A 144179-nucleotide genomic window follows, 5' to 3' on the forward strand; every position below is an offset into this window, starting at 1 on the left:
CAGCTCAAGTCTAAAACCGCTGATCTAAACAACTTCATAGATCAAGTAGATTTAACAGACATCTACCGAATATTTCACCTAGCATCAACAGAATACACGTTTTTCTCTGCAGCACATACAACCATTTTCCAAAATAGACCACATGTTAGGTCACAAAGCATATCTGTCCAAATTCAGAAATATTGAAGTTATACCTTGCATTTGCTCACACCACAAGGGAATAAAATTAAAACTCAACACCAAAAACCACCAAAGAAAGTCCTGTAACACATGGATGCTGAACGGACACACTGTTGAATCACCCAGTGGGTCAGGGAAGAGATTAGAAAGGAAATTCAACATGTTCATGATATTCAACAAAAATGAGCACACAAATTACCAGCTCTTCTGGGGACAGAGCAAAGGCAGTACTCAGAGGGGAGTTTATAGCTTTGAGTTCCTACATAAACTAATTGGAGAGATCTAAAACCAACAATTTAATGAGACATCTGAACCTCCAGGGAAAAAGAGCAGCAAGATAAACCCTAGTCCAGGAGATGGAAAGAAATATTTAAAATTAAATCAGAATTAAAGGAATTAGGATCCAAGAAAACCATAGAAAGAATCAACAAAAGAAGAGTTGGTTCTTCGAAAAATTAACAAAATTGACAGACCTTAGCAAATCTTATCAGAAAAAGAAAAACTCACCCCAAATAAACTTATAGATGAGAATGGAAACATCACCACAGAAACAACCAAGTTTCAGAACATTATAAGGGAATACTTCTCAAAACTATGCTAATAAGTTTGAGAACTTGGAGAAATGGACCTTTTCATAGCAAATATAGACATGCTGATACTAAACCAAGATGAGTAAAACATTTTAGCATGCCCATATCAAACATTGAGGTAGAAACAGTAATAAGAGAAGTCCCATTTAAGAAAATCCCAGGACCAGAAAGATGTGCAGCAGATTCTAGAAGGCCTTCAAAGCAGAGCTCACACCAATAGCCCCGCAATGAAATTAAAAGAGAAAGTGCACTACAGAAACTCACTCTATGAAGACATCATAACCCTCATCCCAAAACCAGTCAGGGACTCATCAAAAAAGAGAAGTCATAGACCCATTTCTTTGATGAACATTGATGCAAAATTTTTGAGCATAATTTTGGCCAATCGAATTCAACAATTCATCCAAAAAGTCATAAACCACGATCAAACAGGATTCATTTCAGGAATGCAAAGCTGGGTCAATATATGCAAATTGATTAATATAATTTATCACATCAACAAGAGCAAGGCTAAGAACCGCATGGTTATCTCAATAGATGCAGAAAAGGCATTTGACAAGATTCAACACCCATTGATAATGAAAACTCTAGAAAAACTAGGAATCCAGCGAACATTCCTCAATACAAGAAAGGCTGTATATGGAAAAACCTACAGCCAGCATTATACTTAATAGTGAAAAACTAAAGCCATTTCCTCTTAAATCAGGAACGAGACAAGGATGTCCATTCTCGCCACTCCTCTTCAATCTAGTATTAAAATGCATAACTATAGCAATAAGACAAGATGCAAACATGAAATGGATCTAAATAGGGAAAGATGATGCAAAACACTCCCTCTTTTCAGATGCTATGATCTTTTATTTAAAGAATTCCATTGATTCCACTCCCAAATTATGTCAAGCTTATTCAAAACTTGGACAAAGTAACAGGGTATAAATTTAACCCTCAAAAATTAATGGCTTTTCGGTATGCAAAGAATGAGAAAAGTGTGGCTCAAATCAGGATAGCAACTCCATTCTTAATACGGCCACAAAAAATAAAATACCTAAGAAGTAACTTAAACAAGAAGTGAAAGACCTCTATGATGAAAACATTAAAAGCCCTGAAAAAGGGAAATGAAAACAGAACATAGAAAGTGGCAAAAACTCCCATGCTCCTGGATTGGAGGAATCAACATCATGAAAATGGCAATATTTCCCAAGCTATGTACAAATTTAATGCAATATCTATCAATTCCAATATCATTCTTCAAGGAATAGAAGAGACAATCCAAAAATTCATATAGAACAATAAAAGATCCTGGATAGCATAAAAGATCAATAACAGAAAGAAAAGTGCTGGAGGAATATCAATACTAAATTTCAAACTCTACTACAACACCATAGCAATCAAAAAAACTTGGTAATGGCACAAGAATAGACCTCAGAACCAATGGAATAGAATTGAACCTACAGATATATAGCCATCTAATCTTTGATAAGGATGCTAAATAATTAGAATGGAGAAAGACAGCCTCTTCAGTAAATGGTGCTGGCAAAATTGATTAATCACTTGTTGAAAACTAAAGCTAGATCCTTATATTTCACCCTGCAAAAGAATCAACTCCAAATGGATCAAAGACCTCCGAGTCAAAGCAGAACACTCTGAAAACATTACAGGATGGATAGGAGAACCCTAGGTCTCCTTGATTCAGGCCGAAATTTTCTTAATAGAGACCAGGAAACACAACAAATCACAGAAAGGTTGGACAAATGGAATTGCATGAAGTTGCAGAGCTTCTGTATGGCAAGGACATAGCTAGCAAGATCATTAGAAAGCCCACGGATTGGGAGAAGATCTTCACTAGCCATACAACGGACAAGGGTTTCATATCTGAAATATACTTGGAACTCAAAAATTAAATCCTCCAACAACAAATCCTCAAAGAAACAACTGCCCAATAAATAGTGGGTTAAAGACTTAAAGAGAAACTTCTCTGAAGAAGAAAGAAGGAAGGCCAATAGACACATGAAGAAATGCTCTCTAGCCATAAAAGAAATGGAAATCAAAACAACATTGAGATACCAGCTCACCCCAATTAGAATGGCAAAATCAAGAACTCTAATAACAACAGGTGCTGGAGGGAATGTGGACAGAAGGGAACTTTACTTCATTGTTGGTGGGAGTGTAAACTTGTTCAACCACTTTAGAAAGCAGTATGGAGGTTCCTCAAAAGACTTCACATAGAGCTCCCCTATGACCCAGCAATCCCACTTTTGGGCATTTACCCAAATGTTTACAAACAAGACCACACTAAAGCTACCAGCACAACTATGTTTATTGCAGCATTATTTACCATAGCTAAGATATGGAACCAACCCAGATGCCCCTCAGTAGATGAATGGATCAAGAAAATGTGATATATATACCCAATGGAATTCTATGCCTCCATCAGAAAGAATGACATTGTCCCATTTGTTAGGAAATGGAAAGGCTTGAAAAAAATTATATTAAGTGAAGTAAGCGAAGCCCAAAGAAACATAGGTCCCATGGTTTCCCTTATTTGCAATATCTAGTATATGTATGAGTCAAGCAGAAAAGGTCAGATAATGTGATGTTAGGAAAATGAACCCTTAGATATGTATTTTAATGTTTTTTCTTTCATGCATTTGTTTCTAATGCATTTATAAGATTATTTCTTTGTTGCTTTGTATGTCCCTCCCCCACAATATAACCCCTGCTTTCACTATATTTGATGTCGTTACAATTTGTGGAGGAGAAGGGGAAAAACAAGTCGTTTAAGGGTAACTGTGGACCCGTTACAACAATGAGAAGTACAAGTTTTCATGTCGAAAACGAAATTTACAACTTTGGTGGGGGGGGGGGGAGGATGGGATGGGGGGGTGAGGGGAGGCTGGGAAGGGATGTGAATGGTAAACAAAGGAAGAGGTTGCAATGCTTGATAAGAAATGTACTCATTATCTTGCCCATGTAATTGTAACCCCTCTGTACAGTATGTTCACAATAAAAAATAAAAATAAAAAAAAAGAAAATACACAATACATCAATGAATAAGACACAAAATAAAGAGAATGACTACACCAAACGCAAGATGTCACCCACCCATGTTTGGAAATATAGATACTTTGTTTAATTTTGAATTTGTGACTATTTTGACCCCACCAGGACTCCATCTCAGGTCCCAGAAATGACCTACCTCTTTGGTGGCTCATAGGCTGGTGTGCTCACCATGACCCATTCACCAATTGGGCCTGCTAGGCCTTGGGTCTCATTGAGGATGGAAAATGCTATATAAGCAACTCAATAGCCATGGGAATAGGTTGTCATCCATGTATGCACAGTTATATCTGTCAACATATTCAATAAAATGCACAATTCATCCATGAATAAGATAAATAAAAAATGAATAAAAAGTATAACTACACTGAATGCAAGATGCATACCACACCTGTAGGTAGAGGGAGATCCTATGTCTAAAAAGTGTGGGCTTGCTATTTTGTTCAGTGCTGGGGCTTCAAATCAGGCCCTGGACCAGGCCTGACATTCTAGTCTTCAAGGATGGTGAGCTTCCCCTTCCTCTTCAGTGCAACAGAACTATCCAAACCTGAGTTCAAATCCCAGCACTCAGAAAAGATTCATCCTGATGTCAGAAGCCAGTTGTTGTAAACGTTTTCCTCTCCTGTGTAAGTCCTGAGTCTCAACTAGGAAGGGGAATTCATAGGCAGCCCTATAACCATGGGAACATGTTGTCATCCATGTCAGCACAGTTAAACCTGTCACCTTACTTAGTAAAATACACAATACCCCCATGAGGTAGAGACAAAATAAAAAGAAGTTCACCGAACACAAGATGCTGTACACACATGTATGTCAATATAGATCGTATGTTTAAATTATGAATTCACGACTATAGTGGACCACCCTGGCGATCAATGTCAGATCTTGGGAATGGCCTAGCTCGTTAGTTGCTCACAGGTTAGTGTGTTCACCTTGACTTATTGGCCAATTGGTCCTACTAGGCCCTGAGTTAAGATCCCAGCACTACCAACAAGTGAATCGTGGAGTAAGAAGCCAAGTGTGAAATTTGTTTTCCTTTTCTCTGAATATCCTTGGTGATCCTGAGAATCCTGGCAAGATGGAGAACATTTCTATAAATCTAGATGCTCTGTGAAAGGATGTCATCAATGTAATACATGGAAGGGGTTTCATCATAGTACAATCAATGGTAAATAAATGAATAAAACAAAAAATAAAAGAACAACCACACCAAACATGTATGGACTGAATATAGGTAAGTATAAATCCTATCTTTACAATGTATATAAATAGTATGTTTCCAGGGATGGGGCTTGAATTCAGGACTAGTGAACAGGCCTGACTTTCTTGTCTTCATCCCCATTGCTGCAGATTTACCCAGATCCTGAGTTCAAATCCAAAGCCTGGAAGAATAAACAGCGTGAATTGCAAGCCAGGGAGCTAAATTTTTTTATTTTACTTTTCTCAATACGGCACTTGAACTCAGGTCGTGGCAACTCTGCCTCAGCTTTGATCACCGTAGGCTGGGGTACAGCCACTAGATCTACAGCTCCTCCTGGGATCCTAGAACCCCCAGGCCTTGCAGGGAAAGCAATGCACAGAAAAAATACGGTCTTTTTATATTTTCTTCCTTTTCATGGTGACCTTCATGGGTCTGAATGACACTGTTGCAAAGGGTACTTCACCTTGCATTGCTGAAGGCTGCCAGACTATCAGGATTAACAAGGGAATGTTGTCAATGTCACGGTTGAATGAATTGATCATGGATGATGCTCTATAAAATTAGACAGCATCATTTCAGGAGGCTGATTGATTTGATTCAATATTTATGAAGCATTGAAAGAATATTATTACTTAAAGGAACACAATAATTTCAGCACACTGATTTCATTAATAGTTTAAGGATGAAAACAATTAATTAATTACATTACATTAATTACATTGAGGCATAATTAATACCGAAGAATTGGTAAGAATGTAGTCTATATAACTGAATAATGTATAGACATCTTTGACACTCTATAAAGATATGTATTTATTACCATACTGCCATCTGTATGTCAATCTTTTCTTATTTTGGTAACCCCTGGGGCTTGATCTGAGGTCCTGGGAACACTGTGTCAGCTCAATTTGCCCCAGGATGGCATGCTAACACTCACCCATTCATGAATTGGGCCTTGTAGGCTTGTAGGCCTTGAGTTCAGCTGTCAGCACTACCAACAATGAATCGTGGAATAAGAAAATGATGGTGAAACATGTTTTCCTTTTCTGTGAAAGTCATGGGTGTCAGGAATGAAGTGGAATACATATGCAGAGCTATATCCTGTGTAATCAATGTTTTATATTCCATAATATTCAATAAAATAAATAGTCAACACATGAATAAAACAAAAAAAATAAAATAACTATACTGAATGCAATATGGAGTCAACCTATGTATATAAATATAAATCATATATGTAAATTGTACATGAATAGGATGTTTTCTAGTGGTGGGGATCTATTTTAGGCATAAGGAACAGACCTGAATTTCTTGACTTCAAGGAGGCCAGCTTCCCATTCCTACACAGTGCAACAGAGTTACCAAGACCATGAGTTTCAATCCCAGTCCTGGCAGAAAAATGGCACATTTGCAGTATGTGAGGACCAATTCTTATGTATTTTATTATGCCTAAATTTTGTGAATGTGATTGTTTAATTGTTTAATAAAGAATTAACTAAAATCGATCAGTGTCTTATAATTGTGTATAATTTTATCCTAGAATCATTCAAGAACTGCCCATTCAATCATAACATACATCACATTCCGTTGGCATTCATATGGATAAGAATGAGTTCCTTAGGATCTCCTGTAATTTGGAGGTGGCAGGACCAGGATTCCAACTGTGGGCTCCAGCTCCCACCACTTCAACCTGGGGATAGGGTACTCACCGGTCTGTCCAAGAATATTAGCAAGACCAATGATTAGGCAGGCACCAGTGGCTCTCAGCAGTCCTCCTTGGTACTTACAAGGCTCTGATGGGAGGATCATGGTCAAAGTCATCTTAGGCAGGAAAGTCCTTGAGACCTCTGTCCAACTTCAGTTCCAACAAAGCCAGAAGCCCTGGGCTCCAGTGTGGAAAGCAAGCCTTGAGCAAAAGCAGCTCACAGACTGTTCCCAGATCCTGAGGTCAAGGTCCGGGTCTGGTAAAAAAACAGACATACACAACAATCTTTGCAGCCATCCAGCTAAAGCAGGTCACCCTCTTGTCTCCAACTGAATTGGTCCCTGGGAAACGGGCTGGGGGAGCTGCTGTCTTCTAGACTCCACCCATGCTGCTTGCATCACAGAATTCCAGCCACACCCCCATTATTCATGGTTCTTTCTGACCAATGGGATACAAGAATGGTGGCCACGCCCACATTCCATGCTGCCCAGTAACACCTGGATTCCCTAGGTTAGGTTAGTTTACAACACTACCAGCAGTTGAGGAAGGAAGAGGTGGCTGAATGGTGAGGAAGAGACTCAAGCCACTTTGGATTATAGTAGGAAATTGAGATGCCTACCCACACCACAGCTCCCTCCTCCCTTCCCAAGGTGCAGGATTTCAAACCTAGGTAATGGTGCTTTGCCAGCCCGCCTAAAGGCCTGACCTGGTCCCTGGCCCTTGTTCTCTGCTCTTGGCCCATCTGTTTTCAATGCCGCTGCCGTTGATACTTGCTCCACCTGGAACAGCCTCCAGCAGCTTTTTCCAGCAGCACAGGTGATTGGCTGCCCCCAAATCACCACTACCTGGGGTCAGACACCCCTCTCGGGGGCACCATGACCCCCTGCTTGTTTCCTCACCCTGGCTCTGAGGAGCCACCTTTCTGTCTTGGGCATTTCTGAAACAGAGACTTAATATATGCTCTGGTTGGACTGGATTGAGGTCCTCCTATCTGGGACAGGTATGTTCCACCAGACCTGGTCCTCTGTAGTTGGGATGGTTGACATGTGGTGCCATGCTCAGTCATCGATTTAGATGGATTATCCCAAACTTTTAGTCCACAGCAGCTGATTCTTGACCACAGGTGAAGCTTTGGGTAGGGCCACAACCATCAGACCTCATTCTCCTCACAGGACAGTTTTGAGGAAACAAGGGATTTATACAGAGGAAATCTCTGGAGCATGGCTTGGCATGGAGGGAGTGGCCTTTAGAGAAGGTTCTCTGCAGTTCTGTGAGCAAATAACAGGAAGATACCCGCAACGGGCTCAGGTGGGGTCAGTTATTAATCATGCAACAGGTGGGGATTTTGAAACAAAACATGGCTCTCTTTCATCATTACCCTATCCCCATGAGGAAGGGGATCCTTCACTGTGTTGAGTTTTGCATCTGGGAAAACCGAGGCACAGAGAATTCAGGTGATCTCCTTATGACTTCAGCTTCACAGGAAGCTCGGCCTGACTTCACTACCATGCTCCCAAGGACAATGGGTGCTATTCAATCCACTTCTTGTGGTAGGAAGTCCACTTCTTGTCAGTTGTGGGGCTTGAACCCTAGGCATGGGCACTGTTCCTGAGCTCTTAAGCAAAAGACTAGTGCTCTACCACTTGAGCCCACAGCACCACTTCTGGTTTTCTGGTAGTTCTTTGGAAATAAGAGTCTCAGAGTCATTCCTGCTGGGGATGACTATGAACCATGATCCTCATATCTCAGCCTCCTGTGTACTTAGGATTAGAGTTCTGAGCCACCGGCACCCGACTTAATTGTAATTCTGACTTTTCTCTCTCTCTTTCACAAAAGCTGGTTGAATGGGTGCTGGAGGAGGGGGTCAACATCCCCATGTGGCTGGAATCCAAGGTGACCCTCTCATTCTGGAGGTGGGCTATGGGTCAGGAGCTGTCTCGCTTAGCCTGTTGAAACAGCTCCCAGAGGTAAGACCCACTGTGCCCTGGCTAGACTGTGTAATTCATTGTCCATCCAGCCTTACTGGACTTATTGTATTGTATTGCTTTCTACATCATTTTCTAGCACCTGGACAAACTTATGATACATAGTTACTGAATGAAAATGTAATACCTTCTTAGAAAGTCATTTAGGGCTCTGGGAATGTGGCTTCATGGTATGGTGATTGCCTAGCATGCATGAAACCCTGGGTTCAATTCCTCAGTAACACATAAAAAAGAAAAACACTGGAAAAAAATGCTGTGCCTCAAGTGGTAGAGTGCCAGCCTCGAGCAAAAAAAAAAAAAAAAAAAAAAGCTCAGGAATAATCCCCTACCCCTGAGTTTAAGCCCCTGGACTGGCAAAACAATAGTAAATGGAAAATAAAGAACCCATACTTGAAATATATAATTGCTCCTTCTGTACTGACACCTGACAATGGCCCTTAATTCATGTACTTTACTTATGTTAGGATATTGTGTTGAAAAGTTTTGTTGATTAAGTCACAGCAATTAATGCCAGGAATGTGCTTAGATGTTAGGTGAAGATTTATTCTGGAAATTCAACGATTACAGGATTTTGTGTCATCACTGCTAATCACAAAGTGAAAATAGTCTGTGTGATTTTGAACTCTTTTTGGTCAGTTTTGGCACCAAAAAGGCAGAGGCTAATTAATAGTTGTGACAGAAAATAAGGAATAACTCCAGATGGAAGGAAAAAATGATAGTAACTAAGTTTACCAGAAACTGGTCTAGAGAATCGTTTTTGTTTATTGAAGAACTAGTTGTCAAGTAGGCTTTTCCTCATTGCCTTTAGCATTCTAAATCTCTTAGTCTAGTTCTTAATCTCTGGGTGATAAATGTATCTCCTTCTATGCTGTTCTTTCATACCTTATCTCATTTGTTTTCTAAAAATCTCATTCTTTCTATATTTCTCTATGAATATTTCCTGATACTAAATACACCTATACAGATATCACAGGATGCTAATGTAAGGGTCCCATAGCTCATAAGTCATTAATGTAACAAAATGGAAAAGGAGGACATATTTACTGCTACTTCAATTTTTCTGAAAAGCTGCTATGTTATCATTTGGTTAAAAATTCCATTCTTTGTCTACACAGTGTCATTCAGTGTACATATATGCAAATATGAGCTGGGTGTTGGTGGTTTACACCTGTAATCCTAGCTACTCAGGAAGTTGAGACTAGAGGATTGTGATTCAAAGCCAACCTTGTCAGGAAAGTCCATGAGACCCTAATCTTCAATTAACCACCAGAAACCCAGAAGTGTTGCTGTAGCTAAAGTGGAAGTGCGCTCAACTTGAACTGAAGTGCTGAGGGACACTGCCCAGGATCAGAATTCAAGGTGCACAACCAACAAAAAAGTGAAATATGACTTTAAGTTTCCCCCAAAGGAACGACAAGATCAATAATCTTCCCAAGCAAAAAATCAATTCCAAAATTATTCAGTGCACCTACTTTTGCTGAGTTATGTTATGGATTCTTTACTGGACATATCTAAAAACAAATTGTTTAGGGATCCAGGTGGACCCATTGCAACAATGAGATGTACAAGTCGTTATGTCAAAAAACGAACTTTACAACTTTGGTGTGGGGAGGATGGGGTAGGGGAAGAGGGGGAGTATGGGAAGGGATGGGAAGGAGAAACAAAGAAGAGGCAACAATGCTTGATAAGAAATGTGCTCGTTATAATGCCCGTGTAGTTGTAACTCCTCTGTATGGTATTCTCACAATAAAAAAAAGAAAAAAATGTCAAATATTAGCTTTACAATAAACATCTAATACTTCTTCTTTGAAAAGAGACATCTATACTGTTGATGTCATTTAGCTTTACTCCTACGTGGAACATGAAGTATGAGGCCACTCCCTTTCTAAATCATGCTTGCAACTTTGTAGACAGTAGAATGGAAGCATAATACTGTTTCCAATGCAAATCAGATAAAAGAGCATGGACTTAATTGGAAAAAAGTCCATCCTGAGAGAGCAGGGATTGTACTAGCCATGAACTGGTGGATAAGATCACATTTATTTTCTTTCCTTTACTTATATATTTTTTGTTGGTGGTGGTCTTGGCACTTGAACACTGGGCCTGGGAGATGTCCCTCTGCTATTCAGCTCAAGGCTAATGCTCTATACTTGAGCCACAGTGTCACTTTCAGTTTTCTTGTAGTTAATTGGAAAAAGAGTCTCAGGGACTTTCCTACCCGGACTGGATTTGAACCCTATCCGAAGATCTCACCACCACCCAGCTTAGGATCACATTTCTTTTTTTTATTTTAATTTTAATTTTTTGTGAACATACTGTACAGAGGGGTTACAATTACATGGGCAAGATAATGCATACATGTCTTAAGCATTGCAGCATCCTCCTTTGCTTACCCTTCACATCCCTTCCCAGCCTGCCCCCCCTCATCCCCCCAACCCAATCCTCGCCCCCCCCCCCCCCGCACCAACGTTGTAAAGTTCGTTTTCGACATGAAAACTTGTACTTCTCATTGTTGCAACAGGTCCACCTTTATCCTTAAATGACCAGTTTTTCCCCATCTCCTCCACAAATTATACCGGCATGAAATAGAGTGAAAACAGGGGTTATATTGTGGGGGAGGGACATACAAAGCAACAAAGAAATAATCTTATAAATGCGTTAGAAACAAACGCATGAAAGAAAAAAACGTTAAAATACATATTTAAGGGTTCATTTTCCTAACATCACATTATCTGACCTTTTCTGCTTGACTCATACATATACTAGATATTGCAAATAAGGGAAACCATGGGACCTATGTTTCTTTGGGCTTAGCTTACTTCACGTAATATATTTTTTTCCAAGCCTTTCCATTTCCTAACAAAGGGGGAAATGTCATTCATTTTGATGGAGGCATAGAATTCCATTGTGCATATATACCACATTTTCTTGATCCATTCATCTACTGAGGGGCATCTGGGTTGGTTCCATATCTTAGCTATGGTAAATAATGCTGCAATAAGCATAGTTGTGCTGGTAGCTTTAGTGTGGTCTTGTTTGTAAACATTTGGGTAAATGCCCAAAAGTGGGATTGCTGGGTCATAGGGAATCTGTATGTGAAGTCTTTTGAGGAACTTCCATACTGCTTTGTAAAGTGGTTGAACAAGTTTACACTCCCACCAACAATGAAGTAAGGTTCCCTTCTGTCCACATCCCCTCCAGCATCTGTTGTTGCTATAGTTCTTGATTTTTGTCATTCTAACTGGAGTGAGGTGGTATCTCAATGTTGTTTTGATTTGCATTTCTTTAATGGCTAGAGAGGTTGAGCATTTCTTCATGTGTCTATTGGCCATCCTTCTTTCTTCTTCAGAGAAGTTTCTCTTGAAGTCTTTCGCCCACTTATTTATTGGGCAGTTGTTTCTTTGAGGATTTGTTGTTGAGGGATTTAATTTTTTTGAGTTCCAAGTATATTATAGATACGAGATCCTTGTCCATTGTATGGCTAGTGAAGATCTTCTCCCAATCCGTGGGCTTTCTATTGATCTTACTAGCTATGTCCTTTGCCATGCAGAAGCTCTGAAACTTCATGCAATCCCATTTGTCCAACCTTTCTTTGATTTGTTGTGTTTCCGGGTCTTTATTAAGAAAATTTCGCCCTGCGCCAAGGAGACCTAGGGCTTCTCCTATTCCATCCTGTAATGTTTTCAGTGTCAGCTTTGACTCCGAGGTCTTTGATCCATTTGGAGTTGCCGCTGGTGCAGGTTGATCTATAAGGATCTAGCTTTATTTTTCTACAAGTAGTTAACCAATTTTGCCAGCACCATTTACTGGAGAGGCTGTCTTTCTTCCATTCTATTTTTTTAGTTCCCTTATCGATGATTAGATGGCTATAGGTCTGTAATTTCATTTCTGGGTTTTCAATTCTATTCCATTGGTCCTGAGGTCTGTTCTTATGCCAGTACCAAGCTGTTTTGATTACTATGGTTTTATAGTAGAGTTTGAAATTTGGTATTGATATTCCTCCAGCAGTGTTCTTTCCGTTGAGGAGCCTTTTTGCTATTCGGGCTCTTTTATTGATCCATATGAATTTTTGGATTGCCTCTTCTATTTCCTTGAAGAATGAGGTTGGAATTTTGATAGGTATCGTGTTGAATTTGTAGATAGCCTTGGGAAGTATTGCCATTTTCAAGATGTTAATCTTTCCAATCCAGGAGCATGGGAAGTTTTGCCATTTTCTAAGTTCTGTTTTGATTTCCTTTTTCAAGATGTTAAAGTTTTCATCGTAGAGGTCCTTCACTTCTTTGGTTAATTTAATTCCTAAGTATTTTATTTTTTGTGGGGCTATTACAAATGGAGTTGCTTTAGGATCACATTTCTAACAGTGTACACTCAACATATGTAATGTGCATGTTCATCTATCTTTATATGAATTCTTGAGTTAAAAATCTAGGCTACAGCTTAGCCTTTACACTCACAAAATGTTTGTAATTTAAAAATTGATACTACTGGAGAAATAAAACCTAAGAATGTAAAGGAGTCTGGGAAGTTCAATTTGCATCCAGCCTGGGCAGAACAGTCTTTGAGAAACTATATATAATTAACCAGCCCAAAGCTGGATTGGAAAAATGGCTCAAGTATTGGAATACCAGTCATTCGCAAGATTGCTGAATAAGATTTTGAGGGTTTTGCATACATACATGCAATCATACAAATATATACAGAGGCACTTATATGTGCAAAAATACACATATGAAGCAACTCTCAGAATATGTGGAAAAGTTAGAAAACAATAGAAAATATGCTCAGAGTAAGACTAGAATCAAGTGATAATTGTTAATTTTAGAAAGTCCTCAAGTGAACTTTCTTCAAAAAAGTTTGACTATTACATAGATAGGGACCAGAGATAATAAGAGAGTCAAGTAATCATTATTAAAGGGATTGGATCCATGGAGGAATGAATCAGAGACTCCTGCAGGTGCATCTGATAATGTTCATATCCTGTGTCAAATGTTAGAACATCTTTGAAAAGAATAAATGAACACTCTGAGCACTACAGTGGATAATATTACTGAGAAGTTTAGAATTGCTAGTCTGTATCTAGATTAAATAAACAAGAAACTATGGCAGGGCAATGTAATATAAGCCTAGAATTCTAGCACTCAGACTAAGATAGGAGATTAGATAGTGGAATTACACAGTGATACCTTCGCTGGACCAGGTAGTATAATTTTGTCTTAATAAAATAAACCAAACAAGAAAGGAATACAAAGTTGGACATTTTGGTTAATTTTGTCATTATGTTTTGAGAAGTCAAGTTTCCTATTGAAATGCAACTCATATATAATCCTCAGTTGTGTTTTAAATGCTCTCTTCATTACAGAACATTCTTAGATGCAAAATGGTTCGTGATTCCCATCCAAAATTTGAAAAAGTAAGTAATCATCACTCTGTTAGATTCCAAGGAAAGGATGAAGGATTACAAAAACTTAAGCCTGGAGAAATAGCAAAGTTAATCTAATGAAGGACTATGTAGATCTTGCTAAATTAGAGTTTAGATTTAAAATGAATATTTTGGTTTTGATTGTAATTTCATATTCTATAGGATACTTACAAAATTCTTTTTAAGTAGAGTGTTAAATTGACAAATTTACAAATGTTTCTTGCATTCTATTTGCCTAGAATATTCTTTCATGAGAGTTATAATTAGAACTCAGTTAATAGATAATTCCAACACTTCATGTATAAAATGATAATGTGAATAATGTAGACAGAGTTGCCAACAAATGGATGATATTAATTTATAAATTTAGAAAAAGGGCAATTTTTTGAAGCTTTGGTATAACATGGTATGAAGAGAATAATTGTGTGACATCTTTCTTCTACCTGTATGTAACAAAGGAAGCAAATTCCTTAATTGCGTGCCTCTGTATACAGTGAGAAAAATGCTAGGTTTGGGATTTGTTTTTATTTTTGTTTTTGTTTTATTGGTTTGTCCTATGGCTTGAACTCTGGGACTGGACACTGTCTCTGAGCCTGTTTATGCTCAATGCTCGTGCCCTACCACTTCAACCTCAGCTCACTTGTGTCTGTCTTTTGCTGAGAAGTTTATTGGAGATAAGAATCTAGGGATCCTTCCTGCCTGGGTGGGCTTTTGTCAACATCTACTGCATTGAGGTCCCTGGATAATGGTAACGAAATCACCAGTATATAGGGGATGCAGAGTGCAAACAGCAATTGCCACTGCATGCTGTGCTTTATTTAAGTGGTATTTAAGGACAAGCAAGCATGATCTTTGCCAAGATTTGGTCAGAAGACATTCACACAAAAATTTCAACAGATACATTTTTACTTGAACTATGAGGCAATGTCTTGGTATATTATTATCTAAACTATTTTAGAGCAAGCTCAAACCACTTCTTCAATATCAGGAAAATGCTTGACCAGCTGCTCATCTATGTTTAAGCAAGCAGAAGAGCTACTTCCTCAGCTCCCAGGAGTCTGTGACATGTGTTTTGAGACAGGGAGAAAGAACATTTTTCCTCTCCAGCCCGGCATGCCAAGAGCTTTCCTAATACTCAAACATAGTCCTCAGATAATCCTGAAGCCAGAGCCTACATCATTTTGCCCCTTTAACATAGACCCTGAGTCTTCACAATTTCCTTCTTTTTTCTTTTGTTTTAAAAGTAAAGCTTTCCACAGGGTTATCATTGACACTTGCACTGGTTTCATAAACATGAAATATAACAGTACAAGTGCAAACAAAATAATAACAATCATGTAGTGGCCATAGTTTCAGCAAACACCTGCATATGCCTGGATTCAGATGAAAAGTCTTTGCAGGCCCTTAAATATGTATTCACATTCCCAGATTCTTTAATAGGCAATAGGGCTCGTCTACAGTCCTCATTAGCATTCTCATGAGCCAACATGTGCAGCAGTTGTTGCCGTGGAGCCTCTCCCACAACAGTACGTTCCAAGGTCACTTTCAATCATGATAAAATTTCAACATAGGGTTTACTAGGTTTTTGAATTACTTTAGTCCAAGAGCCATAATGCTCTCCTACCGGTGGAATCCTTTCCCATGCCTCAATTCCTATGTCTCTTAACTGCTCATGGATCTCTTCAGGAGAGTTTACTTTTATATGAGCATCCGCTTATTGTTCTGTTCCACTTAACATGGGAAACGTTATGATCTGCAGGTGTGGATTACTGCTCTGTGCATTTTGTCTAGCCCTTTTTGTACATAACTCAGTAAACCACGTTTGCCATTGTAGGTATTTAGGTGTCTTAAGCAAGGCACTACAAAGCATCTTCCAATCCATGGGAGCAAAATTATTGTAATATCGGGCAAGCCCATTAAGCAATTCCTTAACATAATGATACTGAGGACCATACAACTGCCTTCTTAAGTTTACCAATATCATCAACAACAACACCTTCATATCTGGCTGGTTGAGCTATACCATTTATAAGGGGTGGTCGAATTACAGGATAAGAAAAAATAGGCATTTCATCATCAAACTCACTGTATTTTTTTCGGATCCAACCCTTCCAATTGTTTAATAAATGCATCATCAATATTAGAAGCACCATCATTTGTAAATTGTTTACCAAAAATATCATGTACATTAAATTGTAACTGAGCAATCAATTGAGGAGCTGTAGAATTTCCAGATAAATACTGCTGTATTAAATTCTAATCATGTATAGATTTATTACATTTTACATTAGTAATGCAAAAGGTAATAAAATTCCAATCACATTTTAACAATAACTGTTTATCCACAACCAATAACTTTTTTCCTAACCATCCCACTGTCTGTTTAAGAATATTAATCTGTGTTTATAATAGAGCATAAATTTCTACCTGTGAGACCCACAATTCATATGAATCCCGGTGCCATTCTTCCACAAAGTGCTTAGTTTGTAAGGCAGTGTATAGGGCAATTCCAGACACCACAGCAACAGTGGTAATAGAAATTAAGTTTAAGATCACAGATACAATGGCTCCAATCATACGCTTTGTACGTTTTAGTAGTTTGGTAAAAAAAATTCAATAACACTATCCAAAGGATTTTGGGACCATTTTCTTCCTAATTCATCAGGTAGCCAAATATGAGTTCTTTGTTGTAATATCATAGTACTATCACTGTCATTAAAATTAAGAGAGGAATTAATGCAAGAATAAGGAGACAATTAAAACAAGAAATAGTAGGAGAAAATGTAAAATTTCCCACTAAAAATACATAAGGCAGAGGTACACAAGCAGTTACATCATAAGATTTGTACAAAGTAAAATTATAAGTGGACGTAGAGTTCGACTTCCCTGAAAATGATCCATTTGATAGCATCACGGGTTTGAGCACCGCTCTGACCTTCCAAAGATGAGTCTGAACAGCAGTGGGTGCAGTCATGAAAGCCCATCGAGCATCTGCAATGCCTCCATCTCCCCAGGCCATCAGTTGATCTCCAGTAAGTGATTCATTAATGGTTTCCAGCATCCTAGTAACATTTGATAAATCATATCTGGTAATATTCCATTCTGAACATGTATTAATAAACTGTCCAAAAGGTCCCCAATTAATAAAATTATTGAACACTTTTCCAAATTTTCCTCTACACTCTTGCCACACAAAAGGCTGATATTTTAAATCAATATAAGTAAAATCGGGACACATAGGTAAAGATAACTTGCCATCAAAGGTGACACTTTCCCAACTACTATTAATGGACCAAGTAGTTAATCACTGCAGCTGTGTTCTAGAATTGGAAGTGCGTTTCCCAGGTAAAACCCAATGTTGCCAATTCATAACTAAACATGGAGGAGGCCCCAGACAAACAGGCAAGGGATGAGTATAGTAAGTAAAATTTAAAAAGCTACCATCATCCTTATTGTAAAATGTCAAATTATTCCAAGGAGGAGACAAAACAGCAGGAACATTATTGACGGCTATATCCATGTCTCCCCAAACAACAGGTTCCAATAAAGGAGGGTTAGGAACAAAGGCCCAATAAGTTAAATTAGCATTAGCATGGACAGAGTTTACAGTAAGCAGGGCACACATGGCCAAGAACAAGTTCTCAGTCGTGACAGGTTTACCATTGCATTGTAACATCTTTTGCCTTCTCCAGTCAACTTTTTAACCTGCCCCCAGGTGGGCAGTGGGGATTTCTTTTTCCTCAACTGGTGGCCGATTCCTTGCAGGATATGGGGCTGTCCTCACTGGGCCGCGTCTGTATTCATCAGGCAGGAAGCTAATATTGTTTCCATCCTGTGTAGACAGAAAACCCTATCCTTGCCCCTTATGTAATAATGTTCCTAGTTGCTATTCTGCATCCAATGCAATCTTAATCCATACGGGAACATTTAAATAAAGTTTTTCTGATATTTGTTCAAAATGGCACTCAGCGCTAGTTAAAATATCTCCTTGTGGTAAGTTTAAAATATTAAGAACAAAAAGAGCTTGATGTAAAATTATTTTAGGATTTTGCATGGAAAACCACAAAATATTCATACCTTCATCCAAACTTTTCCTCCTTTTAAATTTTTTGATTTGTTGTTTTAGTGTTCAACTATGCTTCAGCAAGCAGAAGGGATACTTCCTCAGCTCCCAGGAGTCTGTGACATTTGTTTTCAGATAGGGAGAGAGAACATTTTCCCTCTCTAGCCTGGCATGCCAAGAGCTTTCCTAATACTCAAACACAGTCCTCAGATAATCCTGAGGCCAGAGCCTGCATCATTCTGCCCCTTCAACATAGACCCTTAGTCTTCACAATCTTTGAACTGTAATCTTCCAGTCTTCACCTCCTGATTATCTATGATAGTTAAAAAAGTATAAATATAAATAATATTTTCAAGAATACCAGTGGAGGAAAAATGATGCAACCCTGTTTATAGTGGTGTTCTTTCCAGAATATGGAGGGCATCACATTAGCAGAGGTGCAGTGTATTTTCACAATGGACATAAGCTATTCTTGATATGAATTAAGGGAATTTTGAGGTGCACCCTACAAGTTGGAAACTGGTGGGCTAGGATGAGTTTATGGCATGAATCCTGCGATTGATGGTCATAGAAATAATAGCTTAATCTGATAAACAACTGCTTACTCTTGAAGAATTAATTATCACATGCTTCATAGTTTTATCCCACATCAGAATGTGGCTCTTTTTCTGTTCACTTCTCAGTCTGTAACACCCCGTTGGAAAATGCATCTACTGCAGAATTACATAACATGCAAACAGGTATATTTTGAATCTCTCAGGTATGGAATGTTCAGAATTTGAAAATGAGTAGTTATTAGTCATAGGAATTTTGAAGAACACATACATTCTTTCCTATTAACAACTTATTTACTTTTAAAAGTTATGGGTTTCCATAGAATTAAATTGTTTTCTGTTTTAGTGTAACAAAGTATTAATTTATTCTATTTTCAAAATATTGGCAAGTATATTGTGAAAAAATTGTCTAGTTGGTATCATTCAAGTTGATGACCCTCTGATAAAGAAGAGGTAATTAATTCAAATTAGATGCCAAATAATACTGATTTTTAAGTTACTACATAAAGAATAATATTTACTCTACCAAAACAGTGAAATTTTATTTCATCAGCTTATTTTTTTAATTTAATTTTAATGTGAAAGTGATGTGCACTGTGGTTACAGTCATTGTAAGGTAGTGAATACATAACTTTTCAAACTTGTTATCCCCTCTCTCATTTTTCTCAGTTTTTCCTTCACCCTAATACCCCTCCCAAGTTGTAATGTACATTTCCAACTTATTGTCTTGTGAGAAATGCTATTACATTGGTTTGCTGTTTGTCCTTTGTCTCGCCATTTTTTTTTGTTCCTGTTCCCTTCCCTAATTAAGGTAAATGTATACACAACACACAGGGTACCAAAATCAAACACAGCAGGGGATAAACCATAGGGGAACATCTCAAAGAAAATAGAGATCACATAGTACATCAAAAAAAGCAACCGCAAATAAATATCTGTTTCCATATCTTGGAGTTCATTTTGCTCAGCATCAGCTTATATGGTCAAATATATGCATAACAAAGCCCCTGGAAAATAGTAGTTTCATGGACACTATATCATGAAAACAACATGTCAACTGTTTTTGATGGTAAAGGTGGGATTAAGATTGGTGAATTCACGATTTTGATAAAGGAATTTCAAAAGATTTAAAAATTTATGACAGGTAAATTTTAATTGTTCAAACTTTTTAACAACTTAGCCTATTAAGAAAATTTAACATTGTCTGGGAAAATAGGCTTTCATGCAAAGAAATCCATGGAGACTTAGCTGAGAGGGAGCAATGTGGGTGAATATGGCTCATTTTCACACTAAACAAACAAACCTCACAAACCTTGCTATAAATCCTGTAGGTTCCCTTGAGAATTGTCCTTACCCAGGAAATATACTCTCACTGTGTAAAACAAAGTTGTAGTGGAATTTAAATTCAAAATTCTTTTTAAAAAAGACATCAAAATTTGTGAATTGACATTTAATAACCAAACAGTAATTCTCTGAAAAAGAAGGAAATATAATTCAAAATCACTTGACTTTATTAAAAGTAAGAGAAAAGAGTAATGAAGAGAGATGAGAGAAACCATAGAGGACTGTTTTCTCTCCGGTGGTGTTATGGCTTCTTGATCTTGATTCTTCCATTCTATCTTCATAAGCTATGAAGTCACAGCTCAGGACTGGAGTAACCAGTTCAGACAAAGAATACTCACAGAATGGGGGCTGGGAAAGTGGCTCAGTGGTAGAACGCTTGCCTTGCATGCCTGAGGCCCTGGGTTCAATTCCTGAGCATCACATAAGCAAAAAAAAAAAAAAAGCCGGAAGTGGAGCTGTGGCTCAAGTGGTAAAGCGCTAGCCTTGACCAGAATAGCTAAGGGACAATGCCCAGGCCCAGAGTTCAGGCCCCACGACCGGACCAAAAAAAAAAAAAAAACATACACAGAAGAAAATATTAGCAGTAGATGTAGGTGATTTATAACCTTAGACAATCTATTTAAATCTCTTCAAAATTCTCCCCTACCCTAAACTGCCCTCTTTGAACAGCTTTGTTTACTTTTCCCAAGACTGCCCTCCATTAACTGTTTAAAATTTTGTGAGGTCATATACATACTTTCTAGAGATTGCTGTTTGTTTGTAATTTTTGTGTGTTTTTGTTTGTAGTTGTGTTTTTAACTGAATTTCAAAAGTTTGTGCAAGTGTGTTACAATTAAATATGTCCATCTAATTGTCCAATGCTCTTGGATCAGAGTCACTCCTATCATTGTCAACCAACCCTTTCTCCATGATTTATTTCAGATTTATCACTTCCTTTATTACATGTGTACATTGAGTATTCTAGCTGTACTTGCCCCTTGTTCCATTTTTCATTTATTCTGTCTTTACTATTATTCCTTTCTGGTTTCAATTTCCTGATATTCATTCTATTAAACTGTCTGTTAATACTTTGAAAGGTTTATATACATTTCATGGAGTTTCAATCCTACATATACTTAAACTGATGTCAGCATATACTTCCATAATTCATTCATCTGTAATTACAATTTGCAAGACTGGAGACGTGAAGCATATAAACATGATTTTATTCTCATCTTTTTGGAAGATTAATCTTTAGTCAACAAGAAAGTTTAAAAATCGCTTAGAATTTATAGCTAACTACCAGTTTTTATAAATGGCTTTGTGCAATGGTGTGTGATTGTTTTATTTTACATAGGATATTTTCTACTACCTATAAGTTTGGGAAAAAGAAGAAAACTAAAATTTACTACTATAGAGGAATATGATAGAAATAGAAGATAGATTTTAGGTTTGTCACATCTCTGATCAGTACCCATATTCAAGACTTAAAGTCATATTTATTACTATGTTAGACAGATAGGGAAAATATATGATAAGGCAACACATGATAAGGCAACTATTAGTGACTTTTTAAAATGTACCTTCTTATGTGATGAAATTTACTTTATTAGCTAATATTTGGGTTTGAATTATGGGAGGCTGATCTATTTAACACATTTCTGGAAGGCACCTACTGAACAACGCAAATGGTGGGAGATACTATTTCTACACTTTAATTAATGATTGAACTTATTTTGCATTAGTGCTGGGTAAATAAATCAACTCTATTGTAACTTGATTCCTACACTTGAAAAACTTTTAATGTCACTATCATCTACTTGTCAAGTGTTATTTTGGTGAATATGATTCTAGAAAGTTTATTTGAAAAGGAATATACTTGAAGGAGATTAAATGTAGGTTATCATTGGTTTGAGAATGACAACATTTTTATACTACAGAACCAAGTTTTACTGAAGTACCAGTGTTTTGAAGCACTAGGGTCTTCTCAATTAGTTTTTTTAAATTATATTTGACATCTAAGTCAAGTTTTCCTAGCCTTGGTAGAACAATTATGGATCTATCATTCCAGGAAATTTTTTGGCCTACTTATGCTGGACTGAAATCTTTCATTCATCATTAGCAGAGAGGTATTAAAAATAATCTTGTGACATTTGTGATTTTGTTTACTAATATGGGCTTGTCATCTGTAAATTGAAAGTTTGAACTACAGTACTTTCACTCATATTTTGTGATCTCCTCTTTCATTTGAAGTTGCCTTAAATTTCACAATTGCTTGCTGCTAATTACTGCAAGGAATTGGGGCCCTGAAATATTCTAGGAAATGAAAAATTGAGATGGGTCTTCAATTACATTCTGTTAGCATTTTGGATGGGCCAAGGTTAGAAGACTTGCCATTGTTATCTGATGATGCAGATAACCTGGGACCTGGTATCCTCGGACCCGTGGGTACTGTAGAAGAATAATAGCTTTTAGGCATAATATGGAGAAAAACACTTTGGGACCAGCGAGTTAATACAATAAACACAGCAGCAGTGTAAAATCTCTTCTAGATTAGAGGAAAACAATACTGTTTTTTTTTTACTATGTGAATTCAGAAGACCAAGAACACTTAGAAGGTATCACAAGTTTATACCAAAGACATTGCATTGATACTTTTTATATTCGAATATATATTCTAAACCTAATTATTTATGTTCCAATCTATTTATGGGAATAAATTTCAATTTATTTGTCAAATTATAAATTAATTCTAGTAAGATTTACTGTGTGAAATTTAAGATCAGCACATATAAATATAAAATATATAAGTATATATAATATAAGAAATTGTTATGCATTGTTCTGTTGTGGTTAGGGTATCAAAGGCAAATCTGTTTTAAAGTATTATTCCATTATCTCTACCTCAGTTTTTGGTAGAGTTAGACCTAAAGCTTTACCATTTGTAAATGTAAAGCCTGGAGGCAAGAGGAAACACTTTGATTTAAACATTACCAATTTAAGGCCTAATATCGAGGAGAAATATATAGACTTCTCCAGGAGCTATGAAAATATTTGGTGATGGAAAGTCAGTAGTGTAAGTTCCTGCCTGGTTGTATGGTAGACAGGCCAGGATATTAAGTAAACATGCGTATGAACAACATTTTCACCTTCTTGGCTTTAACTACTTTTGAAATAATAGGTAAAATAAATATTATATATATATTTATATATATATATATATATATATATATATATATATATATATATATATATATATTGTTGTTTGGGCCCAGTCATGGGGCCTGAAATCTGGGCCTGGGCCCTGTCCCTCAGCTCTTCAGCTCAAGGCTAGTGCTCTACCACTTGAGCCACAGCACCACTTCCGGCTTTTTTCTTTTTCCTTATGTGGTGCTGAGGAATCAAACCCAGGGCTTCAGACATGCAAGGCATGCACTGAGCCAACTTCCCAGCCCAAACAATTATATTTTGATAAAATACCTTCTATTCTGAACAGTTCGGTCTGAAGTGTTCATCTCTCTATGATCCCTTGTAACTAAGATTAGTTTTGTTCCAGTAAGACAATCTATGCTGTCAGTGTAAGATATTCTGGTTGGTCTGTTCCTACATGGAAGAAGGGTAAGGGTCAGGAAGACATTTGTGCCACAGAGACCTCATTTAGGAAATTTTAAGCTGCAGAAGTTTAGAAGTGGATCTTAACCAAGGCTTACTTTGAATCCATTAGCTCCACAAAGATAACTCAGTTGATAAATAAGTACTTGAAAAGCCATCACCTTTGGATTAGCTGTAAAGGCTTCAAAATATGATCAAATTTAAAATGAAAATGACAAAATAGTTATTGACAAAAAATTGCAAATGTGAGTAATCGACCAAACAATATAATTTTTTTCCACTATAGACAGAAATTTAGAGAAATAAGATCAATAGCATTTTTAGGAACAATAAGGGTTCCTTGTTACAAATAGGCAACCATGAATATGTGCCTGTATAAAGATTGCATCAATAACTACTTAAATTTAGAGGTTACTACATGCTTCAGCAGCAGGTCTACCCAAATTACAACAATACAGAGATTAAAATAGTACTTGCACAAGGATGGTATGAAAATTTGTGAAGTATTCCATATTTTTCATTCTTCAAATGCAAGAAATGAAAAACAGTTGTTAAAAAGTTGATTACAAAAATACAAGTGTAACAATACATGTAATTCATAGAATTAAAGGTTAGTTTGACATCAGTGTATTAAATCTTCACCTTAGAAAGGCCCTTACATAGCATAACCTTTATAAAACTTGAAATTAGATAACATTGTCATTTTATCCCAAAGAAATAAAATTTAAGCCATGCTCATAGGGGCTTCCGGGAAGATAGTGGAGGAGAAGCTGAAGGCTAAACAAGCTCTCGCATAGAAAGCAGTTTTAGAGTTCCAGTGAACAGTCCTAAGCCAGAGAATCACACCAAGTGTGCCATCACAGTACACAGAGTTAGGCCAGAGAGGGAAAATCCAGGCAAGGAGACAGATCTGAGCATTTGCCAGCAGCTTCGGCAGCAGCGGTGGCCATAGTCGCCATCCTGTAACACAGAGAGTCCAGGACAAAGGAGCCACATGCGGTTGGTGAGCAGATTCTACTAAACACCAGCAAGAACCTACAAGGAGCAGACATCTTCATCCTGCAGTTCACAGACCAGAGACGACCCAGGAACCAAGACTCGGTGAAAGTAGAAGCTTAACATCCTCACTCCTTCTCAGGGAGCAGAGGAGAGAAGGCCACCCCTCCCCCCCACAACCGGACATCTCCATCTTGGATACTGACAAAGCTCAGTGGAGCTGCTAGCTCCAACTAAGGCCTTGGAAGAAAACTAGAGTCATTTAGCAGGTCACAAGAACCTAAATTGACCTGCCAGACTCAGCTTCACCCCGGGAAATGTCACCCAGCTCAGGCGCAAGCCCCAGGAATGGCTTTCTTCACTGGGTAATCAGAGCCAGAGGCTGCCCCTTCCTTAAGCAGCCTTGACAATCAATTGAAATTCAGTAAACATAAACCCAGAGAGTGGCTCCAGCCTGGGCTCGTGAGCTTCTAACAAGCTAGCCCTCAGGAAAAGCTAATGTTTGCTGAAAAGCCTCAACTCTACCCAGAACCTAGCCTCATCACAGCATCTCCAAACGAGGAAAAAGCCATCTCCCTCTTTGTGATAATCAAAGCAGATCCCCCTCCCATTAAAGTAACCTGAGAGGAGGATCACAAAATCCTGGGTAAAGCAGAGCATTTTTTGGCCTGTTCAAACTTACTTAAGAAACCAACCAAGCCACAGGAAAATCAAACACAACAAGCAGATCAGAGACTCCAACAAGAGGCTGGTTACAGACACAAGGGAGATACAGGATTTTTCCCACCACTCCCAAAAAAATCAAAATATTTTTTCTTTTTTTTGTACATTTTATAAAAAAAATTTTCTAAAACTTTTTTTTAATTTTTAATTTTTACCTTTTTTGAAAAAAAATGTTTCCTAGTAACTTTTTTTCCCTCTTATACTTCTTATTTTAGGGGTATATTTGTGTGTGCGTTTTTCTTTCCTTTTTCTTCTTTAAATTTTTTTTTTTGTTTTTTGTTTTGCTCTATTGAACTTCTGATCTTTTTTCTTTCTTTCTTATCCTTTTCACCTTTTCTTCTCTTTCATTCTTTTTTATGTGACTTAATTGTTTTTCTACACATCCTCAGATATACCCATAGTCGATTATTAGACCTTCTCCTCCATTGTGTACACACTTAATCCACAAATTTATTACTCAGTTCAAAACCTCTTAGACTTAAATTCCTTGATAGCAGTACTACCTCTTTATACCTATATAATATTTTAGCTATTTTTATTTTTAAGTTTTTCACACCTCCTTTATATCCCTCCTCTTCCGCATTATATGCATGTTCCTCTCTCAATATTTCGTTTTCATATCTACATAATATTTTAATTTTTACTTTTCTATTTTTTCTGGTCTCTTTTTTTCCCCTTTCTCTTTCTTCTTTTTTTTTCTCTCTCTACTTTCATCCTATTCAACCTATTTCCTGTTTTGAGATTAGGACTTAGTTAACTCTCCCTGTGCCTTCCCACATCTCTCTATTCCTATTTTTTACCCACATCTCTCCCTAAACCTAATAATTTCTGGCTTGCCAAATTTGCATTTGCGGTTTGTAGCCCATTAATATATAGTTGTTTGACGTTGAATAGATGTATCCATTGAACGAGATTGTATCTGCAGACTATTGACTGTGCAAATACAGACTTTGGTTGATGCTTGCCTTAAGTTAGAGTTCTAGCACAAAACTGGTGTTTCATTCATCCCAAATGGGCAGAACAAACCTGAAAAACACAGGAAAAATGGCAAGTCCGGGTATCTCAACTCCCACTCATGGTAATGAGGGGACAGAACAGATAATGAATAATCCAGAGGAGAGAAAAGATTAATCACCTATAAAGGGAAACCAATTAGAATCACCTCAGATTTCTCAGCAGAGACAATCAAAGCACGAAGAGCCTGGAATGATGTATGCCATGCCCTAAAGACAAACAACTATCAACCAAGAATACTGTACCCAGCTAAATTCTCCTTCATAACTGAAGACCAAATAAAAACCTTCCATAGCCAAGAAAAATTGAAACAATACATCTCCACCAAACCAGCCCTACAAAAGATTCTTAAAGATGTCCTACATATAGAAAACTAACAAGACCACAATAAAGGCCAAGAAAATGCACCCAAACTGAGAATCCAAGAAGATAGGAAGAACCCAGTTTACATAGACCCCAAGAAGGTAGATAACATGGCTAGAACTCCCAAATACCTCTCAGTCCTATCTCTCAACATTAACGGACTTAATTCTCCAATTAAGTGACATAGACTGTCTAGTAGGACTAAAAAGCAAGATCCTTCTATCTGTTGCCTTCAGGAGTCACATCTTGCTGGTAAACACAAAAATATATTCAATGTTAAAAGCTGGAACAAAATCTACCAAGCAAATGGCCCCCATAAACAGGCAGGAGTTGCAATCCTAATATCAGATAAAATAAACTTCCAATTAAAATTTGTGAGAAGAGATAAACAAGAGGTAAAGAAGGTCGCTACATATTAATTTTAAATATCTATTTGAAAAACAATGGAGCACCCAAATTTATCCAAGAAACACTACTTTCCCTCAAATCCCACAGAGATCCAAAGACAATAATTGTTGGGGATTTTAACACACCACTCTCCCCACTAGATAGATCAAGTCGGAAAAACTCAACAGAGAAACGGCAGATCTAAACAACTGCATAGATCAAGTATATTTAACAGACATCTATCGAATATTTCTCCCAGCAGCATCAAAATACAAGTTTTTCTGAGCAGCACATGGAACATTTTCTAAAATAGACCACATTTTAGGCCACAATGCAAACTTGTCCAAATTCAGAAACGTTGAAGTTATACCTTGCATTCTCTATGACTACAAGGGAAAAAAATTAGAACGCAACACCAAAAGCCACCAAAGAAATTCCTGTAACACATGGAGGCTGAAGAACACACTGTTGAATAATGAGTGGATCATGGAAGATATTAGAAAGAAAATCCAAATGTTCATGCTATTCAACAAAAATGAGCACACAAATTACCATCTCATCTGGGACACAGCAAAGGCAGTACTTAGAGGCAAATTTATACCTCTGAGCTCCTACATCAACAAATTGGAGAGATCTGAAGCCAACAATTTAATGAGATATCTGAACCTCCTTGAAAAAGAGCAGCAAGATATACCCCAATATAATAGATGGAAAGAAATAATTATTTTAATTAATTAATTAATTAAAATTAAAATTAAATCAATATTAAATGAATTAGAATTCCAAAAAACTATTGGAAAAAATAAAAAAAAAAAACAAAGAGTTCGTTGTTCGAAATAATTAAGAAAATTGACAGGCCCTTCACAAATCTTACCAGAAAAAGAAGAGAACACACCCAAATAAATAAACTCAGAAATGAGAATGGAAACATCACCACAGAAACAACCAAGATTCAGGACATTATAAGGGAATACTTCTCAAAACTTTATGCTAATAAGTTTGAGAACTTGGTAGAAATGGACCTTTTCCTAGCAAATATTGACATGCCAATACTAAAGCAAGATGAGTTAAACCATCTTAACAGGCTCATATCAAGCATTGAAATAGAAACAGCAATACGAGACCTCCCATATAAGAAAAGTCCAGGTCCAGATGGTTTACAGCAGAATTCTACAAGACCATTAAACGCAGAGCTCACAGCAATACTACTCCAAACCTTCAGTGAAATTGAACGAGAAAGTTCACTACCGTACACATTCTATAAAGCCATCATAACTCTCATCCAAAAATCAGGCAGGGAATAATCAAAGAAAGAGAACTATAGACCCATTTCTTTGAGGAACATTGATGCAAAACTTCTCAACAAAATTTTGGCCAATCGTCTTCAACAATGTATCCAGAAAATCATAAACCACAATCAAACAGGATTCATTTCAGGGATGCAAAGCTGGGTCAATATTCCCAAATCAATTAATATAATTCATCACATCAACAGGAGCAAGGATAAGAACCACATGGTTATCTCAATATATGCAGAAAAAGCATTTGACAAGATACAACACCCCTTTATGTTGAAGGTTCTGGAAAAATTAGGAATTATGGAACATTCCTCAATATAATAAAGGCTATATATTACAAACCTACAGCCAGCATTATACTTAATGTTGAAAAACTAAAGCCATTTCCTCTTAACTCAGGAACAAGACAAGGATGTCCACTATCACCACTTCTCTTCAATCTAGTATTAGAATTCCTGTCTACAGCAATAAGACAAGATGCAAACAAAGGTGATACAAATAGAGAAAAAAGAAATAAAACTCCCCCTCTTTGCAGATGACATGATCCTGTATTTAAAGAATCCCATAGACTCCACTCCCAAATAATCAAGTTGATTCAAAACTTTGGCAAAGTAGCGGGGTATAAAATTAACCCCCCAAAATCAATGGCTTTTCTGTATGCCAACAATGAGAAAAGTGTGGCTGAAATTAGGAAAACAACTCCATTTGTAATAGCCCCACAAAAAATAAAATACCTAGGAATTAACTTAACCAAAGAAGTGAAGGACCTTTATGATCAAAACTGTAAAAACTTGAAAAAGGAAATCAAAACAGAACTTAGAAAATGGGAAAAACTCCCATGCTCTTGAACTTGGAAAGATCAACATTGTGAAAATGGCAATACTTCCCAAGGCTATCTACAAATTCAACACGATACCTATCAAAATTCCAACCTCATTCTTCAAGGAAATACAAGAGGCAATCCAAAAATTCATATGGAACAATAAAAGACCCCAAATAGCAAAAACGCTCCTGAACAGAAAGAACACTGCTGGAGGAATATCAATACTAAATTTCAAACTATACTACAAAGCCATAGTAATCAAAACAGCATGGTAGTGGCACAAGAACAGACTTCAGGACCAATGGAATAGAATTGAACACCCAGAAATGAACCTACAGACCTATAGCCATCTAATCTTCTCTAAGGGAGCTAAAAAAATAGAATGGAAGAAAGACAGCCTTTTCAGTAAATAGTGCTAGCAAAATTGGTTAACTACTTGTAAAAATTAAAGCTAGATCCTTATATATCACCCTGCACCAGAAGCAACTCCCAATGGGTCAAAGACCTTGGAGACAAAGCAGACACTCTGAAAACATTACAGGATGGAATAGGAGAAACCCTAGGTCTCCTTGGCGCAGGCCGAAATTTTTTTAATAGAGACCCAGAAAGGCAACAAATCAAAGAAAGTTTGGACAAATGGGATTGCATGAAGTTGTAGAGCTTCTGCATCGAAAAGGACATAGCTAGCAAGATCAAAAGAAATCCCACAGATTGGGAGAAGATCTTCACTAGCCAAACAACGGACAAAGGTCTCATATCTAACATATACTTGGAATTCAAAAAATCAAACCACCCAACAACAAATCGTCAAAGAAACAACTGCCCAATTAATAAGTAGGCTAAAGACTTAAAGAGAAACTTCTCTGAAGAAGAAAGAAGGATGGCCAATAGACACATGAAGAAATGCTAAACCTCCCTAGCCGTAAAAGAAATGCAAATCAAAACAACATTAAGATACCACCTCACCCCAGTTAGAATGGCAAAAATCAAGAACTCTAAAAACAACAGATGCTGGAGGGTATGTTGGTGGGAGTCTAAACTTGTTCAACCACTTTGGAAAGTAGTATGGAAGTTCCTCAAAAGACTCTTCATTGAGCTCCCCTATGACCCAGCAATCCCACTTTTGGGCATTTACCCAAATGTTTACAAACAAGACCACACTAAAGCTACCAGCACAACTATGTTTATTGCAACATTGTTTATCATAGCTAAGATATGGAACCAACCCAGATGCCCCTCAGTAGATGAATGGATCAAGAAAATGTGGTATATATACACAATGGAATTCTATGCCTCCATCAGAAAGAATGACATTGCCCCATTTGTAAGGAAATGGAAAGACTTGAAAAAAATTATATTAAGTGAAGTAAGCCAAGCCCAAAGAAACATTGGTCCCATGGTTTTCCTTATTTGCAATATCTAGTACATGTCTAAGTCAAGCAGAAAAGATCAGATAAGGTGATATTAGGGAAATGAACCCTAAGATATGCATTTGATTGTTTTTTTTCTTTCATGCGATTGTTTCTTAATCATTTATAAAATTATTTCTTTGTTGCTTTTTATGTCCCTCCCCCACAGTATAACCCCTGCTTTCACTGTATTTGATGTCGGTGTAATTTGTGGAGGGGAAGGTGAAAAACAAATCGTTTAAATAAGGATACAGGTAGACCCGTTGCAACAATGAGAAGTACAAGTTGTTATTTAGAAAACGAAATTTACAACTTTGGTGGGGGGGGGGAGGGGAGATAAGAGGGGAAGGAGGGGGGAGGATGGGAAGGGATGGGACGGGGAATAAAACATGTTTTCTTTTCTTTCATGTGGTTGTTTCTAACACATTTATAAGATGATTTGTTTGTTGCTTTGTATGTCCCTACCCCACGGTCTAACCCCTGCTTTGACTGTATTTGATGTTGGGATAATTTGTGGAAGGGAAGAGAAAAAAACAAATCATTTAAATAGGGATACAGGTGGACCTTTGCAACAATGATATGTACAAGTCATTATGTTGAAAAATGAACTTTACAACTTTGGCCTGGTAGAAGGTACTCAAGGGTAGGTGGTAGGGGGAGAGTTGGTGGAGGTGAGGGTTTGGGGGTGCGAGATAGGAAGGGATGGGAAGGGGAAACAAAGGAGGAGGCAACAATTCTTAATAAGAAATGTACTCATTATCTTGCCCAAGTAATTGTAACCCCTTTGTATGGTATTTTCACAATAAAAAAAATCGTAATTTAAAAAAAAATAAAAAATAAATATAAAATAATTAAAAAAGAAATAAAAGAATATAAGGACCTTAGGAAAAGGAATCTTAAACATTTTCTATATGGAATGTAATCTGAAAGGACACATTTATTAATGAACATATATATTATAAAACATTGTAGACTTCAAAGTACTATATCTAGAAGACAATGAAATAGATTATGGACTTCATACAAACATAGATACCTTTTGTAGACAAGCAACAGGAATATCTTTAGTTTCTATACTATTCATTTCAACCGATAAGTTAAAATTAAAAAAAATCACAAACTCTGCAGAAATCATTATAGATGCATACAAACAACTCTTGAATATATTTTGACATCAAAGTCAGGCAATTCACGTGGAAGAATACTATAGAATCCATCAATTTTTTAATTAAGATATTGCTGTTGCTTTGATTATGAAAATATTTTGTAGGGACACAAAGGATGGACTGGCACTTTTGAAATTTAAGAAACTTAACCAAACCATTTCTACATAGGAGAACAATTTGTACAGCCATCCACAACTTCAAGGAGGTAGTAATACATACTTATCCTTTTGGTAATATCAAATGCAGTTTCTTCCAAGTTGTTCTTCAGGCCCCGTTTGATATTACGGTTCAACAGAAGGAGATACAGCATATCTTTGCTATTTCTATTTCCAGCAGCAAGATGCAAGGGTGTCAAGAGGCCTTTAGTTTGGGGATTGGTATCTGCATCATGATGAAGTAAGAAAGAATCCATTCTGGTGTTATTCCACATATAAGCACTGTGCAGGGGTGCCAAGCCATTCAGAGTTATTGCATGAATATCTGCCTTGAGCTACCAACTCATGGACAATGTCTAAATGTCCACTCTAGGCTTCCCGATGAAGAGGGGTATACTTACCTCATCCCTAGTATACATGAGTGGCCTTTTTGGAAAGTAGTCTCGGCACTGTAGTAAGCCGATTAATTTCGGCATACCAAAGAAGAAATTTGCATGGATTCTTCTCCATTATTTTCTTGCAATTGATACCATTCCTCACGTTTTTATCTTGTTCCTTGTCTTCATCAGAATTGCCTAACCAGAGACTATGAGTACCAGTGGGAATGAAGTGTCCATGTATTTCCCCAATAGCTGACATTGGTTGAACTGGTCAGAAAAATCCGGTGAATTTTCTGCATGTGTTTTTTCACCATGATTTATTTTCTCTTTTTCCATTTTTACTATTCGAAATTATTCTAACTGCGATTAGTGAATTGATAGAGAGCAGAAGAAAGATTTTCCTCCCTATTCAAATGCACAGACTGAAAATATGGACCAGTGGTGTCTTCATGTGCAGCTTATTCTAAGAAGGAGAAAATAGGAAACAATGCCTTCTGCGTAAATGATTTGGGAAATACCATGATATAGTGTAAGAGAACTTACTATTCAATATATGAGCTTTAAGAACTTTCTAATAGTTCCATTATTTATTGGTACCCAACATTAGAAAAAAATGTATAATACAGTAGTAAAATAGAAGTCCTTTGCATGACTACTTAAATTCTTTTTTTTAAAAGACACTTGGTTTCATCTAAAAAAGTAGGCCTATTTATTGTCCTCAAGTGATATTGGTGATTGAAGATGCTTAATAAGTCAAAATGTATTAGTATTCCTTTGATATCAATTAAATTTCATTTTTCTTCTTGGAGAATATAATGATCAAAGCAATAATTCAGAATCAGCAAGCAATAGTTCAGCATCATGCTTCCAGTGCAAGTGGATCACCAGTAAGTAATCCTCGATACCATTTTCCACAAAAGTTTTTCACAAATACAATCCGCCGGCCTTCTCTAGCTGCTTTCCTAGCCTGGACCTGTTCTTTCATTGTGCAGGAAAAGTATGATTCAACTGATTTCAGTCATTTTTGTTCTTATAATTATCAAGGATTTAGATTATTTTTTTAAAAAATTAGTTGTGGGGCCTGAACTATGGGCTTCGGCACTGTTCTTGAGCTCTTCAAATCAAGGCAAGCGCTCTACCACTTGAGCCACAGAATCACTTCTATGGTTCTGTTTATGTGGTGCTGATTTGGGAAATGGCAGAGCAGAAAGTGAAATGATGCAACCAAAAATATAAAAGCAAAATAAATTAGGACAATTATGGAGCAACCATATTGTCTATGAGAATCATGAAAGAGAGAGAGGAAGAGAGATACAGATGTGCATTGACCTATCTAGACACAAAATCAATGCTTCTGATCTATTTACAAAGCAAACAATTTTATTTTTTATTTGTTATAAAGATGGAAAGAGAATTTATGTATTTACTTGAAATTAGTACATACATTTTTAGTCGCCTACATAAAGAGACATAGCTCTGACCAAATTACAGACAAAATCTTAATCCTTGGTCTGGGAAGGTGGCTAAGTGCTTTTTTTGTAGCTTAGTACAGTACGGATACTGCTTGCCAAAAAGGCCACTCATATGAATACTAAGGGTGAGGATGAGTATACCCCTCTTTATCGGGAAGCCTAGAGTGGACACTTAGACATTGTCCATGAGTTAGTAGCTCAAGGCAGATATTCTGCAGTAAATCTGAATGGCTGGACACCCCTGCACAGTGCTTATATGTGAAAAATATTGCAGCACACACACACACACACACACACACACATCATCATCATCAGATTTCTTCTTAAGTATTTTTTGTGTATGGTCTTAAGAAGAAATTTACATTACTAACTTGAATTTCTGACAGAACAATATAATCACTACATCTTGCTTCTATACTCTCAATATTAAATTGCTATCTAAGTATGTGCAATAGATAAGTATAGGAAAAAGTAGGAGCCACACTGGTGGCTCATGTCTTTATTCCTAGCTAATCAGAAAGACAAAATCTGATGATTGTGGTTTGAAACCAGACAAAGAAAAATAGTCCATTAGATTCTGGTTTGAAAGTAACCAGCAAAAGCTAGAAATGGAGCTGTCTTACAAGCAGTAAAATGCTAGCCTTGAGAAAACTAAAACAAAAAAATAACAAATTCTGGGACAGAGCTAGGCCCTGAGTTCAAGCTCTAGTAGTAGTATTTAACTAATGAAGGAATGAATTAATTAATTACCTAAAATAAAATAAGTGGTCACTTGTGGTGGGGCGGTAAAATGTAACAACCCTGGTGACTGGAATATGCATTATTTTGTAATAAGGCAAATTATCATTTGTCCTAATCACTACTACTTTATTTGAAATTTTTTGTACAATAAACCCTGAATTTGGCATGTGTGTATATGTGTACATGTGCACACATGTGTGTTTAAGTGTGTGTGTATGTGTGTGTGTGCTGTTGCAATGTTGCTTGCCAATATGAACAGAATGAGACTGAAAAGAGCTGTGTTGAAATGTTTTTATTTATCAGTGTTCTGTCCTGTCATTTCAGTTGAACCATCCTTCTGTACATTTTATTTGTTACTAACATCATCATAATCAAAGCATTTACAACATTAAGTTAGATAAAAGAGATCATTTTCAGCGCTTAGTATATGTTAGGTAAAAAGATACACATATAATTGGGTAGTATGTTATTGGTGTAAGATGACAATCAGTTCAAAATATGTATTTGACCTCTTAAATTGGTTATATTTTTAAGAAATACTCATGGAGTGATTTTGACTGACTTGAACAAATAGGTATTACTCTCTGGTTATTTCTGTGAAACTCAAGGTGGATAAACTCTTTCTGGATTTCTGTTGAAAATAACTTTATTTGTAAGATTGTATCTATTCACACTAAGATAATAAACCCCGTATTTTTAAGGTTTGAATATCCCATCATATTGACTGAAAATCTGTATTGTGGCTATGCTTGTTAGATATATAGTTCAAAAAAACAAACAAAAACATGTGTCACCTCCAGGTTGTGGATGCATTTGAAGTTTGTACATACAAAGGTTTCTTCATTAATAGTTCTTTTGTGGGAGTAATAGCACAACTTTAACAAATAAGGCTTTTCAAATATGTTTTCCAATATAAATAACGTCCTAGACCGAGTCTTGCAATTTCTGAAAACCATTTAAATATTTTACTATTATTTTAGTTCATTGACTATACAGCTAAAGACATTTCTGAAATAAATATTGTTAAGATCTGAAAATGTAACTGGGTATACAGGCTTTTTATGCATCATTTTATGAAAAGCCAGTTTTTATGAAACTAAAAGAAATAGAATAAAAGAATGTAAGTGAATTGGGTAACCCAATTATTAGTATAATTTTGTTTTCTATTAGCACAGTCCTTTGAATGTTGATGATGCAGATAAATTATTTTTGTCTCACTGTGCTTCAGTTATTTTTAGATTATTTGTAGTTATAAAAATGAATTTGTAGTATAAATAAAGGTCTTTTAAAATGATTAGGATTAATCTTGTGCTTTGTATTCTACTCCCATGAAAATGAGTTATTTTCAAGTGTTAATAGTTTATAATTGAATCTTCAGTATCATAAGAAATTTTGAAAAAAATTGGTAGTATTGATGTCTTTTTTGTGGGGGAGGGGTCCGGTAGTGGGGCCTGAACTCTGGGCACTGTCCCTCAGCACTTCAGCTCAATTCTAGTGCTCTACCACTTGAGCCATAGCGTCACTTCCAGCTTTTTTTCTTTTTGCTTTTGTGGTGCTGAGGAATCGAACCCAGGGCCTCATGCATGAAAGGCAAGCGCTCTATCACTAACCCACCTTCCCAGCCCTTCATGTCTTTTTAAACCAATAGTATTCACAAAATGGAGAGTCTTTAATTCATACTTAGTGTCTATGATTTTTAACCTCTCATTCCTAACATTAATGATAGGTCAGAGTGCATTTTTGGTTATAGGAAAAATAAAATATTTATCTAGGGTCAAAGGTGATTTTTATATCAGTCTTGCTTTAATAGCATTTTAAATGTTGGGTATAAAAAGCAATCAAAATACTTCCTAATGATAAACAACTAAGTTGAGCTACAATTTGGAAATGATTGGTCCATAAGAACTGTAGTCTGTTTCCATCAGGAATTATGGAGGTCATTCTTTCAGTAAGACAGTGTTAAACAGAGATAGTGTCCCCAGGCAGTTCAGTGTTTAGTGAAGGGTTAAAATATGATTTCTACTATTTTGAGCTAGAAATCAAGAATGTTATACATTAGCAGTTCTTTTCACCAGGGAGGTATGCATTGATTATGAACTTTGAGTATTCATATTACAGTTCCCTATTTTCTAACAAAGATAAAGTGAAATATTATGAGTGTACACAATAATTCTGAGAAATTTTCCTAGAATTTGTAGACTGAGTGTTGGTATTTTAGTCATAAACTAGAATGAGGTTAATTGATACAGTGGGAGATGAACCTCAGGCTAACACTTACCATGTGTGCAATGTTGTACTAGTAATTCTAACTCTGAAGACTTCAATATCATCATCTGAGAATTAAAAATGTAAGGAGCTCCACTTATGCAATTATTGTGAGGATTAAATTGTATAACATAGCTAAAGTACTTGGAAAAACAATCAATTAGCATTTGGCACATTCTACCTGTTATTTTATCATGTGATGAAATCTAGCATTTTTACTGTGATTTTATATGTGCAATGTAATGTATTGATATTCATTGCATTGATCACTTTTCTATCACTATGAGAAAAATACCTTCAAAGAAAATTTGAGGAAGAAACTATTACATTGACTCATGGTTTAAGAGAACGCAGTTTAAGATCAAATGTCTCCATTGTTTTTAATCATGTTTTTATTGTCTTAACTAGTTGTACACGGGAATTTCCATTCAATAAATAAGTTTTTAAAGTATAATGGATCTTTATATAACTTTTCCTACCATTCCAAACATCACCCCACTTTAATTTTTTTTAGTTTCATATTATTTCCATTGAATATAATGTCTTCACTGTTACTCCATAACTCTCTTTATTCTTTCCATTTGAATTCCCCTCACATCTTCCAAGTGATAGTTTCCTGGTATTCATTTTTTTGGGATTAAAATTCAATTTTATAAGAAATTACACGTTTTAAATATTGCTCTGAAAAATGAAAGCTTTGGTTAATACTGTTGTTTAACTTGCATAAAATTCTGGCTTCCAAATACGCGACAGAACATGGGTCCTTTGTGTGTCTGGCTCTGACTTTATTTATTTAATATATTTTTAGATCTATCCATTTCTTTGCAAATAATGTAACAGTCCACATAATGGATAGGTGCAGTACAATTGTGTATATATGACACACTCTCTCCAATCATCCTTCCGCCAAAGGGCATCTTGGCTGTTTCCATAACTTGGCTATGGTGAATAGTGCAGTAATGAAGATGGTTGTGCAAGGGATTTTACTGTAACCTTTTGGAAGAATTCATCACTATCTTTCTGGGAGCAATCCTTTAGCCAGTTTTCCAGAATAAGCACATCCTTCCCTTCATCTCCATCACAACGTATTGCAAGTTCTCAAAAACAAACTACCCCATACAGGTCTCAATAAGCTAAAACCACACTGTGCCCATATTCTTTCAATACATTTTTAATAATTACATAAATTTAGTGAGAACTTTCTATGTACTTTCCTAATGTGGGAATGAGACATAAAAACAGAGTAAAAGAAAGAAATATGCATTTTAATTAGCTATTATCATATTTAAAATCTTTTTCAGCTCTAACAGCCTCACTTATTATTTTAATCTTTATTTGATTACTTCATCTATCCCCTAAATTATAACAGGTGAGTTAAATACAGACAAAAATAAAAGTGTGGTTTGATTTTGACACTCATGTGCGAGGATGCACAATATGGGCAAATAGATGGATTGGAATTAATAGCAATTATCCATTTTGTTAAAGTAGAGATAGTTTTCCCAAACTGATTCATATTTCATTCAACAAAAAGAAACATGTAACAATTCCCTTTGTTTTCCTCCTCATTAACTTTTGTTTCCATTTTATTTTATAATCAAGGATGATTTCATATATGTACTGTAGATTCAAAAATATGTTAAACTATTTCTATCCGTATGTATTGATATACACACACACACACACACACACATATATATATATGTATATATATATATATGTATATATATTACTCAGGTTACAATGATAATTTATAACTTCTGTAACTATACAATTTACTAAATTATTAAAAACATCGATGGCTCATGCCTGGAATCCTGGTTACTCGGGAGGCTGAGATCTGATGAACATGGTTTAAAGCCATCCTGGGCAGGAAAGTCCATGAGCCTCTTATCTCCAAACAATCAACAGAAAATCAGAATTGGAACTGTGGCTCAAAGTAATAGAGTGGTAGCCTTGAGAGAAAAAGCTCAGGGACAACACCCAGGCTCTTAGTTCAAGAACTACAATCTACCCAAAAAAATCTATTTAATTTACATCTGTGTAAGTAGAGTATTTCCATCACCCAAATGTACATCCATGCTCATTAGCAAGGTAACTCTGTTTTGTCTGAAGTACCACTAAACATTATCACTTAAATAGAAAGCAATGGAACGTGGGTTCATTCTATCTCTCTCATGGATTTTTCTCGATTCAAACACTCACGTGCCACAGTTATTCCAATTATTTAAAATCATAGCATTTTTTTCTTTAATGCCCCTAATATTACAGTTTGAATTCAGTGTCTTGTGCCCCCTAAATAGGTGTTCTTACCACTTGGTCATGTGCCCAGCCCTAAATTATCCTGATTATTTTTCAGATAGAAACTGGCTTCCTACTTGTGTATGATCTTGGCCTCAGTCCACTTTATATTATTCTTCCTGGAATTTAGAATAATAAGTGCATGGTATTATGTATAGATCTTTCTGTCTAGTCTGGGCTTTAGCCACTGTTCTCACAACAGTGCACTCCCATGTAGTCAGGATTTTCTTTTTTTTTTTTTTTTTTAATTTTATTTAATTTTATTTGTGAACATATTGTACAGAGGAGTTACAGTTACATGGGCAGGATAATGCGTACATTTCTTACCAAGCATTGCAGCCTCCTCCTTTGTTTACCCTTCACATCCCTTCCCAGCCTCCCCCCTCCCCCCCTAATCCCAATCCTTCTCCTTCCCCCCCCCGCCCCCCCCCCCCCGCACCAACGTTGTAAAGCTCGTTTTGGACATGACAACTTGTACATCTCATTGAGAAAACAATTCCTCTTTCTCAAGATAGGGTGAACATTATTTATTCCAAAGTAATTTCAGTAACATTTAAACACCTTCATATCTATGAATGGTATACAAATGCTAAGCCTTGAGAAGGGTGTTTTTACTTTCACGGTAGTTTTCTCATAAACAGATCATGAAATATATGAAGATAATATAACTACAGATGCATGCCAAGAGGAGAAAACCCTATTATTAATTGTTTGACAGAGGCTTCCCTTCTAGTGAAAGAAATATATTACTTGATACAGGATTTCACAAAATCATATTGCTAGGAGGAACCTAAACAATCATCTAATACTGTAGACTTGAGAGTGATGAATTGACTTCCTGAATAATTTACTTTTGGGTCAAATAAATGCAGGCTTCCAAAAAGAGAGTAGATTTTAGAGAAACATGATGAATTTTATGTAAATAGGTCCTTAGCTGATTTTGTTAATTTGTGAACTAATACAGGGAAATAAAGTACAACAAGGTAAAAATTAAAGAACTTCACATTGAAATACTCATTTGTGTGTGTGTGTTCATGTGCATGCGAGTATGCAAACGCACATGTGCTTATGCATGCATTCATCATTCTTGAGGCTTCATAGTGCCTGGGAACTATTACTCATCTTCTGTGCCCAAGGATAGTGGTCTACCACTTCAGCCACTTCTGTTTATATTTTTAGATAATCGCTTGTATTTTCATGATTGGACTGGCTTTGAACAGACTCCGAGTAGCTAGCTAAGCTTATTCAGCCTCTGAGTACCTAGTTAAAATTCTGGCTGTCCTCTATGCTTCACTGCTCTTTTATTCATTTCCTGAGGTAATAACAAGCCTAAGTCATATATATGTCTAATTGCTTTAAAATAGTTACTGCTTGGTACCAGGGGTTCCCATGTATAGTCTTACCTACTTAGGAGGCTTGAGAACAGAACCCAGGCCAAAAGTTTAGTGGAATTCCTTCTCAATCTACAGCTGGGTGCATTGGATCATTTCCACCATCCTTCACTATCTAGTTACTAAGATTGCAAGGACTGCGGATCCAGGCCAGTCAAGGTAGCAGGCTAGACATGTTGGTGTGCAACTCTGATGCCATTGATGATGGGAATGCTAAAAGGACAAATCAGGTGCATGTTCTTGTGGAAATAAAACCCCTATCCTAAAATTAACCACTGATATGACGCTGGCCTAGCAAGAAAAATATACCCCAAGTTGAAATACCCACAATTTCCCACAACCAAAATAAGTATATACATGAACATTCAAAAACTTAGTACAATCTGTTCTTTACTCTAATATCAGCTTTATCTGATTATCATATGATGTGACAGAATAGTTTTTTCATTAAACTTATGATAATTTAAAAAGACCTAGAAAATTCTTTCTCATTTATTAAGTGCAAATGAATGGCAAATTGCCTTTCTTACATATTTGACTACCACTATAAATTCGTCTTATGATTATTATTAATAGTAATATATTCTGATTTATTACTTTAAACTTTTTGCTTTTCTGCTGAAGTTGAAGTATTTAAATAGTATCATCAAAGTATATTTCTTGGGTATTTAAGGAAGTTTTTTAGAAAGTTTTTAACCAATGGCTTCTAAGAATTCTTAATTGGTGTATATTTTGGTTTATTTTAAATTTCAATTTAATTTTATTGTAATGGTAATATACACAGGGGTTAAAGTTACATAAATGAGGTAGTGAATACATTTCTTAGGGCAGGAACATTGTTATATCTTCCACCAATATTTTTGTACACTTAAAACAAGAACTACTGATGCTTTTGCTGTTGCTATTGATCATTGGGTACTTTTGCTTTCTTTGTTCATACATTTTTATTATAAAATTGATATACAGAGGGTTTACACTTAATTAAGTCATCTAAAGAGTACACTTCATTTTATTTTCTAAATTTCAAATTTTGGGCTTAAATGTTTTCATTTGTTTCTTTAGGATAATTCATTTTTTTCAGAGTTGTAGAATTAGATTATTTTTGCATGATTTTTACACATGTAAATTATTCAGACACATATATTTTGCTTTTATAATATTTAACATGTGACTATTTAAAAATTGTTTTCTTATTTTTTATATGGTTAATGATGTTAAATAAATTTATTTTCTTATACTTATAAACATATTTGTCCAGGTAACAAATACTTACTGTATTTTCAAAAAGCACATGCTTTATTAAGAAAGGCTTCATTATTTGGTCACTTTTTGGAAATATTTTTACTTGAATTAAAAAAAAGTTTGAGCTCGGCATGGTGATTTGTGGCATCCATTTTCTAGCTCTGCTGGGAAGTGTAGATAGAGTTTGTAATTCGGGAGAGACTGGGAAACTCTGTGACCTTATTATAGAACTATTCAGGGTGAACTGATTAGAGGTATAGCCACCGCTACTGTTATATATGGCACCTCGCTATCATATTCTAAATCTTGAGTTAAAACACCAGTAACATCAATCTATTTTCAAAATAGAAGTACAAATGTTTCAAAATGTTTATTATTTAAACTTATTTGCAAAGGTTCTCATTTCTTCTGTTAATTTTCAATTTACTTAAGCTATTAAAATCGAAGTATATTGTGACTATTTTATTTCTACTAAACTTTTAAATAGTACGAGCAATATTATGATTTCATATAACATACTTTTACTATTTGTGATAATTTTCTCCGTTTAATACGATAAAATCTATATTCCAAATATGTGTATGTGGTGTGTATATGTGTGTTTATGTGGTTTGTGTGTGTGTGTACTTTGTGTGTACTTTGTAATGTTTAGGAGGTCACACCATTGCTTCACACATGCAAGGCCAATGTTTTACCGCTGAGCTATACTGCCTAGTTATAATCCAAATAGTGTTTTAAATCATGACTTTGAAACTTTCATTCCTAGTATGTTTTTTCAAAATTATATATGATAAAATGTGATCCATATTCTATCCACTCTAGCAATTTTTATTGTTACTTACAATATTTCCACTGCCTTTCCACTTCCAAACTCTTGTGTTTGTTATTGATAAAGGTTTTACTTTGCTTCTTTTCTCTCTTCATTTTTTTCCTTTATAGTTTAGCTATTCTTTCTCTTATTTCTTTGGGAATTAATTATCATATTCCTATTATAATATCCTTACATTGTAACAGGTATATACAATGCTTTAATTTCTATTTTGTTTTTTCCCATTTTCACTGATTTTTGGTCCAAACTATTAGGTGGATTAAAAAGAAACTTGACTTAGGACACTTTATTTTTCTCCTTCTCTTCTCTGAAGTCTTTCTGTTTTTTGAAACACAAAAGCAATGGTATATAGCTCCTACATGGTCCATCATTCTTTCCCCTCTCTCTCTCCTCTGTTGTACAGCTCAAGTTGTTATCATTCAGATTTATTATGCTACAGCATTATCTAAATCTTAACTCATTTCTAAATTAATTTTAGTTGTATCAAGTATTCTCTAAAGACATTTCTCTCTCTATATATCTGGGGTCTTGTGTTTTTACAAGGTACAAAATATGAGTGACTATCAAACATCTAGATATCTCTGTAGAATATTGGTCCACCTGCTCAATAAACTCTTATGTAAATTCAAGGAATACTGGTCAGTCAGAACAATCTTGTAAAATGGTGTAGCTTCAGCCTTCATACTAGCTTTGAATCTTTTTACCATGTTTAGTAGTGAAGACAAAATAGTTCTACTATAAGAGCAGATACATAGAAGAATGTAACCGATTTGTCAAAAATAAATTCTTAGTTTTATGGTCAGTAAATTTTGAAAACTATCCTATAACTTTATGAAATAAAAATAAAACCTTAAATGGTGTATTGGCACTATTGTCTCTCGAGATTTAAAGAATGATCTTAGACTACTACCTCAATACTTTTTTGTTTTGTTTTGTTTTTGTCATTCATGGGGCTTGAACTCGGCTTAGGCGCTGTTTGTGTGCTCTTCCGCTCAATGCGAGTGCTCTACCGCTTGAGTCACAACACCAGATCTGGTTTTCTAGTGGTTTATTGGATTTAATGGTCTCATGGACGTTCCTGCCCGGGCTGGCTTTAAACTGTGATCCTCAGATCTCAGACTCCTCAGTAGCTAGGGTTACAGATATGAGCCTCAGGCACCTGTCCTACCTCCATCTTTATACAAAAATTTAAAATAAAAAATTGATTATCAAACTAAATGTGAGATGTTAAAACCTATAAAACATAAATGTAAAAATTCATGACATTGCATCAGTAAAGGTTTCTAAAACTTTGATATGGAAAGCATTAGTGGCTAAAGAAAAGCAAGAATAAACTGGATTATATCAAGTGATAGCCTTTCATAATTCAAAGGACACTATAGCAGAAGTGAAAACATATCCAACAGATACAGGGAACATATTTGTTAACAGAAGTGAAAACTTATCCAACAGATACAGGGAACATATTTGTTAATGCTACAATGTTAATGCTACAGTGATTCTGAATCTTAAGTATTTTTATATCTTCTAATTCTATATAAATTTTTTCCTGAATAGGATATTTCTTTGAAGAACATATGTAAATTAATAGTAAATAGAAGGAGCATATGAAATAAGTTCCTCTTTAGTATCTAAGAAAAAAGACAAAGAAAACTCACTAGTCTGACACTAATATAAAAAGATGACACAAAATATAGTAATGCATTTGTGGAGAAAATGATAAGCTCTACATAGGAGAATGATTTGTATAATACTGGGATCATTTTAGCAAGCAAGATTTCAAGTCTTCAAAAGTTCAAAGAGAATTGTATATGATCCAGCAAGTACACTTCTATGTATGTATTAAAGAGAAGTAAAAAAACTTGTTTGGACAGGGAATGTAGTTCATTGACAGTGCACTTGAGTCGTATGTGTGAGACCCTGGAAATAATCCCCAAAAACAAATTTGAAAAGACACACTATAGAGTATGTATGCTGGACAAATTCCTGTAAGTGAATTTTATATCTATTTTAATGTCTGTTCTAAAATTTCCAGCATTTCTATTTGAAGAAATGCAAGTTTGTGAAAATTAGGCTTGGAAAACCTATTATTGTACAATTTACTTCCAAAGCACTAAAATGTATACAATAAAAGGAGATTATATATTGCATGTGAATTTCATGGTAGCAAAAAAAGAAAACTATTGTTAAAATACTTCACACAAATTGCAGAATACCTAAAAAGATGTTTTCAGTGTTGGCTAAAAATTCTTTGTAAACTACAGAATTTAAAACAAAGATGTGATTTCTGTGTATTTTGAGTGTTTTTGGTCCGTTTTATTTTTGAGTTCATACAGAGTTAAATCAATCAAAAAGTGTATGTGATAACTGTAATATCTAGGAGTTATGCATAACTTATAAGTAATTGATAAACTTTTCCAGAAGAAACTTTTAGCAAATGACAGAAGACCCAAATCTATTCATCTGCATTCTATGAAAGTCATAGGTCACTTCCTCAATCCAATTGCTTTTTTCTACTTTGCTAGGAAAAATATTATTCTCAAGGTAAGATCCAATAGCAATGAAGAGAAACAAAATACATAATCATCTTGATTTATTTGTGAAAATATCAAATGAAATAAAACAATTCCACTTAAGCGACTCCAATATTAGTACCTATGAAGATGTTCCTGAATACCAATATCCAATAAATTTTTGGAATTTTAATTTCTACCAACATATAAAAACTAGAACAAGAAAACAAATATAGCCTTAGAGCAAACCCTTGGACTAATTGTTTTTAATTGTTTTGAAATTACAAAAGAATTGATACCATTAAGAAAAATGATTTGTTTTGGAAATCAATTAAAAATGTTTATTACTTATTATAACTCAAATACTAAACAAGAGTATTTTTATACAATCATTACAAATATCACTTTATTACTATAGTAAAATAGAATAAAAGACCAGTCCCAATATATTATCATTATTCTTAATTCCTAATTATTACCTAAATATCTTAAACAAACTAAATAGTCATGTCTTTAACATAAACGTAAATATTCTATACTTTTTACTTAACATTTTCCAGGGGCATGTATTCATGTTTCTAAGAAATGTTCACAGCAGTTAAAAGGTGCTTTTGTGAAATTAATGTGATATATTTTGTTGTTGTTTGCAAGGCCTGGGCATTATCCTTAAGCCTTTTTATGCTCAAAGCCAGCATTCTACAACTTGAGGCACAGAGGGAATCCCTGTTTTTAGTGGTTAATTGGAGATAAGAATCTAACAAGTACTTTTTTAGTGTGTGGGGGTGTTCCAGTCGTGGGGCCTGGGCGCTGTCCCTCAGCTCTTCAGCTCAAGGCTACCTCGACCACTTGAGCCACAGAGCCACTTCCAGCTTTTTTATTTTTGCTTATGTGGTGCTGAGGAATCGCACCCAGGGCCTCATGCATGCAAGGCAAGCGCTGTAACACTGAGCCACTTTCCCATCCCCCTAACAAGTACTTTCCTGTCTGGGCAAGTTTCGAACACAATTCTAAGATCTCATTACCCAGAGCAGCTTAAATTATAGGTGTGAGTCACTGGCACTTGGTTGGATGTATTTTTTAAATTTTAATTATGTTTTAAGATTTTTGTTTCACTATAATATACATCGTTCTACACATAAATTCAGATTTATGTATATATTTCTGATGACAACTAATATCTAAAAATGTATGTCTTTCTACATATAATATATGTATATATATATATATATATATATATATATATATATATATATATATATAAAAATATATATATATATATATATATATATATATATATATACATATATAGCTGAAGACAGACTTACTCTAAAACTTTTATGCTATTTTTTGACCTTTTTCATTTCAAAGATATACAGTCTATTGTTCCAAAAGTTTCCTAGAATAGAATAACTAATATTTCAATAGAATGTAGAATCTATTATTTCAAGGGAATTTTAGATATACACACGATATTGCAGTAACATTTACAGTATATTACTTGAAATAATTCTGTTCACACTCTTAAATATTTGCGTGTAGTTATGGGGAGAGACGAAGTTAATTCATACTGGTTAGGAATTTGCAATACTTCCAAAATCTATTCCAAAATTTGATGTAAGCATGTAGTCAATCTACCTGTTATGGTTTAGTTTTTTTGTTTCTTTATTTGTGCAAATTTTTAATATGGATGCATGCACAGTGGTAACATTAAAAATATTAATCCAGATTTTGTGGGTATTTATATTTCTCTTGGGAAAACTAATGAGCTCCAAGAAAATGTCCATAAGGAGCCTTTCAATTCCAATACCACAGTTTGTCTTAAAATGATTTAAATTCTACACACTCTAATGTGGACATAGGGTCATATTGTGGAACTTTTCTCCTCAGAGAGTGAGTACTACCCTATTGCTTAACATGGACAATGTACCTTCATACAGAGACTGGGCATGTGCAAAGAAGAAGTGGTAGTTGAACAATTTTCTTAGCAGTTTTTACAGATGAAATGGAAATAGAGCAACTATGAGCTCAAAAGGAATGCGCAAAGAAGACAAGGGCACAAAGTAGAATATGCCAAGAAATGCTGAAGTATAATTTCAAATAATGTGCTCAGGTGTGAGGGTGTGTTCAAAGTACAGATTCAGACAATGTACTTGGATATCTTGGGGGGAAAACTGCTTTAACCTATTCTGGGATAATTGTACAAGTACAAGCCCCTAACTCTGAATCTAATCAGCCGCAACATCATCATCTAGGGACTATTTTCCAAACTGCAAAGTGAGAAAAAGGGGCTCATCACAGTTAGTGTTCAGGTTGAAACAGTGGCAATCACATAACTTTTCTATAATTCTTCAATTGTTTTGGAACATTAAAATAGAAAGCCAAGTAATTATTTTACATGTACCTAAATTAAGAGGGATGTATTCTATTGGTGTCTCTTTAACTTGAAAGTTATAGATTATGTCTTTTTATACTCTATCTTGGGACAATGATCTGCTGTAGGTCATTTTCTTCTCGTCCCCTTCTTTTGCCCTTCCACTTACATAATTGTTATTTAAAGAGACATAATAAGCTTGCATTTCTAAATTCTTCAAAATTATCTGAACTACTTTATACTTCTGGCAGCCTCCTATATCTTTCTCAAGGGAAATATTTTTGACACTACCATTTTTATCCTCTATGATATTGGATATCTTCCTACCTAAATCAGTGCAAGATATACATGAGACTCATCCAGATATCTCAAAACTCGGACCACCATAAAATCCTATCTTACTTAGAAATCATGCTTTTAGAATGTCTGGGGAAGTGGCATCTCTCATTTTTGAATGACACTAAGTGATACTTATATGCAGTCATGTTTTAAACCAATATGCCACTCAGTAGATGAATGAATTGACAAAATGTGGTTTATGTATGCACAGTGGAATTCTATACTTCAAATTCATATGGAACTGGAAAGACTTGGAAAAATCCTACGAAGTAAAATAAACAAGACACAAAGAAACAGATTCCGTGGTTTCCTCATTTGTAATAAGTTGGAAATGTCTAGGATAGTCCTAGCAGTTGAGCAGAATTGCTCAGTAACTATGTTTGTATGACCATATAAGATGATGATGAGCAAAATGACCTCCTGGATATGGGAACAGAATTTTCTGTTTCTGGTTGTTGTTTTTAATGTACTATGTGATTTCTTTTTCTTTTGTGTTTTCTCTTTGGTTTATCCCCTGTTATATTTGATTTCAGTATCCTGTGTATTGTATATACATTTATCTTAATTTGGCAAGGGAAGAGGCACAACGAAATGGCAAGACAAAGAACAAAGGGCAAACCAATGCAATATCAATACTCAAAAACAACATGTTGGAATTTTACATTACAACTTATGAGCGGTATAGGGGTGAAGGAAAACTGTGAGAAAAATGAGGGAGCGGGTAAAAAGTTCAAGATGTTATGTATTCACTACCTTACAATTACTGCAACCCCTTATATATATCACCTTGATAATAAAATTAAATTAAAAATGAGCTGCATAAAATATAATTTCACTGTATTGGTATAGTAAATATTATTCTATGTGTATTACCTTTTTAAGAAATGAACATTTGGCTACTAATTTGAATTAATTACCCCTTTATCAGAGGGTCATCATCTTGCATATTATGAAACTATACAATATTTTCAGAATATACTTGCCATTATTTTGAAAAAAACATTATTTTAGTATTGTCTCATACTAAAACAAAATAGTTCAATTCTATGGAAACTCCTAACTTTTCAAACGGAATAATTGTTTAAGAGGGCAGAGTATATGTGTTCTTCAACATTCCTATTATTACTAACTACTCATTTTCAAATTCTGAACATGCCATACTAGAGGCATTCAAAACAGTACCTGTTTGCATTTTATTTAATTTTGCAATAGGTGCAGTTTTCAATGTGGCGTTACATATTTAAATTCAAGAGAAAAAATAGCCACAGTATGGTAGAAGGTAAAACTATGATGTATCTATATTAATTCCTCTAGAGTAAACATTTGTTCATCAAAGTAAGCCATTATTTCTATGGCCATCAATCCCAAGTTTTATGCCATAAAGTCATCCTAGCTCAACAATTTCCAACTTGTAATGTGCACCTTAAAATTCCTTAAATTCACAACATGACAAGCATATAACTATTGTGAAAAAATACTAAACTGCTAATATGATGCCCTTCGTATTGTGGAAAGAACCCTACACTAAACTTTGCTGCATCATTTTCCACCCAGTGTTATTCTTGAGATCAGAACACTTGCAAATATTATTTATATTTATATAATTTATATACCATAGATATTCAGGAGAACTGAATGTCTGAATATTAAGATCTGAAGACTCTGGTTCAAATCCCACTCAGGAAGGAAGTTTCATTAAATTCTTACCTCCAATAAACTGCTCACGAAAAGCCTGAAACAAGTGGCACTGAGGTTCAAATGGTAGAGCAGTAGCCTTGAGCAAAAACAGCCTCAGGGACAGTGCCCAGGTCTAGAAGTTAAGTCCTAGGACAAACCAAACAACAAAAACAAAATAAAAACAGACCCTAAGCCTATCATTTTTCTCATTGTATACAGAGGTACATAATTAAGGAAATTTCTTCCTGTGTTACGTATTGTAGAAAAAAAGATGTCACACAATTACTCTCTTCATAACATGTAACACCAAAGTCTCAAAAAATTGCTCTTTTGCTAAATTCATAAATTAATAGCATCAATTTGTTGGCAATTTTATCTAGGTTATTCACATTATCATGTTACTTATGAACTGTTGAAATAAACGATTAACTAAGTTCTAATTATACCTCACTTGAAAGACTATTTTAGGCAAATAGAATGCCAGAATCATTTGTGAATTTGTAAATTAAATCTTCTACTTAAAAACAATTTTATAGTATCCTATAGAATATTAAATTACAAACAAAAATATTTATTTTAACTCTAAATTCTTATTTAGCCAGGTCTACAAAGTCCTACATTAAATGAACTTTCCTATTTCTTTAGGCTTAAGCTTTTGCAATCCTTCATCATTTCTTTAGAATCTAACAAAATGATTATTGCTTTTTCAAATTCTTGGTTGGGAATCATGAGCTCTTTTGCATCTAGTAATGTTCTGTAATTAAGACAATATTTAAACAAAACTGAGGATTATATATGAGTTGCAGTTCAATAGGAAAAGACTTCTCAAAACATAATGACAAAATTAGCCCAAACTTCCAACTGTGTGTTCCTTTCTGACTTATTTTTTATTCCTTTCTTGGTTTGTTGTATTGAGACAAAATTATACTACCTAGTCCAGTGAAAGTATCACTATGTCATTCCACTCTCTATTTACCTGTTTAAGTCTGAGTAATAGAATTCCTGGCTTGTATCACATTGTCCTACCATAGTTTGTCAATTGATTTAATCTACATACAGACTAGCAATTCTGAACTTCTCCAATAATATTTTACACTAGACTGATGGCTCAGACTGTTCATGTACTATTTTCAAAGATGTTCTAATATATGAAAAAGAATATGAACATTTTCAGATGCACGTGAAGGGGTCTCTGATTCATTCCTTCCTGGACCCGATCCCTTTATCCCTTTATTAATGATGACTTGACTTTCTTACTATTTTTGTTCCCACCTACATAATATTCTCAAGCTTTCGGGGAAATTTCACTTGAAGACTTTCTAATATTAAAAGTTATCACTTGATTTTAGTCTTACTCAGGGCATATTTTCTAACTTTTGTACAGAATCTGAGAGTTGTTCCATATGTGTGTTTGATCATATAAGTGCCTCCGTGTGTATGTGCGTATTTGTATGTATATATGTATGCAAAAACCTCAAGCTCTTCTTCAGCAATCTTGCTCATAACTAGTATTCCATCACTTGAGCCATTCTTCTTTTTTTTTTTTTTTTTGGTTCAGTCGTTGGGCCTGAACTCTGGGCTTGGGCGCTATCCCTCAGCAATTCAGCTCAAGGCTAGCGCCCTACCACTTGAGCCACAGCGCCACTTCCAGCTTTTTTCTTTTTGCTTATGCGGTGCTGAGGATTGAACCCAGGGCCTTATGCATGCAAGGCAAGTGCTTTACCACTGAGCCACCTTCCCAGCCCCTTGAGCCATTCTTCTAATGCATCTTTTGGCTGGTTAATTATAGTGTTTCAAAGACTGTTTGCCCAAGCTGGATGCAAACTGAACTTCCCAGACTCCTTTGCATTCTTAAGTTTCATTTCTCCAGGGGTATCAACTTTTGAACTACAACCTTTTTTGTGAGTGTAAAATCTAAGCTGTAGCCCAGATTTTTAACTCAAGTTCATATAAAGATAAATGCACATACACATTACATATACTGAGTGTACACTGTTAGAAATGTGATCCTAAGCAGGGTTCAAGTGGCTCACACCTGTAATCCTAGCTAATTAGGCTGAGATCTGAGGATTGCAGTTCAAATCCAGCATCAGTAGGAAAGTTTCTGAGGCATTTATCTCTAATTAACCACAAGAAACCTGGAAGTGGTGTGGGGCTCAAAGGTAGAGAAAAAGTTTTGAACTGAAGAATAGAGGGACAGTGCCCTGGCCCGGAGTTCAGGCCTGACTACCATCAAAAAAAAAAGAAAGAAAGAAAGAAAAGAAAAAAAAAGAAATGTGATCTTAGCCACCACTTTATTGCTAGTATAATTCCTGCTCTCTCGACATGGACTTTTTTCCAGTTAAGTCCATGATCTTATATCTGACTTGCTTGGAACCAGAATTATTCTTCCATTCTACTTTTTACAAATTTGCATGATTACCTATCATGATTTAGAGCTAGTAGAAGAAAGAGAGTGGTCTCATCCTTCATGTTCCACTTAGTAGTAATGCTTTCTCTATGTCACTCCCATAGACCTACATACTGGCCTTGGCTTTATTATTTCAACGTTGTCTTATTTGCAGTCTTCTATAGAGTATTGAACCATTATACTTAAATACAGAAGTTCTCTTTCTCCTATACCTATTGTTTCTCCTTCTGTTAACTTATGTACACTTGGGTAATAATGCACAACACAAACACTGACCAAAAAATGTTTCTGAGAACCTTCTTCCCACTTAAAATTGGTCTTAATTTACAGAGCACTTGGGAAATTTGAATTTAGTGTACTCCAGGGTAATGTTTTTTTTCATATTTTTTATTGTGAAAATGGTGGACAGAGGGGTTAGAGGTACATAAGTAAGTTAATGACTACATTATCTAAGGAGCATTGTTACCTCCTCTTTTTTCTTTCCCCTGCCAACCCTTTTCACCCCACCATCCCAACTCTCCCCTCCTATCCCCAAGTTGTGAAGTTCGTTTTCAACATAGTGTCTTGTTTATCTCATTGTTACAATAAGTCATACTTCCCCTCCCCACATTAGAAAAATGTATATGCATGATGCAGTTCACCGATATCAAACAGTGGTTATAACATGGAGGAAGAAAATAGAAGAGAAACAAAAAAAATCACGTAATTCATGTTAGATACATTAAAAACAATAGTAAAAAAGAAAAAAAAAAACAAGTTGTGTCCCTATTTTGGGACTCATTTCACTTAACATAGTCTTATATGGCCATATGTACATGGATAATGTTTTATAAGCCATGTAAATTCCATATTTTCTCATTACTAAGTTGTCTTTGAAACACATGTTACTGCATGCCCAAAGATGTCTTTGTGCTATTTCAATGAAGCCAGAAAACATTCATTTTGCCTGGAGAAGCACCGTAGATTGTTACTGGAAGTAATTGGAAGGAACTTTTACAGGAAGTAGAAACTGAATCCAGGAGAGAAATTGAACATAGAGAAATGACAAAGTTCAAGTTAATTTGTGCTCTCATTTTTACTGTACAAGAAAACAATCCAAGGCTTGAAGGAAACCCTGTCCCTGACTTCTTCGAGTGTGCTATTTACTCATAAAACTTTCTGTAAACTTCTAGTTGAGAGTATTACAAAAGGAAACAATATGAAATTTGAAGGCCAGCATAGAAATAAATGGAAATAACATTGTTGTACAATGTTCTACTACAAAGAAACAAAGACACGGAGGTTTTAAAATGTCTTATGCATGGATATTTTACTCCTCAGATGATTCTCCTGTTGTAAAAGTCAGATATCCATCCTTTATTCTGGTCCTGAGTTCGCCATATCAATAAGGATTCCAAAAAGCAGGATCCAGTGAGTATGATCAGCAAAAGGAGCCTCTTTTCAAACCAGTGTTTTAAGGATGGTCCAAAGAAATATGTGGGTTTTTTTTGTTTCATGTTTGTTTGTTTAGTTTGTGCCACTTCTGGGGCTTGAACTCAGAGGCTGGACCCTGTCCCTGAACATTTTTCTTTCCTGCCCACCTGCTCCCAAAGCTAGTACACTACTGCTTGAGCCAAAAGTCCACTTCCGGATTTTTTTGTGTTTAATTAGAGATAAGAATTTGACAGATTATCCTGCCTGGGTTGGCTTTGAACTGAGATAGTAAGAAAGCTAAGTGACATCAACTTTATGAACTTCCATTTTGAACCGAGAAATATTAGATGAAGTTTATTATAAAGGTAATATTTGACAATTTTTAAAATAAGAGAATACATCCAGCAAATAAGCCATAACTAAAATAATTCAGCAAAATAGGTGCACTGAATCATACTGGAAAATTTTTTTTTGCTTGGGAAGATTACTAGTGACTTCGTAGATCCTTTTGGGGAAACTAAAATTATATTTGACTTTTTTGTTGGTCGTGGGGTTTGAACTCTGATCCTAGGCACTGTTCCTCAGCTCTTGAGCTCAAATTGAATGCTCTAACACTTTAGATACAGCACCACTTCCTGGTTTCTGGTGGCTAATTGAAGATAAGTGTCTCATGTACTTTCCTGACCAGGCTAGCTTTGAACCGCAATCCTCCGGTCTCAACCTCTTGAGTAGCTAGGATGACAGGCGTGAGCCACCAGCACCCGGCTCATATTTGCATTTATGTGCACTTAATGACACTGTAGACAAATAATGAAAATTTGAATCAAATGATGACATTTCAGATTTTCAGAAAATTTGAGGTAGCAATTAATATGTCTTCCTTTTCCATGCTGTTACATTAATGACTCATGAGCTATTGGACTCTTAATTTAGCATCCTCTAATGTCTGCGATGGTGGACTTAGTATAAATAATTGTTAGTATAGAAATATAGAAAGCCTGATATTTTTATAAAGCAATGGAGATCAGATAGGAAAGAACAACATAGAATGACATACAATTTATCACACAGAGATTAAGAATTAGCCTAAATGATATAGAATGCTAAAGGTAATGAGGAATAAGCTTGGTTGATAACTAGTTCTTCAATACTCAAATATGGTTCCCTAGAACAGTTTCATTCCTGATTTCAGCCACAATTTTCTCATTGTTGGCATAGAGAAAAGGCATTGATTTTTGAGTGTTGATTTTTTACCATGTTACTTTGCCAAAGTTTAGAATCACCTTGAGTCACTTGAGAGTGGAGACTGTGGTATTCATTAAACACAAGCTAATGTCACCTGCAAAGAGGAAGAGTTTTAATTCATCTTTCCCTATTTGGATCATTTTTATATTTGCATCTGGTCTTATTGCTGTAGCTAGGCATTCTAATGCTAAAATGAAGAGAAATGGAGAGAGTGGACATCCTTGTCTTGTTCCTGAGTTAAGAGGACATGGCTTTAGTTTTTCACCATTAAGTTTTATGCTGGCTGTAGGTTTGTAAGTTTTGTCATATACAGCCTTTATTGTACTGAGGAATGTTCCCTCGATTCCTAATTTTTGCAGAACCCTCATCACAAAGGGTTATTGAACCTTGTCAAATCCTTTTTCTTCAACTATTGAGATAACCATTTGGTTCTTATCCTTGCTGTTTGTGATGTGATGAATTATACCAGATTATTTGGTTATATTGTACCAACTTTGCATCCCTGAAATGAAGCCTGTTTGATCGTGGAGTATGATTTTTTGGATGAATTGTTCAAGTCAATTGGCCAAAATTTTGTTGAGAAGTATTGCATCAATACTCATCAAAGAAAGAGAACAAAGAAATGAGTCTATAGTTCTCTTTCTTTGATGAGTCCTTGCCTGGTTTGGGGATGAGGGGATGAGGGTTATGATGGCTTCATAGAATCAGTTTGGTAGTGAACTTTCTCCTTCAATTTCATTGAAGAGTTGAAGGAGTATTGATGTGAGCTCTGCCATGAAGGCCTTGTAGAATTCCGCTGTAAATCCATCTGGTCCTGGGCTTTTCTGAGATGGGAGGTCACTTATTACTGTTTCTATTTCAATGCTTGATATGGGCCTGCTAAGATGGTTTAACTCATCTTGGTTTACTTTCAGCATTACCATATTTGCTAGGAAAACGTCCATTTCTGCCAGGTTCCCTAACTTACTAGTATAAAGGTTTGAAAAGTATTATCTTATAATGTTCGGAATCTTGATTGTTTCTGAGGTGATGTTTCCATTCTCATCTCTGAGTTTATTTATTTGAGTGTATTTTCTTCTTTTTCTCATAAGATTTGCTAAGGGTCTGTCAAATTTTTTAATTTTTCAAAATACCAATTCTTTGTCTTTTTGGTTCTTTCTGTTTTCATATTTGGATTCTAATTTGTTTAATTCTGATGTAATTTTAATGATTTCTTTCCGTCTACTGTATTGGCGTTTATCTTGCTCCTCTTTTTCAAGGTGGTTCAGATGTCTCATTAAATTGTTGGTTGCAGATCTCTCCAATTTGTTGATGTAGGAACTCAGAGCTATAAACTTGCCTCGTGTACTGCCTTTGCTGTGTCCCAGAGGAGCTGGTAATCTGTGTGTTCATTTTTGTTGAATATCATGAACATTTTAATTTCTTTCTCTTATCTTCCATGACCCACTGGTGATTCAACAATGTGCTGTTCAGCCTCCATGTATTACAGGAAGTTCTTGGGGGATTTTGGTGTGGAGTTCTAATTTTATTCCCTGTGTTCTAAAAGAATGCAAGGTATTACTTCAATATTTCTGAATTTAGACAAGTTTGATTTGTTACCTAAAATGTGGTCTATTTTGGAAAATGTTCCATGTGCTGCTCAGAAAAACAAGCATTCTGATGCTGCTGCTTGAAATACTCAGTAGATGTCTGTTAAAACTAGTTGATCTATGCAGTTGTTTAGAAGTGCAGTTTCTCTATTGAGTTTTTGAAGAGTTGATCTATCTAGTGGTGATAGTAGTGTGTTAAATCCCCCAACATTTAATGTCTTTGTATCTGTGTTATCTTTGAGACAAAGTAGTGTTTCTTGCATAAATTTGGGTTCTCCGTTGTTTAGCGAATAGATATTCAGAATTGTAATATCCTCCTGAAGGAGAGATTCCTTAATTAGTGCATCATAAACTTTTTTTATCTCTTGTGACTAATTTTAATTTGAAGTCAATTTTTTCAGATATTAGGATTGTAACTCCCGCCTGTTTATGAGGGCCATTTGCTTGGTAGATTTTCTGTTTGTTTTTTGTTTTTTTGGTTTTGTTTTAATATGAAAATATACAGAGGGTTTACAATTACATGGTCAAGATAGTGAGTAAATTTCTTATCAAGCATTGTTGCCTCATCCTTTGTTTCCCCATAACATCCCTTCCCATTTCCACACCCCCACCCCTACTGGCCTCTACCACCCCATCCCCACCTCTCCACCCCCACCCCACCGAAGTTGTAAAGGACATTTATAAATATAACGTCTTGTTCATCTTATAGTTGTAATGGGTCCACCTGTAAGCCTATTTAACAGTTTGTTTTTTTCCTTTTCCCTCCACAAAAATATATCAACACCAAATACAGTGAAAGCAGGGCTTATACTCTGGGGGAGATACATATAAAGCAACAAAGAAATCATCTTGTAAACATCTTAGAAACAATCACAGGAAATTAATAAATTTGAATCCTTAACATGTGGTTCATTTCACCTAACATCAAGTTGTCTGACAATTTCTGTTTGTCTCACACATATACTAGTTATTGCAAATAAAGGAAAATATGGGACCTATATTTCTTTGGGCCTGGCTTACTTCACTTAATATAATTTTTCAAAGTCATTCCATTTCCTAACAAATGGGTCAATGCCATTCTTTCTGATGGAGGCATAGAATTCCATTGTGTATGTATACCACATTTTCTTGATCCATTCATCTACTGAGGAGCATCGGGGTTGGTTCCATATGTTAGCTATGGTAAATAATACTGCAATAAATATAGTTGTGCTGGTAGTTTTAGTATAGTCTTGTTTGTGATCATATGGTAAATTGCCTAAAAGTGGGATTGCTGGGTCACAGGGGAGCTCTATGTGGAGTCTTTTGAGGAATCTCCATAGCATTTTCCAAAGTAGACGAACAAGTTTACACTCCCACATACATTGCAGTAATTTTCCGTTCTGTTCAAATCCCCTCCAGCATCTTCAAAACTTTGGCAAAATAACAGGTTACAAAATTAAGCCTCAAAAATCAATGGTTTTTCTGTATGTCAACAATGAGAAAAGTGTGGCTGAAATCAGGGAAGAAACAACCACACAAAAAATAAAATGCCTAGGAATTAAACTAACCAAAGAAGTGAAGGGCCTCTATGATGAAAACTTTAAAAATCTGAAAAAGGAAATGAAAACGGATATTACAAAGTGGGAAAACCTCCCATGCTCTTTGAATGGAAAGATCAACCTCATGAAAATGGCAATACTCCCCAAAGCTATCTAAAAATTCAATGCAATACCTATCAATATTCCAATCTCATTCTTCAAGAAAATAGTAGAGGAAATCCAAAAATTCTTATGGAACAGTTAAAGACCCCAAATAGCAAAAACAATCCTTAACAGAAAGAACAGCGCTGGAGGAATATCAATACCAAATTATAAACCCTCCTACAAAGCTATACTAATCAAAATAGCTTGGTACTGGCACAAGAACAGACCTCAGGACCAATGAAATAGAATTGAAAACCCAGAAATGAACCCACAGACCTTTAGCCATCTAATCTTCGATAAGGTAGATAAAAAAAAGAGAATGGAAGAAAGACAGCTTCTTCAGTTAATGGTGTGGTAAAATCGGTTAATCACTTGTAAAAAACTAAAGCTAGATCCTTATATATCACCCTGCACCAGAATCAACTCCAAATGGATCAAAGACCTCAGAGTCAAGCAGATACTTTGAAACTATTACAGGATGGAATAAGAGAAACCCTAGGTCTCCTTGGCACAGGTCGAAATTTTCTTAATAGAGACCCAGAAACACAACAAATCAATGAAAGGTTGGACAAACTGGATTGCATGAAATTGCAGAGCTTCCTTCGGCAAAGGATATAGCTAGCAAGGTCAATAGAAAGCCCACGGATTGAGAGAATATATTTACTATCCATACAATGAACAAGGGTCTCATATCTAAAATATGCCTGGAACTCAAAAAATTAAATCCTCAACAAATCCTCAAAGAAACAACTGGCCAATAAATAAGTGGGCAAAAGACTTAAAGAGAAACTTCTCTGAAGAGGAAAGGATGGCAAGTAGACACATGAAGGAATGCTCAACCACCCTAGCCATAAAAGAAATGCAAATCAAAATATCATTGTAATACCACCTCACCACAATGAGAATGCTTGGTACATTTTGTTCTAGTCTTTCGCTTTCTAAATATGTTTTTATGGGCACGGTGTGACTCCTGAAGGAAGCAGATAAATAATCTTGCTTTGTAATCCAACTGGATAATCTATGTCGCTTAGTTGGAGAGTTAAGTCCATTAATGTTGAAAGATATGACTGAGAGGTTTTTGGGAGTTCCTGCCATGTTATCCAACTTCTTGGGTGCTGAGGCAACTGTGTTCTTCTTATGGTTCTTGGATTCTCACTTTTTGTGTGGTTTCTTTCCTCTTATTGTTGTCTTGTTGGTTTTCTATGTGAGGAAATCTTAAAGTATCTTTTGTAGGGCTGGCTTGGTGGAGATACATTATTTCAGCTTTTCTTTGCTATAGAAAATTATTATTTGACCTTCGGTTGTGAAGGAGAGTATAGCTGAGTAGAGTATCTTGGTTGATAGTTGTTTGTCTTTAGGGCATGGCATATATCATTCCAGCCTCTTCTTGCTTTAATTGTCTCTGCTGACAAAGCAGAGATTATTCTGATTGGTTTCCTTTTATAAGTGATTGATCTTTTCTCCTTGACAGCTTTAAGGATCTTTTCCTTGGTTGAATTGATTCTCTGCGGATTTTAATGTCATGGTGGCATGTCCTGTTATGATCTGGTGTATTTTAGGTTCTAAAATCTTCTTGTATCTGAATAGGCCTAACTTTTTGCATGTTTGGGAAGTTCTCTGCTTGGATCCTATTAAATGAATTTCCTAAACCACTAACTTCTGTCCTTATGTGCTGCTCTACACCCATTATCCTCAGATTAGGCCTTTTGATGGTTTCTTCCAAATGTTGAATAGATCTGTTATATTACTTGGATTTGTCTTGGATAGTTGTATGTCCTTTCCCTATAATATCTAGACTGTCTTCCATCACCGTGATTGTATCTTCTGCATGATCAAATCTACTGTCAAGGCTTTCTACTTTGGTTTTTATTTCTTTTCCTTCTAATTGGTCAGCTTTGATGGCTTCAAATTCATTGTTGGAGTTTTGTTTTAGATCTTGTATAAACTTTTTTAATTCCTTAATTCAGAGTTTATTCTCAAATCACTTAGTTGATTGTCTATGGTTTCCTTGGATTCCCATTCCTTCTGTCGGGCTCCATTCAGCAGTCCATTTCTGATCTCCGTGAATTCCTTCAGCTGTCTGTTTATGGATTCCATGAATGCTTCTATTGATCGTTATCTAGACTCATCCCACTCTCGCAATGCCTCTATTACTCTTTGATTAGCTTCCTTATCTTCACACAATTCCTGTAGTTCTCTTTGACTGTTCTCAGCCTCTTCATGCAATTCCTGTCTTTCTCTTTGACTGTTCTCAGCCTGTTCACACAATTCCTTAATTTCCCTTTGACTGTTCTAAACCTGTCACTCAAGTCCTGTATCAATCTTTGAGTAGCTTCCTCACCTTCAGGAGATTCCTGTATTAACCTTTGCTTTGCCTCCTCTCTCTCCTTATCATGTTCATCCTGAGTCCTTTGCAGATTTTCAATCTTGTCATTCACCTTGTTCACCAGTGGTATTTGTAGATCTTTTTAGGAACTCTCCTCTGGATTATTCATGAATTGTTCTGTTACCAGATGTCATGAGTGGGACTTGAGATACCCGGACCTGCCATTTTTCTTGTGTTTTTCTGGCTTGTTCTGCCCATTTTGTATGAAAGTAACACCAATTTCATACTAGAACACTATTTTAAAGCAAGCATCAACAAAAGTATTGTAGTTGCACAATCAAAATGGCTGCAGATAAAATCTAGTTCATCAGATACAATCTATTCAACATCAAACAACTATGGATTAATGGGCTATAAACAGCAAAGATAAATTTGGCAAACCAGAAATTTTTAGGTTTAAGAAGAAATGTGTTGAAAAATAGGATTAGAGGGATATGGAGAGATTTAAAAAAAGAGTGAATTTAACCAAATCCTAATCACAGAGAGGGAAATGGATTGGACAGAATGATAAGAGAGTGAGTAAAACAAAACAACAAGAAAAAATGGAAAAACAAACATTTAAATTTAAAAATGAAACACGTAAAAATTATATAAGTTTAAAGAAGTGATATTGAGAGAAGAAAAGGATAGGATGAGAAGAGGGGAGAGATAGAAAGAGGTATGAAAAACTAAAAGATAAAATTTCCTAAAATTAGTTACTTGAAAATTATCTAGGTATAAAGATATAATACTGCTATTAAAGAAGTTAAGCCTGAGGTTGTTAATTGAGTGATAAACTTCTGGATTAAGTATGCACACAATGGGGCATAAGGTCTAATAATCAATGGCAGGAATATATCTAGGATGAGCGGAACAGCAATTAAGTCATGTATAAAAGGAAGAAATAGAAAAAAATGAAAAGAATAAAAAAAGGACTAAAAGGTCAAAAAAAGCATACACACAAACACACACACACACACACACACACACACACACACACACACACACACACACCTAAAAATTTATGAGAGAAAAAAATAGATTAATAGAAAAAATATTTTTCAAAAATATTAAAATTAAAAAAGGTACAAAAATAGAGTTCTTTGATTTCTTTTTGGTGGGAGAGGGTGAGAATGGGAAAATCCTGTATCTCCACTGTGTCCCTAACCAGTCTCTTGGTGGAGTCTCTTGTCTGCTTGTGGTGGTTGGTTTTCCACTGGCTTGATTGGTTTCTTAAGTCAGTTTGTTTGAGCAGGCAGAAAAATGTTCTGCATTACCCAGGATTTTGTGATCTGCTTCCCAGTCTAGTTCAGTGGGAGGGAAATCTGCTTTGAGTATCACAAAAGAGGGAGGTGGCTGTTTCCTCTAGTTTGGAGATGCTGTGATGAGGCTAGGTTCTTGGTAGGGCTGAGGCCTTTCAGCAAACAGTAGTTTTTCTTGAGGGGTTAGCTCCTGAGACACTCACAGAGCTCAGCATTGAGACATTCTTAGGTTTTTTGTTTATTAAATTTCAATTGATTGTGTAAGCTGCTGTAGGGAGGGGCAGCCACTGACTCTGTTTACCCAATGTAGAAAGTCACTCCTCCAGAGGCCGAGCAATCTCTGCTTGGGATGTGTGACTTTGCTCTGGGTGGAGTTGAGCCTGGCAAGTCAGGTCAGGTTCCTGTGAGCAGTTAAATGACTCTTTTGTTTTCGACCAAGGTCTGAGTTGGAGGTAGTTGCTCAGTGGGGCTTTGTCAGGATCAAAGATGGAGATCTATGGTGGTGGGGGAGGCGTGGCCTTCCCTCCTTTGCTCGCTGAGGAGTAAGGATGTCAGGGTTCTACTCTCACCACAGTCTTAGTTCCTGGGCCGTCTCTGTTCAGTGATCTGCAGGATGAAGATATCTGCTCCTTGTCAGTTCTTGCAGGTGTTGAGCAGAATCTGCTCTCCTGTTGCTTCTGGCGTCTTTGTCCTGGACTCTCTCAGGTTTTATTTTTGTTTTGTTTTGTTTTTAAATTGTGAAAATACCATAGAGAGGAGTTACATTTACATGGGCAAGGTAATGAGTGCATTTCTTATCAAGTGTTGTTGCTTGCTCCTTTGTTTCACCTTCCCATCCCTTCCCATCTACCCCCAACTCCCGGCCAAAGTTGTAAAGTTCATTTTTTGATATAACACCTTGTATATCTCATTCTTGCAATGAGTCCACCTGTATCCCTATTTAAACAATTTGTTTTTTCCCTTCCCCTCACAAATTATACCAACATAAACTACAATGAAAGCAGGGGTTATGTCGTGGGGGAGGGACATAGAAAACAACAAAGAAATCATCTTATAAATATGTTAGAAATAATACCAAGGGGGGAAAACATTTGAATACTTATCTTGACATTTTTATCTCCAATAAACCACCAGAAAACTGGAAGTAGACTTATGTCTCAAGCAGTAGAGCTCTCACCTTGAGCTGAAGAGCACAGGGATAGCAATTAAGCTCAGAGTTCAAGCCACATGACTTACCAAAAAAAATGTGAACATATATATATATATATATATGTATGATGAAATGAATTACATTTAAAATTAAATAAATATTTAAGTTACACATTTAAATCATAACTAAATATATGATACTTTTATACTATATACATATATTTAGATATATAAAATCATATTGTATTTTATGTTTATAAATATATTTGTAATTTATTTCCAAATAGTACATCTGAAGATTTTGGGGAAAATGTAGAGTTTCTAAAGGCTTACTACTGACACATCATACTTTCAATCATATTTTTCACTAATAAAAAAATGTCTGGAGTACTAAGACAATGATTTTGAAACAGAGTAGCTTTTTATTCCTTATGATTTTGGATTAGAAACATCTACTTTGTTGGTATGAAACCTAAAAAATATGATCTTGAACTCACACTCCACAAACTGGACTCATACATTAATTTAGCAACTTACAGGTCTCAAACTGTTATTTGAATCCTGTATCTCACAGTGTCTGTTTCCTTAGAGTCAGCTACATGTACAAACATGCATGCATTTTCATGCTCACATACACCCTCATACTCACATGACATACTAAAAGTAAAATTGTAATAAAAAAATAATATAGATACTGAAAAAGAACTCCTTTGCAAATGTGATTAAATTTTTCTTTTTGAATATAATGTATTACTGAAATACTAATGAAAGAGCAGCTGAGAGGATGTTTCAAATACTAGAGTGCCTACGTAAAGAGCATGTTTCTCAGTCCAAACATCATTATTTCCATCCTTCCTTCTCCCACATAAAAAACATAATTAACTACAGAATCAACCTACATGTTTCTTAATCACTCATTGACTAAAGAAACTATAATATATATGCATATATGCACAATGATATATTAAATGATATATTATTTAGCCGCACATAATAGTGAAATCATATCATCTTCAAGAAAATAGTTAGAACTTGAAACCTTCATATTAAAGCAATACCCCATAGTGTGAAAAACAAATACTAGATTTCTCATACGCAGACTCTAGACTCAGAAAATAACATGATTGACTCAGGTGTAAAAGTTGGAAAGGATTAAATTTGGAAAAAGTAAGAGAGGAGATGAAGAGAAATATTGTGGAGTAAATATATTCAAATATTTTGTTAGTATGATGACAGAACAAATCATGAGTATAAAAATAGGATAATGATCTTGTACTTAAAGAATCCCATAGACTCCACTCCCAAATTACTCAAGCTGATTCAAAACTTTGGCAAAGTAGCAGGTTATAAAATTAACCCCCCAAAATCAATGGCTTTTCTGTATGCCAACAATGAGAAAAATGTGGCTGAAATTAGGAAAGCAATTCCATTTGTAATAGCCCCACAAAAAATAAAATACCTAGGAATTAACTTAACTAAAGAAGTGAAGGACCTCTATGACGAAAACTTTAAAATCTTGAAAAAGGAAATCAACACAGAACTTAAAAAATGGCAAAACCTCCCATGCTCCTGGATTGGAAAGATTAACATCGTGAAAATGGCAAGACTTCCAAAGGCTATCTACAAATTCAACGCAATACCTATCAAAATTCCACCCTCATTCTTCAAGGAAATAGAATAGGCAATCCAAAAATTCATATGGAACAATAAAAGACCCCGAATAGCAAAAACGCTCCTCAACGGAAAGAACACGGCTGGAGGAATATCAATACCAAATTTCAAACTCTACTATAAAGCCATAGTAATCAAAACAGCTTGGTATTGGCATAAGAACAGACCTCAGGACCAATGGAATAGAATTGAAAACCCAGAAATGAACCTACAGACCTATAGCCATCTAATCTTCGATAAGGGAGCTAAAACAATAGAATGGAAGACAGACAGCCTCTTCAGTAAATGGTGCTGGCAAAACTGGTTAACTACATGTAGAAAACTAAAGCTAGATCCTTATATATCACCCTGCACCAGAATCAACTCCAAATGGATCAAAGACCTTGAACTCAAGCAGACACTCTGAAAACATTACAGGATGGAATAGGAGAAACCCTGGGTCTCCTTGGCTCAGGCCGAAATTTTCGGAATAGAGACCCGGAAACACAACAAATCAAAGAAAGGTTGGACAAATGGGATTGTATAAGGTTGCAGAGCTTCTGCAGGGCAAATGACATAGCTAGCAAGATCAATAGAAAGCCCACGGACTGGGAGAAGATCTTTACTAGCCATACAACGGACAAGGGTCTCATATCTAAAATATACTTGGAACTCAAAAAATTAAACCACCCAACAACAAATCCTCAAAGAAACAACTGCCCAATAAGTAAGTGGGCGAAAGACTTAAAGAGAAGCTTCTCTGAAGAAGAAAGAAGGATGGCCAATAGACACATGAAGAAATGTTCAACATCCCTAGCCATAAAAGAAATGCAAATCAAAAGAACATTGAGATATCACCTCACTCCAGTTAGAACAGCAAAAATCAAGAACTCTAACAACAACAGATGCTGGAGGGGATGTGGACAGAAAGGAACCTTACTTCATTGTTGGTGGGAATGTAAACTTGTTCAACCACTTTGGAAAGCAGTATGGAGGTTCCTCAAAAGACTTCACATAGAACTCCCCTATGACCCAGCAATCCCACTTTTGGGCATTTACCCTAATGTTTACAAAAAAGACCACACTAAAGCTACCAGCACAACTATGTTTATTGCAGCATTATTTACCATAGCTAAGATATGGAACCAACCCAGATGCCCCTCAATAGATGAATGGATCAAGAAAATGTGGTATATATACACAATGGAATTCTATGCCTCCATCAGAAAGAATGACATTGCCCCATTTGTTAGGAAATGGAAAGGCTTGGAAAAAATTATATTAAGTGAAGTAAGCCAGGCCCAAAGAAACATAGGTCCCATGGTTTCCCTTATTTGCAATATCTAGTATAGGTATGAGTCAAGCGGAAAAAGTCAGAGAATGTGATGTTAGGAAAACGAACCCTCAAATATGTATTTTAATGCTTTTGTTTCTTTCATGCATGTGTTTCTAACGCATTTATAAGATTATTTCTTGGTTGCTTTGTATGTCCCTCCCCCACACTGTTACCCCTGCTTTCACTATATTTGATGTCAGTATAACATGTGGAGGAGATGGGGACAAACAAGTCGTTTAAGGATTCAGGTGGACCTGTTGCAACAAAGAGAAGTACAAAATGTCATGTCAAAACCAGCTTTACAATGTCGGAGGTGGGGGGAGGGGGGGTATGATTGGGTGGGGGGGAGGGGGGAGGCTGGGAAGGGAGGTGAAGGGTAAACAAAGGAGGAGGCTGCAATGCTTGGTAAGAAATGTATGCATTATCCTGCCCATGTAATTGTAACCCCTCTGTACAGTATGTTCTCAAATAAAATAAAATAAAATTAAAAAAAAATAGGATAATGAAATTAATAAAAGGAATATAATTTACCAAGCTACATTATATGGACAGATGTATATAACACAATGAAATACTTTGTGAAATTAATATTTGTTAATAAACAAAAATTCATTCAAGTTCTTATAGATTCATATGTTAATTTCCATTTTTTGCTCAGTTGTTTCCTTGATAAAATAGAAGGAGATATTGGTTTTGCTCATTTAGAAAAACAATCTTGTCCAATTAGCATTAAAGTAATCTAGTTCATTACTTTCAATTTGAAATTGTTCAATCAAATTAATAATTATATTAGAATATTTCCAATGCACTCTTCAAAATATTATTCCTTAGGTATATACTTTTTGCAATTTATTGAATATGTTTTCTTTACTTAATTACTATATACCATTTTCTGAATGTAGTTCGGTACATGCAACTAAGACATATTATACCAGACCAGGAAAACAACTATTCAAAGAGTCTTATCAAAAATGTTTATAACGAAAAAAAGAGGTAAATCCAAATTATGTATATTTGAAGACAATACTTGGTTAGTCTTCTTCTCACATTCCCCATTCCCTTCTTGAGAATAATATACATTGTAAAGAGATGTTTAGAATGTTTTGGAGAAATAGCTTGACTTTAAACTGAGGAGTTACTCTATAAGGCATATTGATTACTTTGTGTTCAGAAAAACTAAATTCTTACCTTAACATTTTCTTAGGTTTTATACTCAAGTTTAATCTCTGATGCATGACAGATAAAGATATAAACATTTTTTAACTGTGGCTAAATTTAGGCTGAGGAATGTAGGTACAACTGTACTCCTGCAGATAGGCCTCATCATCAAGAGACCGTTAAATGAAAATATTAACCAATGCTTCATGAAATCTTGCTTATGAGATTTTGTGTATTATAAACAGTGGTTATTAGCATTTGTTTTGTAATCACCATCATTTCATGAGTTAGTAATTGAAGTGAGACATTATACTCAAAACAAAATTTAAGGAGGCATCCAATATTAATTACCAAAATATACATCATTTAACACAATGTTTTTAAAATGCTAGCTAAAGTAAATGATTTAAGAAAAAAATAAACATGTAAAATAAATACAGAATGAGTATGACGGATTTTTCTTTTACCCCAGTTGCAATATGGCTTGCATGATGACTTTTCTGGTAATATGTTTAGTTAGGTCTTGATATTTAAAGTTATGTTATTTTGTATATTGATTTGTCAGGTAAAAAAGGAAATGAATTCCATGCCAGTGTGAACATCCATAATGATGTTACAGTTGTATCGTGCTACTCCCAAATACCACTTAGTCCTAACTCACAACATTAATGGACTTAACTGTCCAGTTAAGCAACATAAAATGTCTAGTTGGATTAAAAAGCAAGATTCTTTTTATCTGCTGCCTTCAGGAGTAACACCTTGCCCATACAAGCAAACAACTTTTGATAGTGAAAGGCTTGAACAAAATCTACCCAGCAAATGGCTCCTACAAACACGTAGGAGTTTCAATCCAAATATCAGATGAAATAGACTTCAAATTAAAATTAATGAGAAGAGATTACCAAAGTCGCTACATAGTAATTAGGGAATCTCCCCTCCAGGAGATTATTACAATTTTAAATATATATTTGCCAAAGAATGGAGCACGAAAATGTATCCAAGAAACACTACTTTCCCTCATATCTCACATAGATGCAAAGACATTAATTACTGGCGACTTTAACACACCACTATCCTGATTATATAGATCAACTCGTCAAAAACTCAATAGAGAAACCGTACATCTGAACAACAGCATAGATCAGCTAGATTTAACAGACATCTACCAAATATTTCACCCAGCAGCATCAGAATACACCTTTTTTTCAGCATCACACAGAACATTTTCCAAACAGACCACATTTCAGGTCACAAAACAAACTTGTCCAAATTCAGAAATATTAAATTTGTACCATTCATTCTCCCAGACCACAAAGAAATAAAATTAGAACTCAACACCAAAATCCACCAAGAACTTCCTGTAACACATGGAGGCTGAACAGCACACTGTTGTATCACCAGTGGGTCAGGGAAGAGATGAGAAAGAAAATTAAAATGTTCATGATATTCAACAAAAATGAACACACAGATTACCAGCTCCTCTGGGACACAGCAAAGGCAGTACTCAGAGGCAAGTTTATAGCTCTGAGTTCCTACATCAACAAATTGGAGAGATCTGCAACCAACAATTTAATGAGACATCTGAACCACCTTGAAAAAGAGGAGCAAGATAAACGCCAATACAGTAGACGGAAAGAAATCATTAAAACTACATCAGAATTAAACAAATTAGAATCCAAATATGAAAACAGAAAGAACCAAAAAGACAAAGAATTGGTATTTTGAAAAATTAAAAAATTTGACAGACCCTTAGCAAATCTTATGAGAAAAAGAAGAAAATACACTCAAATAAACTCAGAGATGAGAATGGAAATATCACCACAGAAACAATCAAGATTCCGAACATTATAAGGTAATACTTTTCAAACCTTTATACTAGTAAGTTAGGGAACCTGGCAGAAATGGACGTTTTCCTAGCAAATATGGTAATGCTGAAAGTAAACCAAGATGAGTTAAACCATCAAGCATTGAAATAGAAACAGTAATAAGAGACCTCCCATCTCAGAAAGCCCAGGACCAGATGGATTTACAGCGGAATTCTACAAGGCCTTCATGGCAGAGCTCACATCAATACTCCTTCAACTCTTCAATGAAATTGAAGGAGAAAGTTCACTACCAAACTCATTCTATGAAGCCATCATAACCCTCATCCCCAAACCAGGTAGGGACTCATCAAAGAAAGAGAACTATAGACTCATTTCTTTGTTCTCTTTCTTTGATGAGTATTGATGCAAAACTTCTCAACAAAATTTTGGCCAATTGACTTGAACAATTCATCCAAAAAATCATACTCCACGATCAAACAGGATTCATTTCAGGGATGCAAAGTTGGTTCAATATAACCAAATAATCTGGTATAATTCATCACATCACAAACAGCAAGGATAAGAACCAAATGGTTATCTCAATAGTTGCAGAAAAAGGATTTGACAAGGTTCAATAACCCTTTGTGATGAGGGTTCTGCAAAAATTAGGAATCGAGGGAACATTCCTCAGTACAATAAAGGCTGTATATGACAAAACTTACAAACCTACAGCCAGCATAAAACTTAATGGTGAAAAACTAAAGCCATGTCCTCTTAAATCAGGAACAAGACAAGGATGTCCACTCTCTCCATTTCTCTTCATTTTAGCAATAAGACAAGATGCAACCATAAAAGGGATCCAAATAGGGAAAGAGGAAGTAAAACTCTCCCTCTTTGCTGATGACATGATATTGTCTTTAAAGAATCCCACGGACTCCACTCCCAAATAACTCAAGCTGATTCTAAACTTTGGAAAAGTAGCAGGGTATAAAATTAACCCTCAAAAATCAATGCCTTTTCTGTATGCCAACAATGAGTAAAGCGTGGCTGAAATCAGGAAAGCAACTCCATTTGTAATAGCCCCACAAAAAATAAAATACCTTGGAATTAACTTAACCAAAGAAGTGAAAGACCTCAATGATGAAAACTTTAAAAATTTTAAAAAGGAATCAAAACAGAAATTAGAATGTGACAAAACCTCCCATGCTCCTGGATTGGAATTATTAACATCATGAAAATGGAAATACTTCCCTAGGCTTTCTACAAATTCAATGCGATACCTATCAATATTCCAACCTCATTCTTCAAGGAAATACAAGACTCAATCCAAAAATTCATGTGGAATAATAAAGTCCCCAAACAGCAAAATGATACTTAACAGAAAGAACAGTGATGGAGGAATATAAATATCAAACTATAAACTCTACTACAAAGCTACAGTAATCAAAACAGCTTGGTCCTGACACAAGAACAGACCTCAGGATAGATGGAATAGAATTGAAAACCCAGAAATGAACCTGCAGACCTATAGCACTGTAATCGTCAATAAGGTTGCTAAAAAACAAGAATATAAGAAAGACAGCCTCTTCAGTAAATGGTGCTGGCAAAATTGGTTAATCACTTGTAGAAAACTAAAGCTAGATACTTATACATCAGCTTGATCCAGAATCAACTCTAAATGGATCAAAGAACTCAGACTTAAAGCAGACACTTTGAAAACATTACAGGATGGCATAGGAGAAAACCTAGGTCTCCTTTGCACAGACCAATATTTTCTTAATAGAGACCCAGAAATACAACAAATCAAAGAAAGGTGGAACAAATGGGATTGCATGAAATTGCAGAGCTTCTGCTTGGCAATGGATTTAGCTATCAAGAAAGCCCACTGATTGGGAGAAGAACTTCATTCGCCATACATAGGACAAGGGTCTCATATTTAAAATATACCTGGATCTCAAAAAATTAAATCCCCCAACCACAAATCTTCAAAGTAACAACTGGCTAATAAATAAGTGGACTAAAGAGTCAAAGAGAAACTTCTCGGAATAGGAAAGATGAATGGCCAATAGACACATGAAGAAATGCTTAACCTCCCTAGCCAGAAAAGAAATGCAAGTGAAAACCACGTTGTGATACCACCACACCGCAGTTAAAATGGCTATAATCAAGAACCCTAATAACAACTAATGCCGGATGTGATGTGAGCAGAAGGGAACCTTACTGCATTGTTGGTGGGAGGAGAAACTTGTTCAACCATTTTGGAATTTGTTATGTAGGTTCCACAGAAAACTCCACATAGAGCTCCCCTATGACCCAGCAATACCACTTTTGGGCATTTACTCAAATGATCACAAACAAGACCATACTAAAGCTACCAGCATCACTATGCTCATTGCAACATTATTTACCATAGGTAAGATATGGAACCAATCTAGACATTGCACCATTTGTTAGGAAATGGAAAGATTGGAAAAAATTATATTAAGTGAAGTAAGCCAGGCCCAAAGAAACATAGATACCATGGTTTCCCTTATTTGCAATAACTAATATATATCTGAGACAAACAGAAACTCTCAGACAGGTTGTTGTTTGGAGAAATGAATCCCAAGATACGGATTCAAATGTTTTCTTTTCTTTCTTGTTATTGTTTTCAACATATTTATAAGATGATTTGTTTGTTGCTTTGTATGTACTTCCCTCAGGCTATAAGCGCTGCTTTCACTGTATTTGATGTTGATATAATTTTTGGAGGGAATGAGAAAAACAAAGTGTTTAAATAGGTTTACAGGTGGACCCATTTTACAACAATGAGATGTATAAGACGTTATGTCGATAAACGAACTTTACAACTTTGGTGGGGTGGGTGGTGAGGGTGGTGGGGAGGGTAGTGGTAGAGGGATGTGTGGATGAGGGGAAGAGGGGAAGGGATGGTATGGGGAAATAAAGATGGAGGAAACAATGCTTAGGTTAGGTTCCTGACATTGGGTATGAGAAAATGATCTATCTAATAATAAACTTCCTTGCCCAGTCATAAAATACATTCATAATTCCACACACACAAAAAAACTAGATCATTCAAAATAATGAGATTATTTAACAGAACCACCCAGCTCCTGAGCCATCTAGTCCGTGATTTCATTCATTCATGACAATGCATTTTTCATATCACATTTAAAAATTTTTTGAGTCTCTCTGATCAGCAGACACAAATGTGCTATCATATAATAGAAAATGTAGTTAAAATTACTTGTCCCTAGGTAATCTTTAATATATCTTAAAGAGTTCTATCCTTGCAGAACCTGTTTCTGGCATTTTGCCCTAATGTCTAATATTAAGTTACAAAGGACATACCATTTTCCCTAAAGGTTATGCTATGTAGTTGACTCTGATTTTTTGCTTATTCTAAATTAAAATTTCTCAACCAGTTGAATTATTGTTTATGTTACTCCTAAGCCATTCGAAATATCAAAAAGAACTGGAAATTCACCTTGGCAATGATTTGTGAATGGCAGTTATGGTAGTGGGGAGGTAAAGGACTTGAATTATGTAGAGTGCCTTAAAACTGGCACTGTTATTTAAGGACTGATCACTTAGTAAGCTTTTAAAGTGTGTCTTCTTATTTCATGTATGACGGTAAAAGTATGCTTTTCATCACATCCTTGCCTGCAAAGAACTGGAATTATTTCCTTTGTAGAGTTTGTGCTGAAAAGTCTGACTTAAAGAGGCACAATAAAGAACTAAGTAACCCCATTACAGACTAGCAACCATCTTGTGAGGTACGGATTATTAAAAAAAAAACAAAAAAAACATGAATTTGACCCAGAAATGACACAGGAAAGAAAACAATTGCCAGGCAACTGAAACATATATAATCCTTGGGCAAGCAACAGGAATTTTCTCTAGATACATCAACCAAACACTGGGTGGCCATACAAGACACGGTGACCCAGAGGCCAGGTGGTCCCCGTCAATAACAAGTCAGTATTAATAATAACCAATCATGTATGTGTAGCTTAATTTGCTTAAATTAGCCACTCACGTAATTTCTCATGTAACACTCCCTTAAGGTTGTTTATTCAATACTATAAAAACTGTACTGATTCTATGCTCGGGGCCTCTTAGTGTCAGCAGTTACCGAGTGCACGGAGGACCAAGCTCGAATTGGCAAATAAACCAGTCTTGTCACTTACATTGAATTTGGTGGTCTTTGGAGGACGTTTAACAGATGGGGGCTCGTCCAGGATAAACCCATAAACCCAACCAGACACCTGATCAGAGAGTAGCAAAGAATGGCCGGTAAGTTAAGGCATTGCCGCTTTGTAACTGTCTGGGGTCTGTGTGTCCTGCAGGATTGGTATTGGAATTGGCAAGAAGTCCTGTCGGATAGTGCTATAAGGCAGCCAACTGGACTGGTGGGAGAGGTCGCCTAGTTCCCCGGGAAGGTAAACTATCCACTAGTGTGGACACTTGGGCCTGTTTGTTGTCAGAAACTTTCTGTCTGATAGTTTACAAGGTAGACTGTCCACTAGTGAGGACATTTGGGATTTATCGTGTCTGTAATCCTTCACTTTCTGTCTGACAGTCTACCATGGGCATGCTATTAAATGTGTGTCTTGTCCTAATGTCTGTGTGTTTGTAATGTGAGTATTATGAAACATTTCCTCACTCAGGTTCATCCAGAGGTGGATGCCCAGAGACCCTGTTTGTCTCCATTTGAGGCTGTCAGTCTTCGCTCTGTTACTTCGTCCAATAATAGCTACTTTCTCTTTCAGACTCCCTTATATTTCCACCTCGAAGAGTGAAATCTGGCCTAGAAAGATTGGCCCACTTGAAGCAAAGCTAGAGTCAGGTAATCTATCGATTGCCACTGCTAGATCCCCTTTGGGATCTTAGACAGACCAGCTAGTCCACACTTTACACCTTGGGACATTGTTAGCTCTGTCCTTAACATTCTTTAAATTAGTTGTTAGGAAGGTAAGGGGAGTGCGAGGTGCATTCTGGTTCTGACCCTTTTCAATGTATGTCAATTCACACATAAGACCAGAGAAAGGAGAAAACTAATTACAATTGTCACAAAACGAAATAGCTGGTGCTTTCAGCAATTTGGGATATGACCACTACTCAAAATGACCCAAGGAGTAATAAAGCCCCACGGAATACTTTCGAACAAAACTTCTTGGGTGCAAGGGGTCACATCAGTTAAACGATACTCATGGACCACCCAAAGAACAGTGGATCTGGTGACGGGACGAGTGTCTCACTCATTTTCAGTTATCCCAGAGAGTCTTTATCCCTTATTAGGAAGATACTTGTTGACTAAGGTCAGAGCACAGATTGACTTCTATCCAGAAGGCTCCCAGGCGACAGATGCCCAAGGGAGACCAATACAAGGGCTGACACTGAGCCTGGAAGACGATTACTGGTGGCACCAATCACCCCAGGCTCCTCACCAAGAAATCACCTACTGGCTGGAAAGGTATCCAGAAGCATGGGCAGAGACTGGAGGAGTGGGACTAGCAAAGAATAGACCAGCTCTATTCATTGACGTAAAGCCAGGAGCTGACCCAGTCAGAGTCTGGCAGTACCCTATATCCATGGAGGCATGGGTAGGAATAACGCCCCACATTAGGTGTCTGCTAGAACTGGGTATACTGCGGCCCTGTCAGTCGGCATGGAACACTCCCCTGCTATCAGTCTGTAAGCCCCACTCCAATGAATATAAGCCAGTAGAGACTTAAGGGAGGTCAACAAATGGGTAATGGACATTCACCCGACTGTACCCAACCCCTACACACTCCTGAGCACCCTGCCTCCCTATAGGCAGTGGTACACAGTATTAGATTTAGAAGATGCCTTTTTCAGCCTACCCTTGGCAGCTAAAAGCTAAGATCTCTTCTCCTTTGAGTGGACAGATGTAGAAAGAGATATTAATGGACAGCTGAACTGGAAAAGACTTCCTCAAGGATTTAAAAACTCACCTACACTCTTTGACAAAGCCCTGCATGAGGACTTAGGTGAGGCTAGGGGAAGCCACCCTGGCTTGACTTTGTTGCAATATGTGAATGACTTATTAATTGCTGCTAAATCTGAAAGAGAATGCAGCCGAGGAATGGAGGATTTACTCCAGACTTTGGGAAGCCTTGGTTTCTTGAGTGTTGGCCAAGAAAGCTCAAATCTGCAAATCAGAGGTAACTTACCTGGAATATTTATTGAAAGGGGGGCAGCAGTGGCTTACAAAAGGAATAAAAGAAACTGTCCTTAAAATTCCAACACCCCAGTCTCAGCACCAGGTAAGGGAGCTTTGGGGCTCAGCAGGCTTTTGCTGTCTGTGGATTGCTGGGTTTGCGGAGTTGGCTAAACCCCTTTATGAGGCTACCAAAGAAAAGCAGCTGTTTTTATGGATGAAGTAGGTTGAACAAGCCTTTGAACAGATAAAAATGCTTTATTGTCAACCTCAGCATTAGGACTCCCTGATACAACTGAATACTTTTATTTGTATGTGGATGAACATAATGGGATTATGAAAGGAGTCCTAAGCCAATATCTAGGCCCATGGAGAAGACCAATAGCCTACTTTTCAAAGAAATTAGACTGGTGGCAGCAGGATGGCCACCATGCCTGAGAATGATACTGGCTACTGCTCTAATGGTTAAAGATGCAAATTAACTATGGGACAGGAACTCTATGTGACCACGCCCATGCTATTGAGAGTGTGTTAAAGCAGCCACCAGATCGATGGCTCAGCAATGCCTGAGTAATCCATTACCAAGGACTGCTACTCACTCCTCTCAGAATTAATTTCCAGGTTCCCTCAGCTGTCAACCCAGTGATTTTTCTACCAGATCCAGACCTAGACATGTCACTACATGATTGCTCGGAGATCCTGGCGCAAGTCCATAATATCCAAGAGGACTTAAGAGATCAGCATTACCAGATGCTGAACTCGTGTGGTTTACAGATGGGAGCAGCTTTGTTCATCAAGGACATAGGTATGCGGAAGCAGCAGTAGTGACTGAGAGTGATGTCGTTTGGGCCGAACCTCTGCCCATAGGCACGTCAGCCTAGAGAGCCGAATTAATAGCCCTGACCCCAAGCACTAACGCTAGGAAAGAATAAAAGACTAACTCTGTACAGTGTTAGTCGGTATTAATTTGCAATGGGTTATATACACAGAGCTATCTACAAAGAAAGAGGATTACTGACAGCAGAGGGAAAGTCCATCAAAAATAAAGATGAAATTTTGGCCTTAATCTCTGCTCTTTGGTTGCCTAAGAAGTTGGCCATTGTTCATTTCCATGGACATTAAAAACGTAAAGATGCTGTGAGTAAAGGCAATAACCTGGCCCACAGAACTGCCCGGGAAGTGACAACACAAAAAGACTCTATAATGATGATAAACCTCCCAGACCCCGGTGCAAGAACTCTCCTGGACACTCCTACATATAACACAGAAGATTTAAAATGGATTGATCGACTAACAATGGCACAATGCCTGAATGGTTGATAGAGAGACTCTAAGAGCAACATTATCTTGCTAGAACAGTTAGGGCGTAAAATACTACTGAAAATGCATCGAGCACCCACATGGGTGTGAGGAAGATGCAAGACATGGTGAGAAATACTGGTCTAAGGGTCAAGAATAGTCATGCTAAAATAGAACAGATTGTCAGGGACTGTAAGGCATGTCAGCTGACTAATGCAGGGAAAATTCAGGCAGGACCAGGCAGTCGGAAAAGAGGAGATAAACCAGGAATCTACTGGCAGGTGGACTTCACAGAAATCAAACCTGGCAAGTATGGATATAAATATCTATTAGTTTTCCCTTTTCAGGATGGGTAAAAACCTTTCCTACAAAGTGTGAAACAGCACAGGTGGTGGCTAAGAAGTTTCTGGAAGAAATCTTACCCAGGTTTGACTTCCCTAGTATGATAGGATCAGATAATGGACCAGCCTTTGTGTCAAAGGTAAGTCAGAGACTTGCTAATGCTCTTGGGGCAGATTGGAAACTGCATTGCGCTTATAGACACCCAAAGCTCAGGACAGGTAGAAAGGATGAATAGAACTATAAAAGAGACCCTGACCAAATTGACCATGGAGACTGGTGGTGACTGGGTAACACTCCTTCCCTTTGCCTTATACAGAGTATGAAACTCCCCTTTGAAAATTTGTCTTTCCCCCTATGAAATTGTATTCGAAATGCCCCCTCCCATAATTCCTAATTTTCAGAGCAGTTTCTTAGGGAAGATGATGACTCTGAACTTTTGTTCTCTCTCAGGGTCCTGTAGAGGACCCGCCTTTAGGTCTGGCCTACACTGAATGTGCTGTACGAGTCAGGCCCTCCACCGATCCCACATCACTTCTGCCACCGGACTGGTTCCTGGTGAAAAGACACTGACAGGAAAACCTGGAACCCCGGTGGAAAGGACCTTTGTGGTCATCTTGACGAATTCAACTGTCCTCAAAGTCAACGGCATCACTAACTGGATCCACCATTTGCATACGAAGCCTGCAGATCCCATAACCGATTTTGGAGAGAACCCAGAGTGATAAGTCTCACTTTCCAAAGACAATCCTTAAAGCTCAAATTGAGCCATAAAAAGACTAAGTCATGAAATGGTTGTTGACTTATACCTTACTTGGAAATTGTATTGAAATAATAGTGGGTGCCTGCAATCCTAATATAATTGCAAGCCCATATAATTGGGCTTGGATTATTAGTAATCATGTAATGGACAAACCATTCCCTCTGGCTGTGAAAGAGGGACCCTCCCTATGGTTTCGAGACAGGCTTACATTTAATTTGTGACAGCTCGCTGAGGGAGTATGGGAAGGACCTAGGCTTGTTGAGTGTAGACGGAGACACTGATATGTTTGCCCAGGGGAAGGCAGGACTAGTAATTGTGGAGGACAAGAGGACTTTTACTGTAAGAGCTGGGGCTGCAAAACAAGTACCTCAGGAAAATGGAAAGGAAAAGGATGAGACCTTGTTACTTTTACTAAATCAGGGCCAGCGGGCATCCAGTTTAATGGGATGCCTGTGCACCAACAAATTAGGGTTCCCCAGGATTCTGATGCCTGAGTGGAAGTTCGGTTCACAGACAAGGGCAAACAAGTCATAGGATGGGAATTAGGAAAGACTTGGGGACTAAGATTTTACCGATGTGGAGAGACTCACATTGACATACTTAGAAGTCTACAGGCAATTGCCACAGCTAGCTATTTCCCTTCAGTAATGGGAACAAACACTGTTTTAAGACCGGTTTCTGCCACAAAAGCCAAAGCAAGTGAAAAGAAAAAGCCCCAGGCTGTAGTGACCCCATCTCTTCTGAAAAGAGGAGACCCCATCAGGGAGAACATCGCCTTGCTGGAGGATTCTCTATGGCAGCTGTTGGTTCAAACTTATAATGTAATCAAGCAGACCCGCCCTGATATTACCAAAACACGTTGGATGTGTTCTGATATGACACCCCCATTTTATGAGAGTATTGCAGTGGTACAGAATGTAACTAAAACAAGTAAATCATGCAGATGGGAATAAAAAGAGGCAAAATTTACCCTAAAGGCAGTTATAGGACAACGGTTATGTGTAGGATGAGTACTAATTTTACTCACTTATGTAATCAGACCCAAGAATGGACTCCTGAGGAAGGTTATTGATTACCTCCCCAAGATGTTTGGTAGACATGTTCAACTGGCCTAACCCCTTTTGTGCACTGGAAGTTTTAAATAGGACCCACAGCTTTTGTGTCATGGTGCAACTCATCCCACGACTACTTTACAATTCTCTGGAAGACAAGATGATAAAAAATGTCCACAGCAAGCTACTGACCCCGAAAAGCTAAAATAGAAATAATAAATGCTGTGAGTATCAGGGCTCTGGTGGGCTTAGCTGGAGTAGGAACTCGAGTAGCATCCCTGGTTACTCAGAGAACACCCTACTCTAACCTTTGTGCTTCTATAGATGAGGATATAAAAAACCTGGAAAGTTCTCCAGCCTACCTTCAAAAATGTCATGATTCCTTACCTGAGGTAGCATTACAAAACAGTCAAGGGCTGGACTTTTCTTACAGCAAGGAGGTCTATGTGCTGTCCTAGGGAAGAATGTTGCTTCTATGCAAATCACTCGAGTTGTTAAAGAATAAGGGAACAGCAAGAAGGATGGTTTGAATCATGGTTTAACTATTCCCCTTGGATTACTACATTAATATCCACTCTGTTGGGTCCCATTATCATTCTAGAGCTTGTGTTCACAATAGGGCCTTGTGTTGTAAATCGACTAGTGATGTGTGTTAAGAAACGAGTCAATACCATACAACTGATGGTCTTGAGAATGCCATATCAATTAATCCCTGATAAAAGACGTAAAGCAGGCCCTTAAGGACAATGATTAGCCTTTCAGGTGCATAATAGAAAGGGGGGAATGAAGAGTCTAAGACTTAAAGAGGCACAATAAAGAACTAAGTAACTCCATTACAGATTAGCAACCATCTTGTGAGGTACGGATTATAGAAAGAACCATGAATTTGACCCAGAAATGATATAGAAAAGAAAACAATTGCCAGGCAACTGAAACATATGTAATCCTTGGGCAAGCCACAGGAATTTTCTCTGAATACATCAACCAAACACTGGGTGTCTATACGAGACACGGTGACCCAGTGGCCAGGTGGTACCCGTCAATAACAAGTCAGTATTAATAATAACCAATCATGTATGTGTAGCTTAATTTGCTTAAAATATTAACCAATCATGTAATATCTCATGTAATACTCCCTTAAGGTTGTTTATTCAATACCATAAAAACTGTACTAATTCTATGCTCGGGACCTCTTAGTGTCACGGGTTACCGAGTGCATGGAGGACCAAGCTTGAACTTGCAAATAAACGACTCTTTTTTCACTTACATTGCTCTTGGTCTCTGGTGATCTTTGGAGGGTCTCCAGTCCAGGTATAACAATGCCCTCCTGCTACTGTAGTGAAACCCACAAACAACTGCACAGCTGTGTTACCTGCTTTAGATTTTGAAATTTTCTTCCAGTAGCCCTAGTGATTTGAGCCCAGATTTATGGGATAGTCACATAATACACAATTGCAAAGCACCACAATATACAAAGACAAAATGCAAAATGAGGTTCAATTTTTTTCTTTGTTGTTTCACTTTTTTCTTTCTTTTTTTTCCTTTATTTTTAATTGTGAAAATACAGTACAGAGGGGTTACCATTACATGGGCAAGGTAATGAGTACATTTCTTAACAAGCATTGTTGCCTCCTCTTTTGTTTCCCCTTTGCTTCCTTTCCCATGACCACCCCAGTCCCCCTCCGCCAAAGTTGTAAAGTTCGTTTTTCAACAAAATGGCTTGTACATCTTTTTATTCCAATGGGTCCACCTTTATTACTATTTAACAATAAGTTTTTTTCGTCCCCCTCTACAAAGTATACCAACATCAAATACAGTGAAAACAGGGGTTATACTGTGGGGAAGAGACATACAAAGCAACAAAGAAATCATCTTATAAATATGTTAGAAAAAATCACAAGAAAGAAAAATCATTTGAATCCTTATTTTGGGCTCCATTTTGCCTAACATAAACTTATCTGACCGTTTCTGCTTGTCTCAGACAAATACTAGTTATTGCAAATAAGGGAAAGCATGGGACCTATGTTTCTTTGGGCCTGGCTTAATTCAGCCTTGGAACAAAACAAGAGTCATTTTTTTTCTTATTCATTGTCTTTTAAGGAGGTAGATCCTGTTTATTTCTCATTATTGTTGATATGACTTAAATAAATTTACCAGATTTTTCAAATAAAATAGAGAGATATAAAATGACATATTTAGTAACAAAATAAAGCTAAACATTTGAGTATATTTTTATTTAGTTCTGTTCTCAGTTATGCTGAAATAACATTGACATGAGACAAGCATATGTGTAAATTGACACGTATCAATCACAAAGAACTCTGGAATCTTTGGGCTTTGATTTCTATATCGTCACCTAGAAAACAAAATTATCACTTGCTTCATGTCTTAAGTAACATACTTAATACAAGTTTTATTAATTTTACCAATATATTTCATAATCTATGGAATCGATGCATTGCATAAGGATTTGATTTCTTATTTACACTGAATTAATATTAGGTTTATTTTATTTTTTCACACATAAAATAATGATATTCTTTTTTTCGATTTCTTTAAAAATTTATTTATTTTTATTTAATTTTTTATTGTAAAGTATATAGAGAGGGGTTACAGAACTAAGGAAATAGTCTATTTCTTCTAAGCAGTGTACCCTCTCCCTTGGTTTTTCCTGCTTTCCCCCCAACTCCCATCCTCCCCCACAAGTTGTAAAATTCATTTCCAAAATAATGTTTTTTTGAGGATCACTGATGCATTTGTCCTTTATCTCACCATATCTGTGATTTCCATTCCCATCCCCAAATCAGATAAAGATAATGACATTCTTGAGGATAAAACATGCCTGTTTTTCATTTTGATTGCCAAAATTGAACTATAAGGCACTTTGAAAATTAAACTTTAAATCTGAACTAAAGCAAGATATTCCATCACTTATCCAATTATTCCTATTGAGAGGTTAAAGTTTGAGGCAATGACCACCACGTGTTGCCTCCTGAGCCTCAGTACTCCCAGGAAGACTTGGAGTGGATAAAGAAAATTCCCATGGCCTATAAACCCCTAGACACAGAAGGAAACAAAGACTGGTGGAAAATTGGGGAGGGAACTTGAACAATGCAGGACTTGCTCCGACACTCAGAAGTAAAAATTAGGCAAGGAAATCAACTCATTGAGGACATTGTTAAAAATTGTACAGCATGTCAGCTCACCAATGCCCCCAAGCAACCTGTTACAAAAGGAGCTAGCCTCCGTGGAGATAGGCCAGGTGTGCATTGGGAAGTAGACTTCACAGAAATTAAAACTGATAAATTTGGATATAAATATTTGCTAGTTTTTGTAGATACTTATTCAGGATGGGTTGAAGCCTACCCAACAAAGCATGAGACCGAGAACGTGTTGACTAAGAAGATCCTGGAAGAAATCCTACCCAGGTATGGCTTCCCATCCACCATCGGGTCAGACAATGGACCGGCCTTCGTCCCAAAAGTAAATCAGGGAATAGCCGCGGTACTGGGGACGGATTGGAATTTGCACTGTGCTTATAGACCCTAGAGTTCAGGGCAGGTAGAAAGAATGAATCAGACTCTAAAAGAGACTAAATTGGCCTTGGAGAGTGGTGCAGACTGGGTATCGCTCCTTCTTTTTCCCTTGTTTAGAATAAGAAATTCACCCTATCGGCTTGGCTTTACTCCTTTTGAGATAATGTATGGACACCCTCCACTCATTATCCCTAGCCTTCAGACTGAATTGCTTGCTGATTTGGATGATACTGAATTTCTGTGTAAGCTTGACTATTTACAGCTGGTGCATAAAAGTATGGGGCCCCAGCTTAGAGCATTATATGATTCTGCTTCTATTCATACTCCGCATTTGTTTAAACCAGGGGACTGGGTGTTTGTTCAAAGGTACAACTTGTGATCTCTGGAACCATGGTGGAAGGGACCTTACATGGTGCTACTGGCTACACCTACTGCCCTTAAGGTGGATGGCATTGTTGCTTGGATCCACTGTTTCCACACCTGACCAGCTGACCCCTTTGTCTTGGACAACCGTGGGGAAAGATGGGAAGTCTCCAAGCATCCTACCCAACCACTCATGAAGAAAAGAAAAATGGACTGATTGTTATTGGTATACTCGTTCAAGATCAAGAGCTGTTGGAGTTTAGTTTTGGGCCAGAGCCACAAGATTGTGGCTCAGGACCATAAGTCAAGGGGGGGAATGAAAGGTTAAAGTTTGAGGCTGTAATCAAAACACCTGGTTGATTGTGTGCCTATATAAGACCTGCAAATCCTTAGCTCAGGGCTCTCCTCCTGGGTCCCGCTATGTCAGAATGTAGGAAGAGGCCCAAGCTGCAGCCCATTTAAATAAAACAGCTGTATAGTCTGACTCTTGGTGGTCTTCTTTTGAGGGATCCTGCAACCTTGGCATTACACTATAGACTTGAATATAACTTATTTTTGAATGGTAGGAAATTCATATTATATCTACTCTCTATAAAATATTTAAGAAATAAATGATCATGATAATATTAATTTTTTCCTTCAAGTAGAAAGAAAGAACCTCACTATAGATGACAAAAACTTGAATGGAGATGCCATAAAGTTTATGAAAAATTCAAGTTATTATGAGTTAGATGAAATAGTCATTTTTGAAGGTCACAAAATGAAATCTCTTGAAGCTTCCTTATCTGTTAAATAAAATGTATTTACACTCAAAATATTTGATTCATCTCTCCAGCAATGGTATAACCAAACCACCTCCATGCCAAATAGTTTCTCTGATTAATTCAAGTCAATATTTAGGAACAGATGTTATTGAAATCTGTAGAAATATCTACCCACCACTCTAGAAATTAAATCTGAAGTCATAAAGGGTTGGGATTAATAATTAGCTTTCATTATGTTACCTTAAAGAAGTGAACCCTTTGAAGTGGGCATAGTTGTAGAGATTTGGTCACTGAGAACTTGTGATCAAAGAGGATGTTAAGATCAAAGTCCTTTCCTCCTCTTCCTTCTTTTTATTCTCTGTTTCCTTCTCCTTCCCCTTCTTCTTTTCCATTTTGCTCTCACTCTTCCCCTCCTCTTCTTTTTCCCTCTCCCACTCCTATTCCGCCTCTTCTTTACTTCCTGGCTTCCATGAATACATACATTCCATCACATGTTCCTGAAATAGGGTACTGTGCCACCACCAACCAAAAGCAAGGAGGATAAGAAACATGTACTGAAATGTATAAAATCAGAAGCCAAGATTAATCTTTCCCCAATTTAAGTTAATTTTATAAAGTATTTTGTCATATTGATATGAGACTGACACAGCATGCTCTCACTTATTATAAGGGATAAGATTTACTAGAAAAAATCTGACCAACATCACCCTAATAAATTATTGATTAAATTAATATTATATTAGGAAAAATCTACTTTAAAGTGCCAGATATACTTCAATAAGAGACAAAAAAATCACGTCTATGGTTTACTATGAAAAGACAATAGAATTCAATCTATTCCTCAAGGAAATTGACCTGTATTTGGTGTATTGTCAATTTCATAAATGATGTAAGAAGACTGAAGAACACATTTCAACTCAATCTGTGTGATATAAAATTTACTCTGTCCCCTATATTCTGTCTATGTCTGGTTCCCAAAATGATTTGTATTCTTATTCTAAACATATTTTTAATTAACTTTATGTAATTGCATGGGAGTTGCTGTTTGACAAAGCAGTTTATGAATAGTGTTTAGTGAGGTTTTTTTTTTTTTTTTTCTGTTTTGTCTTCTGAGGTTTGAACTCTGGGTCTGGGCGCTGTCCCTGAGCTCCTTTGCATGAACATTAGAACTCTATCACTTGAAGCATAGCAGCACTTTCAGATTTTTCTGAGATTAAATTGGAGATAAGAATCTCACAGACTTTCTTGCCTGGGATGGCTTCAAATCACAATCCTCAGCCTCCTGATTATTGAGGCTCACAGGCGTGAGCAGCTAGTGCCTGGCTTATACAATGAGCCTTTTTTTTTTTTTTTTTGGTAGTCCTGGGGCTTGAACTCAGGGCTTTGGCAATGCCCAAGAGCTTCTTTTCCTCACTCTAGCACTCTACAACTTGTGTCATATTGCCAATTCCAGCTTTTAAAAAATTATTTAGTACTGAGGAATCAAACCCAAGGCTTCACACATGCAAGGCAAGCAGTCTACCACTATGCCACATTCCATGGCCAATACTATGCACTTTGATGATCATTATCCCTCATTCTACTCAAACCTATCTCATCCCTCAATTTGCATAATTTTGTAGAATATTCACTGACTTGCAATGTCATATATAATCACTCAGAGAATATATCACTGATTATACTTTATTGATAGTTTTATTCATCAACATTCTAAAGTTATGCATTACAGAATTCTGGGATTTTAAATTCTAAATTTTCACACACTACTATTCAGATTTACACACTACTATTATAAAAATTTTTCCTAAGGTTAATGCAAATGCACTCTGTAATTCTTCAATAAAGTACAATGATTCTTAAAATGTTAAAGAGTTGGAGTAAGAACATCAGCTTCAGTTCTAGAACATTTTATCATCACTACCCTCTCAAAATACTCCAATATTTATTAATAGTCACTTCCTGTCATCATTTCAACCTACCTCCTCTAGAGCAGCTATTATTTCATATTCTACCTCTACAGATGTGCCAATTTTAAAAAGCTCACATTATTATAAAATGTAGTCTATCCATTTCTCCCATGTAATATTTCTGTTTCCAAAGTAAGACCATGAAAATTTTTCTCATGGATGGAGTATATTGTTTTGTATGCATGTGAATAATTATATAACATCCTCAATGTACATTTCAATATTTTATTATATGTTATTGTAAAAGGTTTTGCTATGTATATTCCTGTAAATGTTTCTCATTTGATATATGTTGAAATATATTTTGTATATACAATTATGATTCAAAATGCTGGATCAAATTGGGCATCGGTGGCTTATGCCTGTAATCCTAGCTACTCAGGAGGCTGAGATCTGAGGATTACGGTTCAAAACCAGCCTGGGAAGCAAAGTCCGTGAGACTCTTATATCCAATAAACCACTAGAAAACCGAAGTGGCACTGTGACTCAAGTGGTAGAGTGCTTGCCTTGAGCTGTAGAGTGCAGGGACAGTGCCCAAGCCCGGAGTTCAAGCCCCACGACTGACCAAAAAGGAAACAAAAAATACTCTGGATCATAGAGGCAACTCTATGTGTAATATCTTAAAGATTGCCAGTATGTTTAACAAACTGACTGTATCATTTTAAGTGCCAAGGACCAATGTATAAGAATTCCAATTTCTACATAGTGGTTGTGCAGTGCAATCTCATTGTTGTTTCTATTTCCACTAATCTCTATATGTATGCAATTTCTAGGTATATAATGATACTTCCATATGTTCCTTGGTTGTTGTTATATTAATATAGAGATATGTATTTCATTTTTTTGATAATTTATTCATGATGGTTAATTTTTTTCATTGGTATTAATATGCTCTTAATATATTTCTGATTCAAGTGTTTTAAGTAAATGAATATGTATACACACTATGTATACATGTGCATATATTCATACTTATATGTGTATACATACAAATACCTATATATGTATACATATACGAATATACATATGTGTATATGCATATATACAGGCATATATGTATATTATTATTTTCATTTCTCTGTAAATTATCATTTTACTTTATTTGCCAAACATGTCCTTTATTGATTTTACTTTATTTTATTTTATGGTTAAGATGTACAGAGGGGTTACAGTTACATGAGTAAGGCAATGAGTATATTACTTGTTGATCATTGTTACCCTTTCCCTTCCTTGTTGTTGTCCCACTATCCCTTCCCTCCCCCAGCTCTCACATTCCTATCTCCCCACCCCTCACTGCATGAAGTGGTAAAGTTCATTTCCAATATACTGTCTTCTGAGTATGTTGCAATGTGTCATCCTGTGTCCTTGTTTCACAGTTTTGTAATTCTCCTTCCCCTCCCCAGATTAGACATGTATATACAAGATGCAGGATACCATAACTGAGTACAGTGACAACAGGGGATATGCCATAGGGGAAAGAACATACAAAGGAAATAACAACAAAAATGAATAAAATGTCATTGTACATTTACAACAGTAACAATAAAGACAGAACACTCAAACATGTCCTTTATTATCGAGGTAATTATTACAGTTAATATTCTTATCATTTTCGGAACTTTGCAAAATGTTTGGTAGCATTCAGTGTGGACTGATATGTTCAATTTTTGTTAAATCTATCTACTCATAAGGTATCTGACAGCTCTCTTCTAAAGCAAAAAAGGCAGTCTTCTACAGCTTGGTTCCAAACCATTTATATATTTTCCTTGTACTAAGAATACTGACTGAAGCCTGGTGCTGGGGGCTCACACCTATAATCCAAGCTACTCAGGAGGCTGAGATCTAATGATCGTGGTTCAAAGCCAGCCTGGGCAGAAAAAGTCCATGAGACTGGTATCACCAATAAACCACCAGAAAACTGGAAGTGGTGCTATGGCTCCAGCCTTGAGCTGAAGAGCTGAGGGAAAGCACCTAGGCACAGAGTTCAAGGCCCACGACGACCACCACCACCAATAACAACAACAAAAAGAATACTGACTCAAAAAGCAAAAGTATTAATCAGTCTTAAAGTTAGGCTCAAGTCTAACATTGTGGTATTATCTTAGATGCCAACAGCCTTCTCATCTAATGAGCCATGTGTTCTCAGAATGTTAACCAGATTTCTTAGTTTATTTACACAGTTACTATAAGTATGTATTTTATCATCTATCTTTCATTTCACCACAGAATCTGTTTATATCCTTTATGTCATACTTGAATACAAATGCCTTTGGAAGATATTTATTAATTGATGTATATTAATTGTATGAAGAAATCTTATTGAAATACTTTACACTCTCATATTGATCAAGGGCCTGATTAACCTGTTTTTTTCCTCCATTCTTATTGCCCTTTATTTTTCAACTGTTTTCTGTGAATTTCTTTCTGCTACCTTCACATATCGTCAAAATTATTAAAGTGCTGTTCACCCACTGTCATTGAAAATTATACAATGCTGTATATAAAAGCAAAAATCAAAATAAATGGAGACATATAATTTTTGTGGATTGGAGGATACAATTGAGCCAAGATATAAATTGTCTCCTCCCCTATTTGTTGGTCATTCGTGGTTTTTGAAATCTGGTACTTGGCACTGACCCAATGCTTTTCAGCTCAAATGAGTGCTCTACCCATTGAGAAACTCTGGCACTGCTGGTTTTCTGGTTGTTTATTGGACATAGGAGTCTTACGGACATTCCCGATCCAGCTGGTTTTGAACCACAATCCTCAGATCACAGCCTCCTATGCATCTAGGATTACAAGCATGAGCCAACATCGTCCAGCTTCACAGTTTTATTTATGTTTATGACAACTTCTAAAAACACCTGAAAAGCACTCTGACTCATTCACAAAGGAAAATTAACTGGAATATATTTCTCTGTCCAATATTAAAGCTGTTAGTATAAAATTGTTATATTTGTAGAGAAAAAATATACAGCTCAATGGGTCTGTACAGCACCAGATTAGCTCCACATAAATATTATCAAGGAATATTTAATAAGAGGTAAAACCAAACATTTGTAAAATGCAATTCTTTTTAATAAGTGGTGAGAGGTTAGACAATATTGGGGAGAATTAAAAAGTAAACATTTACTTAAACATAACAATTTATTCAAATATTAACTTCAAGCAGGATTAAAACATGGCATATAAAACAAAATGAGTGATGCAAATGTAAAACAAAGAAAGATGTCTTGACAATTTTGGAGATGAAACTTTCTTAAATTTGGCATTAAAATTATAGGCAAGGAAAACAATATAGTAGAACTTAATGAAAGTGTAAAATAATTTGGTCTGTGAAAGCTCATATACAAGTGGTGAATAGAAGTTGGAAGCAGGTGGCTCATGTATCTCATCCTAGCTACTTGTAGCCTGTGATTTAAGTTTTGCTATATGAAGCCAGCCCCCACAAAATAAAGTCCTTGAGAATATTATTTCTGATTAATCAGCAAAAAGCCAGAAGTGAGGAGTGGCTGAAATGTTAAATTTTTAACAAATTAAAAGAAATTTCAGGGACCCTGAGTTTAAGCCCCAGGACCATACATACATGTAGAAAGGTAATACTAGTAATAATGATAGTGATGTTGATGATGATTGTGATGATTATAATGATGATGAGGTGTACCCATAGTCAAGGATAAAATATGTATAAATCTTATACCTGAAGAATGCCACAAATCTAGATTCTACATAGAACTCTCAAAACCTAATGTTAAAAAGAACATCAATTAGAAACCAGCAAAGTATATCTTGTGAAAAATAAGCACAAGAAAATCATCATCAGTCGCCAAATAAATGCACATTAAAACCAAAATGACATCATAAAACATGTATAAGAATTATTTCAAATAATACAATAATGACCATACTAAATGTTATCAAAAAACAGAGAAAATGGATGCTGGCAGAAATGTCAAATGGAAAAATTCACTTCTGAAAACATTTGACAAGTTCTTAGCATATGAAATAAGCAAATACCCACTGTATAGCACAGGAATTGATCTTTCCAGGCTTTGTCTCACAGAAATAAAATATAACATTCACCCAAACGCCAAAACACAGAGGATTATAGCAGCATTATTTCCTCTAGTCAAAGAAAAGGAAATCAATACAGGCTTTCTTCAAGTAAATGGGAAACGAATTGTGCTACATTCTCTAATAACAGAACCAAAAGGCAACTCGAGTTAATGCAATAAAAAATTAAGGCATACAATAACTGGGAATAATCTACCTTAGATTTGATGGCAATCATGTTTATTTATTGCATGATCTAAATGTTGGAGAAAAAAAATATGTTGGTTGCCAGGATAAAACAGGTTTCAGATGGAAAAAAGACAAGTGGTTGGTTTAATTATAAAAGGCAAACATGAGACAATTATTTTTGGTAAAGAAACGTATCTGTAAATACTGGATATTAATATAGATTTGATAAAATTTTGTTGGACTTAATATGTGCACAAAATAATTAAATTAACTGGTTTGCATAAGATACTTGAGACATATTAATGTCCTATTTGTGATGTCATACTAGAAATATTTAAATAAATTGGAAAAAAGTATTCAAGGGATTTATCTATGTTCTTATAAGATCATAAAGATCCATACTAACCTCTATAGAATTTAATATCTAGAAAACAGAAGTCAATATTGAATGTTTACATTGAAAATAATGTGGATCCAAGCTTGAGATGAAATATACCTTGCTAATTAGAAGGCGGAGATTTAGAAGACTGATATGAGGGCCAGTTCTGAAAAACACAAATTCGTGAGGAACTACAAAAACAAAGAAAGCTAGATATAATGAAATTTCCTGCTATCTCACGTTTGTGGAAGCCATAGGTAAGCGATAATTACTCAAGGATGGCTTGGCCTGAAAAATAATCTAAAGTGGTTAGAGCCTTAGCAACAAAAATAAGTCTGTAGCATGCTTCCCTTTTATAATTAAACCCACTACTTCTATTTGTCCCAACTTGTTAAAACAGGAGTGGTTATAAACAAAAGCACTGGTCTGAAGCCTTAATATAAGGACCTCAGTCTATGTGGGCCAAACAGTCTCTAACATGAGGTTTTATTTAAATTACCAAGCATTATTTTAGATTTTGCATAGTCGGATGGTGCATAGTCACAAGCAAGGTCTGCTAAGTCAGGTAATCCAATCTACTCTTTCACATGTTACCCAATAGCCAAGTTTCAATAAAAATGACTACAATGAGATTGTACAAATGAGACTGCCACTTTTCCCTTTCATGAATCAAAATTCTGTCAAATGATTTCTGTCTTCCAGATGTTTACATATTCCTCATGATCTTTTCTACTATTTTGTCTTCATTATTGATGTTCATATTACTTTTTGTTGTTGTCTTGTGTGTATATGCCATTTTTAAGGCTGGAACTCAATGTTTTATGGTCTTCCTTGAATTTTTTGCTCATTGCTTTTTGTTTGCTCTATTTTTTTGCTCTAATTTTTTGTTCTATTCCTTGAGCCATATTCTCACCTTCTGCTTCTTGCTGGATAATTGGAGAAAAGTTTTCTCACATTTTTGTCTGTTTGGACTGACATTGAACTAAAGTATTCAGGTTTTAGACTCCTGAGTTTCTAGGATTCTACACATGAATGGCTAACGCCAATCTTTGCTTTACTGTTATTTTAATTATGTGATAGAGGAAAGTGGAAGTATATTTGTGGTAAGGGTGCAATTTTCAAATACAAGTTTGAATCAACTTGATATAATGTAATTGCTATCAATTTTAACAGTTAAATCAATGAATATTACACATTTCCAAAGAAATATAATTGAAAACAAAACGCAGAATGGTTTACTTAAAAGAAGAAACAGAACCATGAATTTCTTTCATTTTACAATTAATGTTTTATGTAACTTTAATTAGCAGACTTCCATGACTAAAAGTTAATATATTAATTTTATACTACAAGAAGAAAAGTGATCATAGTTAAGAATAGATATTTCATCACAGTGAGAAGATAAGTATTTGAGCATTCTCACTAAAAAGAAATGTTACATGCAGAAATTAATGGATATAGTTGCTCATGCTTGTAACCCTAGCTACTAAGGAGGTTGAGAACTGAGAATCATGGCTCAAGCCCAGCCTACGCAGGAAAGTCTGTGAGTATATTATCTCCAATGAGACAAAAGAAAACTGGAGTGGCTCAAGTGGTAGAGCACTAATCTTGAGTTGAAGAACTGAGGGACAGTGTCCAGGTCCAGATTTCAAGCCCCCAAACTGACAATTAAAAATAAACCATTAAAAATAAACAGTACTTTGAAATATATCTTAAAATATATATTCTAAAAATTTTTAAATCCTCACTAGATATACTAGTTTATTTAAATAAATAGAAGTGTTTTCAGGTTTTAGTTGTTATTGAATGAATTGTGTAAATCACACATTCCTTATTCAAATCATATTTGTAGGTATATACACTTATATGCCATAAGTATAACTAACAGATATGTGATAGGCAATGCTGTTTTAGGAATCTCCCTTGGCATTCTAACATTAACACTTCTCCCCTGAAGTCGATATGCCCTCCAATCTTGTCAGAAGTTTCAACTCATTGGAGCAGAAAAGTATAAGCCATAATCATTGTTTGGAAAAACTGTAACATTTTACACGTATTTCACTTAGTTTAAGAACCAAAACATTTAAGTCATCTGAAATATGCCAGTTATAGCAAAATGTCTTCTGAGCTTTTTAGTCTCTTAAGAGATGAAAATCTTTAAACATACATCTAATTTTTTCTGCCTAACATCCTATATCTTAAGAAGATCTTTGGCATAAAGGATAAATACAGATTCTCTTGTGAAATGAAAGAAAGAGATGAGAAAATACATACTTATAGTGATTGTGTAAATAAACTAAGAAATTCATTCAACATTCTGAGGGCTCTTAGCTCATTGGACTAGAACGATGCTGGAATCTAAGATTATACTAAAATTTTAGACTTGAGCCTATCTTTAAGACTGCTTAATACTATTGATTTTTCAGTCAGTATTCTTTTTGTTGTTGGTCATGGTGGTTGTGGGGGTTGTGGGCCTTGAACTCTGGGCCTGGGTGCTGTCCCTCAGCTCTTCAACTCAAGGCTAGAGTTCTACCACTTGAGTCATAGGGCCACTTCAGGTTTTCTGGTGGTTTATTGGAGATAAGAGTCTCATGGACTTTTCATGCACAGGCTGGCTTTGAAACATGATACTCAGATCTCAGCCTCCTGAGTAGCTAGGATTATAGGGGTGAGTCACCGGCAATTCAACTGGCTTCTCTGTACAACATCAACCATAAAATAAAATGAAGTAAAATCAATAAAGGACGTGTTTGGCAAATAAAGTAAAATGATAACTTACAGACAAATGAAAATAATAACATACATATATGTCTATATACATGTACATACACATCTGTATATCCTTATATAGGTATTAGTATATATACACATATAAGTATGAATATATGCATATGTACATATAGTGTGTAAACATATAAATTTATTTAAATAGACTTGAATCAGAAATATATTAATAGCATATTAATGCCAATGAAAAACTTTAACCATCCTGAATAAGTTATAAAAAATCCAAATACATATCTCTATAGTAATATAATAACAACCAAGTAGCATATGGAAAGATCATAACATACATAGACATTGCATACATATAGAGATTAGTGGAAATAGAAACAATAAAATAGCCATGCACAACCATTATGTAGAAATTGGAATCCTTATACATTGGTGTTTGACATTTAAAATAATATAGTCAGTTTGTTGAACATACTGGCAATCTTTAAGATATTATATATAGAGTTGCTTCTATGATCCAGCATTTTGAATCATAATTTTATATACAAAATAGATTTCAACATATGTCTAATGAGACACATATACAAGAATATACAGAGCAAAACCTTTTACAATAACATGTAATAAAGAATTTAAATGCCCATTGAGGATGTTATTCTATTATACATATGCTCTATCCATGAGAAAAGTTTACATGGACTTACTGTAAAAACAGTAATATTACATGGGAAAAATGGATAAAATAGACTACATTTTCTAATTATATGAGCTTTTTAATATTGGCACATCTGTAGAGGAAGAATATGAAATAACAGCTGCTCAAGAGAGGTATGGTCGAATGTTGACAGGAAGTGACTAGTAATAAATATGGGAATATTTTGAGAGGGTAGTAAGGATAAAATGTTCTAGAACTGAAGGTAATATTCTTACTCCAACTCTTTAACATTCTAAGAATAATTTACTTTATCGAAAAATTGCATTTGCATTAACCTTAGGAAAATTTTTAGAATAGTAGTGGGTGAATCTAAGTGATAATATAGAATTTAAAATCACAGAATTCTATAATGCATAACGTTGGTATGTTGATGATTAAGACTATCAAGAAAATATGATCCGTGGTATATTTTCTGAGTGACTATACATGCTATTGTGAGTCAGTGAATATTCTACAAAATTATGTAAATTGAGGGATGAGATAGGATTGTGAAGGATGAGGGATAATGATTATCAAGAGGCATTGTATAGGGCTGGGAATGTGTCTTAGTGGTAGACTGCTTGCCTTGCATGTGTGAAGCCCTGGGTTTGGTTCCTCAATACTACATAAACAAAAAATCTGGAATTGGCACTATGACACAAGTCATAGAGTACTAGCATGAGGAAAAGAAACTCAAGGACATTGCCAAGGCCCTGATTTCAAGCCCCAGGACGAGTAAAAAAATAGGTGCATTGTATTAAACCGGGCAATAGTGGCTCACACCTGTAATCCTATATAATTAGGAGGCTGAGGATTGAGGTTTGAAGCCAGTCCAGGAAAGAAAGTCTGTGAGATTCATATTTCCAATTAAATCTCAGAATAATCTGAAAGTGCTGCTATGCCTCAAGTGATAGAATTCTAGCATTCATCCAAAGGCACTCAGGAACAGCATTCAGACTCAGAGTTCAAACCTCAGGAGAGAAAAAAGAAAAAAAAAACCTCACTAAACACTATTCATTAGCTGCTTTGTCAAACAGCAACTCCCGTACAACTACTTAAAGTTAATTAAAAATATGATAAAATGTAAGTCATTTTGAGAACCAGACATAGATAGAATACATGGGACGAAGTAAATTTTAATACATGCAGTTTAGGTTGTAATTTGTTCTACAGTCTTCTTACATCATTTATGAAATTGACAATGCAGTCAATTATAGGTCAATTTCCTTAAGGAACAGATTGTATTCTGCTGTCTTCTCATAGGAAACCATAGACGTGATTTTTTTGCCTCTTATTGAAGTATATCTGATATTTTAAACTAGATTTGTCTTAATATAATATTAATTTAATCAATCATTTCATTAGGGCGATATTGGTCAGATTTTTTTCCAGTAAATCTTATCCCTTATACTAAATGTGAGCATGTTGTGTCAGTCTCCTATTAATATGACAAAATACTTTATAAAATTAACTTAAAAGGGGGAGAGATTAATCTTGTCTTCTGATTTTACACATTTCTGTTTATATTTCTTATCCTCATTGCTTTGGGTTGGTGGTGGCACAGTACCCCATGTCAGGAACATGTGACGGAGTATGTGTATTAATGGAAGCCAGGAAGTAAAGTAGGAATAAGAGTGGGGAAAGAGAGAAACACGAGGAGGGGAAGAGGGAGAGGGAGAAGGAAAAGCAAAAGGAGAAGGAGACAGGGAGTAAAAGAAGGAAGAAGAGGAAAGGACTTTGATCTTAACATTCTCTTTGATCATAAGTTCTCAATGACCAAATCTCTACAACTATGCCCACGTGAGAGGGTTCACCTTTTTATGGCAACATAGTGAAAGCTAATTATTAATCCCAACACTTTATGATTTCAGTTTTAATTTCTAGAGTTACGGGTAGATATTTCTGTAAATTGTGATAAATTCTGTTCCTAATTATTTACTTGAAATAATCAGAGAAGCTTTTTGAAATTGAGGAGGTTGGATTATACCATTACTGAAGAGATGAATGAAATATTTTGAGTGCAAATACATTTTATTTAACAGATAAGAAAGCTTCAAGAGATTTCATTTTTTGACATTCAAAAATGACTATTTCATCTAACTCATAATAACTTGAATTTTTCATAATTTTATGACATTTCCATTCAAGTTTTTGTCATCTATTGTGAGGTTCTTTCTTTCTAGTGGAAGAAAAAATAAATACTATCACGATCATTTATTTCTTAATTATTATATAGAGTAGGTATAATATGAATTTCCTACCATTCAAAAAGAAGTTATATTCAATTCTAGGAATAATTGCATGAGCCATGGAATATCTTGCTTTATGTCATATTGAGATTGATTCAATTTCTAAAAATCACTGTTGACATAGTACATGAAATTCAGTGTTTCCTTGAAATGTCTTAGTAATCAAACTTCAGAAATACAAAACCAGTAACTAAAATATTTATATACCCAAAAAACGTATGAATCTATATATTATGTCAAAAACGCTTAGGTTTAAAAGAAGAAAAAATCATGTGACTACAGTAGATAATATTTAATTTAATGAAAAATTGCTTCATTCACCCTGACAGAGCCTATTGCTTTTAGCTTAAATGAGAAATTTGATTAAGGATCCCTTTTCACTTGAATAATAGAGTATTTCGATTTGTGCAAAGATTCTGACATTTAAACCTTTGAGTGTATATTTTTTATAAAAATGAAAACTATTTTTCACAGTGCATGTTCAGCTTTAATAACTAAATAAATATCTAAATATTAATTTATTAAACTGATAAGAAATATATTTTATTCTTAGGTATATCTGTGCTTAATATGGGTTTCTCTAGCTTGTAATCCTCGCTACTCAGGGACCTGGGGTTCAAAGCCAGCCTTGGCAACAAAGAAATCATCTTATAACTATGTTAGAAACAATTGCAAGAAAGAAAAAAAAACATGTAAATACTTATCGTGAGGTTCATTTCACCTAACATCAACTTATCTGACCTATTCTGCTTGTCACAGACGTGCCCCTCCCCCACGGTTTAACCCCTGCTTGCATTGTATTTGATGTTGGTATGATTTGTGGAGAGCAAGGGAAAAATTACATGGTTTAAAAAAGGATACAGGTGGACCCATTGCAACAATGAGATTTACAAGTCATTATGTAGAAAAACGAACTTTACAACTTTGACAGGGGGGTGGATGGGGCAGGAAGGGGGGGGAGATGAGAAAGGTTGAGAAGTAGAAAAAAAGGATGAGACAACAATGCTTGATAAGAAATGTACTCATTAACATGCCCATGTAATTGTAACCCCTTTGTACTGTATTTTCACAATAAAAAAATTTAAAAAGTTTTAAAAAGCCAGCCTTGGAAAGAAAGTTCATGAGTCGCATCTCAATTAATCACACACACATCAACACACACACACACACACACACACACACACACACATACATACACACACACACACACACACACACACACACACATACACACAAACACACACAAAGCCAGAAGTGCAGTTGTTGCTCAAACGTTAAACCAATATCCTTGAGAGTTCAAATCACAAAAACAACACACACACAATATTATGTCTAAATTCTTATTTTACTTTGAAGAAATAAACAATATCATGGAAAGTGATATTTGTTACATATCCTGCAACTTTTGTGAAGTTGTTTTTAGTACAATTTCTCTTAAGATATAACATAGGTTATTAAAATTAATATTATTCTAGACTACTCATAATTACTCATAACACCTTGAAGAAAAACAGTTGGTGTTTTTTCTATAGCCATAAGATATGTTCTGAGTAAAAGAAGAAAGGAAGTATGGAAGAAAAAGAAGGAAAGAAAGAAAGAAAGAAAGAAAGAAAGAAAGAAAGAAAGAAAGAAAGAAAGAAAGAAAGAAAGAAAGAAAGAAAGAAAGAAAGAAAGAAAGAAAGAAAGAAAGAAAGGAAGACAGAAAGAAAGGAAGGAAGGAAGAAAGGAAGGAAGGAAGGAAGAAAGGAAGGAAGGAAGGAAGAAAGAAAGAAAGAAAGGAAAGAAGAAAGGAAGGAAGGAAGGAAGGAAGGAAGGAAGGAAGGAAGGAAGGAAGGAAGGACAGAAAGAAAGAGAGAGAAAGAAAGAAAGAGAGAGAGAAGAAAGAAAGAGAGAAAAAGAAAGAGAGAGAGGGGGTAAGGAAGGAGGCAATGAGGGAGGAGGGAAAGAAGGAAGGAAGGAAAAAAGGAAGGAATGAAGGAACGAAGGAACAAAGGAAGGGGCGGAGGAAGGAAGGGACAAAAACGATTCAATTTATAAAATCAGGTATTTAGACCAACATAAACTTCATGTAATTAACACTTTAGTCAATGCAATTTTGCAATTTTCATTTGCATGTTCCCCATGCATGAATGAAACCAACAAATGAAGGATCAGAAATAACCAGGTGTATCTGTTTGCATCTATAGTAAATATGTATGCAATTTTTTCTCAGTTTCTACAAATAATCAAATAATTATTTGTAAACAATTCACACTTATTTATAAGTATTTTAAAAATTGAGGTATCCAAAGGATGCCAATATATTATAAACGTGAATACTAGTATTTATAATGCTATTAATATTACAGTCTTCATATTTTATTAATTGTAACAATTTTATTTTGTATTTTATGAGAGATATTAGCGTACTCTGATTTTGGTGTCTGTGAGAGTTCTAATAGCAGACCTTAATTAAAATCAAAGGAGATCTGTATTTGTTGGCTAAACGAATATTTTTGAAAGCAATTAACACATCAGAAATTGTTCAAATACATCAGAAGGGCTTTAGGCTGTACCACGTTTACATGTTTACCTATGATGTGATTCAAGAGCCACTAAAAAATCATACTTCACTTTGCCATCACTATAATTATCCCCATTGTAAGAAGAATCATTCACATAATTCACATGATATAAGCTTGTCCTTAAGTAATTATTTTCTATGAAATAAGATCCAAATGATACACCACACTGAGTTAAAGAAAAAGTTGCAAAGTGTATTGGATGATGTAACTCCTTCCAGGTAAACATGTTGAAATTCTATTCCTCTGCCTGGTCACATTAGAATGAACGTTTCAGAGATTACCCTGCAGTAATGATCCTGATAAAAGAAGCCCAGTATAACTACTCTGCGATGTGAACGTCCAGAAAATAGATTATAATGAACCAGAAAATGGACCCCCATTAGACAAAGAATTGCTTGAATTACCATTTTTATAATCAATGTTTAAGCTTCTAGAGTATGGATAATATACTCCTGATGTTTTTAAGCCACTTATTTTGAAATATTCTAACAGCCCAGTGGCTGACAAAAAGCAAAGTAGTTTTGATTTAAATTTCACAAATTCAGATAAAAAAGATTAATGAAGTTTTATTATTTGAATTTTATTCTCCATATCTCCAGGTTTAAAATATTTTAAGGGCTGGGAAGGTGGCTCAGTAGTAGAGCACTTGCCTTGCATGCATGAGGTCCTCAGCACCATGTAAGCAAAAAAAAAAATCGAAGTGATGCTGTGTCTCAAGTGGTAGAGCACTAGCCTTGAGCTGAAGAGATGAGGGATAGCGCCCAGGCCCGGAGTTCAGGCCCCACAACTGGCAACACCCCCCAAAATTTTTAAATGGGAATCTAATTGAAGTTCAACTCTATATTCAACTATCATAATTAATTTTTTGAATATTTTTATTATCTTTATCTGTAAAAATAGTTGGTATTAACTGAAACAGTGTATGGATACATCTTGATCAATGTCACCCCATTCAACATTTTCATCCACCCATCCCAATCAACCCTGATTCTTATGTATCTCAATATTATGTTCTGGAATTACTTGCCATTTAACAAAGCAGTTTATGTGTATGAAGCACCTGGAATTGTGTTACCACATCAATATTTTCACCCCCCATTTCACACTACGCCTGGCGTTGCATATTTCAATTCTGGGAAGTATACAATGGATTCTTGCCTGTATTCGATCCTTTTCCCCTTCAATTTCCTACCCATCTCATATTGCCCCCCTTTGTCCTCTCTTGCAGTACACATTTACTGGTATTTATTTTGTTGGGCTTTGACTTAGTCTTTTAAGAGAATTATAGTATTTTCACTCTCCATGGACTCTGCCACTTCAGATAATTCATTTGTACCTTCTTGAATACCATCCAGTGTGTTTACTTTTACATTTTTAGGCACCTTCTATCTAACACAAATGAGGAAAATCATGCAAACTAAGTTTCTCTGAGTCTGCTTTATTTCACTTAATATTATTCCTACATGTTTCATTTTCCTTAAGAATGGTGTAATATTATTCTTTCTGAAGGATGAGAAGAATTCCATTATGTATGTATTATATATATATATATATATATATATATATGTTGTATATATGTATATATGTATGTTTATATACATATATGCATACCTATACTTGTAAATTGGGATCAATAAGATTATATATATATATATATATACATACATAATTTATATATACATATATAATTCTCGACCTCTTTTTACAATGAGAGGTATCTGGGCTGATTCCATATGTTGGCTACAGAAAATAATGCAATAATGAACATGATTGTGCTGGTAGCTGCAGTGTGGCCTTGTTTCTGCTCTATTAAATAAATGACCATAAGGGGAGTTGCTGGATCATAGGTAGGTAGCTCTCTATTCACTTGTGAGAGCAATTTCCATAGTGTTTTCCAATGTGGTGGAACAAGATTACATTCCCATCAACAGTGTAATAGAGTTTCCTTTGGGCCACATCCATATCAGTATCTGTGATTGTTCAGCTTTTCATAATGACATTGTAACAGGGGTGAGATAAATCTCAGTGTTGTTTATATTTGCATTTCTTTTACAGAGAGAGATGTATCTATTTGTCATTCTTACTTCTTCTTCTAAGAAGTTATCTTCAAATCTTTATCCCATATATTGATTGGGTTCTTGTTTATTTGAGTGTCTATTTTTGTTGGGTTTAACTTTTTGATATCTAAATATGTGTTAGCTATGAATACCCTTGTCTGATGCTTAGTTAGTAAAATACTTCTTCCATTCCATTTTCTTACTATATATCCTGCTAACTTTTTCCTTTGCCTGAAGAAACGCTTCAGTATGATGCAATTCTATTGATCAAGAAAGAATGATATTACACTATTCATAAGGAAAAGTAAAGACTTTGAACAAACTTATATTAAGTGAAGAAACACTAAAAGAAATATATGCTGCCTGATTTCCCTCATGTGTTGCATTAGAATGTGCCTTTAATTCTACAAGTAAAGACATGTGGATGGTAAAAGAGAAAACATTACAATCGGACATGATAAATTATATGGGATTCTAAACATTTATACAGTGAGATCAAAGGAGGATGCCCTGTGGAGAGGATCACAAAGGCTCAATAGCTATATAAATATTATCATATAAAATAATGTTCATTAAAATGGTCTCCAAGAAATGATAGATTTTTATTATTTTGCTTTTTCCTTCTGTGGTCTCATGTTTTTTTTTTTTTTTAATTTGTGCACCTTTGTTTTATGTGTAAGTTTAGAAATGGCAAGAGAGAGCACAGAAAAGGTGGGACAAAGGGTTAACAAATGCAGCAGTGCTACTCAATAGACACTACATTGTAAATGAACTATACAACTATATGGGAGAGGGAGCTTGAAAGTGAAAAACTGGGAGAACATGAGGGAAGAGGTGACACTGTTCAAAAAGAAATGTGGTCATTATCTGACTTAAGTAATTGTAACCCTTCTGTACATCATCTTTACAAATTAAAAATGGACCTCATAAACAGGTCAGATTAGCTGTAGTAATTTTAGATCAAATAGGCTTTACATTAAAAGTGGTATGAAAGTAAAAAGAGACAAAGAAGGACATTAAATATTGATAAAGAAAACTCTCCATCAGAGGGATATAACAATTCTAAATATCAATGTCCTGAATCCTAGAGCTCCCAAATTCATTAGACAAATACTACTTACCCTAAAACCACGCATATCCAGATATATTGTTGGTTGATTGAACACAACATTCTTACCTCTGGACAGGCCATACAGGTAAAAAATTAGCAAAGAAACTTCAGGGCTAAATAACTGCATTGACAAGCTATACCTAAAAGATATCTACAGAATATTTGACCTAGCAGTGTCTCAATATATATTCCTCTCAGCAGCCCATGGAATGTTCTCCAAAATAGATCATATTTTATATCACAAGAAAAATCTGTGAAAGGGCTGGGAAGGTGGCTCAGTGGTAGGCTGCTTGCCTTGCATGCCTGAGGCCCTGGGTTCAATTCCTCTCCACCATATAAGCAAAAAGGAAAAAGCCGGAAGTGGCGCTGTGGCTCAAGTGGTAGAGCGCTAGCCTGGAGTTGAAGAGCTGAGGGACAGTGCCCTGGCCCAGAGTTCAGGCCCCATGACTGGACCCCCCCCCCCCAAAAACGAAATATCTGTCAGAATTCAAAAAAAAAATGAAATAATTCTTTGTATCCTGGCAGATCACAATGGGGCCACATTAGATCTCGACATCAAAAGGCATCACAAAAAATTCTGAAACTCACAGACTGAATAACACATTGCTAAGTAATCAGTGAGTCACTGAAGACATACGGAGGGAAGTAACAACTTTTATGGAATTCAATATAAGTGAACACACAAAATACTACCACCTCTGGGACACAACAGCACAGTTGATACTCAGGAAAATATATAGCTTTGAGTATGTACATCAGAAAATTAGAACAATCTTGAATCAGCACTAATGATGCACCACTAGGTCCTTAAAAAACAGAACAAGCCAAACCAAAAAACAGTAGACAGAAATAATACATATTAGATTGAAGAAATAAATGAATCAGAGTCTTAAAAAACCATACAATCATAATTGACTTTTATCTACTATTAGCTCACAAATTCACTCAATGAATGTCAACCTAGCTATTTTCAGAGATAATCTCAACCAGCTCAAACCAGTGAACAAAACAAACTCCTAGGATTCTAAGAAACAACATTTTGTTTGCCTTTTTAAAATAAATTTACTCTGTTGTTCTTATTAAGGAGATTTATAGATGGATTACAATTACAAGAGTTAGGTAATGAGTACATTTCCTTTTGTGAAATGTGTTCAGTTCCCTCAATTGTTCCCAGTCCAACTCTCCTGTCTCCACCCATGTGTTAAATAGTTCACTTTCATCAATGTTCAATGAACTCCACTGCTGCAATTTTTCACAATTTTCCCTAAAGCTCTGTGCCCACCCCTCACATTCCTGAAGATGTACAATGAATATACCAAGCATAAAGTAAAGAAGAAATAATCATCACAGACTATAAACAACAACAAACACAAAACAAAAAAGGACTTTTCTGTTTCCATATATCATAGGTTGTTTCAGTATTTATATCTTGTTATATAAATATAAATGTTTTTTATTATGAAGTTAATTCAGGGACTAAGGTATGATAACATAATCTTGCTTTTTATTTAATAATGCTTTTTATTTTAATATTAAATTTGTAAGTAACACAATTATAGTCCTAGTGAAATTTGAAGGTTCAGATTTAAAGTTAAATTTTCAAAATGTCTAATAGTTCCATTTTGGCAAACAAAATGAAAGACAGGCATGTTTTATCCTCAAGAATGTTATTATTTCATGGGTAAAAAAAGTAAACTAAATATAATATTAATTCAGTGGAAATAAGGAATCAAATACTTATTCAATGCATCAATTCCATAGATTATGAGATTTGTTGATAAAATTAATAAAACTTCTTTAAGTAGATTACTTAAGATATGAAGCAAATGATAAATTTCTTTTTAAATGAAGTTGATATAAAAATCAATATCCAATGATTCCAGAGTTCTGTATGCTTCATACATGTCAATTTACACATATGCTTGGCTCATCTCAAAGTTATTTGAAGATAACTGAAAGCAGGACTAGAATAAAAAAAATCATGCAAAGGTTTAGCTGCATTTTGTGATTAAATATGTCTCCTTTATATCTCTTTATTGCATTTGAAAAATCTGGAAAATTTGTTTAAGTCACATCAACAACAATGAGAAATGAAGATCCCCTAGCTCCTTAAAAGACCATTAATAAGAAAAACAGGAAACAATAAAAAAAATTGTAGTTGATTGTACTGCTTTGCAATTGTGGATTATGTGCCTATCCCATGAATCTGGGCTCAAATCACAAGGGCTACTGGAAGAAAATTTCAAAATCTAGAGAGGCCAATACAGCTCTGCAGTTGTTTGTAGGTTTCACTATAGTTGCAACTGGACACCACCTGTACAAAGAAAATAATTCTACTGCTTTTCAGGCAAGAATGTGATGAAAAGCATACTTACATCTTATATGAAATAAGAAGACCACACTTTAAAAGCTGACTAAATGATGAGCCCTTTGCATAGCAGTGCCATTTTTAAGGCACTCTAGATAATTCAAGTCCTTCATCCCTCCCCAAACATTAATGCCATTCACAAAACATTGCTGAGGGCAATTTCCAGTTCTATTTGATATTTCAAATGGCTTAGGAGTAACATAAATAATAATACAAGTTGTTAAGAAAATTAAATTTTGAATAAGCAAACAATTCAGATTCAACTCCATAGCATAACTTTTAGGAAGTATGAATTAAGGAATTAGGAATATCCTTTGTAATTTAATATTAGAAATTAGGGCAAAATGCCAGAAACAGACTCTGAAAGAAGAAAAAAGAAGTCTGTGATAAGATATATTAAAGCTTACCTAGGGACAAGTAATTTTACCTACATTTGGTATTATATGATAGCATATGTTGTTCTGCTAATCAGAAAGACTCAAAAAGTTTTTTAAATATGATATGAAAATGCATCATCATGAATGAATGAAATCAGGGAGAAGATGGCTCAAGAGCTGGTTGGTTCTATTAAATATTCTCATTATTTTGAATGATCTGGTGTTTGATTATGTGTGGAATTATGAATATATTTTATGTCTAGGCAGGAAAGTTTGATTATTAGATCATGGTCTGATACCCAATGTCAGGAACCTAACCTGAGTCAGAGTGGTGATTGTGTGTGTGTGTGTGTGTGTGTGTGTGTGTGTGTGTGTGTGTGTGTGTGTGTGTCTGCAAATCTGTATTTAGCAGGAAGTATCTTATTTCCCTCAGGGTATTTACTTAATTGTATTTGTTATATTACATTAATGACAGCAGATAAAGGTAATTAACATTTTCAGACATATATTTATGTTCCTATGATTGCATGAACAAACTAAAAAGTAAGGTTTCGGGTATGAGTTTTGTGGAAGGTCAGCTGAAAGTATGAACATTTGGAATCTTGAGAAAGATCTCAATGGCAATAATTTCAGTGTAAATCAATTTTAGACAACACTTGCAAGGATATGTAATCCTATATTAAAATGCAACATGTATTGATTTCCAAAACTACACTATTCTAGAAATTTGTAGGAAAACATGTTAAATTACAGAAACATAAACGTAATGTGATTATTTATTCCAAACAGTTTTACATTTTAGTTTCGTCAAGTAAAAATACCATTTATTTTTCTGTATAGGAAGGAAAACCCTAAATATTACAATTTATGCCATATTTTACATTGGGAAGCTTTGTCTATATCACTGTTTATTTCTATTGTTTCTGCTTTCCTATTCATAATTCTGCTTCTCATGGTATTCTCCTAAGGACCTTTATTTTCTCCCAGTTTGGGGCTTGAACATACCTCATGCTCTCATTTTGTTTGCTAACGGTAGTCAGTCTATCATTTGAACCATCCCTCCAGCATAGAAATTTTTATAGTTAATTGGAGATAGAACCTCATGAATTTCCTACCAGCCTGAAAACCATTATCCCCCAAGTCTCATCCTTCTTAATCACTAGGTTATAAAGACGAATCATGGACCCCAATATTCAATGACATTTCAGGTTTTATAGATTCCCCATATTTGCTAGTAATTTTAATAATAAACTACCACAGATTGTTTGGCATTAACACTGTAAGTACATTGCCTCTGAGTTGGTGGATCTATAACTCCAATATCAGATTTGGCTTCTGAGTCTTCTTTCCTTGGCAAATTCAAGGCCTTCTTTGTGGGACACATGGCCAGCAAAGATGGTGCTGAGAAGAAGTTGAGTGGGCAGAGTCCGAGTTGTTTATGTTAAAGTCTGACTGGATACCACAATCAGGCGAAGTGACATCACTGTATAAAAAGCTCGTGGACAGCAGGGAAAGTACAGAAAGCTTAAGTGCATGATAGGGTGACCTCTACATTGATTAGTTGGTTCCTTTTCCTCCCCTTCCATGCCACATGTTTTTTTTTGCTTTAAAAAGTGCTTGCTGTGTGGTAATAAATGAGTTCCTGCTTGACTTGACTCCCTGCTGCATCTGTCTCTGAAGCTAAGGGAAGCTGGGGAACAGGCAAGTGACACATGTAGCTTTCCTAGCAGCCCGTCCATCTTCCATGGGATGAATGAAAACCCAACATCTGGTGCTCAACATTGAGCATGAAAGGAAAATATAACGCTCGAGGCTAAGCAGTCTCTCAGGATAAGTGAAACCATTAAGTATGGGTAATTTTCTCTCACAAAAGGAGGACTTGGGAAGTGAAGAAGAAAAGGAATGGTCAAATTTGACTGAGAATGCACTGATCAGACAGAAGCACACTCAGTGGAAGTCAACACGAGTGTGAAGGTTACTTCCCTCCCCCGACTCGGGTGCCCCTGACAGTCCTAGGGCCCCATCTTATGCCTCCAAAATTGGGGAAGGGACAACACCCTACGGAGGGACCTGTGAGATGGATCCCGATGACCAAACTTCCACAGAGGGGCCAAGGGCCAGGGAAGTAACCTATGTGGAAGCCTACCTTGTAAAGGAAGGGCCACAGGGGAGTCTGGACCCTGGGCCACAGGATTTGCTTCACAAAGAGTATCCGGTCAATCTGGCACCAAGAGCTAACAGACCCTTGGAATTGTATCCATGGGAAGCTAAGGATCTTAAAGACCTCCAGAAGGTGGTGGTGGAGGATGACCTGAACTCTCCTTGGGCCCAGACCCTATTACAGGACATTGCTTATCACACATGTGTCCCTAAGGACTGGATGGATGTGGCAAAAGCCGTCCTCACCAGTTCTCAGTTTTTCAAGTGGTGTGCCTTCTTTAAGGCAGAAAATAACCAGCAGGCTCAACCTGCAATACCTATTATTTATGCCATATTAACAGGAGCAGGGGAAGGTACTCCACTGGCATCCAAAAGGCTGCAATACCTGGCACGTACTGTGACCAAGTGAGGCAGGCAGGACTTGCTACATGGTACAAACTGGATGAAGGGTCCACTGAATCCCGCATAGCAGGAGAGACAAAAGCACAGTGAACCTCTACCTCATGTTATCGACCCTGTCCAACAGAGTGTTCAACAAAGCTGACAGCAGGGAACCTCCGGGATCAATTTGTAAAGCTAATGGGGAAGGGATGAATGCAGACCACCACGTGGCCTGTGCTGGATTGAGAGAGAGTTCCCTGAGCAGATGGGTGGTGGCCTCTCAAGATGTGGGAATGAAACAGTACCAGTCCCAATCACTAGCTTTAGTTTTATAGGCTCAGAAACCTGTAATGACTGAGGCTATCACCTAGGCACTGGCAACCAAGGGCCAAGGAACTCCAAGACCATTGGGGAGAGAGACTTGTTTTAAATGTGGGCAAGAGGGGCACTTTAAAAGGGACTGTTCACAACAATCCCCCGCCAACCAGTACAGGGAGTCCAAACTGCCCCCTACACCCTGCCCCAGGTGCAGGAAGGGGTACCATGGGAAAAAGGATTGTCGATTCAAATTTGATTTAGATGGGAAGCCTTTAAACTAGAGAGGGGCATCCTCCAACCCTTTTAATTCATGGAGGAACCCCCTCTGCTGTAAGGTCCAGGCAACCTCATGGCAGGACAACGCAGGCCCATTGGACTGTCCCCCTGGTAAAAAGACTCAGCCCTAAAATGAGTATTTTTATAGGCAGGAAGCGGTTTCATGCCTAATTGACACGGGAGCAGACAGAACCATACTCAGGGAGGAAGAAGTGCCCTTGGACTGGAAGCTTGCACCTGGGTCCCCAATATTGGGGGTAAGGGGCAACTCCCAGTCTAAAGAGATGGTCGCCCTTATGAAATGGACTAGCCCAGATAGAGAGAAGGGAAAGATATGCCCTTTAGTGGCAAAAAAAAAAAAAAAAAAACAACTCACCGCCAATTTACTAGGGCAAGACATGCTAGGACAAATGGATGCTATGGTCACTACAGACCATCGAGCATTCTATGATGATATCCTGGATGGAGAAGAAGCACAAAGGCTTAAATGGGATCTAGAGGGACTTAAGGAAAAAGATTTTTTTAACTTTCATAATTATAGAGAGGAACATATGGTACCCACTCGGGTGCACCCCCAAACCTAAAGGCCACTTCCTCCCAAGTACCTCCCATTAGGTAGAAGCCAGGAATCCCTATTTGGGTGGAGCAGTGGCCATTGACAAAACTTAAACTTGTGGCCCTCCACCTTTTGGTGGAGGAACGGATAAACCTTGGGCACATACATCCTTCTATGAGTCCTGGGAACACCTGTATTTGTTATCCAAAAAGCATCCAGGGCCTGGCACATGCTCCAAGATCTATGTAAAGTAAATGAAAAGATGGAACTAGTAGGAACGCCCCTATGAGCTATGCACTGGACTCCTGCTATACCTTCAGAATATGCCTTGGTTGTGATTGATATTAAAGATTGTTTTTTTTTTCTCTATCCCACTGCAACTGGATGACTGCAAGAAGTTTGCCTTCTTCATCCCTTCTCTTAATTTTTCCCAGCATGATTGGAGGTTCAAATGGAGAGTGTTGCAACAGGGAATGGCCAATAGCCCGGCCTTTTGCCAATAATACTTGGCCACACTTTTAGGGCCTGTGCTGGGTTCAGATACCTCCCTTGTCTATGCCTACAAGGATGGTATTATTCGGAGGCACCAAGACCCGGTCCACCTGGAGGGCCTTCTGGCCCAGGCTCTTGTCATATTAAAAAAGGGAGGTTTTACTATAGCCCTCAATAAAATAAAAAGTACCTCCTTTTAAGCTGCTCAGATCCCACCTTACCTGGTCTCAGGTCAGCCCCAATAAATCTTTGCTGGATATTCCAGCCTCTCTGACCCTAGCCCAACTTCAAAGTCTTTTAGGGGAAATCAATTAGCTGTTACCATGGGTTCCCATCCCTAAAGATTGGCTTGTGAACTTGTTTGACTTACTAAAAGAAATGATGCCCCAAGAAGTTATTACAATTACAAGCAGGTATCTGGCAATATTTTTACAGTTCCAAAAAGCCCTGGATGAAGTTTCCCTGAAGAGGTATTCTATTCTTGAGCCCGTTTCCCACTGGTTATTTGTGGGTGACACATTGATTTCTGCAGTTTTAACTCAAAGGGGGGAGCCATTAGAGTGGGTTCACACTCCCCTGGGGGGCACACTTTGGGTGTACTCTCAGGCAAAACAAATTGCCGATGCTATTATCAAGGGAAGGACCCAAGCCCAAAGGAAATATAGCCTTGACCCGCACTCCAATGTTTTTCCTTTTCGAATGACAGACGTTGAGTTGCTCACTCGAGCCAATGCTCATCTTGCTCTCTCCCTAGAGGGGTTTCTAAGCCATATTGACTGCCATTACGGGTTATCCAAATGGACCGTCATGATATGGTGACTTCCCCTCAAAATGCCTTCTCTATTTTCTCCTACACCTTTTCCTGGCATCCTCCATGTTTTTACTGATGGAGGTATAAAGCAGGCTCTGCCTATGCACCCTTTGATGAGCAACAAAAGACCATGAACCAACAAAGATTTCAACCTTGTCAAGGGTCGGCACAATATAAAGAAATGTTCACTGTAATAATGGCCCTTCAGGACATTCAAAAACCCTTTAATTTGTATTCTGATGGCCTATATGTAATTATCTTGCTCCCTCATATTCCCCAGACACATATTAAGTGGGATGGAAACCCTATTTTCCCCCTTATGGTTACTTTTAAGGGCCTATTAGAAGGACAGGGAGACCCTATTCATATTCAACATTGAGAGGGCATTCAAAACTTCCTGGGTTTTTATCCATGGGCAATAATTGGGCAGACCAATTAGCTACTGGCCCACAAGCATTAATGTTACAAGAGGCCACCCATTTACATGATTTAATCCACATCAATTGGAGAGGTCTTCAACATAAATTCCCTCAGTTTCCTGTAAAGGACCTCAAAAGGATAGCACATACCTGTAAAACATGACAGCTCTTCTTAAAAGTACTCCCTTTACAACCACCAGGGTTAAATCCCAGAGGCCTCAAACCCAACATCCTCTAGCAAACAGATTTTACTCATTTCCCAGCTTTTGGTAAGATTAAATATATTTTTGTTTCTATAAATACCTATTCATGAACATGTTGGGCCACAGCACATAGAGGACAAAAGAACTAAACATTCACAAACACATTTTCTTCAATGCTTTGCCTCCTTGGGTCTACTACCACAAGTTTAAACCGATAATGAACCCTGTTTTGTTAGTATAGCAATGTCAGTTTTTTGACAGATGGCATATTAATCATACTACAGGAATTCCCTATAATCCCCAAGAACAAGCAATTGTAGAAAGAAAGCACCAATGTCTTAAGGAAGAATTATTAAAACAAAAAGGGGGAGCTAACCCCCATATACAGTTATAGATAGCTTTATTTACCATTAACATTTTTAAATTTTTCAAAGATGCAAATGAATCCAGATTTCAGAAGCACTGGGGACAATTAAACCCTAAGCCCCAAGGGAAAGTCAGGTGGAAGGACCCTCTGACACAACAATGAAGAGGACCTTACCCCCTAGTGACCATGGGCAAGGGATTTGGATGCATTTTTCCCATAGTGTAGACAGCCCCCATTTGGATCCTGGCCAGGAACCTTAAGTTTTTACCCATTACCTCTATACACGAGGATGCCCAAGGATAAACTAAACAACAAGGAAAGAAAATGGCTATTGTGGTCGTGGCTTGTGTTTAAAATGGGAAAGCTAAAAAGATAACTACTAACCATCCCCATGGGCAACCAGCCCTGGAGAAACTCTTATGTTCCCTAACAATTGCAGATGGTGATACTCCAGTTGTTGGCTGTCCTGACACTCCCAGTCCCAGCAATGGCCCTGCAGAATCGACATCAACCTCAACAGGTAAACTGGGCAGTGATCAGCAATGGCAATGGAGAAATCATCAATAGCACCAAGCATGATAGGGTGAACTCTACAATGATTGGTTGGTTCCTTTTCCTCCCCTTCCATGCCGCATGGTTTTTTTGCTTGCTGTGTGGTAATAAACAAGTTCCTGCTTGATTTGACTCCCTGCTGTGTCTGTCTCTGAGGCTATGGGAGGCTGGGCAACGAGCGCTTACCTTTCCTAGCAACCAGTCCATATTCCGCAGGACAGTCGAAGACCCAAAACTTTTACATCTCTTGGAGGAGTTTTCAACATACATGCTACCTTTGAGATTCTGTTTCCATATCCAGTCACTTTCTAAGACAATGGGTTTTTGTTCTTTAGCATGATTTCAGTGGGACAGTAACCAACACATAATGTATTACTTAATGGATAGAATAAAATCTCATAGGAAATTGTTTTGGACATGGAAGTTATGGTTATACTTTTAAAAAATAGCAAAAGAGGTAAAGGTTTCATTAGAGCTTGTAAAATGAGTATGAAGTCTTGACTTTAGACATGCCAAATTCTTACCCTGGCACACACTTAAATTCCTGGGGGTACTGGAGGATTAAACCCAAAACCCTGTACTTGTGAAAAAGCATCTCCACTACTACCAAACTTGCAGATTATAATTGGATTGATTATTTTGAGGTAGTATCGCTATGCCTTGGCCTTCTTGAACTGTGGTCCTCCTAACACAAGCCTAAAACATTGCACCCAGCAAATGGTTAGAGTTTCTGAAACTTCTTTGTGTGTCTGGGCTTGCCTGGAACTGGAATTCTCTAATCTCTGTTTTCCAAGTAGATAATATTATAGCTTTGAGCCACTTTATTCAGTAAAAGTATACAATTTCAAAATATCTTGATATTACCTATATCTGTGCTTAACATATAGAGCTAACATTAATTTTCTCCCTCTTTTGTTTAGCACTCTGAGCTGGAAACATTGGCTTTCTTGGTACACATAGCTTTTTGGGGATGGAAACCCATCACAATCAAAAAAATCTCCCAGCTGGGCAATGGTGGCTCACGCCTGTAATCCTAACTTCTCAAGAGGCTGAGATCTGAGGATCGCGGTTCAGAGCCAGCCATGGCAGGAGAGACCGTGAGATTCCTATCGCCAACAAACCACGAGAAAACCGGAAGTGGCACTGTAGCTCAAGTGGTAGAGCACTTGCCTTGAGCTGAAGAACTGAGGGATAGGGCCCAGGCCCAGAGTTCAAGCCCCACGACCGACCAAAAAAAAAAAATCTCCATGTCAAAAATCATGGAAAAGAAGTCTTCAGTTTGGAAAAAAAAACTGATCCCTAACTTATAAATGCAGTATATTTATTGTTAGTCAATGCTTTCTTAAGTATAAGGAAGAAGGCAGAAATGTGAAAGATGTCAGGTCTCTGTAGAAATTCTGTAGTTGTCACTTCATGTTAATTTCCTTCCTTAAGGCTTGTTTTATTAAAACCCTGGGTGAATATTGGTTGGACTGATTGGTAATCTTCTCCAGGAAATGAAGCTGATTTTAGAAGGCTGATGGTGTGTGAAATAAAGGAATGATGTGAATGAGCACAGATATTGTTACAGAATGAGCCGACTAGGTTAATTGCTGAACAGCAAAACAAAGCAAAGTTTCAAGTCTGCTGATCCACATTAGAACATAAATAGATAGATACATATACAGATGCAGGTACATATACATATACATATACATACATACATGAAAAATTAAATCTCCAGTAAAATATAGAAAAACTTGGCGTGACAAATATTAAACTAAATCAAACTGGTTTTAGGAAAGGTACAGTAAAATATCAATAGTTTAGCATAGATTTTTGTAAACAATGAAAATTCTTCCTTCATTATATACTTTACAAATATCCTTAGTAAATTTTAAAGTTTTTTTGTGTAAATACCATACAGAGGGGTTACAATTACATGGGTAAGGTAATGAGTACGTTTCTTATCAAGCATTGTTACTTCCTCCTTTGTTTCCCCTTACTATCCCTTCCCATCTTCCCCTCCTGACCCTCCTCCCCACCCTGAGCCAAATTTGTAAATTTTGTTTTTCTACTTAACATCTTGCATATCTCATTGTTAAAAGGGTCCACATGTCCTAGTTGCTGCAAATAGAATGATTAGGTATCTTTTATCAAAAAGTTCATATTTGTGGAAACAAACACCAGCAGTGGTAACTTTTTTTCCAGTCCTTGAATTCTGGTTCTGGGCCCTGAACATGGTTATGCTGGTATAGTTAATGTGAGTTAGTTTTTCTATTTATTGGATTACTGCCCATGATGGTAATTACTGGTTCTTAAGGGAGATCTATGTTTAGAATATTGAGGAATCTGCATACTGCATTCCAGAGGGGTTGAACATGTGTAATTTCCCACCAACAGTGTAATGGAGTTCCCTTTTTGCTACATCCACGTTAGCATTTGCTATTGTTAATTTTCTTGATAATGGCCATTTAACTGGGACGGGGTAGAATCTGTCTTGTTTACTTGTAGATATATAGGCAGCTTTGAGCGACCATAAATGAATGAATCTATGAAACCTTTATTGCTCTCAGTGTGCATTCCTTTCTCTTAGTATAATTTTCTCAAGCCTTTCATTTTCCTTAAGACTGGTGAAAAGTCATCCTTTTTGATGGGTGAATAGAATTCCATCGTGTGTATGTGTGTGTTTGGGTGTGTGTGTGTGTGTGTGTTTGTGTGTGTGTGTGTGTGTGTGTGTGTGTGTGTGTAACATGACTATATGCCCATGAGTTCATTTCTAAGCATTCTGTTTCAACTGAAATTGTGTAATACCATATTAAATTCAGATTACTTTCTCTACTGATTTGAAGAATATTGTTGGGATTTTGATGGGTATCGCATTGCCAATTGTTTGGGGGCAGTCAGTATTGCAGTTTCCAGAATGTTAATTTTTCCAACCAGGAGCATTGAAATATTTTACATTTCCTTGAATTTCCCTCAATTTTTCGTTTTTAGATTTTTAAAGTTTTCACAGTAGAGGTCCTTCACATTTTTAGTTAAATTAATTAATTCATAATTTTTTGTTTTGTTTTGCCTAAATTTGATTTGATTTTGAGGCTAATATATATGTGGGTTGTTTTTTGGATTTCAGTCTGGATCTTCCCATTGTTGGTAACATAGGAAAACTACTGATTCTTCTCTACTTCATTGCTGAAGGTTAGCCTCACCTTTACTAACTTGATTGAGAAAGCTACAGGGTCCTTTAAATACAGGATTATTTCATCTGTGAAAAGGGATAGGTTTTCTTCTTCCCTATTTGGATCCCCTTTTTGTTTTTCTCTTGCCTATTGCCCTTGCTAGAAAGTCCACTACTATATTGAAGAGTAGTAAAGAGAGTGGACATCTTTTTCTCATTCCTGATTTTAGTGTCTTCATGCCTCCACTGTTAGGTATGTGCTTATTCTCTCTTAGTCATATACATACACTATTATACTGAGGAAAGTTCCATGTGTTCCTAGATTCTCAAATCTTTTAACCAAAAAGGGGTATTGGATCTTTTTAAAAGCTATTTTCTACATCCACATAGACGATCATGTGGTTCTTTTCCCTGCTTCTGCTGATGATCTCTGCTATGTTTATTGACAAGTATATTGAATCCAATTGTATCCTAGGATGAACACTGTTTGATCATAGCATACTTTTTTTTGTGTTAGTTGCTGAAATTGGTTGGTGAGAATTTTATTGAAAAGTTCTCTATCAATGTTTATCAAAGACTTGGGTTCATAGTTCCCTTTCTTTGATGAGTCTCTATCTGATTTGGGGAAGAGTCTAATTCCAGCTTCATAGAATGTGTTTGATAATTCCATTTCCCTTTCTATTCCATTGAAGAGAGAGATCTGAGTATTGTAAGTTCTTTGCAGGCCTTAATTTCATGGTAAATCCATTGAGTCCTACATTTTTCTGTTATGGGAAATTGTTTATTGAAATTTCATTTTCATTACTTCTTATGAATCACTTCTTGGTTCAGGTAGAGTATAGGAAAGCATAAATTTTTCCAGGATTATCCAGGTGATTGGCATATGGTTTTCAAGTACTCTCATATAACCGTCTCAATTTTGCTAATTTATGTTGTGGTCTCATTTTTTTCTCTAATTTTATCTATTTGGGAGGGTCCTCTTAGGAGCTCTTAGGAGCTGTGAATCATCTACTCAATATATTTACATTGTTCTCTGGTAGGGAGCATGTCATATAACCAGTTCTTGTTCTTCTTGATCTTTTCTGTGTAGGATATCTTTGATTAACTTCCCTCCTGCTGATTTGGTGGAGATACATTGTTTCAAGTTTTCTTTGTCATGAAATATTTTTATATATCCTTTAACTGTAAAGGAATATTTGGCTTGGGACCATATTCATGGTCCATAATAGTTTGCCCTTAATGTGTGTTATATATCATGCTGGCCTCTTCTTTTTTTTTTACCATTTCAGCTAAGAAATCTGTAGTTATTCTGACAGTATATCCTTTATAAATAATCATTCTTCTCTATGGCAGCTTTAAGAATCCTTTTCTTGATTTCTAATGATCCTCTAATGGATTATGATGTGGTGGTGGGTTGTTCATTTCTAGAATTCTCTGCTTGGTGTTCTAAAGGCTTCTCTTCTCTGAATGAACCTGTCTCTTTGGATGTTTGGAATGTTCTTAGCTAGAATTCTTTAAAATGTTTCATGTTTCCCATCCATTTAGTGTCCTGCTGTTCTCCTTGATACCAATCTAACCCAAATTTGATCTTCTCAGTCTTGAAGTTCTGGCAAGATCATTTCTTATTCTTTGGATTTGTTCTAAATGCTTACTTCTTCTTCCCTATTAGACCTATTTGGTCTTTGACCCCTGAGATTATCTTCTATGTCATCTATTTGCTGTGGAGACATTCTATTTTGTTTTTGATTTCCCTGTCTTCTAATTGGTCATTTTTTCTGGCTTCTATCTGTTTATTAAAGCTTTGGTATGGACTTTCCTTACATCCTTTCTTTGGGTGGCGGGGCAGTAGGAAGGTTTGTTTTTTTAGCTATGTCTTCTCTCATATCTTTTAACTAGGCATCCATTTTTTCCTTGGACTCCCTTGCCTTTTCAGAATTTATTTCTCTGTTTGTAGTCTCCATGAGTTATTTTGCTAATCTATAATTGGTCTTACCTTATCTATAGTTGGTTTTGTATCTTTTCATTAACCACATTTTTCAGCAGTATTTGTAATGAATTTTGAAAACTATCTTCTACGTCCTTAATGGTCTGTTCTAATGCGTGGTTATTTACTGAGTGAATTATACTACTTTGACATCAATTTTCTTGTATTTTTCTGATTTGTTATGTTCACTTGGGGGATTTCTTTTGGGGCATCTATGATCTTAAGAGGTGACTCTTTATGTTCTTGGTTGAATTGCCAGGTGTTGTTTTGATCTTCTGTTGTAATTTGTTTTTCTGGAATTAGGTTTTTGTCTAGACCATTAAGTGTAGGAGTAGAAATCAATTATGGGAAGATGTTGTGATGTTAATACTTGTGGCTCCAGTGACAATTCGGGCTCTACAGTGGTATCTTGAATTGTCTCTGCACATGGATTTGGCTGTCTCCATTGTACACTTCTGTTCCTGCTTTTTTCCCATGTGGACCTTTTATTTCCGCACTGCAACTGTACTTTTCAATATGTTGGCCACCACCTTCACAGCAGGCACCTGCCTGGCTGGGCACCTTTTCAAAGATTTCTGTTTGCTTGGAAGTCATATAAAATCTTCTTTTGAATTGTATATCTATATGTAATTATAGCTGATTTGGTGTGGCCCTCTAGAAGTGGAGTACCCTCTAGGACTCTAAAGATCTGTTTCATTAGAAATAGCTAGGGTAATTTTCTGTTGCTATTGTGCCATTGGTTTTCCTCTTTCTGAGATTTATTTTATTTATTATTGATTTTTTTCACATAATTTAGGATTTGTGATGGTGGTATCAGGTTATTTTTGTTTTTTGTTTATGTTAATTTGATATAGTGATTTCAGGCTTGTATGAAGAGACAGTAATAATATTAAATGTATGTTATTACACTGAAAGAAAGATAGCAGATATTTTAACCTATTTACTACATGTAAATTAATATTAAGCAAAGCTAATTAAAATAATTCCTTCTTTACTCTTCAGAGGATGAATATAGTACTCTTGGATATCTTGGAGGAAAAGACTTTAGACTCATTACAACTGATGCCTTACATTGATATAACTGGCTAAACTTCTTCAGAAAGGCAAAAGATTAATTTCTTTCATATTAAAAATTATAAAATCATAATATCTGCATGTTGAATTGTTTTTCTCTGTTATTTTCAATTCCATTCTTCATCCATTAGGTTTCTAGGGCTTTGAATGACCAATTCCTTAAAATAACTATACTGCTTATGATGTGATATAAATCTCAGTAATATTTTTTTACTTATAGATTTTTTATTGTGAAAATACCATTTCCCTTATTGCAATAACTAGTATAAGTGTGAATCAAGCAGAAAAGTAATATTAATATGAATTTTCCTCTGAGTCCCATCTTAAGCTACATTCATATGAAATTTATGCAGTCTCAAGCAAAAAACCTGACAATTTTATTCGTTTCTGTTTTAATCAATAAATCCATTTTCTTTAGAAATATGTTCTCATCTTTTATATTGCTCCAGTAAACATCATGTATTTCTAGGACTTTTACTGAAATAAATATAATGTATGGAACATGAAGACAAGCCCTCCTTTACACTTTAAAGTAAATCTTTGGGGACTATTTTATATATAAAATTAAACAGTGCAATGCACATGTTTATATATGAATCATCTAATGGTTGAGTCAATTAGAAACCAGAACTACCGTATTACATCAAGTCTCAATTTACTTAAAGGCACCAAAATATTTGTGCTCATGAATATTACTGATTTTTAAAAAATGACTAGTCACAACAAAGTTTAGTTATATTTCAAATTTAAAAAGTGAAAATGACCACCAGATTTGCTGTCAATATCCTGTTTCCAGGAATACATTTATTCAGTAGAGAAACAAAAAATAAGGGTTTGTCACATAGAAAGACAAATGTAGAAACAGACTGTCTTTTCTTAAGATGATAAATATTTGCAAATCATGTGATTTATTCGAAGATACTACAGAAATTCATAAGAGAAGTTGTGATGAGAAGAGACAAGTTTACAATAAATGAGTCTACAGAAGATGATTTTGTATCTCTAACACACATCCAGTGTTCTACATTTTCCCGCAAACTCCTGTTCCCTTATCTCAGTTCCTGATCAATGTTCTTCTACTTTCATGATGTCAATTCTAAATAATATAAAAAGGTGGGTATATTTTGGTTTCTAGATCCAATAAATTTTAGTACTTTGGAATAGTAGTATGAATTCATGGAGTTTGCCTTGAATGTCAAGTTTGAGGATACTGTATTCCGAACACTGTTAATTGGCCTGAAACAGCCAGGAACATACAATGAATATATAGACAAAGTATACTAAGAGCAAGGGACTTGATTTCAGAGAAACGTGTAGGTTCAGGCAAGATCTTCAAGAAAAGAAAAACCAATGGAGCAAACATCAATCAACTATCATTACAAAGGAACTGAACTGACCTCTGATGTGTCTGGGTGGTAGCTGTGTGTGTGTGTGTGTGTGTGTGTGTGTGTGTGTGTGTGTGTGTGTGTGTGTGTCTGTTTCTGTGTCTGTGTGTGTCTGTGTGTGTCTGTGTTTGTGTCTGTATGTGTAGAGAGAGAAAATTTTAGTGTGGCTTCCATATTTACAGCCCATAGAGCAATACTTGTTAAGGAGAAGGTGCTCATATCAGAGCTCTGATACCACTCATCACTTTTTACTGAGAAAAAACACTTGCTTAATCTGTATTTAAAAAGAGAAAAATAAACTAACATCTTAAATGACTGCTTTGAGGATTAATTGGTATATTGAAGGCCAAAGGGAGGAATTGGAGATCAATAACTGTGATTTCAGGAGTCTCCTGCTATGTATTTACAGCTGAATTACTAATATGCTTAATAATATGAAATATATGATAGAGAATTAGATAAGCAAGCAAATACAAAGAACTAATGATGAGACCGAACTTTTGAGCAGGGTTGTCACATCTTTTAGAAATGTATTTCCTTCATATGCACTTCAAATTTTGTGGATTACCCTGTGTGACTAAAAGGTTAGAAAGTACTGTAGAAATGAGAATTCCTGTTAGCCAAGTAGAACGAGCTCATGATCCCATCCTCACGTTACAAATTTCCATTTCATAAAGAATCTCTTTTAGAATGCTTTTATTTAATATAGTTCAGCACCTCACCCTTCCCTTTTGGAGACAGGAAAAAAGATAATTTTTGAATATTATCTTACATAAGTTAGTGTGTACAGGCATGATTTGTATGCTTACAGAAGTTAGTATTAAGTGAAAATAGGAATCACGTCACAGCTAAAAATATAATTAAAATCACATAACAAGACTAGAAGTCACAGCATTTTGTTCATGAAAACATAGATTAGATTAGTTGCAGAATTTCTGTTTTGAGATAAACTTTATATTAAAGTATAATGCACTTTACCTAAGGATTGAAACATTTTATTAAAATATATTTTAATATATTTAATATATATAATATATATTTAAGATATTTTAAGATATTTTTGCTGCATAATTTTAAGAAGAAAATGCTCCCAAAGTAATTATTTTTCTTATTATTTTCCTGTTTCCATGTCATTAACCTCCACATTAGAAATCCAGGTAAATGATTTGATTTAATTTAAACAAAAATATTATTGAGTATAAGGACCTTCTACTCTCTACATTCATCACACTAAGATCATCAAATATGGTAAGATTGAAATAATTAGACTCTGTGTGCACTATGTTAATATTATTTACAATTTGAGTGAAATGTTTAAAAAGTAGTATTTATTTTAGGTTAATTGCTTTGAAGAGACAATGAATGATATAATCAAAACCTAAGAAAGATTAGATTTAAAATTTAGAATTCAGGAAATGTTTTTTACCACACTGTTTACTGGAGCCTTCACAACAACCTCATTAGATAAGTTATGTTACTGATGCAAAAATCCCAGAGGTTAGACATTTACAAATAGAAAAACCATGTCATTCTGAATATGTAGGGTTACATAACAAACATAGAAAATTTAGCTTTTAAATACCTGAATATAGTAATACATTTAATTGCAGGGAGAAAAAAGGAGATAAAATTGCATTTATTTTGAAAAGTAAACACAAGTATTCATTTGAATAAAAGACAATGTTTAAAACATCACCCATTCAAGAAACAAGATGTACATTTAGCTGTTTTTTTGCCAATCATGTTCTCTAAACTTACTAGAAATACTAGATTAGTAAACCTAAATCATTGCTTTGTAGGGATATAGAAATTTAGTTTATTAAAAGTCATGACTACTTTTTCTCAATTACTAACTGATTTATATTTTTATCATGGAATTTTATTTGATATATTTTTATTGATTAAGTTAAATAATTGGCCAATAGCAATATGAATTATGCATGAACAAAGTTTATCTAACACAAGTATTTTATTCACAAGACATATTATGGCTCTCTTAAAGAAGACTAGATGGCAGTGTGTTATTTACTTATTAATTTTTAGTTATTTTGTTAATGGTTATTAATTGTCAGAAGCGGCAGTTTCCTTGTGCTCTTGCCAAATATATTTAAAGCATTTGATTATACTCCCTCTATTTCCTTTTCATTACTCCTTCCTCCAAAGTTTGCTGTTTTTTACATAAAATTACATTTTTAAATATGCATATATAATCAAAATTGGAAGATTTAAGGTGAACTGCAATTTAATTCAATATGTACAGTGGATTAACAGGATGAATAAAAACTTGAATATTTTTTCTTATCTTCTGAATTGGGCTATTATTTTTATTAAGGTTAGGGTTAGGATCCCAGACAGAATTAGAATTAGGGTTAGAGAAAAAGAAAATTTAGGTTCAACACAAGATGGCCCATTGCAACAATGATACTCACAACACACTATATTGAAAATGAACTTTACACCATGGGGACAGAGGAGTGAGAGAGGTGGGAGAGGGACGGTATAGTGCAAGAACAACAAAGAAGAGAGTAACAATGTTCAACAAGAAGTGTACTCATTACTTTACACATATAACCATAATCCCTCTGTCAGCCTCTTTTACAATAACTAAAATTAAAAAAAAAATGTTAACTAAAACCTGACAGGAAATAGAAAAACACTTAAAAACTTTAGGTTCAAAACGCAAGTAAAAATGCAAGTAAAATTTTGACCTACATGCCTAGCAAGATTTGGGATAAATGTGAAATAGAAGCTTGCTATTAACATTTTGATTCAGTTACCTGTAGGTTTAGGATTCAGCAAGCTGTTTCAGGTAGAGCTGGGGTTAGGATGAGAAAAAGATGTAAGGTATTGTGTAAAACTGCAATATATTTTAAGAAGAATGAATGATATTAAAGGTAGAATGAATGAAAACCAACGTCTGTGTTACTTTTAACATTCAGATATGATTTGGTTTAAATTGTGAATTGCTGTTTTAGTTCTTGTTAGGGTTAGCGAAAGATAGCATTAGGGTAAAATTTAGTTTTCCACTAAGAAGCAGAAGCAATAAAATGTGTGATTGAATAGAATCCACACAATTTTCCTTACATTAACCATTTGTTGTTAATTCAGATTGTGATTAGGATTAGGTTTCTGATTAAAGGGGGTTGAGGAAAGAGTAAAGAATTTGGTTAAACTGGTGGCTTGCACTTATAATCACAGCTGCTCAGGAATCTGATTTCTGAGGACTGCAGTTCAAAGCCAGCCCTGGCAGGAAAGTCTGTGAGACTCTTATGTGCAATTAACCACCAGAAAACCTGAAAGTGGTGCTGTGGCTCAAGTGGTAAAGTGCACACCTTGAGCTAAAGAACTCAGGGATCTTGCCCATGCCTAGTGCTCAGGGATCGTGTCCAGGCCCAGAGACCAAACCGCATGCCCAACAAAAAGAAAAAAAAAGGAATGGGTTAAATGTGAAGTAAATTTGAACTTATTTTAGGTTCTAGGAATTCAGGAAAAGCTGGGATAATGGAAGTACAATGTATTTCATAATATCAGGATTTGAGATAAATGGGTATAATGACTCCTCATATGGAACAAGATAGGTTCAAAGTTAAGAGTGAGAAAATCTATAGGGTTTAGGAAAACCTGCAATTTATTTCAAGAATTACAAGTGGAATTTCAGTTAGGATGACACAAAACAAGCATTTTTCATAAATTTTAGATTTGGGATACCATTAGTGTCAAGGTTATGGTTAGGATTCTAGCCATGTTTAGGGTGAGAGTGTAGGAGAAAAAAAATGAGGGTAAAATTGAAGGTAAATTTCAGATTAAGCCAGGTAAGAATTAGAACCAATGTGAACTAGAGAATTGCTATTAATATTAGAATCTACTTACACTTAGGCTTATGGTTATTCTCAATGTTCCAGTTAAGATTACATACTGGTTAGAAAATCCCTAAGATATTGGGAAAAAAATTGAAACTTATGTTTGCAAGGCTTATTTGAATCAATTAGGATGAGTGAAAACTAGTTTGCTTGTGTTAACGTTAGTATTGATATATAATTTGGATTAAGATTAGGGTCAGTATTTTGCTCTGATTATGATTATTGTTATGAGTAGGAAAGTTTTTAGTATAAAATTCAGTTTTCAAGCCAGGCGCTGGTGGCTCATGCCTGTAATCCTAGCTACTCAGTAGGCTTAGATCTGAGGATCACGGTTCAAAGCCAGCCCTGGCAAAGAAAGTCTGTGAGACGCTTATCTCCAATAAACCACTAGAAAATCGGAAGTGGCGCTGTGGCTGAAGCAGTGGAGCACTCTCCTTGAGCTGAAGAGCTGAGGGATAGCGCCCTAGCCCATTGTTCAAGCCCCATGACCGACCAAAAAAAAATTCAGTTTTTACTAACAAGTAGAAGCAAAAATGTGAGACTGAATAGTAACTAGAGCATTATCATTAAAAATAGCCAAGGAACATACTTGAAAAAAATTTAAAAAGTAATCGCAGACACTCCTGTTTTAATCAGTTTCCATGAGAATATACCTTAAAATATCAGGTTTTTTAAATCATTAAAGAGCAATAATTAAACTTTAATTAGCAGTGAAGAAAGGAACAGAAAACTGTGTTTGAAGACAGCTTCACTTTGAATAATTAAACATAAGCATAATGGCTTTGTCTTGTTTTTTCTATGTAATTACCAAAATAATAAAAAGCAACACCCAAAGACAGGAATACACCTAAGCCAAAGCAATAAACTTTTGTATGTAAAATAATTGTGATTGGGCTGGGAAGGTGGCTCAGTGGTAGAGCGCTTGCCTTGCATGCCTGAGGCCCTGGGTTCTATTTCTCAGCACCACATAAGCAAATAGAAAAAGCCGGAAGTGGCGCTGTGGCTCAAGTTGTAGAGCACTAGCCTTGAGCTGAAGAGCTGAGGGACAACGCCCAGGCCCAGAGTTCAGGCCCCATGACCGGACCCAAAAAAAAAAATAATTGTTATGGTCTAACTCTTTCAAAGTCAGGCTTGAAAAGAGGAAAAGTGTATTTGTTTTAGTGTGAACAAGAAAAAATATAAAAATCCTCTATTAATGTTTTACATATCTTGACTAGGATGATTCGTGTTGGAGAAGAGGAAAGATACGAAAAAGTTCAAGATTGTTTGACTATTCCCCAACAACATTCTTATTTATCAGCTATAGCAACACAAGTAGCCTTGGTTACTCTTAGAATCATGCTTGTTTACATTTAGAAGCATTATTTTTTGCTGGGTTTTAAGCTGCAAACCCTTGAGTATTAATAAAGAGTCATTTTCTAAGAGAGGAAAGTTGTTGTGAAAACAAACATAAAATATCAAAGACTTAGCATAGTGGAAACTATTTTGTAGCTATATCACAACCTGTAGGTGTAGATTTTGTTACCCATGGTTCCAGGGGACCCATTTTTGTTATCTTCTTTGTCACTGTCTAGTGATCCTATATCATCCTATACCATCCTGGGATTGCTGTATCTTTACTGGATTCTCTAATTTCTGTTGGAAAGTTAGGAAGGATGGAAAATTGAGTTTCTGTTTCTTTTACTTTATTTTATAATACTTTAGAAAATGTAACTCAAAATGACATAAATTATCTTTATAATATTAGGAGACAGATTTCATTTCCATATTCTTACCCTAGCCTTATACATAACTTTAGTACTTTGATCCCCAAACGTGAAAATAAAGATAGGTAGTTTCTTATTTAAATGTTATTTAGAATTTGAAGACTTCATTAATGCAAGGCCCTTAGTAGTATATCCTTCATACATGTGTACAAAGCCAGTGGCAAATTTTTCTTATTCTCAGAAACTAGGATATGTGATTTCTCTATAGTTGCATCAGGAAAAGGCTGTAGCTGAGTTAGTGTACTAAACCAAATCTGCTGTAACAAATTTCTACAAGTTAATTGGCTTGAATAATCCGTATTCATCATTTTACAGTTCTAAAGGACAGAAATCTAAAAGAAGTCTCACCACATTAAAATCAAGCCACCTACAGGGCTAAAAGATTTTTTAGATGATTCTAGTGGAAAGGCATTTACAACCTGTTCCGCTTTTCAGAAATTCAGGATCTGGGTTGTTGTCTTTTCCTTTATCTTCTAATGTAGGATCTTTACATCTTTCTGATGGTTCTTACCTGATCATTTCTCCTTTGAACTACAGCTGGGATTTTAAGTACCCATTTGAGTTATACTTCCCCCGTCTGGTAATTATTCAAATTCGTGTTCCTTGGATAATGAGAGATGAATATTTTACAAACGTATATATATATATATATATATATATATAGTGCATATCTACATTTGATGGATTAGACATTTGTGGGATGAGAGACATTATTGGAAGGTATTTTACTGCCAACCACAATGAATGTCTAGCACTTTTTTCTATTATAACTTGTTATCCGTTCATTAATTTTGAACAACATATTTCTTCAATGAAATATAACTAGAAAAAAAGTTAGTTCCTGAAAGCTATTAATCCTGATTAAAACAGTGTCCTGTACTAGAAATCTTAAATGCAAGAGGGCAGCTCCTGAAAGAGTTCTGGCACTATCACTTTTTATACATTCTGCTACAATCTTCTCTTTTCAATAGGAGTTGATTGTTATTATTTTGGAATTATGGTTAATATTTATTTGACTGCTATTTTTAAAGAATGCACCACCCAATTCTGGTTCTCTTTTTGTAACATTTTGTGTCTAATCTATTTCTGAAACAGAGCTATTTGAATTACATGAACTGCTTATTGAAGTTGAATCAGTGTGCAGAGGAAAAGAAAATAGATGTCTCTGTGGGTATGTCACATTAAAAATGTACCTACAAGCTATTTAACTTAAAATCATCTATTTTTCATTATGTTTAGATTCTGATAGAATTTAGCCTCTCAACTCACACAGTGTTAATGCAGTTTTATTTCATGCCTCTCAAAAGCAAACCACAAATTACTATTTATTTAAAATTTATTTTTTTTAGTTTTAAATTTTTTCTTTAACAAACTATATTTTTTAAAAAGTTAGCCCAGGCAAATGTTTTATTAGATATTTAGAGTCATGTTCAGACTCTATGGTGGAAGCCAGAAAGAGAAAAACATCATGCTTTTTTTCTTCCTTGAGGCACTCTTATTTATTCATCTAATTCTAAAAGAATGAAATTTTTGATTTGAAGCCTTTTGCTTGATATTCACAACGTGTCATTCTTCCTTTATTAATAGAAGAATTTGGAGAAAGGATGAGACTTCACACTAGAAAAAGGGGAAGAGGAAAAGAGAAATAGAAATCTAGATATTTTGTTCTTCCTCATCTCAATCACAAGGTCTGGATAATGATTATGGATATTATATACAATGGTTTAGAGTGATTAGCCCCATCTATAGAAAAAAAAAACCTCATAAGTGATCACATGGAGAATCCTTATTTATAAAAATTGTAATAATTTCGAACAGGAAATGTTATATATTTGCTTAGTTCTTGTTTAGTATTTGTTAGATTCTGACATGCTATAGTCAACTATCATAAAGGTATACAAGAATGGTAGGAAACTAACATCTTACTATCATATTCTAATATTAGCTTAATTCTGCCTGCGTTATATGTATGAGGCTGTATTTGAGTTTTGCCTCAATTTCACATGCTATATTCTTCCAGTATATAAGTTGAAAGAAGACTCCTTCTGAAAATATTCTATTTTTATAGCTAAGGGAAAACAAGTCAGCTATTAAACACAAAGAGACAGAAATCTTCCCCTAGTCTTTTACCGCTTCTGTTTCATTTTTGTAAACTGAAGTAAGTAACATGACCCATCTTGACATTGCAGAGTAGAGGTAAATTTCACCTACAGGAAGCTGATGCAGGATATACAGTAAAATGCCCAGATATGCAACACTTGTTATAAAGAGGGAAAAAAAGAGAGCTACAGTACAATCAATCAAACTTGCTATCACAAGTCTCTGCAGGAAGGAAGCTATTATGTTCCTTTGTTTCTAAAATTACTGAGATCTTCAAATCATGTCTTTTATGCTTGGATGTTACAGGAATTAGAGAACATTTGACCCTGAGACAGCATAAAATCTCAAAGAAAGTTGGAGTAAGTATTTCAATTCTACCTTTTGTTCTCCAAGAAAAGAAACCATTTTATAGACAATACTTTATACTTTCTTACCTAGTATCTTTTTTTTTCCAGAAATGGATTTTGTTAATATATGTGATTATCCACCAGAATAAATGTCATCATTTATCTGCATCTTGTGCAGACAGTATAGTCAATTAGATGTAAGTGGGAGTTCATCAGTAGCACTTTTTAAAAATGCAAAAAAATGTGGACAGGGAGCCAATATACATATTTTTCCACCATCACCTTCCACATCCTCCTTCTTCCTTCCTAGGAAACACACCCTATCAATAAAAAGACTTATATATTTGGCTCATGACCTTGAAAGTGGAAGCAGAATATTAGGGATGTCGGAGATGATGGTCAATAATGGTTTACATAATAATGTCACATGCAACTGCCTTATGAGTCCAGCAGGCCTTAACACTGTACTTCCTTAGTGATGTGATAGGAATGTCAGCTTTACTGGACTTAGTATTGTTTTCCACTTCCTTTTCTACCACCTGGCCTAAATTATAATGCATAGTAATGGAATGAAAAAGTAATGTCATCTTAACCAAGTCCCATTGTGACAATGAGATGTATAAAACATTATGTTGAAAAACGAACTTTACAACTTTGGCGGCAAAAGGATGGAGAATCAGTGGGCAGGGATGGTAAGGGGAAGGAGGAGGCACCAATGCTTGCTAAGAAATGTACTCTTTACCTTGCTCATGTAATTGTAACCTCTCTGTATGGTATTTTCACAATAAGAAAACGTATTAATATAAAAAAGTAAGAAAGTTATTTAGGGCTTTGGGAATGTGGCTAAATGGAACAGTTATTGCTTAGCATGAATCAAACCCTAGGTTTAATTCCTCAGTCCCACATAAATAGAAAAAAGAAAACACTGAAAATTGAGCTGTGCCTCAAGTGGTAAAGTGTTAACCTTCAGACAAAAAAAAAAAAAGCTCAGGAACAGTTCCTTGTACCTCAGTTCAAGCCCCAAGACTGTCAAAAAAGTCATTTAGCTAGTAAATGAAAAATAAATAACCCATATTTGGAATATAAAATTGCTCATTCCACTGATACCTAGCAATAGTCTGTAATTCATTTCTTTTATCTATATTAGAATAGTATTTTTTATAAAAGGGCAGGGAAGGTGCCTCAGCAGTAGAGCGCTTGCCTTGCACGCATGAGGCCCTGGGTTCAATTCCTCAGCACCACATAAGCAAAAAGAAAACAGTCGGAAGTGTCGCTGTGGCAAAAGTAGTAGCGCACTAGCCATGAGCTGAAGAACTGAGAGACAACGCCCAGGCCCAGATTTGAGGCTCCACGACTGGACCCCCAAAAAACAAAACCAAACAAACAAAAAAAAAATGTTCTGTTAATAGGTCATGGCAATTAATGCCAAGAATGTGATTAGATATCAGGTGAAGATTAATCCTGGAAATTCAAAGATTCCAGGATTTTGAGTGGTCACTTCTAATCACAATTAGAAGGGTAGTCTATGTGAGATTTGGAAAACTTTTTGGTAAGTAACGGCATCAAAAAGGCATAGGATAATTAATAGCTTTGACAAAAGAGAAAGAATAACTCCCCATGGAAAGAATAAATGATAATATTAACTAAGTTATACCACAAACTGTTCTAGGGAACCATTTTTGTTTATTGAATAACTAGTTATCAACTATGCTTATTCCTCATTGCCTTTAGCATTCTAGTCACTTAGGCTAGTTCTTAATCTCTGTGTGATAAATTGTATATCCTTCTATGTTATTCTTTCATATCTTACTTCCTTTGCTTTCTAAAAATCTTAGTCTTTTTTATTTCTCTATGAACAATTTCTGATACTAAGTCCACATACACAGACAGCAGAGGATGCTAATGTAAGAGTCCCAAAACACATGAGTCATTAATGTAACAACATGGAAAAGGAGGATATATTTATTGCTACCTCAATTTTTCTGAAAAGCTGCAATGTCATCATTGATTGAAAAATCGATTCTTTGTCTACATAGTGTCATTAAGTGCACATCAATGCAACTATAAGCCGGAAGCTGGTGGCTCAAACCTATAGTCCTAGCTACTCAGGAAGATGAGACTAGAGGATTGTGGTTCAAAGCCAGCCTGGTCAGGAAAGTCCATGAGACCCTTATCTTTAATTAACCACCAGAAATCCCGAAGTGGTGCTGTACCTAAAGTGGCAGAGTGGCAGAGTGCTCAATTTGAGCTGAAGAGCTGAGGGACAGAGCCCAGGATCAGAGTTAAAGCCCCATGATCAACAAAAAAACTGCAAATAGGACTTTGAGTATCCCCAAAAGGAACAACGAAGTCAATATTAATCTTCCCAAACAGAAAAAAATAATTACAAACTGATTCAGTGCACCTACTTTTGCTGAGTTATTTAAGTTATGGCTTCTTTGCTGGACATATTCTCTTCTTTTAAAAATTGTCAAATATTAGCTTTATTATATTTCTTGTTTCAAAAGAGAAGTCCATACAGTTGATGTCACTTGGCTTTCTTACTGTCTCAGTTCAAAGTCAACCCAGGCAGGAGAGTCTGTCAAACTCTTATCTGTAATTAAACACTAAAAAAGCCAGAAGTGGAGTTTTGGCTCAAACAGTAGAGTACTAAGTTAGGGTACAGGTGTGCAGGAAAGACAACTGTACAGGGACAGTGTCCACCCTCTGTATTCAAGCCCCAGAACCAGCACAAACTAAACAAACAAACAAGAAAATGAAAAATCCCACATATATCTTTGGGACCATCCTTAAAGCACTGGTTTGAGAAGAGGCTCCTTTTGATGATCATGCTCTCTGGATCCTGATTTTTGGAATCCTTATTGCTATGGAGAACTCAGGACCAGACTAAAGAAATGGATAACTGACTCCTGCAATAGGAGAACCATCTCAGGAGAGAAATATCCGTGCATAGGACACTTTAAAACCTGCATGTCTTTCTTTCTTTGCAATAGGACACTTTTTAAATAAAGTTAATTTCTTTTATTCTATGCTTGCCTATAAATGGCATATTGTTTCCTTTTGTTATACTCTCAACTGGAAGTTTACAAACAAGTTTTATATGAGTAAAGGACACACTACAAAAGATCAGGGACAGAGTTTCCTTCAGGCCTTGGATTATTTTCTTGTATAGTAAAAAAGGACAGCACAAATTAACTTGAAGTTTGTCATTTCTCTATGTTCAATTCCTCTCTTGGGATCAGTTTCCACTTGCAGTAACAGTTCCTTCCACATACTTCCTGTAACAATCTGTGATGATGCCCCAGGTAAAACGAATATTTTCTGGCTTCATTTAAATAGCACAAGCACATCTTTGGACATGAGGTAACGTATTTCAGAGATAACTTCGTAATGAGAAAATATGTAATTTAAACGTTTTATAAAACATTATCCATGTACACATGGCCGTATAAGATGATGTTAAGTGAAATGTACCCCAAGATATGGACACAACTTGCTTTTTCGTTCTTGCTATTGTTTTTAATGTATCTAACATCTACTATGTGATTTTTTTCTTGCTCCATGGTATAACCCTGTTTTCACTATATTTGATGTCGGCGACCTGCATCTTGCGTATACATTTTTCTAATGTGGGGAGGGGAGGGGAAATAACAAAAAGCTGAAAAAAGAATACAGTATGACCCATTGTAACAATGAGTTGTACAAGGCACTATGTAGAAAATGAACTTTACAACTTGAGCAGGGGAGAAGGGAGTTGGGGCGGTGGGGAGGAAAGGAATGGAAGGTGAAAAACAAAAGAGGAGGTAACAGAGCTTGATAGATATAGTACTCATTTATTTACTTATGTAACTCTAACCCCTGTTTACACCATTTTATAATAAAAAACATGAAAAAACATCGTGGAGTAGTTTAAGTTCAAATTTCCTATGTGCACTTTAATTAAGACAAATTTTACGTGGGAAGGTTCTCAGAAACATATTTTTGTGAGTGTGTGTGTTGTGCATTATTTCCCAAGTGCACATAAGTTAACATTAGGAGAAACAATAGGAATAATAGAAGAAAAAGAAGTTTTTCTTAAGTATAATGGTTCAATACACTACAGAAGACTCTGCAAATAAGAAAACTTTGAAACAATAAAGCCATTCCAGTATGTAGATCTATGGGATATAGAGAGCACTACTACTAAGTGGAACATGAATGATGAGGCCACTCTTGTTTTCTACTTAATCTAAATCATGGTAGCTAATCATGCAAATTTGTAAAAAGTAGAAGGGAAGAATTATTCTGGTTCCAAAGAAGTCAGATATAAGAGCATGGACTTAATTGAAAAACAGACTATGTTGACAGAGCAGGAACTATACTAGCAATAAACTGGTGGCTAAGATCACATTCTTTTTCTTTATTTCTTTGATGGTTATGGGTCTTGAATTCTGGGCCTGGGTGATGTCCCTCCACTCTTCAACTCATGGCTAGAGCTCTACCACTGGAGCCACAGTGTCAATTCCTTTTTCTGGTGGTTAATTAGAGATAAGTGCCTCAGAAAACTTTCCTACTTGTGCTGCATTTGAACTGTAATCCTCAGATCTCAGCCTCCTGAGAGGATTATAGGCATGAGCCACGTGTACCCAGCTCAAGATCACATTTCTAGGAGTGTAAACTCGGGATATGTAATGTGTATGTTCATCTATCTTTATATGAATTCTTGAGTTAAAAATCTGGGCTACAGCTTAGACTTTACATGAACAAAGTATTTCTAGTTTAAAACTTGATACTCATGGAAAAAATAAAAACTAAGAATGTAAAAGAGCCTGGGAAATTCAGTTTGCATCCAGCCTGGGCAGAATAGTCTTTGCAACAATACCTATAATTAACCAGCCAAAAGTTGCATTGGAAGAATGGCTCAAGTGATGTAATACTAGTTATGAGCAAGATTGCTGAATAAGAGGTTGAGGTTTTTGCATACATACATACAAACATTCACATACACACAGAAGCCCTTATATGAACAAACACACATATGAAACAACTCTCAGAATATGTAGAAAAGTTAGAAAATAATAGAAAATATGTCCTGAGTAAGACTAGAATCAAGTGATAATTTTTAATATTAGAAAGTCCTCAAGTGAACTTTCCCCCCAAAAGCTTGAGAATATTACATAGGTAGGGACCAGAGATAGTAAGAGAGTCAAGTAATCATTAAAAAAGGGATCAGATCCATGGAGGAAGGAATCAGAGACACCTGCAGGTGCATCTGAAAATGTTCATATCCTATGTCAAATGTTAGGACATCTTTGAAAATTGTATATCAACAGTTTGAGCAGTCAGTCTAGAGGATAAGATCATCGGAGAAGTTCAGAATTACTAGTATTCTAGATTAAATAAACCAACAACCTATGGCAGGGCAATGTGATACAAACCTGAAATTCTAGCACTCAGATTAGGACTGGACATTAGAGAGTGGATTGCATAGTGATACCTTCCTTGGGCTAGGTACTATAATTTTGCTCAATAAAACAAACCAAAGGACAAGAAAGGAATTCACAGTTGGAAGTTTGGGGTAATTCTGTGATTATGTTTTTGAGAAGTCAAGTTTCCTATTGAAATGCAACTCATATATCATCCTCAGTCATGTTGTACATGCTCTCTTCATTACAGAATATTCCTAGATGCAAAATAGCTAATGACTCCGAACCAAAAATTTTAAGCATCATTCTGTTGGATTCCAAAGAAATGATGAAGGATTACAAAAGCTTAAGCCTGGAGAAATAGAAAAGATATCTAATGTACGACATTGTAGACCTGGCTAAATGAGAATTTAGATTCAAAATAAATATTTTGTTTGTAATTTCATATTCTACAGAATATTACAATTTTTTTAAGTAGAAGTTTTAATTTACAAATTCACAAATGATTCTGGCATTCTATTTGTCTAGAATATTCTTTCAAGAGAGTTATAATTAGGTCTTAGTTAATAGATAATTCCAACAGTTCATGTATAACGTGATAATATGAATAATCTAGAAAGAGTTGTCAACAAATGGGTGATAGTAATTTATAAATTTACAAAAAGAGCAATATATTGAGATTTTGATGTAACATGGTATGAAGAGAGTTATTGTGAGACATCTTTTTTCTTCTACCTATACATAACACAGGAAGAAATTTCTTTTTTTATTGTGAAAATACTGTACAGAGGGGTTACAATTACATGGGCAAGATCATGAGTACATTTCTTATCAAGCATTGTAGCCTCCTCCTTTGTTTTCCCTTCCCATCACTTCCCTTCCTCCCCCCGCCCCCCACCCAATCTTCTCCTCTCCCCCCACACAAAGTTGTAAAGTTCGTAGAAATTTCCTCAATTACGTACCTCTGTATACAATGAGAAATATGCTAGGTTTTGGGTTTTTTTTTTTCATTTTGTTTTTGTTGTTTTGTTTGTCCTAGGGCTTGACCTCTGGGGCTGGGCACTGTCCCTGAGCCTGTTTTGGGTCAAGATTACTGATCTACCACTTGAACCTCGGTGCTACTTGTATCTGGCTTTTCCTGAGCAGTTTATTGGAGATAAGAATCTAAGAAATTTTCTGCCTGGGTGTGCTTTGAACCATAATATTCAGATCTTAGCCTCCTGAATATCTATTATAGATAAAAAGATAAGTATAAAGAATATTTGCAAATTTTCTGATCTCAAGAATACCACTTGGGTGAAAATGATGCAGCAAAGTTTAGTGCAGTGTTCTTAGAACAATAGAAAGGGCATTACATTAGTAGAAATGTAGAATTTTTTTCACAATAGTGTTAAGCTAGTCATGCTGTGAATTTAGGGAATTTTAAGGTGCATCTTAAAAGTTGGAAAATGTTGGGCTATAATGACTTCAATGCATAAAATGTTGGGATTGATTGTCATAGAAATAATAGCTTACTCTGATGAACAAATTTTTACTCTAGAGGAATTAATTATTATAGACACTTCATAGATTTATCTTCTACCAGAATGTGGCTAGTTTTTCTTTTGACCTTTAATTATGTAACTCCTCATTAGAAACTGCATCTATTGCAGAATTAAATAAAATGCATATAGGGACTGTTTTAAATGTCTCTGGTATGGCATGTTCAGAATTTGAAAATGAGTAGTTAGCAGTCATAGGAATATTGAAGAACACATATATTCTCTCCTCTTAACAAAAATTCAGTTTTAAAAGTTAGGAGTTTCCAGAGAATTGAACGATTTTCTATTTAGTATGAGACAATACTAACATAATGTTTTTTTTCAAAATAATGGCAAGTATATTCTGAAAATTTTGTATAGATTGATAACATTCCAGTTGATGACCCTCTGATAAAGAAAGGGGCAATTAATTCAAATTAGAAGCCAAATATTGTTCATTTTTTAAAGGTAATATACATAGAATAATATTTACTATACCAATACAGTGAAATTATATTTTATATAGCTTATTTTTAAATTTAATTTAATTGTCAATTTAATATATAGAAGGCGTTTCAGTAATTGTAATGTAGTGAATACATAACATGTCGAACTTTTTACCCCCTCCCTCATTTTTCTCACACTTTTCATTCACAATACCCCTCACAAGTTGTAAATTTCCAACATGTTGTCTTGTGAGTATTGCTATTGCATTGGTTTTCCTTTGTCCTTTGTGTCACCATTTTGTTGTTACTCTTTCCTTGCCAAAGTAAGATAAATATGTATACAATACACAAGATACTGAAATAATAGGCATCAGGGGATAAATCACAGGTGAAAACACAAAAGAAAAAAGAAATCACATAGTACATTAAAAACAACAACCACAAAGGAAAACCTCTGTTTCAATGTCTAGTTCATTTTGCTCAGCATCCACTTATATGGTCATATATAAATAGCTCTTCTGCCATTCTGCTCATCTGCTAGGACCATCCTAGACATTTCCTACATGGAATCTGTTTCTTTGTGTCTGGCTTATTTTACTTAGTAGGATTTTTTTAAGTCTTTCCATTTCCTTACGAATTAGAAGCATAAAATTGCACCGTGTGTGTGTATGTGTGTGTGTGTGTGTGTGTGTGTGTGTGTGTGTGTGTGTGTGTAATATCGATTTCATCGATTTTATTGATTCGTTCATCTTCTGAGTGGCATATTGGTTTAAAACATGATTTCATGTAAGTATCACTTAGGGTCATTCAAAAATGACAGACGCCACCTCCCCAGATATACTAAAATCATAATTTCTTTTTTTGGTGGGGAGGGTCCGGTCGTGGGGCCTGAACTCTGGGCCTGGGTGCTGTCCTTCAGCTCTTCAGCTCAAGGCTAGCGCTCTACCACTTGAGCCACAGCACCACTTCCGGCTTTTTTCTTTTTGCTTATGTGGTGCTGATGAATCGAACCCAGGGCCTCGAGCATGCAAGGCAAGCGCTCTAACACTGAGCCACCTTCCCAGCCTCTAAAATCATAATTTCTAAGTAAGATAGTATTTTATGTTGGTACAAGTGTTGAGATATCTGGATGAGTCTAATGTATATTTTGCACTGAATTAGGCAGGAAGATATCATATTGGATAAAAATGGTAGTGACAAAATATTCCCTTGAGAAAGATTCAAGAGGCTGCCAGAAGTATGAAGAAATTCAGATAATTTTGAAGAATTTAGAAATGCAAGCTCAAGTATGTATCTTTAAATAAAAATTATGTGAGCGGATGGACAAAAGAAGGGGAAGAGAAGAAATAACCGAGAGCAAATCACTGTCCCAAGTTAGAGTATGAAAAGATATAATCTACAACTTCCAAGTTAAAAGAGAGAACAATGACACATCGCATTTAATTTAGGAGCATGCAATATATTTACTTGGCTTTTCCCTACTTTAATGCTCCAAAAATAAATGAAGATTTATAAGAAAAATTATGTGATTTCCATTACTTCAACCTGAACACTAACTGTGATGAGCCCTCTTTTTCTCACGTTGCACTTGGAAAATAGTCCCTAATTTGATGATGTTGTGACTGATTACAGACAGAGTTAGGGGCTTCTACTTGTACAATTATCCCAGAATAGTTTAAAACAGTTTTTCCCCCATGATATTCAACTACATTCTCTGAAGCAGTACTTTGAACATATCTTCACACCTGAGCACATAACTTGAAATTATACTTCAGCATTTCCTTGGCACATTCTACTATTTGCCTTTGTCTTCTTTGCACATTCCTTTTGAGATCATGGTTGCTCTATTTCCATTTCATCTTTACAAACTGCTAAGAACATTGTTCAACTACCAGTTCTTGTTTGCACATGCCCAGTCTATTTATCAAGGTACTTTGTCCACGTTAAGCAATAGGGTAGTACTCACGCTCTGAGGAGAAAAGTTCCATAGTATAACCCTATGCCCACATTCGAGGATGTAGAATTTAAAGCATTATGAGACAAACAGTGATATTGGAATTGAAAGGCTCCTTAGGGATATTTTGTTGGAGCTCATTAATTATCCCAGGAGAAATATAAATATCTACAAAATATGGAGCTAATTAGTAAGTATCTGAATTAACACTAGATCCTCGATGCTGCGTTAATACAAGTCAAAATTTTATCATTGTTACATCAGAATCCTTCCCCACTTGCCAATGTGTATGAAAAAATAAAAGAAAGGCATTAACACAAAATGTCTAATCTTTTTAGGCATTTAATCCTAGTGGTGAGGGTAATGTCTGAACTCTTCCATTCAATAAAAACTTGAAGTTTATAAGATCACTTCCTACGTATAAGAATTTGTGGCAGGTTGATTGACAGGGCTATTACAGCATAGAGATATTCCTAACAAAAATTAGATTTAAATAGAGTATATGGCAGTTATGATTTGTCAATGGCTATTGAGGTATTTTTTATTGTAAAGAAGAATCAATTCGAGGAGTCTTCAGTCACATCAGTAAAGCTGTATGTCAACCTAATACTTGGTGCTATTGTCCTACCTTTATAATGATTAGGCTGATAAGATATCCAAACACATCTAAAGACATTTCAATAAAATCCAAAACTGGTGTGGATACATGGGTCACTCCTTGGAACTGTAGCACAAATTAGGCTTCCCTGTGCTGTAGTTCAATCTTTATTCACCTGGCAAAACAAAGTCTTCAAAAATATTCACAGAATACCTCTAAGTAGTTAATGAGAGTTATATCTGTATAATTCTTCTAAGGTCAGGATAAAAGCATTTGTTGCCTGCATTTAAAATCAACAGGATCTGTTGAATTCATGGATCCAGAATTTCATGTCTTCACATTCATATCTCAAAATTTTATCAATATGACTTTCACCAAAACACTGTTCTTTTTGAACTTGTCTATGTCCTTTACTTTTCAAATCCAAATAGCATATTTCCTTCAATACATTCCTGCAAATTCTTTCCTTCCTTTACTTCTGTAAATCTGTGTTTATTACTTTTTTGGTTCCTTATTTATCTCTTTCTTCTAATCTTGTCTACACTGTTGCTCACATTGCTCACACATGTGTCAGAATTTTCCTTTTCCTCTTCCCTTTAATAATACCCCTGATTTTATTATTTTTTCATATTCATGGTCGTGGATATTTTGATGATATCTAAACAGACCTATCTTTTCATCTGTTTAACATAAACTTTAGAATTTTCTGAGAGTTTTTTCCTCTAAATCTATCATTTCCACTTGTAGTCCTTATCACCAAGAATATAACTAACACAAATGCTAGCCAGAGATGTGGATGCACTTTAGATTTCTTCTTACCCTTCTACTCCCTGCCATTAGATAAGATGAATGATCAAGATTTTCTGTTTCTGTCACTAATACAATTTCTATGTACTCCCTTTTATGCTCCTGACACCGGCCTGTTTCAAATACTCATCACTGATCCCCTAGTCCTAAAACAACTGTTTACAAAGTATGATTTTTCCACATAGTCTTTTCATATTGGTCCTCTCAATCACCAAGTTATTCTCCTTGTAAGCACACAGAGTGAAGAGCTCAGATACAAATTCCAGTATCATTATTTACTCATTATATTGACTGTTGGCCTTACATTTCTCATCTGTAAATGGAGGTAATCTACCAGAAATATTGAAGAATATATTTGTTGACTTCTGGAGGAAGAAAAAAGATAAGTGAAGAGTCCTTACATTTTCCACCTTAGCTTATAAATAAAGAGTCAAATTCAATTTGTTGATATAAATTCACAAATAGTTTCATGCAGAAATAAAAATAAATTTTAACTACTGGCTCTAGGGCCTGTGTCCTTTTATGGTAACTACAGATATGTAAGTGGTATTATCTAAATTGGGTCATGTGTTTACAGCTGTACTGAAGAACATACTCAATATATCATTGGAAACATTGGTTTGAATACTATCTATATGAGAATGTTATTTGAACTAATCACACTTAGTTGAAAACTATAGCTTAGTCCATCAAAATGTGGAAATAAACGATTTTATTTATTAGAAAAAAATACCACCAAGAAAAGTGAGTACAAATTATAGAAACTGCAGGAATAATGTTAGTGTTTTTTTACTGTCTGTACCTGCTTATGTGATTTTATTTATTGATATTGAAACTCTCCTCTTGTTATTCTTTTTGTATGTAATCCAACACTGTTTATAACTATGTATTCAATGTGGGAATCTACCTTGAAAGATGTCTAAAGTTTTTTTTTCCTTTTCAATCACAACATTGTCATTATCAGGCTACACTGTGGTCATCATCATCATCTTCAACAAAATTATTATTAGCATCATAGTGCTAATCATTGGAAGTCTGAGACGTGTCTATGATTTTGCGATTATTTTTCTTTTAATTAATAATTTTAATGTTACCACTGTGCATACATCCGTATTAAAATTTTGAACAAATAAAGAAACAAAAAATACTAAACCATATCAGGTAGCTTGACTATGTGCTCATAACAAATTATGGAATAGATTTTTGAAGCATTGCAAATTCCTAACCAGTATAAATTAACTTCCTTTTCCCCCCTCACTACACAAAAATATTTAAGAGTTTGGACAGAACTTTTTCAAGTAATATGCTGTAAATATTATTACAATATCATGTGTATATCTAAAATTCCCTTGAAGGTAATAAACTCTACTTTCTATTGAAATATTAATTATTTTATGCTAGGAAACTTTTCAAAAAATAGACTGTATATCTTTGAAATGAAAAAGGTCAAAAACAGTAGAAAAAATTTTAGAGGGAGTCTGTCTTCAGATATATATATATATATGCATATATATATTTATATGTTATGTTTCGAGTGACATACATTTTTAGAGATTATTTGTCATCAGAAATATATACATATGTCTAAATTTACTTGTAGAAAGATATACACTATGGTGAAACAAAAATCTTAAAACATAATTAAAATAAAAAAATACATCAAAACAAGTGGCAGTGACTCACTCTTATAATTCAACCTATTCTGTGTAATGAGATCTTCAAATTCTGTTTGAAACTAGCCCAGACAGAAAAGTACTTGTTAGATTCTTAAAAACATAAATTAGCTCTGGGCCTCAAGTTGTACTGTCTTTGAGCAGAAAAAGGCTTAGGGACAATGTCTATGTCTTGCAAACAACAACAACAACAACAAAATGTATCACATTAATTTCACAAAAGCCTCTTTTAACTGCTGTGAGACAAAATTATACTACCTCGTCCAGGGAAGGTATCGATATGTAATTCCACTCTCTAAACTCCTGTTTCAGTCTGAGTGCTAGAATTCCAAGCTTGTATCACATTGCTCTGCCATAGTTTGTTGGTTTATTTAATCTAGAAACAGACTAGCAATTCTAAACTTCTCTTATGATCTTATCCACTAGACTGACTGCTCAGACTGTTTATGTACTATTTTCAAAGATGTTCTTACATTTGACACAGGATATGAACATTTTCAGATGTACCTGCAGGGGTCTCTGATTCTTTCCTCCATGGATCTGATCCCATTAATAATGATTATTTGACTCTCTTACTATTTCTGGTCCCTACCTATGTAATATTCTCAACTTTTTTGAAGATAGTGCATTTGAGGGCTTTCTTATATTAAAAATTATCACTTAATTCTAGTCTTACTCAGGTGTTATTTTCTATTGTTTTCTAACTTTTCTACATATTGTGAGAATAGTTTCATTTTGTATTTGTGTGTGCACATATAAGTGCCTACGTGTGTCTGTGTATGTTTGTATGTATGTATGCAAAAGTCTCAAGCTCTTATTCAGCAATCTTGATCATGACTGATATGCCAGGTTTTGGCTGGTTAATTATAGGTAGTGTCTCAAAGCCTGTTCTGCCCAGGCTGGATGCAAAGTGAACTTCCCAGACTCCTTTATATACTTAGGTTTTATTTTTCCAGGAGTATCAACTTTTAAACTACAAATATTTTTGTGAGTGTAAAGTGTAAGCTGTAGCCCAGATTTTTAACTCAAGAATTCATATAAAGATAGATGAACATACACATTATATATCCTGAGTGTACACTGCTAGAAATATGATCGTAAGCCAAGTGCTGGTGAGATCTGAGGACAGGGGTTCAAAGCCATCCCGGGTAGGAAAGTCCTGGAGACACTTTTTTTCCAATAAATACCATAAAATTGGAAGTGGCACTGTGGCTCAAGTGGTAGAGCACTAGACTTGGGCTGAATAGCAGAGGGACAGCTCCCAGTCCCAGAGTTCAAGTGCCATGACCAACAACAGCAAAAAATATATATGAGAAAAAGAAAGAAAAATGAATGTGATCATAGCCACAAGGCTCATTGCTAGTATGATCCCTGTTCTCTCAAGATGGACTCTTTCTTTCCAGTTAAGTCCATGATCATATATCTGACTTGCAATGGAAACAGAATCATTCTTCTATTCTATTTTTTACAAATTTTCGGGATTAGCAAGCATGACTTACAAAGGGAATGGCCTCATGCTTCATGTTCCAGTTAGGAGTAATGCTTTCCCTATATCACTCCCATAACTCTACATGCTAGACTTAGCTTTAGTGTTTCAATGTTGTCATATTTGTAGTCTTCTATATTGTATTGAATCCTTATAGTTAAATTCTCTTTCTCCTGTTATTGCTATTGTTTCTCTTACTGTTAACTCATGTACACTTGGGAAATTACTGCACAGCACATACACTCACAAATAAAGATCTGAGAACCTTCTTCACATTTAAAATTTACCGTAATTTACAGAGCAATTAAGAAGTTTGAACAATATGTACTTAGGGATAATGTATTTATTAGCCATTAAAATTTCACATTTTCTATTTACTAAGTTGTCTCTGAAACATGTGTTACCACGTGTCCAAAGGTGTACTTTTGCTATTTCAATGAAGCCAGAAAATATTCATTTTATTTGGAGCAGCACCATAGATTGTTACCGGAAGTAAGTGGTAGTAACTGTTACTGGATGTGGAAACTGATCTCAGGAGAGGAATTGAACATAAAGGAATGACAAAGTTCAAGTTAACTTTTGCTTTCCTTTTTACTGTACAAGAAAAGAATCCAATGCTTGAAGGAAACTCTGTTCCTGACTTTTTTGAGTGTGTTCTTTACTCATATAATACTTGTTTGTAAACTTCTGGTTGAGAGTATTAAAAAAGGAAGCACTATGCCCTTTGAAGGCCAGCATAGAAATAACTTTGTTTTAAAAGTGTTATACTGCAGGGCTGGGAAGGTGGCTCAGTGGTAGAATGCTTGCCTTGCATGCTTGAGGCCCTGGGTTCGATTCCTCAGCACCACATAAGCAAAAAGAAAAGAACCCAGAAGTGGCGCTGTGGCTCAAGTGGTAGAGCGCTAGCCTTGAGCTGAAGAGTTGAGGGACAGCACCCAGGCCCAGAGTTCAGGCCCCATGACTGGACCTCCCCTCAAAAAAAAGTGTTATACTGCAAAGAAACCAAAATATGGAGGTTTAAAGTGTCTTATGAATGGATGTTTCACTCCTGAGATGATTCTCTTGTTGCAGGAGTCAGTTATCAATTCCTTTAGTCTGGTCCTGAGTTTTCAATAGCAAGAAGGATTTCAAAAAAGTAGGATCCAGTGAGTATGGTCAGCAAAAGGAGCCTCTCCTCAGACCAGTACTCCTTCAAAGAAGGTCCCAAAGAAATACTTGGGGTTTGTTTTGTTTGCTTGTTTGTTTAGTTTGTGCTGGTTCTGGGGCTTGAAATCAGAGGGTGGACCCTGTCTCTCTACAGTTATCTTTCCTGCCCACCTGCCTCCAAAGCTAGTACTCTACTGCTTGAGCGAGAACTCCACTTATAGCTTTTTCGGTGTTTAATTACAGACTCTGCCTCCTGGGTTGGCTTTGAACTAAGATAGTAAGAAAGCTAAGTGATATCAACTGTATGGACTTCTCTTTTGAACTAAGAAATATTAGATGAAGATTATTATTAAGCTAATATTTCACAATTTTTAAAAGAAGAGAATATGTTCAGCAAAGAAGACATAACTTAAGTAACTCGCAAAAGTAGGTGCACTGAATCATTTTGGAATTATTATCTCTGCTTGGAAAGATTAATATTTACTTCATCATTCCTTTTGGGGAAACTTAAAGTCATATTTACACTTTTTGTTAGTTGTGGGGCTTGAACTCTGATCCTGGGCACTGTCCTTCAGATCTTCAACTTAGTTGTGGGGCTTGAACTCTGATCCTGGTCACTGTCCTTCAGATCTTCAACTCAAGTTGAACGCTCTACCACATTAGCTACAGCATCACTTCTGGGTTTCTGGTGGTTTAATGAAGATAAGGATTTCATGGACGTTCCTGACTAGGCTGATTTTAACCACAATCCTCTGGTCTCAACTTCCTGAATAGCTAGGATTACAGGCATGAGCCACCAGCACCCGGCTCATATTTGTGTTTAGTGCAGTTAATGACACTAGACAAAAGACAAAATACAAAGAATGGAAATCTGAACCAAAGTATGTGACATTGCAGCCTTTCAGATTAATTGAGGTAGCAATAAATATGTCCTACTTTTCCATGTTGTTACATTAATGACTCATGAGCTATGGTATCCTTACATTAGCATTCTCTTCCATCTGTATAGGTGTACTCAGTATCAGGAAATGTTCATAGAGAAATACAGAAAGAGGTTTTAGAACAGCAAAGGATATCAAGTATGAAAGAACAGCATAGAAGGAGATACATTTATCACACAGAGATTAAGAATTAGTCTAAGAGATTTAGAATGCTAAAGGCAAAGAGGAATAAGCCTAGTTGCTAACTAGTTCTTCAATAACCAAAAATGGTTCCCTAGAACGGTTTCTGTTATACCATAGTTACTATCATTTATTCCTTCCATGTGGAGTTATTCCTTCTCTTCTGTCACAACTATTAATTAGCCTCTGCCTTTTTGGTGCCATGACTGGCCAAACAGGTTTCCAAATCTCACTTAGACTACCCTTCTCATTTTGATTAGCAGTGGTCACTCAAAAGCCTGGAATCTTTGAATTTCCAGAGTTAATCTTCACGTGACATCTAAGGACATTCTTGGCGTTAATTGCCATGACCTTATAAAGAAAACTTTTTTTCAACACAGTATCCTAGTATAGGTAAAGTATATGAATTAGGGACTATTGTCAGGTATCATTATGGAAGGAGTAATTATATGTTCCAAGTATAGGTTCTTTATTTTGCATTTACGAGGTAAATATTTGTTGCTGTTGTTGTTGTTGTTGTTGTTGTTATGCCAGTCGTGGGGCTTACACTCAGGGATAGGGAATTATTCCTCAGATTTTTTTTCTCAAGGCTAATCCTCTACCACTTGATGCACAGCACCATTTCCAGTGTTTCTTTTTCTGTTTATGTGGTACTGAGGAATTGAACCCAGGGTTTCAGGCATGCTAAGCAATCACCATACCATGAAGCCACAATCCCAGAGCCCTAAATGACTTTCTTAAGATGGCATTACATTTTCATTCTGTAACTATGTATCATAATTTTGGCCAGAAATTTTTGCTAGAAAAGGACATTGAACACAATACTGTGTCAAGTAAGGCTAGATGGACAATGAATAACTGTCATGGTCTAGCCAGGCACAGAGGGGCTTACCTCATGGAGCTCATACAACAGACTGAGCGAGACAGCTCCTGACCCACAGCCCACCTCCAGAATGAGAGGACCACCTTGGTTCCAGCCACATGGGGACACTGGGCCACCTCCTCCAGCACCTATTCAATCAGTTCCTGAGAGAGAGAAAGAGAAAGAAGTTCAGAAATACACTTAAGGCAGGTGCCAGTGGTTCAGGCCTATAACCCTAAGTACACAGGAGGCTGAGATATGAGGATCATGGTTCATAGCCAACTCCAGCAGGAACGACTGTAAGACTCTTATCTCCAAAGAACCACAAGAAAATTGGAAGTGGCCTTGTGACTCAAGTGGTTGAGTGCTAGCCTTGAGCTAAGGAGCTTGGAGACAGCACCCAGGCCCTTAGTTCAAGCCCCACGACTGAAAAGAAGTGGACTTCCTACCACAAGAAGTGTGGTGAATAGCACCCATTGTCCTAGGGAGCCTGCCTCGGCAAGTCAGGCTGAGCTTCCTGTCAGGTGGGAGTCATGTAGGTCACCCAGCTTCTCTGTGCCTCAGTTTCCACATCTGCAAAACTGAACAAAGTGAAGGATCTACTTCCTCATAGTGATAGGGTCATAATGAAAGAGACCCATGTTTTGTTCATAATCTCATGCCTGTCTCACCATTAACACACACCATTTGAGCTCTTTCCGGGTATCTTTCTGTCATATGCTCACAGAACTGCTGAGAACCGTATCTGAGGGCTGCTCCCTCTGTGCCTGGCCGTACTCCAGTGATCTCTATGTATTAATCCCTTGTTTCCTCACAACTGTCCCAGGAGGAGATTGAAATCCAATGGTGGGGGCCCAACCCAGAGCTTAACCTGTGGTTAAGAATCGGCTGCCATGGACTGAATTTGCCACAATCCATCTAAACCAATGACTGAGTGTAGCACCACATGTCTACCATCCCAACTACAGAAGACAGGGCCTGCTGGCACACACATGTCACAGATAGGAGGACCGCAATCCAGCCCAGCCTTAGCATATATTAAGTCTCCATCTCAGAAATACCCAAGACAGAAAAGCTTGTCTTGCATGGTAGAAGACCTGACTGGCAAGCCTAAGGCCTTGAGGTCAATCCCTAACATACCTAAGAACCAGAGGCCCACTGCCCAAAGCTCATGACTATAATCCTAGCTACTCAGGAGGCTGTGATCTGAATATCACAGCTCAAGATTCAAAATAAGGTTGGCCTTGCCCATCAGACATCATGATGAAAAGACCCAGAGTCTGACCTATGTTGTTGTG

At 35.9% G+C, this 144179-nt stretch overlaps 1 pseudogene; it reads left to right on the top strand.

The window, feature by feature from the left end:
* The first annotated feature begins 24107 nt into the window (after window positions 1-24107).
* LOC122098290 lies at window positions 24108-24207 on the top strand (annotated as a pseudogene).
* Window positions 24208-144179: the final 119972 nt, after the last annotated feature.

Source organism: Dipodomys spectabilis, unplaced genomic scaffold, assembly GCF_019054845.1.
Source record: "Dipodomys spectabilis isolate Male_0828 unplaced genomic scaffold, ASM1905484v1 ptg000471l, whole genome shotgun sequence".
Lineage (NCBI taxonomy): Eukaryota > Metazoa > Chordata > Mammalia > Rodentia > Heteromyidae > Dipodomys > Dipodomys spectabilis.